Genomic DNA, 144,179 nt, shown 5'->3' with positions numbered 1-144,179 from the left:
TAGATCTTCTTATCTCTTGCTAACTGCACAATAATCTGTTAAAGATATAACAGATTCATATGTCCAGTATTATCGGGCCGGATGTCAGGACATCGTATCCGACATCGTGGATCCTGCAGTTTCACTTCTTCACTTGACTTTTATCTTGCATTGTACATTGTACAGCACCTCCAGTGTTTTCGGGCAGGATGTCCTGGACATTGTATCCGACATCGTGAATCCTGCAGCTTCGATTCTTCATTTGACATTTCATCTTGCCTTGTGCATTGTGCAGCCCGATCTTATTCTTTGACATAACGTTGGACATCATGTGCAGCAACTCCAGCTTTCCTTCATTGTCTAAGTGCTTATGTTTTAACAAAATCTTAGCCAATCTTTTAAAGCTTAGTAAAGCTAAGCACTAACACAGTCAAGCTTTGATCTTCCACCACCGCCGCCACCATCATCTTAGACTTATATTTTAATATTAGTACTTTGATTTTCAGCCTTGTATTTTGGCTATATTAGTATGGTATATGAACATTTTACTATTTCCTTATTTGCATAGTATGTTTAGACCAATATTAAGTATGTTATTTGGCTATGTGAAGTTTATAATTTATCTATGCATGGTTGTTTGCTTCATGATTTCATGGTTCTTGTTTCTTGCTTCATGATTTGGTTGATATTTTTTATGACAATTGTTTGGATGTTTAAATTAAATTTGTTTGATACGCACTTTGGCTTTTTGTTGATGCCAAAGGGGGAGAGAAATGGGATTAAATCAAGAATTCACATGAGTAATCAACTTATTTAAAGTTAAACATAAATTCAAAAACACAGGGGGAGAATTTATGAGTGATCGACTAGGAAAAAGTGTGTGTATGTTTCTTGATTTCAAAAGTTGTCATCATATAAAAGGGGGAGATTGTAGAAGCAAAGCTTCATGGTGAATGTGATTCAAAGGTGTTTTGATGATAACAATGATGACAATAAAAGATGATGACAAAGGTGATGAACCAAAAAGCTCAAAGATCAAAGAACAAGTCAAGAGTTCAAGAATCAAGAAGGATTCAAGATCTCAAGAATCAAGATCAAGATTAAAGACTCAAGATTCAAGAATGAAGAAAAGACTCAATCAAGATAAGTATTAATTTTTTTTTCAAAACATTGAATAGCACATGAGTTTTTGACAAAATCTTTACCAATGAGTTTTTACTCTCTAGTAATCGATTACCATAATGGTGTAATGGGTTACCAGTAACAAAATGAGTTTGAAAAAGTTTTCAAACTGAATTTACAATGTTCCAATTATTTTCAAAAGGTTTTAATCGATTACAATGTTTTGGTAATTGATTACCAGTGTCCTTGAACGTTGGAATTCAAATTTAAATGTGAAGAGTCACATCCTTTCACTCAAAAGCTTTGTGTAATTGATTACACTAATTTGGTAATCGATTACCAGTGACTGTTTCTGAAAAAAATCAAAAGATGTAACTCTTCAAAAAGGTTTTGACTTTTTCAAATAGGTTTTAAGTTTTTTTTTAAAAGTTATAACTCTTCTGAATGGTCCTCTTGACCAGACATGAAGAGTCCATAAAAGCAAGGCTTTGTTTTGCATTTCAATAATCTTGAACACTTATTTCATACAATCCTTTACAAGCCTTGAATCTCTTTGAACTTCTTCTTCTTCTTTGTACCAAAAGCTTTCTGAAGTTTTTTGGTTTTTCCAAACCTTGAAAACTTGTGCTATTCATCTTTTCATTCTCTTCTCCCTTTGCCAAAAAGAATTCGCCAAGGACTAGCCGCCTGAATTCTTTTTGTGTCTCTTTTCTCTCTTTTCCAAAAGAACAGAGGACTAACCGCCTGAATTCTTTTGTGTCTCCCTTCTCCCTTGTCAAAGAATTCAAAATGACACAGTCTGAGAATTCTTTTGATTCTTCCCATTCCCTAATACAAAAGTGTTCAAAGGACTAACCGCCTTAGAATTCTTTTGTATCCCCATTCACAAAGTATCAAAGATTTAACAGCCTGAGATCTTTGTCTTAACACATTGGAGGGTACATCCTTTGTGGTACAAGTAAAGGGTACATCTACTTGGGTTTGACTAAGAACAAGAAAGGGTACATCTCTTGTGGATCAGTTCTAGTGGAGGGTTCATCCACTAGGTTCAAAGAGAACAAGGGAGGGTACATCCCTTAGAGATCTTTGCTTGTAAAAGGATTTTTACAAGGTTGAAAGAAATCTCAAGGACCGCAGGTCGCTTGGGGATTGGATGTAGGCACGGGTTGTTGCCGAACCAGTATAAAAACTCTTGTGTGTTTGTTTCCCTCTTCCCTACTCTTTTACTTTCCGCTGTGCATTTAATTTCCGCTTTTACTTTCTGTTAAGATTCTCTTCTACTCCCCATTCTCTTAACAATTTAGTAAAAGCCTTAAAAGAGTAATTTTTTAATTGGTAAATGTTTAGGAATAATTAATTCAACCTCCCCTTCTTAATTATTCTGAGGCCACTCGATCCAACATTTAGTAGGTATAGGAACACAAGGATCAGCATCTCGAACTTCCTCAATACCGACCTTTACTTGATCACTACACAAAGGGACATTGTGGATGGTCATCGATCCCGAGGGAGATTGTAGACAAAGGATGAAGCTGAATGTTTTGATGATGCCAAAGTTTTCACATGCGTCTCAAAGCTGTATTCAAGACAAAGGAATTAAAGATATTCAAGATGGATGATCAAGACAGTCTCTAGAGTCTTAGAGAGGGTATATTAAATAGGAAGGGAATTCCAATTGCAGTAGCAAAAGGTTTGGCCAAGAATTTTAAGTTAAAAAGTCTTTTTCAACAAATTTACTCTCTGGTAATCGATTACCAGAGGATGTAATCGATTACCAGTGGCCAAAACTGATTTACAACAGCTATTAAAATTTGAATTCAAAATTTGCATTGTGTAATTGATGGCACATATATGGTAATCGATTACCAGCAGTTTCTGAATGTTGTTAATTCAAATTTTAAAGCTTGTAATCGATTACACACATACTGTAATCGATTACCAGAGGAGATTTTCAGAAAATATTCTCAACAGTCACATCTTTTTTGTGTGGTTCTTGAATGGCTATCAAAGGCCTATATATATGTGACTTCAGACACGAATTTGACAAGAGTTTTTCAGAACAAAAAGGTCTTATCCTCTTAAAAAGCAAAATAATTTTATCCTCTTACAAATTCCTTGGCCAAAACTCTTGTGATTCAATAAGGAATTATTTTAGTGCTCAAATTGTTCAATCTATCTCTTTATAGAGAGATTTCTTCTTTTCTTCTTCTTCATTCTGAAAAGGGATTAAGAGACCGAGGGTCTCTTGTTGTGAAAGGATTCTAAACACAAAGGAAGGATTGTCCTTGTGTGTTTAGAACTTGTAAAAGGAATTTACAAGATAGTGGAACTCTCAAGCGGGTTGCTTGGGGACTGGACGTAGGCACAAGGGTGTGGCCGAACCAGTATAAATCTAAGTTTGCACTTTCTCTTCCCTTAAACTCCTTTATTTATTATTGTTTTATATTCTTATTCAAATTTTTCTTTTGAATCATTATTTAAGAAATTCATTATTAAGGGAATTTATAACTTGAATAGAAAGTTAAGTAGAATTTTTAATTGGGGAAATAAGTTGTAATATCTTAATTCAACCCCCCCCCCCCCCCCTCCTTCTTAAGATATCTGAGGCCACTTGTCTAACATAAAGGACCTCATTGAAGCTCAAAGATCCAGCCTCCATAGAAGCTCCACAAGCAAGCTTCCATCAGTAAGCCTTGGTATTTCGATATCAAGCGATACATTGAAAGCAAAGAGGCACCGGAGGCTTCCGACAACTACAAAAGGACATTGAGGAGATTGGCGGCCGGCTTCTTCATGAGCGGAAGCATACTATACAAGAGAAACCATGACATGGTTCTGCTACGCTTTTAGTGCTCAAATTGTTCAATCTATCTCTTTATAGAGAGATTTCTTCTTTTCTTCTTCTTCATTCTGAAAAGGGATTAAGAGACTGAGGGTCTCTTGTTGTGAAAGGATTCTAAACACAAAGGAAGGATTGTCCTTGTGTGTTTAGAACTTGTAAAAGGAATTTACAAGATAGTGGAACTCTCAAGCGGGATGCTTGGGGACTGGACGTAGGCACAAGGGTGTGGCCGAACCAGTATAAATCTGAGTTTGCACTTTCTCTTCCCTTAAACTCCATTATTTATTATTGTTTTATATTCTTATTCAAATTTTTCTTTTGAATCATTATTTAAGAAATTCATTATTAAGGGAATTTATAACTTGAATAGAAAGTTAAGTAGAATTTTTAATTGGGGAAATAAGTTGTAATATCTTAATTCAACCCCCCCTCCTTCTTAAGATATCTGAGGCCACTTGTCTAACATAAAGGACCTCATTGAAGCTCAAAGATCCAGCCTCCATAGAAGCTCCACAAGCAAGCTTACATCAGTAAGCCTTGGTATTTCGATATCAAGCGATACATTGAAAGCAAAGAGTACCCACCGGAGGCTTCCGACAACTACAAAAGGACATTGAGGAGATTGGCGGCCGGCTTCTTCATGAGCGGAAGCATACTATACAAGAGAAACCATGACATGGTTCTGCTACGCTGCATGAACGCTAAGGAAGCAGAAAACATGCTGGGGGAGGTCCATGAGGGCTCTTTTGGTACACACGCTAATGGGCACGCCATGGCTAGAAAGATCTTAAGGGCGGGTTACTATTGGCTCACCATGGAGATTGATTGTTGTCTCCATGTGAGGAAATGTCACAAATGCCAGACATTCGCAGACAATGTCAACGGTCCGCCCTTGCCTCTGAATGTATTGGCCGCACCGTGGTCGTTTTGCATGTGGGGAATAGATGTGATTGGGGCCATAGAGCCCAAAGCTGCAAATGGACATCGTTTCATCCTAGTGGCGATCGACTATTTCACTAAGTGGGTCGAAGCCGTGTCATACGGTAGCGTCACCAGGAGTGTGGTGGTCAGGTTCATTAAGAGGGAAATCATCTGCCGATATGGTTTGTCGAGGAATATTATCATGGACAATGGCACCAACTTGAATAACAAGATGATGGGGGAAATGTGCGAGGAGTTTAAGATCCAACATCACAATTCCACGCCCTACCGACCAAGGATGAACGGAGCCGTGGAGGTAGCCAATAAGAATATCAAGAAGATTATCTAGAAGATGACCGTGTCATACAAAGATTGGCATGAGATGCTCCCATTCACGTTACACGGTTACCGAACCTCAGTGCGCACGTCAACCGGGGCAACACCGTTCTCATTGGTATATGGAATGGAGGTTGTGCTACGGTTTGAGGTGGAAGTCCCGTCATTAAGAATCTTGGCGGAATCTGGATTAAAGGAATCAGAATGGGCCCAAGCACGTTTCGATCAGCTTAATCTCATAGAAGGCAAGCGTTTGGCCGCCATCAGTCATGGGCGCTTATATCAGAAACTAGTGAAGAACGCTTTTGACAAGAAGGTACGTATGCGCCGGTTCAGCGAAGGGGACTTGGTGTTGAAGAAAGTCTCTCAAGCTCTGAAAGACAATAGAGGGAAGTGGGGCACGAACTACGAAGGACCTTTCGTTGTAAAAAGGGATTTCTCCAGAGAAGCCCTGGTGCTCACCAACATGGATGGCGAGGAGCTACCTTCGCCCGTGAACTCCGATGTTGTCAAGCGATACTATGCTTAGGATCTGGGGCAATTGAGGAAGTCGCTGCATGTTCTTTTATTTTTGTGTGTCCTTCTTGGTTTCCCCCAGGGATTCCTATCCTCTGTAATTTTCTAATCATAGTCTTTTGAAAGAAAAGAACGTGGGATTGAGGTTCCGGTCCTCACTTTGTGATTTAAAATATGTGCAGTAAATACAGGGCCAAATCCAAAGACAGAGACAAATCAAGGTAAACGGTAACGCAACCACAGTTTGTTGCGCAATGTCGCTTCCTGCTTTCAGGTACTTAGGGACGGATGCGAGTAGAGGCTAGGCCCATGATCAATGGATCGTCGTCCCATGCCCAGCTCCAAACAAGCGGGAAGCGCAACTGGGAGGTAGCCTAGTATCCTTTAAATTCCCAGTTATTATTACTGTTGTATCTTTAAGGTAATAGTCGGATGCCTAATCTACCCTAAAGGGGGGTTCGAGTAAGCGAACGCCAACCCATAGAGAACGCATACCTGTGTCTTCCCTAAAAAAAATACAGGGTTAGCTCGCCTGGGCGAGCACCCCTGCACCTAGAAACATAAAAACGAGGGGAGGGGGAGTTTCTCCACCAAAAACTCCCCTCCCTCATTCAAAAATGCAACACCCACAGGATTTGCAGATTTTTGCCCCTAGGCCACCATTTTTGCGCTTTTGCTTCCATTTTTAGTGTCTTTGGTCACTCCTTACAAGTAAGTGCACTACCCTTTGGTTTCTAGCTTTCCATTGATGCCTTTTATGCTTTGAATGGTACATAATTTGACCGATTCTGTGAGACAATTTGGGGCAAACTTATGCTTTGTTTCTTTGAATTGAGGGGTTGTAGGGAATGGCCTTAGGCCTAGGTTGTGTTCTTAGATAATGGGGCAAGCCACATTGCCCCCATTCCCTTGTTATTGGTACCTGAAAGTGCGCCCACCAAGTGCTCGGTGAAATGCCTCAATGGTATTTTCGCCTAAGTTTGTAAAAATGGCTTTTAGATTGGACTTGTGTATGTATGATTACCATTTTTTGGATGCGGACAGCATGCGAGAATTAGGATAAATGCCAAAACATGACTTAGGCCTAGAGGGCCCAAACTTTTTTTTGTTGAAATACAAGAAGGCATGATGAGTGAGAGCATGTTGGTGAGGTGAGCATGTTGGTGAGGTTTCCCCTTAAGTCTAGCACTTGGTTTGGGGCTGCACCATGTTTTCCTTGTGCCTAGATAGTGTGAAAATGTCGTTCACCATGTACATGTGTATGTTGAATAGGTAGCTAAATGCATTGCAAATGTGCATATATGTTAAAAATGGCACAAAAATGCATCTCAAAGTAGGAACATACGATATGAAATTGCCTTTCAAGAATGTGAATGAGTAGTACAAAAATTACTTTTCCAATGAAGGCGCAATATGAATTTGTTTTCAAATGAGTGTAAGCATGTGCGAATATAACATGAAATTGCCTTTCAAATGTATGAACATGTATGTGCATGAAATGTGAACATATAGCAAAAAAATGGGGTAGGTGGTTAGCAAGAGCCTTGGAAAATATGTATGAATAGTTTGACACGTAACATAAGGAATTTATTTGCCAAAAAAAAGTAGGTGCATCATGTAGGGTGCCATTCATCAAGAGAAAGATAGGTATAAATGTATGAATATCCTAGGAGAACCCGCACATTAACGCGTAAGCATTCCTTTCAAAACTCATATGGATATTCATGCTTTGTTGGAAAAAAGGGTACGCTATTTGGCTTGATCTGGCTTTCGTTTTAATTAATTTTTCTTGAACTAACTTTCTAAACATTTTTACAGGAAATGGCTTCAAAGAAACTCTCCATGATGAGGTCTAGAAGAGATGCCACAAGAGAAGGGTCCAGTGCCTCCCCCGAGTTTGATAGTCATCGTTTCCGGAGCGCCGAGCACCAGTTGCGTTTTGAGGCCATCAGAGGATGGTCGTTCCATAGAGAGAGGCGTGTCTAGCTCAGGGAGGATGAGTATACGGACTTTCAAGAGGAGATAGCTCGCAGACGCTGGACGTCCCTGGTGACTCCCATGGCTAAGTTTGACCCTGAGATAGTCCTAGAGTTTTATGCTAATGCTTGGCCCATAGAGGAGAGAGTGCGAGACATGCGTTCATGGGTGAGGGGTCAGTGGATTCCCTTTGAGGCAGATGCCCTCAGCCAGTTCCTGGGTGACCCGCTAGTTTTGGAGGAAGGCCAGCAATGTGAGTTCAGCCAGAGGAGGAACAGGGCCGACGGGTTCGACGAGGAGGCCATTGCCCAGCTGTTATGCACACCGAGGCAGGTGCGGATCATGCGTACCAACATGACCACTTTGACCCAGACGTGGATGACGCTGCTGCTAAGCAATGTCTTGCCTAGAGATCATAACTCTGATCTCCCTCTACCTAAGTGCCAGTTGGTGTATGCCATCCTGACACTGATGAGCGTCCACGTGGCCCAGGTGATTGCTGACGCCATCTATTTGTTTGTAGGTATGCCACCAACTAGGCACCCTCTGGACCAGGATAAGTCTAATAGGGCCCTGGGGTTTCTGGCGCTGATCACAGGCCTCTGCCAGTCATTCAGGGTTCCCATCACCCCCAGTAAAGTGATCAGACCGCCGATCACCCAGGCCTTCATCGAGAAGTACTGCACGCCTAGCAGGCGCAGGGTGATGCACATCAGGCCGCAGACGCACCGCCACCACCTCGACAGGCCGATCCCGCTGGATCACTAGGCATGGAGCGTTATCTACAACACTTGGTTCGCCAGCAGGTGGCCAACCACCGTGGGCAGGTGCAGATACATGAGTGTCTCTACCGGTTCAGCCTCAGTCAGCAGGGGCAGGGTTCCGCTCCTTTTGCATGCCCTATTCCGGAGCAGTTTGAGGCTGAGGTCGCATGGCCCGGAGACTGGCCCGAGGCCCAGGCAGGGGAGGAGCCTGCAGGATCCCTCGGTGAGGCAGAGGAGGCCCGTATGGATGAAGATATGACTAACTTGCTTGATTTCTTGGGAGGAAGCGGAGCCACGTGACCGAGGTCACCGCACTTTTGTTATTGACATTACTATTTTCTGTTATTGTCACTTTTGCTATTGGCATTACTGTTTTCTGTTATTGTCTATATGGTTACTAACGTTGTTGTTGTTATTTTTTGTTCCTATTAAAATTTTGGCGTTATGGCTCTCAGTTCTTTCGTCACTGTTTTTATTGCAGCTTACCATTACGTTTTTTCGTTTACCTTGTGGTTAGGCGTGAATAGGTAGTGTGCACCCTCGTCCGCACAACCTGTTCAAAGAGAAAAAGAAAAAAAGGGGGGGGAAATAAACATATGATAATAACTTAAAAAGGGAAAGAAATAAGAGGAAGAGAAAATATATCTTTTGGCTGAAAAGCCAGCTGATTTTTGAAAAGAAATGACTTCCAGCTTTTCTTTGAAAAAAAAAAGATTCACTGATCATAACCAGTTTTTGAAAAAAAAAATGTGTATGCACTTAAAGGGTGAATGCTGTGAAAATTTTCCCGAACACCCAAAATAGACTCGGGTGAATGCATGAATTGATAAAAAAACATGTTTTGGAAACACTGGTTGACTTAAATAGGGAAAATGAATCCTGATCCCTAGTGTCACATGGCCATAAAAACTTGATGCTTGGGTGATCACATAGGTGCATGCATAACCGGTTTTGCATAAAATTTACAAATCATCATTGTTGCATGTGTATCATCGAAATAATGTGGGACATCCCCTTTATCCCCGAACCGCTGGCCGAGCCCAGACAGATATCATGTCCAGCCATTCTACAAGCCTTGAACCAAAATCCCAACTTACCATAAACCTTTACCCAGGGTGAGAATGTCCATCCTTGCTCTCGGAAGAAAACAAAAAAAGGAAAAAAAGGAGAAAAGGATAAAATTCCCAATCAAAGAGTGGGAGAAAGCAAAAAAAATAAGAAAGAAAATTCCCGGTCAAGGATCGGAAGAAAACAGAAGAAATATGCAGAAAGGTCTTTGGACCAGACAACATCTGAACAATACAGAATTGTCACCAAGTAAACAAAAAAGGAAAGGAAACCATGACCTAAAGTGGTCCTCTCCCTTTGGTTGCCAACCAAAATCCTGTGCGTCGGTGACTCGTTCGCCTCACACTAAACAAAAACAGAAAAGGAAAAGGCCAAGAACGCTCAAAGCCAAATTTCTCATCAAGAAAACAAACCATTCCCAAGAAAAAGTCCTATGGATCCATGATCACGCATGTAATCTTTGATTTGATAGGAAATGATTTGCAAAATCAAGTTTTGACATATCTATGGTTCAGAATTAGGATGAAACACTTACCCGTGTGAGATTGATACACTTTGAGTGATTTCCTTCTATTTTTGTTGGACCCAGTGTTTCCTCTAAATGGTCGTTTAGAAACAAAATGCTAACATCCAAGATCTCATTTATGGTTATGAGAAAATTTCATCAACATAGTGTCCTTCCCCGGTAGACACATTGTCTTTCATCCAAAAAGCATATGTTGCTCTAATCAATTGGAAGTTTTGTCTCTTTTCTAAAGCATGTTCGCATTTTTAGTGAAGAAAACACCAAGACTATTTTAGTCTCACAGTTATCCAAAACTACGTAGATCTGAGTTCCTCATCACAAATTGAGGATACGTAGGAGCAAGAGCCTCGCTTTTGTCGGCCACCCCACAATCTTATTGGATCAAGTGGCCTCAGAATAATTAAGAAGGGAGGGTTGAATTAATTATTCCTAAACCTTTACTAATTAAAAAATTACTCTTCCAAGGCTTTTACTAAATTGTTAAGAGAATAAGGAGTAGAAGAGAAACTTAACAGAAAGTAAAAGCGAAAATTAAATGAGTAGGGAAGAAGGAGACAAACACATAAGACTTTTTATACTGATTCGGCAACAACCCGTGCCTACATCCAGTCCCCAAGCGACTTGCAATCCTCAAGATTTCTTTTCAACCTTGTAAAAATCCTTTTACAAGCAAAGATCCACAAGGGATGTACCCTCCCTTGTTCTCTTTGAAACCCTAGTGGACGTACCCTTCACTAGAACTGATCCACAAGAGATGTACCCTCTCTTGTTCTCAGTCAAACCCAAGTAGATGTACCCTCTACTTGTACCACAAAGGATGTACCCTCCAATGTGTTAAGACAAAGATCTCAGGCGGTTAAACCTTTGATACTTTGTGAATGGGGATACAAAAGAATTCTCAGGTGGTTAGTCCTTTGAACACTTTTGTATAAGGGAATGGGATGAATCAAAAGAATTCTCAGACTGTGTCATTTTGAATTCTTTGACAAGGGAGAAGGGAGACACACAAGAATTCAGGCGGTTAGTCCTTTGTTCTTTTGGAAAAGGGAGAAGAGAGACACAAAAAGAATTCAGGCGGTTAGTCCTTAGCGAATTCTTTTTGGCAAAGGGAGATGAGAATGAAAAGATGAATAGCACAAGTTATAGACTCTTCATGTTTGGCCAAGAGGACCATTTAGAAGAGTTATAACTTTTAGAAAAACTTAAAACCAATTTGAAAAAGTCAAAAACATTCTAAAGAGTTACATCTTTTGATTTATTCAGAAACAATCACTGGTAATCGATTACCAAATCAGTGTAATCGATTACACAAAGCTTTTATGTGAATGGATGTGACTCTTCACATTTGAATTTGAATTTCATCGTTCAAAGGCACTGGTAATCGATTACCAAAATTCAATTTGAAAACCTTTTCAAAACAATTTTGCTACTGGTAATCGATTACCAAAGACTAAAAACTCTTTGGTAAACATGTTTTGAGAAAAATCATGTGCTACTCAATTTTTGAGAAAAACTTTTCATACTTATCTTGATTAAGCCTTCTCTTGATTCTTGAATCTTGAGTCTTGAATCTTGATCTTAATTCATGAGATCTTGAACCTTGAATCTTGATTCTTGACTCTAAACTTTCTTCTTGAGTCTTGAATTCTTCTTGATTCTTATCTTGAACTCTTGAATTGTTCTTGATTCACTTGAGTTGTTCTTTGATTGATCTTTGAGCTTTTTGTCATCACCTTTGTCATCATCTTTTGTTATCATCATTGTTATCATCAAAACACCTTTGAATCACCTTTGATTCACCATGAAGCTTTGCTTCTACAAATCTCTGTCATACTGACCCTGAGGCCATGTGACACGCAGAGACAAATTATGGTCATTCTGCATCTTTTGTCATCCAGAGGCGGCGAGCCCGATGACATGTGGAGACAAATTATGGTCATTCTGCACCTTTTCACCATCCAGAGACGATCGAGTCTGATGGCACACAGAGACAAATTATGGTCATTCTGCACCTTTTGTCATCCAGAGACGGTGAGCCCGATGACATGCGGAGACAAATTATGGTCATTCCGCACCTTTTGTCAACCAGAGGCAAGCGAGCCCGTTGACACGCAGAGGCAAATTATGGTCATTCTGCACCTTTTGTCATCCAGAGGCGACGAGCCCGATGACATGCGGAGACAAATTATGGTCATTCCGCACCTTTTTGCCATCCAGAGACGATCGAGTCTGATGGCACGCAGAGACAAATTATGGTCATTTTGCACCTTTTGTCATCCAGAGGCGGTGAGCCCAATGACATGCGGAGACAAATTATGGTCATTCTGCACCTTTTCGCCATCCCGAGAAGATCGAGTCTGATGGCACGCAGAGACAAATTATGGTCATTCTACATCTTTTTTCATGCAGAGGCGGCGAGCCCGATGACATGCGGAGACAAATTATGGTCATTCCACACCTTTTGTCAACCAGAAGCGAGCCCTTTGGCACACAGAGACAAATTATGGTCATTCTGCACCTTTTGTCATCCAGAGGCGGCGAGCCTGATGACATGCGGAGAAACCATATGATCCCACACCTTTTTTTCACTATCCAGAGACAATCAAGTCCAATAGTACGCGAAGACAAATTATGGTCATCCGCACACTTTGGCTATCTGTAAGACTCGATGCCTGATAGCACGCAGAGACTAACGTCGTCTTCTGCACCTTTTGTCATTCAGGGACAACGAGTCGGGTGGTGGGCGGAGATACCTTATGGTCATCCGCTCCTTTCGTCGACCGAGAGGAACGAATTCGGTAGTATCAGGATGATGTCGGTCATTTGGTGCTGATCATTTTCAAAATTTTTGCAGATTTTTTACTCTCGTTGTCCAGAAACATTCAAGTCCAACGACGCGCGGAACTCTTCTCTGCTGGGCAGAGATGATTGGGTGCAATGGCAAAGGGAAGTGTCGTGGTTGCCTAACTTTGTCGTTTTCTAAACACTAAAGTTTATTGACGCTTTTGATGCCTTTTCTTTTCTTACTGAACAACAGGTTCTGCTGGCGGGCATATTGACCGTCCGGATGATGTTCTGCTTAGACGAAATTAGTGTCTTATCTTTACTTATCTTTTATCACCATTAAAAGAGAAGTAAAGAGGGGCAAATGTCATACCCTAATTTCATCTGGGGACCATCTGTTTGGTGGGATGTGACCTTCGCTTCACCACATCGAGGTACTAGACACCCATCGTTAGGCAATCCGTGAAGTTCCGCGACATGTCAGGAGTCAAAAGGGAGTGTTAATGCGCAATCCGTAAAGTTCCGTAACATTCCAGAAGCCAAAGAGGGGACGATTGCGTAATCCGTAAGGTTTTGTGACATTACGAAAAGAAAACAAGCATCGTTACGTAATTCGTAAAGTTTCGTAACGTTACGAAAAAAGAATCAGCAAAAAAGGGCAAAGGGGGTGTATTTAGTAAACAAGGTTTGTGCAAATAGCAATCAGGCCCACTTGGGCCTTCCAGGTTGTTCCAACAGAAGGCAGTGTTGGGCGGCAGCCACCTCCCTCTTTTCCCCTATAAATAGGGGAAGGAGGACAAAACAAATTAGTTCAACCCTCCTGATATCTGAGAATCACTTAAAATTAGTGAGAAAAATTGTTTCCATGAAGAAAATCCTAGCCGAGGCACATCCGTAACACTTCCGAGACGTTTCCGTGGGCGATTTCGTGAAGATTTTCCACCTTTCTTCATTGTTCTTCGTTCGTTCTTCGGTCTTCAACCGGTAAGTTACCGAAATCGAACCGTTCAATTCATTCTATGTACCCTTAGTGGTCCCCAATTGTTTCGCGTGCTTTTATTTTTATTTCATTTACTTTTCGTACCCCCTTTTGACGTGCTTTAGTCATTTATTTAAGTCATTTTCTCGCCTAATCAAAAATAAAATAAATTTCCACCGATCATTTGAATTGTGACATCTTTTAATTTCTGTTAGAATAAAATCCGACCGATCTTTCACGCCGTAACCACGTTAAAAACCAAAAAGAGGCAAAATAATAATATAATAATATCTTTTAATAAAATAATAAAAAAAAATCAGTCAGACATTTTTCTTTGGGATTTTCTTTCTTAATCGAATTGACTAATAACCAAAGTGAAACTAAGGTTAAAATCAATTCATAAATCAAGCTTTTGTCATCACCCAAAAACCATTTTTAAAGGTCCAACGCCTTGAAATGGTCCTTTTCGCTTTTATTGGTTAAACGTGGATTTTTAAAAGCCTAAAATCAACACATAGCTTTGTCACCTCTTTCAAAAAAAACAAGAAATCATTAATGGTCCAATGCCTTAATGTTTTCTCTCCTTTCAAAAGAATTGAAAGATCGTTTAATGGTCCAACGCCTTAAATGACCTTTTATTCAATCAAAAATATATCTTGCAAAAAAGAATAAAAACAACTTAACCAACGTCCAGTTTTCAAAGAACTACGTAGGTCTGATTTCCTTATCACGATTGAGGAATACGTAGTAGCAAGGGAAACACCCTTGTCGATCACAAAAGGATAAAAAATGCAAAAGGCACAAAAGACATAAAAAGCGTAAAAAAGGGAAGATAAAACAAATTGAAGTCATATTTGCACACTTGATTAAAGGCTGTCGTCCCATGTGACGGACGCGTGGGGTGCTAATACCTTCCCCGTGCGTAAATACAATTCCCGAACCTTTCACACTTAAAGTTCGTAGATCATGCCTTTTCCGGTTTTTCCGACATTTTCCTTGAATAAACGTTGGTGGCGACTCCGTGCGTTTTCCTTTCTTGGAAGATGCACCCGTGAGCCCTCGTGCCGCCCTCCCGCCGAAGGGTAGGTTGCGACAACGAAGAAATCATAAAGCTGTAACTAGGATTGGGGAGGCTTCCTCCCATCCGAATCCATGATCATTGCCTCTTGGAACATCAGAGGCTTTAATTTGCCTCTGAAGCATCATGTGATGCAGAGCTTCCTTCGCTGCAAGGAAGTTAACGTCATGGTTGTGTTAGAAACTAAGTTGAATAAGGTTTCAGTTGAGGAAATCATGAGAAGAAAGTTTAGTGACTGGCACTTCACCCATAACTTTGCTTCTCATAATGCTGGCAGAATTCTTATCCTCTGGAAGCAGGATAAGATCCATCTTTCTGTTTTGGAGTCAAATGCCCAATTGATTCACTGTGCTATTGATTGTAAAACCACTGCCAAACGCTTTCAGGTTTCATTCATCTATGGTCTTTACTCCACTGTGGCAAGAAGATCTCTTTGGATAAATCTGAATAGTATCAATGCTAATATGAACTGCCCCTGGCTCCTCATTGGTGACTTCAACTCCATTTTGTCTCCCACCGACCGTTTCAATGGAGCTGAGCCCAATGTTTATGAGTTGCAAGATTTTGTTGATTGCTATTCTGACCTGGGGCTGGGGAGGATCAACACTCATGGCCCCTTGTACACGTGGACTAATGGCAGGGTGTGGTGCAAACTGGACAAAGCTTTATGAAACCAGGCCTGGTTCAATTACTTTGGAAATTTTGCTTGTGAAGTTATGGAGTTTATTTCTATTTTAGACCATACTCCTCTAGTTGTCACCACTGAGGTGGTAGTGCCTAGAGGTAATTCTCCATTTAAATTCAATAATGCTATTGTGGATCATCCAAATTTCTCAAGAATTGTTGCAGATGGCTTGAAGCAAAATATTCATGGCTGTAGCATGTTCAAGGTCTGTAAGAAATTGAAAGCTCTTAAAGCTCCATTGAAGAATCTTTTTAAGCAGGAGTTCAGAAACATCTCCAACCAAGTGGAGCTAGCTGAGGCTGAATATAACAGTGTGCTTAATTCTCTAATGCAAAATCCTCAGTATCCTTCCCTTCTTGCTCTGGCAAACCGCACTAGAGGGCAGACCATTATGCTTAGAAAAGCGGAGTCTATGAAGTTTGCTCAGCTAATCAAAAACAGATATCTCCTGCAGGCTGATAAATGCTCCAAATTTTTTCATGCTTTAATCAAGCGCAACAGACACAGTCGGTTTATTGCTGCCATAAGGCTAGAGGATGGGCATAACACTTCCTCCCAAGATGAAATTGCCCTTGCCTTTGTGAATCACTTTAGGAATTTGTTTAGTGCTCGTGTGCTGACCCAAACTCCTTCCATTTCGATCTGCAACAGGGGTCCTAAGGTTCCCATCGATTGCTTTGCGGCCTTACTTTGTCCTACTTCTAAGCAAGAGGTTTGGAACGTTATCGCTGTGATGGATAACAATAAAGCTCCTGGGCCAAATGGTTTCAATGCTTTATTCTTCAAGAAGGCTTGGAATATCATTGGTGATGATATCTTTGCGGCGGTTAATGAATTCTTTACAACTGGAAAAATTTTAAAGCAGATCAACCATGCTATTATTGCGCTTATTCCTAAGCATGATCAGGCCTCCCAGGTTAACCATTTTAGACCCATATCTTGCTGTAATTTGTTATACAAGATTGTGTCTAAAATTCTGGCCAACCGCATAGCCCCAGTGCTTGAGACTATTATTGGGGAACCTCAAACTGCCTTCACTAAGAACAGAAAGATGATGGCCAACATCTTCCTAGTTCAAGAGATTTTGTGCAAATATGCCCGAAAAAGATCCTCTCCGAGATGCCTCCTGAAAATTGACTTGCATAAAGCTTATGATTCCATTTCCTGGGAATTCTTGGATTGGATGCTTAAGTCCATTGGCTTCCCAGCACTGTTCTATACTTGGATCATGGAATGTGTTTCTTCCACTTCCCTTAGTGTGGGAGTCAATGGATCCATTTATGGCCACTTCAAAGGGCAACGGGGTCTTAGACAAGGGGATCCTCTCTCCCCTTATTTGTTTGTGCTTTGTTTGGAGTACTTTTCCAGAGATATGAGCAACCTCAAGGATGATGCCAATTTTAAATTTCATCCCAACTGTGCAGGTATTCAGCTATCTCATTTGGCTTTTGCAGATGATATTATGCTTCTATCTAGAGGAGATATCCCTTCTATGTCAACTATATTTACCAAGCTTCAGCACTTCTGTAGGGTTTTAGGGGCTTCCATCAGCTCTGATAAATCTGCCATATACTCAGCCGGTATTAGGACTCATGAGCTTTCTCATATTCAGCAGCTTACTGGATTTAGCTTGGGTGGCTTCCCTTTTAGATACTTGAGTGTTCCCCTTTTATCATCTAGATTAAATGTATGCCACTATGCTCCCTTGCTTTCCAAGATTACTGGCCTGATTCAGGGATGGAGCAGGAAGTCTTTATCTTATGCAGGTAAGCTAGAGTTGATCAGAGCAGTTATTCAAGGAATTGTGAATTTCTGGATAGGGATTTTTCCTTTACCTCAATCTGTTCTGGACCGGATCAACGCTTCATGCCGTAATTTTCTGTGGGGCAAAGCGGATATTGGAAAAAACAAGCCCTTGGTTGCTTGGTCAGTAGTTTGTTCTCCGAAAAAAAAGGGGGTTTAGGCCTTTTTAATCTCAAGGACTGGAACCTTGTGCTTCTTTCCTGTATCCTGGACTTTCATTGTTAGAAAGATTCTCTATGGGTTCGGTGGATTCACCATTACTATTTCAGACGGAGTGATGTATGGAATTACAATACTTCTTCATCATATTCAGTTTTGATAAAGAAAATCATTCAAATAAGGGACTTTATTATCTCCAAAGAGCTAAGTACGGAAGAGGCCAAAAAGAGGATTCAATCTTGGAGCACCAATGGACAATTGCTTGTTGGCAAAGTCTATGAATACATTAGAGGTGCCAAGCCTACTATTAGTTGGTGTTCTGTTATATGGAACCCAGCAATCCCCCCTAAGATGTCTTTCATTCTACGGCTTGCTAAAAGGAACCGGCTGCTTACTCTTGACAAAACTACTTTTTTGAACAAGGGTTCCCTCTGCCCTTTATGTTCAAATGAGGCTGAGTCAAATGCTCATTTGTTCTTTTCTTGCAGGAAATCTCTCCAAGTTTGGGCTCACATTCGTGATTTGGCTCCTTTCCACAAGCGTTTCACTTCTTTGCAGTGCATTACTAACTCTTTAATTAGGGGCAGATCCACATCAGGTGTTCAAGGAAAATTTCGTTGCTTGGCTATAGCAATTACAGTCTACTGCATCTGGCTGTCTAGGAACAAGCTAATTTTTGAAGATTATCAATTTTCTGTAATAGAGGTTATTAGCAAGATAAAATTTCTTATGTATAGACAAGTGCACCTATTGCATTTGTTTTAGCATCTTGATCTAGGCCTTCTTGTATTAGGGAGGCTTTTGCTTTTCTCTAGCTACGGGGTATGCCCCTTTTATTGTTGTACCATTTTGGGTTTAATATAATTTACATTTTTCCCAAATAGGTGTGTCTTTTTTAAGTGAAAAGCATTGCTTTATCTATTTATGTGTAGGGATAACATAGATGCATTCATGTCTCAGCCCCATAGCAGTTTGGATAGGGATTAAAATTGTAGGGGACACTTGGCTGCTTATTAATAATGCATGAGCTTTTTTTTTGGTGAATAATAATGCATGACCTATACATGTTAGTTAGTGCTATATTTTTGTTTTCAAGATTTTTCTTTTTGTTGTTGTTCTATACTTCCAATTATGGCTTTCGCTGTTATTTTATTTTACAGTTCTTTTTCTTTATGTGTTTTTCTTTTGTGAAATGCATGACCTTCCATTTCCATATAGTTATTGTACATGAAGAAGGTAATGCGTTGGAATAAGAAACAATTTCTTCCAAAGATTAAAAGAAAGCAGTCAACTGGTGTTATCTTCAGGATTAGCTAATTATTTATCTTCTATGTTTTTAGAGACTCCAAACTATATTAAAAACCTAATTGTTAAAGCCCTAAGTTTTCAAATGAAAGGTTGACCATGAGAGCATGGACAGCGAATGGGGCTTCAATAAAGATGAGATTAGTCTTCGATGGAACGCTTTCAAGAATTGCTTTGACTTCTCTGTTCTTCTAGTCCAATGTGTAGTTTTCTTTTTTTGACTGTTGTAAGACTTGAGGGGTTCTAGCTATTCTTCCATTTATTATAAGCCTTCAAAGTCTTGGTTTGAATGTTTTATGTATGGACAAAACTTACCATCCATCCCTTGTCTTTTATGCAGTAAAAAGGTTCTTTCTGAACCTGTTATTTGAGCCTGATTACATTTTTAGAAAAGCACTTCACAATTTCACAAAAGACCTAAGGATTCATTTCAGTAACATTGAAAATAATATTTCCTTTCATAACATGCCTTTTAGTATGAAATCTATAATTGAATATGGAAATGCTAAAATTTTAGGATGGATGCAGGTGAGTATCAGGTATGCAGGTTAACTCAGGAAGTGTCCTATATTTTGACCCACTAGTTTGGGTAGAAATTGGTTTAGGGCATCTGTAATAGTATGTATTTGTATTTGCATAACATATATTACGTGCAAGTGATAAATTGAGGATCATCTATGTTACTTGATATATGTTAGGTTGTTAGCTCGTGGTGAGATTATTAGCATACATAAGACTAATGATAGCATGCAGTATTTTAATTTTACAAATCATATGTACAGAAGTGAGTATAATCTCTTTTATGCATTGAGCTGCCAATTATATATTACCTTTTTCCATTTTTCCTTTTGTTCCTTCTTGACTTACATATGCATTTTTATGTATTCCCTTTTTCTCTGGGATGATTAGAATTCAGAATTTTCCAATTTCTCTTGGGTTGTTTGGATGAGTTTATATTAGTTTCTTAAAACTTATCATTTACATTTATTCCAAATCTGGATTAATAAGTTGGTTCTTGACAATGACATTGGGCTTGTAATTAGGAATGAACTTAAATAAGAAATCAGACCCATCATTTGATGATCTTATGCTCTCAACCACTGCTAATTACCTGAGACTTTCAAAATCAATTATTGTTTTGAAATCTATTTTTTTTGTTCCTTTTTTTTTCTTTTGAAAGTACCTGTGATTGTAAGGATCATGCATGTAATGTGAATATTGAAAATGGTTTAGTTTACTCTTGCAAACTTGAAAATTGTGTGATTTACTCTACACTCCACATAATGGTTGTATTTATTTCATTAGTAGTATAATGGAAACTCAACTATGCTACACCTAAAAGGTAAGGGAAGTAGGGGAACTAGTACTTACATAGATGAGATGCTTTGAAAGTATACATAGCGGAGCATGAATCATAGCAGAATAATTACTTTAGTTTATGTCAGAATAGGATACATGTGAACATAGAGTAATCATCCCTGCCACATTCACTTATATCCACAATTGTCTTCTTGCACTACTACAAAAAGGAGCTTCTACATCGGTTGAAATAAGCTATCTACGTCGGGCCCAACACCGACATCGGTCACCCCAAAGCCGTCTTTGTAATGTGAGAAGACAACGTCAGTGCGCATTTAACAATAGTCGTTATATAAAACGATTCAACGACGCACTTTATCGAAGAACCCGTCGTTGTTTGGATCCATTTCAACGTCGGGTACCCATAAAAGTCTTTGTTGTATATTTCATTTCAATGTCGGGGTATATTTCACCCGTCGTTGTTTTTGAATATTTCAACGTCGGGGTGGACGTTTCACCCGACGTTGTTCGTGAGCATTTCAACGTCGGCGATATAAAGGCACGTCATAAAAATGTTAGTAATATAACGACGGGTGCGTTAACGACCGTCGTTGAAGAAGTTCCCCTGTGAACAAAATTTGGGTTAAACCATTCTAGCAGAAAGCATAATTAAATTAGGAAATTTTCAGCATCTATGTTAAACCATTCAAGCAGAAAGCATAATTAAATTAGGAAATTTTCAGCACTTGTGCATCTTCATCAACCATTATACGCTTATAAAATGAAATTAAATACACATAAATAACACATAACAAGATCAAAAACGCCTGTGCATCTTCATCCGGTAATCCATGTTCATTTTGGGTTAGACTAATGAAAATTGAATTTGAAAGCACCTGTGCTGCCAAACACAAGTTTTAGGTAGATTAGCATTGGACGTGTAAAAAATTAAATTAAATAAACAAAAAAATAAACTATATGGGATAAATAAACATAAGCTGCATTTTCTTTTCCCGATTCAATATTATCCACAATACAAATCATCCAGTTTCATACAACAGCCTGTCAAATTAACTCAACAGCCATCAATGTTGCATACAAATCATCCAGTTTCAAACTAAAGGCAAGCCTACAAATATAATGCTACTAACCTACCATGAATAGCTATAAAAAAATGTTATATACTAGTAAATAAGCATAACAGAATTAGGTCCTGTTTGCATAAATTTTTCCATAGGCACTTACAGGAAAACTAAATAAGAAAGAAAAATGAAACAAGTTTCTTCCATAAGGTAAAATTTGTTTACGCACAAGTTAAAATCAACTTTAAGAAAAAGTAAACCAACAAGTTCATGGAAAAAAGCTTATTTGATATACCTTGTTTTTTTCTCCTATAAAAGGTGTATGGAAAAATTTATTCAAACAAGACCTTTAGTAAATTCAAATATATATATATCCAAAAGGATTTGATGAAACAAATACAATAAAAGCTAAAATATATATCTATTCTAGGCAACAAAATTGTGGATGCATGCACTTACCTTTGTCCATGATTGTGGCCTCAAGATCAAAGTGGGAAGGCTCCCATTATATTGCTCATGATTAAATGCAACTGGACCTGCAACACGCACATAGAGTAAACATAAAAATGTAAGGGTCAGCTCTTGTTACCTACTACATAGGTACACAGTATGGCAAAAAAGTAAAGAAAAATGTTCGAAATACACTCTTCTAACTCTTATTAGTTGGATCTCATATAAAATTTAATGAACATTTTCCATGGTTTTTAATTGGAACTTCTAGTCCTTTTCAGCAATAACGGTGAATCAGTGACCCTTAGATTAATCTAATGAGTGAAACTCAAGAAATCAAAGTGCTTACTGATGAAGAGTTGCTGAACTATTAATTAATTGTTTCTAAGGTGCATAGTAGCATTAAACTGAAAGTCCTTGTCCAAGGAAAAGATAAGAACACACACACACACACACACATACACACACACACACATATATATATATATATATATATATATATATATATATATATATATATATATATATGGGATTCCCCCTGATGAAGAGTTTTATAAAATTATCAAGGATGGTGCAGCGTGCACTGATAGAATTTTTGTTGTGGCTCCAATGTGGGATGGAGATTTCGTGGAGCATAACAAACGATATTTGTTGCTACCCAAGATGAAGTTTCATATAGAATAAATAGCTCAGATTTATTGAACTCTCATGTCAAAAATAAAAAGGAGGATCCAAATCCTCTCATACATAATATGTTGATTGAGTTATGCAGATTGACGGGTTAAATTACCAAAGTTATTTTGGCAAATGACAGGTTACATATCTTATCCTTCTTTTTCATAAACCAAGGTATTCTCCACGGAAAACAATCCTATTGGATGCTTGTGGGATCACTATGGACGAAAAACTTTTCCTCCAAGTTTTAATCCAATTGCATATCAACAAGTTGAACTTGAAATTTTTGATTAAGTTATAACAATTTTGTACCAATTAATCTACTCTACTTACTCGTGGTATCTTATCCTTCTTTGGTTCTATATTTTGAATATTTTATGTATTTTAGCACACACAAATAAGGTAACACAGGCAGAAACACACACACACAAATGAGGTAACACAGCACACAGACACGCACACACACAGACATGCAAGTTCTGATGAAGTGCACCTACCTAGTCAGTGGCACCCATTGAAGAAGTTGTCATCTGATGTGCAGTGGCAAAGAGTGTCCACACTTCATTCGTTCAGTAAACTGCTGCAGTGGGAAGGTTCGTGGTAGAACATCTGCACTAAATTGCTGTTGTGGGAATCAAATGCAGGTGCAATGCAGTTCAAGGGGGTAATGACAGTATATTACTAAAATTATAGATGAATAAGTAGGTAATACTAAAAACAGAACACCACGATGTTTGGGCACATCACCATTATACCAATTGTGAATGGTCACTGTATTACTACCATGATTGAAAATTTCAAAGCTCCTGACGAAAATAACAAAACAATTGTCTGAAATACAGCAAAAAAGAATACTCCTAAGCCATCATTAGTCCTTTTTACACGCAGTCTTTAAAAAATATCTTGCCCATTTGTTTCGAATTGTTGTGATGTTGTCGATGTCCAACGGTGTCACATTAGCAAACCACTACAAGTATTAATATTTAAAAGTTAGTACTGCAAATAAGAAAATTCAGTTCCAATTGCAGTCAACAATGCTAGAAACTCAAGTTTATGCATACCATGGACCAGTCACTCTTTATCTCGCTGGTTATGATGTTCCACATCCAGTGCATTACGTAATATCCACATTCATAACATCCGGTTTGAACGTGACTCTACATACGGAAAAAATTTGAATATCCTATGCATTACATAATTACATGACATAACTAGACAACAATAACGCATGGTACATATCACTAACCTTAACTTCAATCCACTTAGGTGCAGCTGCCTTACTTTCAAGAGACAAGCTCGTCTTTAATTTCGTCATTACACTGGTTTTAAAAAAGCACATCAACGCATATAGAACAACAACATGTTCAATGATGACCATTAAAGAAGGCTTGTAAACAGTTATATGTTATGAGATAACTTATTAATTGCGGCTTTGATATGCATATCAGGTTTCCTATGCAACGAACACAACCAAACAACAACATGTTGCCTGGGACACAAAAGTACGAGCTGCCAATGTGCCCTGCATGTCATGCACATTACATACGTATACACCGAAACATCATTTCAAGTATTATTCTTAAACATGACTTACTGATGGAAGTAAGGTCCAACGTACACCTCTCAGTCAGATTCCTTAAGCCATCTTTCATGATATTGTTGGCATTCACTGCGTCTATCCTTTGAAACCACTAATGACTGTGGCTCATGGAATGCATACATGGAACCTTGACCCAAGGTTTGACTCCACTCATGCATATACCTATTTACATCATTTGAAAGTATTGTAGTGGATCATGATATAGAATGAATAAGGAACAAATAAATTAAGGATTTCACTTACATTAACCATAATTGTTGTACAGATATGTTCAGACTTTTGTCTCCTGCTATTATTTCACTAACATCTGAATATGTTATGAATATCGATGTAGGTGCATCTGCAATTCCAAAGCAGCTCCCATCAAAGTTGATTTCAACTGGCTTCTCATAAATATCAAAATTGTACTTTATCAGGCCACACAACGGATCATCTGCGTCCACATTAGCCGGCTTTGGCACATGTGCATCCTCGTTGTGCGAAATAATTTCTACATCCTACACGGTTAATCAAAGTGAGTGAGTATTTGATGTCTAATCTATGAATGTTTTACTTTAGGTATGTGAAATCAAACATGTTACCTCATCTAATACAACTTTCACAAGGTGTGTGGGCCAAGCTACAAATGTATCCACAGCCTGCTTCACATATTGTATTTCTGAGGTGGCATAGGGGACCTCAGCCTCAGGATCTATAATTGTTTCCACACTTACCCTTACAACATCATTTGCATAAGCCATTGTGTGTATGACTGAATCCCCCTCCATTATTTTCCCCATGGCTGCCAACCCTAGTGTACCATCCTTACGCTGCACATATAGTCCCATCATTGGTATGACATCACCACCATGTTCCCGTGATGGCTGGACATTGATAACAACATTACTTCCCTTAGTGTTGACACGTGCACCTAATTGTTGTATGTCCGGCTGAATTAGGAGTGACTCTGGGGATCCTTTATGAGACAACTCCTTTTTAATAGCCTCTTTCAATGCCATGGTCATTATTTCCAAGCTCCTTTTATTTTCCTCTTCTAGTTGAGTCCTCAATTCTTCCTTAATTTGAGTCCTCAATTCTTCCCTAATCTGACCAGTCATGTCTTCCCTAAGCCTTGCAACAACTTCATCTAATTGTTGTTGGCTGATTGATGTGGATGAGTTGTTGCATGTCCTTGATGCCCTTCTGTAGTACTGAGTAATAGTGACACCTGAGCCCGCTGCACGAACGCGACCCCCATGGTCAGGTCGCCCAATGGCAGTGTTCAGTATGTCTTGTCGACCATGGGGTACAAAGGAACCTTGCATAACCTGTTCTTCTAAGGAGTCCTACACAAAACAAGTGACAAAGAAACACACAACATGCAGTGATTGTCATTACAAAATACTTAAACATATGAACACTGCAACATATTGGTGAACTTACTATTTTATCCGCTATTTCCTGTGCCGACTCAGATGTCATATTGCCAAAAGCCCTGGTCCGAGCAACCTTCCACTTAACATGTCTTTTAATTGGAGATGGGGGGTCATCAACACTTGCTGGATTTTCACTCTACAATGCTTCCTCTTGTAGCCTTTTTCTCAATTGCGATGAGGAAATCAGACCTACGTAGTTCTTGCAAAAGCGGTAAAGTTACATGTTGATTTTATGCTTTTGAATGGTCCATGTTAACCGATAAAAGCAAAGAGGACCGTTTAAGGCGTTGGACCTTAAAACGGTTTTAAGTGACTTTTGCGGACAAAACTTGATTTGTGAGTTGATTTTAGCCTTAGTTTCACTTTGGTTATTAGTCAATTGATCCAAGGAAACTTCCAAAGAAAAACGTCCGATTGATTTTTTTTATTATTTTATTCAAAGATATTTTGATTATTTTATTATTATTTTTCAACATATTTTGATTATTTTATTATTTATTTTGCTTTTTTTTAGTTTAACCGAGGTTACAGCGTGAACGATCGGTTAGATTTTGTTTTAAAAGAGATTAAACGATATTACAACACAAATGATCGGTTGAAATTCATTTTATCATTTATTAGGTGAGAAAACGACTCAAATAAACGGTAAAAGCGCGTTAAAGACGGAAGAAAAGAAAATCGAAAAGGAACGAAATAAAGATGAAAGCCAAAAAAACAAGAAATGAATTGAAAGTCTCGGATTTAAAAACTTACCCGTTGAAGAACGAAGAACGGATGAAGAATGGTGAAGAACGACGGAAAACCTTCATGGATTCGCTCATGAAAACATCTCGGAAGCATTACGGAAGCATCTCGGCCTGGATTTTCTTCACGAAAACAATTTTTTCCACCCAAAACAGCTGAAATACATAGTCAGGGGGCTGAGGGATCCTTAGAACAGCCCCCTTCAGCCTATTTATAGGAAAAAGGGGGAGGAGGTTGCCGCCCAGGTGAGCTGGGTTGCTTCCTCCAGAAGCAATCCAGCTTCGAAAAATACTATGGAAGGCCCAATTCAAAATTTCAAAATTGCAATTTGGACCCCCCCATTTTGATAAGTTCACCCCCTTCTTTCGTAATTTACAAAATCCTATAGGACTTGATTTTCTTCTTTTTTCTCTTCCTTCTCACCCATATTTAGTGAAATATGCTTATTTAGGGTTATGGGAATTTTACGGAAGCATTACGGGTGTCCCGGAAGCCTATTTTTTAACAAAATAGGGGAGGTGGTTGCCACCTAGCTCGCCCAGACGAGCTAGGTTGCTTCCCCCTTAAGCAAGAAAATGCCCAGAAACCTCTAGAAGGGCCCAGATTTGAAAATTACTATTTGCACCCCCTTTGCACTTTTTTTGCTGATTCTTTTTTCGTAACGTTACAGAACCTCACGAATTACGTAACGATACTTGTTTTCTTTCCGTAATGTCACAAAACTTTACAGATTATGCAACCATCCCCTCTTCGGCTTCTGGAATGTTACGGAACTTTACGGATTGCGCAATAATGTTCTTTCAACTCCCGACATGTCGCGGAACTTCACGGATTGCCTAACGATGGGCGTCAAGTACCTTGAAGTGATCAAGCGAGGGTCGCATCCCAGCAAACAGATGGTCCCCAGACAAAATTAGGGTATGACAATTGCCCCTCTTTACTTGTCTTTTATTGGAGATAAAAGGGAAGTAAAGATAAGACACTAATTTCGTTCAAGCGGAACACCATTCGGCCGATCAAACTCCCCGCCAGAGGAACCTGCAAAAATTTCGAAAATGATCAGCACCAAACGACCAACATCATCCTGATACTGCTGAATTCGTTCCTCTTGGTTGACACAAGGTGCAGAATGACCATAATTTGTCTCTACGTGCCATCGGACATGATCGGGCCTGGATGGAAAGGCGTAGAATGACCATAATTTGTCTCTACGTGCCATTGGACACGATCGCCTCTGGATGGCGAAAAGGTGTGTGGAATGACCATAATTTGTCTCCGCCCACCACTCGACTCACTGCCCCTGAATGACAAAGGGCGCAGAATGACCATAATTTGTCTCTACGCGTTTATCACTCGACTCGCTGCTCCTGAATGACAAAGGGCGTAGAATGACCATAATTTGTCTCTGCGCGTTTATCACTCGACTTGCTGCTCCTGAATAACAAAGGGCGCAGAATGACTATAATTTGTCTCTGTGCGTTTATCACTCGACTTGCTGCTCCTGAATGACAAAGGGCATAGAATGACCATAATTTGTCTCTGCGTGTTTATCACTCGTCGAGTCTTACAGATAGCAAGAGCGTGCGGATGACCATAATTTGTCTCCGCGTGTCATCGGGCACGATCGCCTCTGGATAACAAAAGGGCGCAGAATGACCATAATTTGTCTCTGTGTGCCATCGGACACGATCGAGCCTGGATGGAAAGGCGCAGAATGACCATAATTTGTCTCTGCGCGCCATCGGATACGATCGCCTCTGGATGGCAAAAAAGTGTGCGGAATGACCATAATTTGTCTTTGCATGTCATCAGGCTTGCCGCCTCTGGATGACTAAAGGCGCAAAATGACCATAATTCGTCTCTGCGTGCCATCGGACACGATTGTGTCCGAATAGCGAAAAGGTGAGCGGAATGACCATAATTTGTCTCCGCATGTCATCGGGCCCGCCGCCTCTGGATGACAAAAGGCGCAGAATGACCATTATTTGTCTCTGCATGCCATCGGACACGATTGTGTCTGAATGGCGAAAAGGTGAGCGGAATGACCATAATTTGTCTCCGCATGTCATCGGGCCCGCCGCCTCTGGATGACAAAAGGCGCAGAATGACTATAATTTGTCTCTATGTGCCATTGGACACGATTGTGTCTGAATGGCGAAAAGCCAACGGAATGACCATAATTTGTCTCCGCATGTCACATGACCTCAGGGTCAGTATGACAAAGATTGTGGGGCGGCTGACAAAACGAGGCTCTTGCTCCTACGTATCCTCAATGAGGAACTCAGACCTACGTAGTTTTGGATAACTTGTGAGACTAAAATAGTCTCGTTGTTTGCTTCACTAAAAATGCGAACATGCTTTAGTAAAGAGACAAAACTTCCAATTGATCAGAGCAATATATGCTTTTCGGATGAAAAACAATGTGTCTACCGGGGAAGAAGAATATGCTGATGAAATTTTCTCATAACCATAAATGAGATTTTGGACATTAGCATTTCGTTTCTAAATTACCATTTAGAGGAAACACTGGGTTCAACAAAAATAGAAGAAAATCACTCAAAGTGTATCAACCTCACACAGGTAAGTGTTTCATCCAAATTCCAAACCATAGATATGTCATGACTTGATTTTGCAAGTCATCTCCTATCAAATCAAAGATTACATGCGTGATCATGGATCCATAGGACTTTTTCTTGGGAATGGTTTGTTTTCTCGGTGGGAAATTTGGTTTTGAGTGTTTTTGGCCTTTTCCTTTTCTATTTTTGTTTAGTGTGAGGTGAACAAGTCACCGACGCACATGATTTTGGTTGGCAATCAAAGGGAGAGGATCACTTTAGGTCGTGGTTTCCTTTCTTTTCTTGTTTACTTGGTGACAATTCTATATTGTTCAGATATTGTCTGGCCCAAAGACCTTTCTGCATATTTCTTCTGTTTTCTTCCGATCCTTGATCGGGAATTTTCTTTCTTCTGTTTGCTTTCTCCCACTCTTTCATTGGGAATTTTCCTTTTTTTCTTCTTCTTCTTCCAATTCTTTGATCAGGAACTTTCTCCTTTTTGTCTTCTTTTGAGGGTAAGGTTTATGGTGAGTTGGGACTTTGGCTCAAGGCTTGTAGAATGGATGGACATGATATATGTCAGGGTATTGGTCTGGCCAGTGGTTCAGGGATAGAGGGGATGTCCCACATTATTTTCATGGCACACATGCAACAATGATGATTAGGAAATTTTATGCAAAACTAGTCATGCATGCACCTATGTGGACACTCAAGTATCAAGTTTTTATGGTCATGTGACACTAGGGCTCAGGATTCATTTTCCCTATTTAAGTCAACCCAGTGTTTCCAAAATATGTTCTTTTATCAATTCATGCATTCATCTGAGTTCATTTTGGGCGTTCGGGAAAATTTTCACAGCATTCACCCTTCAGGCGTATACACACATTTTCTTTCAAAATCTGGTTATGATCAGTGATTTTTTTCAAAGAAAAGCTGGAAGTTATCTCTTCTCAAAAGCATGTTGGGTTTTTTAGCTAGACAACTTATTATTATTTTTTTCTTTTTTCTCTCTTTTTCTTTTCCATGAGGTATTTTGCTACCTAAACATATGTATATTTTTGTGAGGTATTTTGTTATATACATGTGTGTCCAAGGTATCTTGCTACCTAAACATACATATATATATTTTGTGAGGCATCTTTTTGCTACATACATGCATATCCAAGGTATCTTGCTACCTAAACACACATACATATATTTTGTGAGGTATGACTACCTTCCGAGCTTGTGTTTGTTTTATTTAAATTCCTAGGATCATGAGAAACTAGGTGTGTCCTACTATGACTTGCAAAACAAAAGGTGATCAAATAACAAGCAGAAATTTAAAAGGTACTAGGTTGCCTCCTAGTAGCGCTTCTTTAACGTCTTGAGTTGGACGCATGATGACTTGTCGGCCACGGACCTAGTCCTTTGCTTACCTTTGGCTTTGGACTTGGTCACCTATTGGTCGGCCATGTGTCGTAGGCAACGCTCTAGAGGTGGTGGCGGTGTGCCTGTTGCCCACTGTCAGCCAACCCCAGGCTGTTGTGGTGTCTCGCCATGCGCCTGCCTGGGGGCGCAATACTTCTTGATGAAAGTCCGGTTAATGGGGGGCCTAATGACCTTGTTGGGTGTGTGAGCGCATTGTAGAACTAACGGAGGCCCGTAATCAAAGCTGGAAACCCCAAGACCCTGTTGGACTTCTCCGGGTCCGCTGGGTGTCTTGCGGACGCGATCCCTGCAAGCAATAGATGACATCACAAATTAGTTGAGAGAAGTGCATACTTACCTATGTCACGATGGCATGATCTTGCTGGGGGGAATAGGAACCCTGTAGGACTAACAGAGGCCCGTAACTAGAGCTGGAAACCCCAGGGCCCTGTTGGACTTCTCCGGGTCCACTGGGTGTCTTTGTGGGTGAGACTCCTGCAAATAATAGATGACACAGAAATTAGTTGAGCGATGTGCATACTTACCTATGTCGGGATGGCACAGACCAACCGACACTTTCGCAGGGGGAGATCGGCATTACGATCGCTGGGCAGAATGTTGCTAAGTAGCAACGTCATCTATATCTGTGTAAGAGTGGTCATGTTGGTGCGCGTGATCCGCACTTGTCTCTTTGCAGCGACACGGGTGGAGTCATGCCCCGGTATGCATAATAGCTACATGATAGCCTCCCTTTCTGGTTGTGCTCGCATAGTTGGTCGCCCTACATTATCAGGGTATGGCCCAGGAACTGATAAAAGGAAACTACTGGCCCCCTTAACTGGGAGCGCAAGTCTTGGTTAAGCATTTAAGGGCAGAAGACCTTAAATTCTCTTAAGGTGTGGATATGGAGCCCACCAAAGGCGAGAGCGTGTAGCCCTATAAAGGCGAGGACGTGTAGTCCTCTAAAGGCGAGGGCGTGTAGCCCCCTGAAGGTGAGGACGTGTAGTCCTCTGAAGGCGAGGGCGTGCTGCCCTCTGAAGGTGAGGGCGTGTAGCCCTCTGAAGGTGAGGACGTGTAGTCCTCTAAAGGCGAGGGTGTGTTGCCCTCTGAAGGTGAGGGCGTGTAGCCCTCTGAAGGTGAGGGCGTGTAGTCCTCTGAAGGTGAGGACGTGCAGTCCTCTAAAGGTGAGGACGTGCATTCCTCTGAAGGTGAGGACGTGTAGTCCTCAGAAGGTGAGGGCGAGTAGCCCTTTGAAGATGAGGGTACTAGTACCCAAGGGTCCACCCTTATGAGAAAGCAAGAGATTGACTCATTGAGAGGGCCGATCATCCCAAATTCAAAAGATTGGACATTAGATGTAGGAAATCTGTGCAGTTAACATGATTTATAGGGATGCAGATGCATGCAACTGTTGTCATGCAATTTGGTAAATGCAGACTTCATACGAAACAATGCAATGTAATGACATTCTTTCCCTATTTTGTGATTTTGATTTTGATTTTTTTTTTTGGAAAACACAGATTGACTGTCCTTTTGAAATAGGTGATAATTCATGCAACCTTATCTTATATTTTGCAAATCTCTCTGGGAACTCCCTCAGAGTGTATGTTCTATTTGATTTAGTCACTTGACCATTTTGGAGTGACGACAATGGAGCTGTTTGACGTGTAATCAATCCATTGAAATTGTGAATGTATGTATACATGATTTTGATGATGTCAAAAGAAGAATCAAACAAGGCTCATTTTGCTTCAAGATTAATACAAGATTGTTTCAACAAACAAAGCCTTGATTCAAGATTTCTTCAAGATCAAGCCTTGCCTCAAAATGTAGAGATTTCAAGTCATCCAAGGCACATGTAATCGATTATCAATACATGTAATCGATTACCAAGGCACATGAAAGTGTGTAATCGATTACACATCATATGTAATCGATTACCAGAGACTCTGAACGTTTGTAATTCAAATTTTAAATGAAGAGTCACAACTGTTCAAGAAAAACAACTGTGTAATCGATTACACTAATTCTGTAATCGATTACCAGAGAGGATTTTCAAGGAATATCGCTAACAGTCACATCTTATCATTTGGATTTTGAATGGCCATCAAAGGCCTATATATATGTGTGACTTGGGACGAAATTGGAGAGAGAATTTTGCTTGGCAAAAATGTCTTATCCTCTCAAAAGAAAATGAGAGAGATTCCAAGAGAACTTCATTGTAAAATGCTCTCTCAAGAACTCTTGGGCAAACACTTGCAAATCCATTAAGAGTTCATCCATGGATCTTCATTGTAATATTCTTCTCTTGAAGAGAGAATTCTTCTTCCATTCTTCTTATTCAATGAGATTGGTTAAGAGACTGTGAGTCTCTTGTTGTAAAGCATCTGAACACAAGGGATGGGTTGTCCCTGTGTGGTTCAGACTTTGTAAAAGGAATTTACAAAGATAGTGGAAATCTCAAGTGGGTTGCTTGAGCACTGGACGTAGGCACGGGAAGTGGCCGAACCAGTATAAAATTGTGTTTGCATTCTCTCTTTCCCTTATCTTATTTATTTTGTTGCAATCAATTGTGTCTTGCATGTTTAAAGAACATTGTTAAATTGATTGTTGTTGCTTCTTCTGCAGTCTAAGCCTATCCCTCTTGAGATTATTGAGGCCACAAGGTCCAACAGAAATTTCAAGGTTTGTCCCCCTTTTTTTCGTTTCAAAACATCGACGGGTGAGAACTTTTTATCTGCCCCTATGTTCACTTGAGGCTCATGCACGGTGCCCCTCATTGCCCCAGTGTAAGGCTTTGAGGCACCAATCGTTGTCTTTCGTCATGACCTTGTAGCAGGGAACCTATTGGGTGGGAACTTCTAATCTGCCCCTAGGTTCACTTGAGGTTCATGCACGATGCCCCTCATTGCCCCAGTGTAGAGCTCTGAGGCATCCATCTTTGTTTTCACAACCGGTAGCAAGGAAGAATGAAAGGAGGTTGATTCTTGCAAAAATAATTTTCCAAGGACGAGAAATAGTTGAAGGATTTTTTCAATCGACGGATGAAGTCAAATGACTCCCATTCTTGATAACTCACTTCTCTCTAAAAAAGAAAAAAATTCTGGAATGAGGTCACATGAATGTCTATATTTTTATTTGAAAACACAGTCAATCAAATGCTCTTTTTTTTCTTTTTGAACTTTTCTGCTTTACTCGTTGTTTACGGCACCCCACCAACGTGCAAGACGAGTAATCTCTGATTGAACGGTCTTGGAAGTCAACACTCAGGAGCGCAGGTCGCTTTGAGCAAACAAACCAATGACTTACACTCACATTTCGGTGGAAGTTGAATAAGCAAAGATGTGTTTGTGAGAGGATGAGAGAGACAAGGATGTCAAATTCATCCATTTTAGCATTGTAACTGTGGTTTATAATAATGGCATAAACTTGAAAATCCTGATGAGTCATTAGAGACATCTAACAACAGCTTTCATGTGTGGTGTCGTTTCTCAATGTTAGGATTCACAAGCGATTCTCCTCAAATTTCAGCCAGCCTGCATCAATTAGACTTTGCACCTTACGCTTCGAGGTCATACAGTGCTCAATGGAATGTCCCGGAACTCCTCCATGATATGCACATGTTCAAGTGGTATCCTAAAAAAAATGGAGGTTGAGGAACCTTGGTTGGGGTTATGGCTACAATTGAATTATCGAGTGGATATGGAGCAAGTTAGCATAGGACACCAGAATTGGGGTGAATTCTATAGGTTTTTTTTTTGCTGCAAAATTCCTTCCTTCGCTGGTGTTTTCGGTCGTGCTAAAGGTGGTGTTTAGCATTGGTTGTGTGGTAGGTGGGTTTTGTGGTTGATTTAGGGATGGCCTTTGTGGATAACTGAGTGGTAGGTAAGGAGAAGGGTTGTTATTGGCTGAGTAATGACACTGTTGGATTGGTGGGAAACTTGGCCGTATAGGAATGGCAGTCACAGCATGGGTTTCTCCCTCATTCTCACCCTCTTCATTTGCCCCAGTTTTCTCATTCGTCCAAGCAGGATGATTAAATTTGCCTCTTTTCAGACTCATTTCGATCCTTTCATCGGTGAAAACTAAATCAACAAAGCTTGAAGGTGTGTACCCCACCATTTTTCATAGTAAAACACCGGTAATGTGTCTGCTATTATTGTGATCATCTCTTTCCCCGTCATTGGAGGTGCCACTTGAGCTGCCAGGTCTCTCCATTTTTTGGCGTATTCTTTGAATGATTCGTGCCACTTGAGCTGGCAGGTCTCTCCATCCTTGGGCATATTCTTTGAAAGATTCATGCCCCTTTTTGCACATGTTCTATAGTTGCATCCTATTCGGAACCATATTCAAAATTGTACTGATACTGCCTAACGAAGGCAACCATTAGGTCCTTCCAAGAATGGACTCGGGAAGGTTCCAAGTTAGTGTACCAAGTAGCAGCTACTCTAGTAAGACTTTCTTGGAAGAAATGTATCAACAGTTCCTCATGCTTTAGCGTATGCCCCCATCTTTCGACAACACATCTTTAGATGGTTCTTAGGGCTAGTAGTCCCCTTGTACTTGTCAAAGTCCGACACCTTGAACTTGGGAGGGGTGATGATATTGGGTACTAGGAACAACTCTTCTAGGTTAGCAAAGGCATAATCTTCACCTCCTTCAATGGCCCTGAGCCTTTCCTTTAGATGATCCAACTTTCCATTTCTGCCATAGCATGAGGGTTTTTACCCGGTGTGGAATGCAAGGGGTGTGGTTGTGGGTGATACTGAGGGCCCTCCAAAGTGTTTTGTAGGGGTATACCACCAACTGCTTACCCTTCAGTGGCATATTCGAGGCAAGGCTCAAAGTCAGCTAGATTGTGGTGGGGAATTTCATGTGTCTCCCCCATGGGTTGAGAGACATGTACATGATGAGGTTGCCGGATCTCAATGACTATGGGAGCGGAGTTATTGACATCCTCATTAGGAATGTATGCCACTGGGCGGTGTATAGTTGGGATGGCGGGAAGGCGTGCTCGTTTTGAATTTGCACATCATGGGGCCGTCCGTACTTCCCAAATCTTTGCCCACCATATCTGAGGTTGGATGATTCATTTGCTTGAGGCCAGATGGGGGCATCAGGTTCACCTTAGCAACAACGCTGGCAGTGGCAACTGCAATTGCATTGGCTTCCATTATCTCCTTTATGCTCATCATGGCCATTTTCTCTTTCAAGGCCTCCGTGTTGGACTTCATTTGCTCTTGCACCTCCTCTACTTCACCCATTACTCTAGCTCTAGCACAGGTCCGGTAAGGGTGCCGTAAAGCGTGTTTTTTTTTTCATTTTGATAATAATGATTAAGTTCATTTTTTTTCAAGGAAAGAATGCAATGGGCAATGCAACCAATGAAAAGGATGGATGTAAGTGAATGATGCACAGTTTGAAGTATTGCGAATTTTTATGCAGGACATGGGGTTGAATCAATTTAGATTTTCAACATGGTCCATGACATCTTTGTCAAGGTGAAACTGGAAGTAACAAGGACATCAACAATCCTAAATGTGTTGGGCAGTAGACGAAGCAGCGATGTAACTCGATCCATCTCTTGCCCCAACTTTTTTGCAAGATGGTTACTTCCATACTTCAACTTGACTTGATGAACCTTTTCGTAAAAGCATGAGCTTGGTTCAACCCCGTAATCCAAGGAATGGCAATTCTGATTTCCAATACTTCAACAATATCATAGAGATGAAAGACTCAGGAATACGCATGCTATGCATGGAAAATGTATTTATGAAATTGAGATGCCGGAAGAAACATCTTTTCTTAGTTAATCATGCATTAGGTACCATGCTCAATTTTGTTTTATTATTATTTTTTATTTTTTTTAGAAATGGGTTTATGATCCCAACATGGTTGGCTCATGGTACCTCACACATGCAACTAAGAATGTGGTATGAATTTTTGCGCCTCCCCTTTTTGTTTTCATTTTGCAGACGAAAATGCAAGGATCATGCATGAGCAAACATGAAAACAAAAGGTATGCGGTTTGTAGAACAAAAAGTATGTTAAACGCATATGCATGATGATGCAATGACTCATGCAAAATGTGATGCTGGAATATGATAACGGACAAATGCAGGAATGATATGTTCATCATGAAGAGATTCTTATGCGATGCATGATATGAATGCATGCTAGAGATAAAATGCGGGAGTGATTTGATTCACACTGATCTTTGGTGTAAAAACATGGGATAAACTCATTTTATTCAGAAAGTTATAACTAGTCAAGATCTGAGCGACAATACAAACTTCCTAGCGGTTTTTAATTATGTGGGCCATTAAGTCTATCATATGCTGACAATAGCTGAGAAGTCCGTGGATCTCCTTGGGGCGGAGTAGGTGTCCGCCATTGCTTTGGCCTTGGCTAGCAATCAGGGAAGTTCTTGACTCCCGTTTAAGGTAAGGGCAAATCGGTCCATCCACATTGTTTCCTCTTGATGTAACGAGTCGATCACCCTTCCTCTAGCCTCCTTTTCCGCGTACACTTGGGCATACTCGTCCGCCACTTTGTGCTCGTGGGCCGTGGCTAGATTTAGTTCTTCTTGGCACTTGCTGACGATGGCTAACATATTGGTCCCTGTCTTGCATAAACGCTGAGACAAGTTTCTTTTGGACCTTGAGCAAGCAGCTAACTCTTCTTTCAAGACCATGCTATGTGCTCGTGATTGGTCTCTCTCTTCCCTTCAAAGATTGAGCTCACTGTTGCTGCCCCACAAAGCTCCACGAAATTTTTCACGGCCATGCTCTTCCTTGTGAGCCCTCTTGGTTTCTTGTTCAAGGGCTCTCGCGATAGCTGCATTTTCTTCTCGTAACCCGGCACACTCTTTCCGGACGTCTGTAGCGACCAACTTGAATTTTTCTTTGGCAAGTCTTGCTTTTCCTAGTTCTATTTTTAGAGCTCGGACTTCTTCATCCTCTTCCGGAGCTTCAAAGTTTTCTTCGTTGATAATCTCTAACCAGGAGAGCCAATCTAACCCTCGTGTACGAACTTTCAGCCATTCATGATAACCACCGATGACGCCATTACGAATGCCCCTAAGTTCTTTATCTTTCCTTAACAGGCTTTCCCACGCCTTATGGACTCTTTGTATAATCATGAAACTTTGCGTACCGAAATCTCTCACAAGGAAAGGAGAGAGGCTTTCTTCCGTCGGTGCTCCCCTCATGGGGTACCCTAACTGTCTTATAGCAAGTGCGGGATTGTAGTTAATGCAACCCCTCGTTCCTATCAACGGGATGTTTGGGTAGTCCCCACATGAGAAGAGAACTCCCTCCTTTCCTTCCTTCCATCGAGGAAACCAGTTGATTGTTCTACCTCCTATCCCAGCTAAGTGTTGGTCCCAATCTACTCTTCTCTTTTCGACACATGAGTGATGGCTTCGGAGCGGACATGGATGCCTTATGTCTTGTTGGAATAGGTGCGAAACCAACCATACACAAAGAGCGGGTAAACTGAAGATGATCCGTGCGCTACTCTTCTCGCACCTTCGGTCAAATGTGTCAAATAAGTCTGCCAAGACAGCTACCACCGGGCTCTCTTTGCTATGGTGATATGCAAGGAAAGCATCAATTGCAGCTAGGTCCACCAAACCATCCATGTTTGTAAAGAGGACAACCCCAAAGATTAGCAATGCTAATACATCCATAAACGGGACCCACTCCTCTTGATTCACCATAACCCTTGCCTTGCCTTCTAAGTACTTCCGTGGTAGGCTCACTACGCCATTTCGAGTTTGCTTTACACGATCAAACTCTCTTACCGAATCCCTGACCACAATTTCAATCTTGCTCAAGGAGGGAAGAAACCCGAAGAAAAGATATTGTTTCCTTCCCCCCAAGAGAACATCCTAGAATCTCCTCAAATTCTTCAACTATCGGTACTAATTGGAAGTCTCCAAACATGAAGCATCTCAAAGGCTGGTCATAGTATTGGGTGAGTGATACAATGGCTTCTGTGGATATCTTTGCTATGGTCAAATCTAAAATCTTTCCGTACGCCTTGCGGAAGGCTTACATTTGGAGAGGTCCCATCAACCGCCCCAACTCCTTAATGCTAGTGATATCCAGGCCCTTAATCTTGACTTGATAAAACCTTTTTCCAGTTTGATTTGTTCCCATGTTTTACTAAAGTGAAACAAAAACCCAGTGCGAATCAAAACTCTGACATCTATCATGGGCGGAATGGATGAATGCTTGAAGAAATGCATATGACACAGACGCAATTTATGAATACGGGAGCCCGAGAAATTGTCTCCTTCTTAGATACAACGTCTTGGGGTAGCACGGTGCCCGACGTATGTATTTAAAAAGGTGACACGGAACCTCTGTTGGTTTGCCAAAGAGAGGGGATCAAGACAGAACCCGTGCATGATGCATATGCGAAAGGCACAACACGAGGATGTACATAGTACGACAATATTCACAAACAAATATAAGCAAAGGGATACATGACACTTAGGACTACATGCATGGCAGTGTGAAAAGTGGCACGCAACGTGTTTGCTCCGTGCCCCTATTTTAGGGACCTACATGGGAGGGAGCTAAAAGGGCTTTTTAGTGATAATTCCCAAGGTGGTCATATCTCTCTTGATGGTCTCTAGAGGTATCATCCCCTTCGAAGAACATATTGCAACAATAGGGACTACTAGCAACAATATGTTATCAAAGAGAAAAACTCTAGATGAGGGTTCACTATAATCAAGCAAGTCAGAGACCTAGCATGATCACAGATTCACCTCCACTCCTTATGTTCCCACGAACCCGGGTATAGGGCCCTTTTTCAACTCACCGTGTGTGCAAATAGTGTTGGTGTTTGTGTGCATTAAATGAATAAATATTTACCTCATGCATACATTTTAAAACACACTAAAAGCATCAAAAAGAGTTTATATACACAAGAACATAAGAAAAAAGAAAAAGAACAAAAGGGAAGTCATAGTAAAGAAAGCACACTAATTGATTGGCCTAACTCTCTAACCAACGACCCCAGTGGAGTCGCCAACTGTCGCAACCTACCCTTCGGCGGGAGGGCGACGCGAGACTCACGGGTGCGTCTTCCAAGAAAGGAATACGTGCGGAGTCACCGCCAACGTTTATTTGAGGAAAACGTCAGAAAAACTGAAAAAGACGTGGTCTACGAACTTTTAAGTGAAAGGTTCGGGAGCCTTTAATCAAGTGTGCGAATATGACTTCAATTTGTGTTATCTTTCCTTTTTTACGTTCTTATGTCTTTTTATGTCTTTTTATATTTTTTTTCTTTTTGTGGTCGACAAGGGTGTTTCCCTTGCTCCTACGTATTCCTCAATTGTGATAACGAAATCAGACCTACATAGTTCTTTGAGAACTAAACTATGGTTAAGTTGTTTTTTTTTATCTTTTTTGCAAGATATATTTTGACTGAACAAATGTCGTTTAAGGCATTGGACCATTAAACGATCTTTTGTTTTTGAAAGGAGCGAAACGTTAAGGCGTTGGACCATTAACGATCTCTTGGTTTTGAAAGGAGAGAAACGTTAAGGCGTTGGACAATTAACGATCTCTTGGGGTGGTCGACAAAACAGCTGGATTTTCTCCATGGAAACAGTTTTTTTCACCCAAAACAGTTGAAATACATACCTAGGGGGTTGAGGGATCCTTAGAAAAATACTCTGGAAGGCCCAATTCAAAATTTCAAAAGTACTATTTGCACCCCCATTTTGATAAGTTCACCCCCTTTCTTTCGTACTTTATAGAAAAGTTACGGAAGCCTATAGGACTTGTTTTTTTCTCTTTTTTTCTTCCTTCTCACACATATTAAGTGAAATATGCTTATTTAGGGTTATGGGAATTTTACGAAAGCATTACGGGTGTCCCGGAAGCCCATTTTTTAACAAAACAAGGGAGGTGGTTGCCACCTAGCTCGCCCAGGCGAGCTCAGCTAGCCTAAACGAGCTAGGGTGCTTCCACCTTAAGCATGAAATTGCCCAAAAACCTCTAGAAGGGCCCAGATTTGAAAATTGCTATTTGCAACCCCATTTTACTAAATACACCCCCTTTGCCCCTTTTTTGCTGATTCTTTTTCCGTAACGCTACGGAACCTCACGAATTACGTAACGATACTTGTTTTCTTTTTTTAATGTCACGAAACTTTACGATTACGCAACCATCCCCTCTTCGGCTTCTGGAATGTTACGGAACTTTACGGATTGTGCAATAATGTTCTTTCAACTCCCGACATGTCACGGAACTTCACAGATTGCCTAACGATGGGCGTCAAGTACCTCGAAGTGATCAAGCGAGGGTCGCATCCCAACAAACAGATGGTCCCCGGATGAAATTACGGTATGACAACACGTGTATTAATTGTTTCTATGTTCCCATCCTTTTGGCTGGTTTTCCTTATTAAATAAAGTTGTTTGATTTTTGCATTGGATTACTTCTGTTTTTTTGTCTAAAGGTTGTGAAAACATGTTAATCAACTTCAGTTTGAGCAATGATTGTTGTTGATCCTCAACAATTTGGGCTAAAACCCCAGTGTAGTAAACATTGTGGTGTATTAAGAAGAAGTAGCAGAATATGAACGAAAGGAAGGGAACATGGGGAATTCTCATTAAGTTCTACTGAGAGAGACACATAATGAGAGGTAGCCAAGCTTCAAATATTTGAAGTTCTAGCTAGTACACTTGAATTATTATCTTTTTTCTTAAGCTCCTTTACCTCTGCCTGGTAGTGGTTGGGGTTGAGTAGGCTTATGTGACAGGGCAGCAGAGATTGGGAAGTTAATTTATGGTTTTGGGTTGCAGATGAGTGATTTCAGTGATAAGCTAATGATAAAGTTTCTGTGGGGATGTAACTGTGTTTAGATGTTTTGAAGGTATTTCTAGATTAAAGGTTAACATTCATAAGACCTAAACCTTGCCGATAAGATGAAAATGGTTATGGGGAGGTAAACTTGCAGAAAGAATTTTAAGTGTCATGATTTGTTGGCTCTAGCTATCTGCTTGGAGCCAACTATGTAATTGGATTTTTGGATGTTACTATTATTCATCAATTAGTTACCATTGTCCGCAACGTTTTCAGTTTAGAGTGGGGGCATGCGGACAAGCATGTGAGTATGACTATGTACTATGTAGTGCATATATAGGTCATGGGAGAAAAGCCTATTGGCAAATGACTGAATTGATCTTTCTCCCAAAAGAAATGACAGGAATACACTCTTTTAAGCACACTCCTTCTTCACATCTTCTGTTGGTCAAAGAAAAGGCATGAGTGGAAACTTAATAATAAAGGCACTCTCTAAATGATAATGTTGTTCTTCTTTCTATGATAGTACGTGATAATGGTAGAGGACGTAGCTACTTGTTACAATATAACTACCGTGGTACTCCAGTCAAGGGAAATCCGATAAAGTAATAGTAGTAAAATTGTGCACATCTGATTAAGTGGAGTCTTTGTTTTTTACAGTGTGGGAAGCGTGTTAAGTACACACATCTCTCCCAACATCTTCCAAGAGGTGCAGCATATATGTACTTAAGTTATGGGGTGTAGCTGGTCCATAATAGCTAAATGCTAATTTCATCTTTTGAACCAGCTATGTGTTTAAACTATACTTGTACCTATAGTACCTCTGGTACTCTTTTATATATATAATATATATCTACTTTTGCTGAGCCAAAAAAAATAGTGTGTGTTTTGTGCAACAGGAGCAGGAAAAGTCCACGGTCGTGCGGAAGAGGTTTCTAAAGGAACAACATGAGGAAAAGACAAAATAGCTGTTATATATAAGCTGGAAGCAAGTCCTAGTTATTATCATCTAATGCTAACAGAAAAAATAACTAATGTGGCACACAATTATGACGTGATATCATATGTTGCTAAGTTAGTCATGTAAAAATACTTGCTTACTATGACATGAAAGATTAAAAAAGGTCAAGTAGTTTACTAAAAAGAATTGAATGGATCATACGTTTTGATCCTATATGTCACAAAGGGTCATTTTAGAAGACCACAAAAATAACATGTTATGCAACCCCTTAAAATCGCATGTCAGCTATTTCCATTAGTAATTGTATGATATTGCGACAAAAGGACATAATAAAGATCATAGTAGACGGCTCAAAAGAACAATTACATGCCATGAATAAAAAGGAAAAACGCATACATGTTTTCAGGCATCATACATGTTTGTCATTTGTGGAATTTGAAAAAAAATTTTAAAACTATTATAATAAATATCAATTACCAGAAAAAATAAACAAACCTGCAAATAATTAAAGGAGTTCTTCCCAATGTGATTCTTTGGTGCCTGATTCAGCCAGAAAAATAATAAAACTTTAGTCAATCAACCACATCTATGACAAAAATTTGCCTAATACGTACAAAATAATTTGTGCCAATCAACTTCATATTATAAAAAAAAAAAATTGCAATGCATTTACTAAAGAGAGCAGTGAAGACAGAGTTCCAAGACTATTCAACCCCAGCTTAGATAATCTGCCGTAGACTACCCTAGTATGAATAGTTTTTTCCTAGCATTCTGGTTCCCAAATATCTCCAATTTACACTTTTAATATATTCCTTGGTAAAATATTCAGCAACTGCTCCAAAATAGCATGGGACTAGTGGCTTTGGAAATGGAAATAGTGACTCCAAATATTCTGTTTTTGAAAAATCAGAAAGACCAAATAAAGAGAGAAAGGCTGTGGAAGAATGCAACTAACAGAACAAGTATGACTAAAGGAAAATTATCAAATATCCTACAGCTTGGAAAGAGAAGCAAAAGAGATTCAAAGAAGCTACAGAATACGACATAATTGTTCAATATCCTCTACAAAATCAAGAGTCCACTAAAAGAAACTGATAACAGCAACAATCAAACCCCCCATTTTATCCCCACCCATAACAAAAAAAAAACTCCTCCCAAGTAAATTGAAATAAGCTCATAACTGAGAAATGCAAACATAAGCAAGAGGAAAATCATGAAAAATCCATCATATACAGTCCACTTTCTTTCTTTATTTATTTTGACAGAAATAAAATATTCATTTTTATAAAAGCAAAAGGCAGTTCTTCCAACAAAACCTGTGGATCCTCAATGGCAATAACACTTGGTTGTCCTATGTTTAAAAACCCTGAGAAATGACAATGGGAAAAGTTTAATAACCTATAGGGGATAAATTATACAGCATAACTGAAAATAACATTATTTCACAACCAACATTAGTTTTAACCAAGATTGATTTCAAAAAAAACCATTTTATCCAAATCATTTTAAATCTTTTATAAATAAACATACAAACACGAGCACAAACAAGATGTTACTCCTACAGGACCTGATGCTTTTGGTCTTTCTGCATTATTTTTAGTAGTGGAAAGTGGAAACTATATGATCTTAAGGTATATCTGCCCTAAAGATCTCATAAGAATCCTTGTTAAGAAGGATCAAAGAACTGAAAGTGCTAATATCCTGCCAAGTTTAGTTGATTGCAGAGTTTTAAGAGTTGTTGTAATACTTTATTTTATATTGTTTTTTCTTAATTTTAGGCACATGTAATTTTTGGTTTTAGATTTAAGATAACTATCTTAATCTTTCAAAAACATTCCGATGACCCTAGTTATTGAACTTGTTTTGCTGTCTTTTTTGTTCTCTTTTATTTCTTACTTATCATGCAGCTGGTATATTACTTAGTTTCCTTGGTTCTTTTATTAGTCTTCTCAAGAGGAGGCTATAAAACAGAAGGATGTCCTGGCTACAGAAGTTTCCTCTCTTAGAGGAGAGTTGCAACAAGTAAGAGATGAGCGAGACCGGCAATTATCTCAAGTACAAACTTTAAGTTCTGAATTAGAGAAAGTTAAAGAATCTAGGAAACACTCCTCCACTGAATTGGACAGCTTGACCTTAAAAGCTAATGATCTGGAGGTTGGTTTGTATACCCTATTTATTTTAATTAAATATCACACCATTCTGTTATTGTGGAGTCATGAGAGGATGAGCTTCCTTCCTCCAGGAAAAATGTTCTTTGAAAGATAAACAGATAAAGACATTGGAAGAGCAACTAGCAACTGCAGAGAAGAAACTGCAGGTAATCAAGAATTTTTTTAAAAGTTGTATACTACTAGGTATAGAACAATTTGATATATTTGTTAGATAAAGAATGTGAAATTTTACCTAATTGCTTAATTCTTTAGTTGGTCCTTGACATATACATTATGATGATTATTTATCTTATTCATAGATTTTGTTCCTTGTTAGGTGTCTAATATATCTGCATACGAGACAAGGACAGAGTACAAAGGACAACAAAAATTTGTGAATGAGTCACAAAGACGCTTAGCAGATGCAAAATATAAACTTATAGAAGAGGAGAGGCTGAGGAAAAAATTACATAATACCATTTTGGTAATTCCCTGAACCAAAACGTTGATAATAATAATAAAATAATAATTGACACCTTAATAATCTTCATATTAACAGGATTTAAAAGGGAACATTCGTGTATTCTGTCGAGTGAGCGAGGCCTTTATTAGCTGATGAAAGTTGTAGCACAGAAGGCAAGATTTTCAGTTATCCAACATCAATGGAAACTTCTGGGCCAAAAACATCAACTCATGTTGCTCTGGTTTTGTTCTTAGGCCAAAAACATTCTTTTACATTTGATAAAGTTTTTACACCAGAGGCATCACAAGAAGAAGCTTTTGTAGAAATTTCACAGCTTGTACAAAGTGCTCTTGATGGTTACAAGGTAATTTCAAAGTTCTTTTGTCATCTCTAAAGCACTATTCATTTAAAATCGTATATACATATGGATCAACCATTTAATGCACTATTACTAGTCAATTTTGGAAAAGCAGAATTCTAAAACCCTTTATTTTCTATACTCACTTTCATGTTGTATTGTATTTTTGCCCTTCTTTGCCCTATGATTCTTTGGTTCTGACATATCAGTGTTGTGAGACACATGTCTATCTGTTAGATTTGGTGTTGGATGTTGCCTTTCTAGCATGAATGTTTGTAAATCAATATATATACTATATACATTGATGTCTAATAATATGGTGATGTTTTTTCTTTTACAGGTTTGCTTCTTTGCCTATGGTCAGACAGGGTCAGGAAAAACTTATACAATGATGGGAAGGCCTGGACATTTAGAGGAGAAGGGCTTCATACCTCGTTCATTAGAGCAAATATTTCAAACAAAGCAGTCTCAACAACCTCAAGTCTGGAAATATGAAATGTAGGTAACAGAGTATTTTTCTTCTTAATTTTTCACCATTGCAATGTGTATAAAATTTTAAATATGACACAGAATTGCTGATAAGGTTTTCCTTGCAAAATTTATATGTGTCAATGTTGGAAATATACAATGAAACGATCCGTGATCTGATATCTACAACAACACGCATGGAAAATGGTACTCCTAGAAAACAATATACAATCAAACATGATGCAAATGGAAATGCACAAGTTTCTGATCTCACAGTAGTGGATGTTCATAGTGCTAAAGAGGTTGCATTTCTTTTAAATCAACCTGCAAATAGCAGGTAACTAATTTCTAGTGTTTATTCTATTGTCTTGTAAGGTGTAACAAACTAATTTCTAGTGTTTATTCTATTGTCTTGTAAGGTGTAACAAACTAATTTCTAGTGTTTATTCTATTGTCTTGTAAGGTGTAGCAAACTATTGCATCTTTTAGCTATATATGAAGGTGATGCTATGTTGTCCTAATTAAGGAGATAATAAATTTTACACTCTTCACAATTTTTCAAGTTGGACACAGAGGCAAATCGCATGCACTGATATAAGATGTTGTTGCCCATTCTCTATGGCTTTCTTTCCCTATTCCAAATTTCCAATAGTTTTTTTGGTCTAGATTAAAGTTATCATTCACTAAGACAATCTTATTGGAATCTAATAAAATGAGTACAAAACCAAATTTCCAATAGCTAACAAGCCACAGTTAACAATGACAGAATCAACATCCAGAATTCTGGATCTATGTTGACACATCTATCATAAAAATACAATATCTATTTAAAATTAGAAATATATGAATATTGGTTTTATTATTAGGAGTTGCATACCATAATTTTAATATTATGCAGGCGTTGAAGAACAAAATAACATTATTTCTATGAGTTGACAATTTGAACTAAACACAAGTATGAAATATGACAATACGAAAAAGTCTGAAGAGAGCCCATATAATAACAGCCTGGAACCAATAGAAACAGATGCAAAATTGTATTTCAGATTCAGAAGATATGCACCTTTTTGTACTTAGTTTCTATGAGTGACCTTTTCGTACTTAGTTCCAAATAGCAGCCTGCAGTTGATAGATGTGTACTATAGTAACTTGTTTCACACAATTTTTTTTTTCAAAGGATGGTTATAACAATACATTTTTCCCGAGCGGAGTTTCCCCACGATAAGTGTGAACAACACTAGTACAGTAACATGAACAATGAGTGGAAAGGGATTGCAGCATGTTCGGAAATCACTTTCTCAATATCAGCGTCTTAGAGCATGTTTGGAAATCAAATGGGATACCAATTGGGAAAGAGGGTTTTTAGTTTATGTAAAGGTACAACCACAAACAATTCAAATACTAACAATTAAACCCAAAAGGGCACAATTTTCACTTATTTTGCTTCAAATCCTTTTTGCATATTGAACGATGACATTGTCAGGACAAGTGAACAAGTCGATAATCACATATTCAAGCATTACCAAAGAACAACTCAAAAACCCTTAATACTATATCATATTGAACCATTACCAAAACAGAACTCAAAAACTTCGACATCCTTACCTTCAGGAACACTCGAAAGGTGGCAACGCCACTAAAAAAGGCACGACTTTGGCTACGTGGCGGTGGTGGGAGCAGCAGGTCCACTTCGGCTTCAAGTAGCGGTGGTGGGAGCAGCGGGAAACAAAACGTCAGGGTGGTAGCGGGACGGAGTTCACGGCGGGATGAAGTAGTTCAGGCAATAGTGGGGGTGCTAGGTTTTTGGAGGGTACGAGAGAGGGTGTTTACCGCGAGACTATATAAACTACAAAATTTACGACGGTGTTTAATGACACCGACTTTGTATGTGACTATTTCTAGGACGGTGTACCTACAAGCACCGTCTTTGATGACTTCCATCAAAACTACAACGACAGGGTTATAGACAAATGTCGTTGTACAACAAATGCGCCACATAAAAAACTTATATAATTACATAAATGCCACCGTGTTGACAACTACGACGGGTTCTTCAACACCGAAGTAGAATGTGCGTCGTCAAATCATATTTTTCTAGTAGTGTTGGTTTCTTTATTTTTTCATTGACACTTTTCCCTTCTTTTAAATGGGTGCCATTTTGAAGTGGCAAACTTTGCTTTATCTACTTGTGTGTAGGAGTTATTTTAATAACATAGATGCATGTCTTAGCCCCATTTGCAGAACTATTTGGATAGGGATTCAAACATTAAGAAGAAAGAAATAATCTTTAAAGGATCTTCAAAATTAATAACGGAGAACTCTCTACTCTGCCCTTGTACAGTTTAGTTGGTGCTATATTTTTGTTTTCATGATTTTTTTTCTCTGTAGTTCTAGACTTCTAGTGATATCTTTTGCCATTATTTTTATTTTATAATTCTTTTTCTTTATGTTTTTCCTTTTTGTCAAATGCATGACCATCAGTATCTACCCATTGGATATGTTATTTGTAGTGGTGTAGCTCTTCTCTTTCATCAGTATCTACCCAATGAACATTGGCTCAACTTCTTTATGAATCTACAATGCTACCTGGAATTCAGCCTGACTGCCCTGCTAGACTATCACAATGATAAATCAAAAGTTCAATCACAAATAGGTTTTGAGAGCAGCATGTGCATGCACACTTGTGCATGATAAAAAGTAATTTGATAAAGTAAACAACAACAAAATGATATACAGTTAAATGTCTCCTTTTTTCATGGGGCAATAGAAAGTTAACCTATATTGCCAGCAGTCTAATCAAATGAAACCAATTAGCACTCATTTTTTATGCACTTCATACAACAAGAAGGTACTTGTCAGATCAAACCACAATCATATGCCATGTACTCATGCTTTTCCAAGATTAACATTTTGATTTATAAATGATCAATGCTTACATAATATCAGAACTTTCCAAAGCTCAATTTCAAAGCCATCCATAACTTTCTCTATTTCTCTTACATACACACTCTCTCTCTAAAAATTCTTTAGTGCAATTATCTGTTCTTAAATTCATTAGAAGAGATTTTCTATTGACATCATCGAATAGGCACACATCAAATTGACATTTCATCAAGCAATAATGGACAACAAAGGTGATTTCAGATTCAAGCATTAAATCCTAATTCCTACACGTTCATGTGATTTATACACAAGAATGAGAGTCAAATAAAAAAGAGGAACAAAAAACTGATATAACAAATCAGAAATAATGAGCGTCATAATTATGCTTCGCAAACCATGACCATCTTATGTGCGTGCTTTATTACACAATCATGATTACCTAAACGGAAAAGGAAAAAATGATCAAATCACAATGAAATAAAAAATAACTGAGATCGTGACAAAGAAAACCCAAATTTTAAACTCGAAATCCAAAATCACAAAAACGCGAGCCATGCAAACGAAATCCAGCAAGCAAAACAACAAACTGTCAAGTAATTATCCAAAAACGGATGATTTTTTTTTTAAAACTACAATATCAAGAGACAAACATTAAATGAGATATGGGACCCAATAATTTTTTTATTTCAACTAACAAAACTTACAAAAGTTTGTGTTTTACATGAGTAGAATTTTTTACCTATTTAATACAAAAAAATCACCCAAATAATACAAATATAAATTTTTTTAAACAAATGATATATAAAATAATGTACAGGTTAAAAAATCTAAACAATGTTTTTTGTTTTTTTTTAATACTTTTTTCTACATCTTTAGAAATCTGGGAATCGATTATTTGTATAAGTTTGTTTCTATTTGAAAATATGTCTCTTCGTCAAATATTTAAAAGGTGGATGTACACTCCAACACAATGCAAGCTTATGAATGATATGAGTCGAACTCATTTGCTATATTCAATTTCTAATTATAATTATTATCCATACTTTATTTATTTATTTATTTTAAAAAACATTTAATGTGAATTTAATTAATTAAAACACATCACTTAATAAATCGTTAAAATTTTTACATTAATTATATTTTTGTATTAAATTAAATAATATAATAATGAAGGAAAAATCCCTCGAGAAAAACATAATTTATAGAAATGAACCACTCCTCTCACATTAAAGTTCTACCAACACATGTATGGGGCGTGTACATATATTGTTTTTATCAGGCGTATGAGAATGGTTCTATAGTACCCTTTTCAGATCCTATCCATTGTTATCCATATTGATTATCCATTTTTGTGTTCAAGAGCTACTCATATTTTTTATACTAGTAATAGGTATAATTTTTATTTTTAATAAAATACTCATACAATGTTAAATGGTTTTTTAGAATACTTTTTAATGTTATTAATATAATATTTATAAATAGGTACATTTGTCTTGTTTGTTATTTTATTAAAAAAATAATAAATAAGCTATTTAGAAAAAGTAAAAGTCAAACACATATTTAAGAAAGTTAGATTTGAAGAAATGTATTAGTATAATAAAATCTATGGTATGAGCCAATTTTTTTATTTAATTAAAAATGTAAATATGTATTTTTTAAAAACATTTTGAAAAACAAAAGTCAAATGTATAAATAAGAATGTTAGATTTGAAAAAATTATTATTAGTATAAAAAAATGTATGGTATGACACAATTTTTTTATTTACTTAAATTTAAAGAAATTTAACTTTAAATCATTTTAAAAAAGAAAAATTCAAACATATATAAAATAAATTACATTTAAAAATTAGGATTATAACATTTAATTATGTTAATATAATATATTTAATAACATTGGAGCTAATTTAATCCATCTTTTTCTTCTTTTTCTACATTATAATTGATAAATTTTTTTAATTCCTATAGGTACGTAGTGAATTTATTGTGATAGATTTTAAAAATTAATCAAATGTTATGGTGGTAACACTACAAGAAAAGGGGCTTATACCGACAATCATAACAAATTGGCTTAAAAATCTTAATTGAACATATATTTTAGAAGTTTTAAGCTGTTTTTAAACTTTTAAATATTTTTCTCTTGCTCTTGTGACCATTGGTCATCGCAAGTAGGAAACAATAAATCGAGACCAATGGTAATGCCACCATGAGCACCGCCATGGACAAGGAATGAAATAGGTTGATATCCTCTATGTAAATTGGTGACAGAAGCATTAACAAGGTACAAAAAACTTCCATCAACTTTCTCCTCTAAACTCTACCCAGATTTTTTTATTTCTCTTCACTTGCTAAAGAATGCAAACACAAGGTACTGTGTTGATTTGATAAAAAAAATATATTGAATTGGGAACTAATCTTTTGCTATCAACTTAATTACTAAAAACATTTAAATTGCTTAAACTAAGAGCAACATGACATATTTTTTTTTGTTTTGAGCTTTTATTGTTGATAGCTAACAATATTTATTTATGGTTGCAATGTATTTTCATGCTAGATCATTAAATATGTTTCACAATGCAGAATAATTTATTCTTCTTAAGAATTGTGATTTTTAAATCACACTTGGATCTAGATTGGTCTCGATTTAGGCACAAATTACGATATTTTCCGGATCAACAAAAATGTTGTTGTTTGGACATTTTTTCTCTGTACATAATATTAATTTATGTATATCTAATTTTTAATATTTCTATTCTTTATTGTTATTGCATTTTTCTAATTATCATGTGATGTCTTGGATTTCATTTGTTAGGTTTTTTTATCATTCTAATCAAATTGATAATGATGTTGATTCAACTATGTAATTTTTTTTTTACCTTTCTCTTAAACAATAGTCAAGATGTACATGTGATTGATAACACCAATTGAATATATACCCTATATTGTATATAAGATTATATTTATTAGACAATATTTGTCTTCATGAAATACTTGGTGTTAAATATAAAGTATCCAAAACTACAAATAAAAATAAAAATCCTAACAAAATCATTGATGTTTTTCTCTCAATCCCTCTTCATCTCCAAAACCACCTTCTCTTTCAACCCTTCTTCATCCCTAACTTCTCATTTTTCCTTGTCAAGGTCATTAAAATACCCTTTGCACACTTTTCCATTAAAGTCCTTTGTTTTTTTTATTGTTTGATCCGAAAAACAAAACACTACCTTCTCTAGTTCTTGGGGCTATTGTCCATCGCAAGTTAAAAACAATAAATCATGACTGATGATAATGCCACCTCTAGCACCACCATGGACAAGGTATGAAAAAGGTTGACATCCTCTACTTGAGTTGATGATAGGGGTGTTAGCAAGATACAAAAATTATTTCATCATCTTTCTCCTCTAAACCGTAACTTGATTTTTTTTTATTTCTCTTCTTTTTACAAAGGAACACAAGCATGAGTTACTGTGTTGATATGATAAAATAAATATTGAATTGGGAACTGATCTTCTACTATCAGTTTACCAAAATCATTGAAATTTCTTAAATTAAGAGAAAGTTAACGGATTCTTTTGTTTTTAGCTTTTATTGTTGATAGCTAACATTTTTTTATCGATGATACCATTGTATTTTTGGGCTAGATCATTGACAATATTTCACCATGCAAAATAATTTCATCTTTTACAGCATTGTGATTTTTCAATCACATTTGGATTTAGATAGGTTCTGATTTAGACACAAATTATGATATTTTCTTGATCAACTAAAAGGTTGTTGTTTGTACATCTTTTTGTCTGTATATGATATTAATTTATGTATATCTAATTTTTAATATTTCTATTCTTTATTGTTATTGTGTGTTTTTAATTATCATGTGATGTCTTTGATTTCATTTTTTAGGTTTTTTTTTATCATTCTAATCACATGGGTAATGATGTTGATTCAACTATGTAATTTTTTTCTGACCTTTCTCTTAAACAATAGTTAAGATGTACTTGTGATTGATACACACCAATTGAATATATACCCTATATTGTATGTAAGATTGTATTTATTAGACAATATTTGTCTTCATGTTAATTTAACTATGTGATTTTTCTCCTGACATTGTGAAACGATAGTCAAGGGAACCTATGATTGATACGGTTGAATTCAATATATATCCTTTATATATTGTGTATAAGATTGTTTGCATTAGACACTATTTGTCTTCATGAAATACTTGAGTGGTAGATGTACACCCCATCACAATTGTAGCTTATGAATGAGATCCGTTCAGATTGATAGCTATATTCAATTTATAACTAATTATTTTACATACTCTTTTATTTACTTATTTAATGTGAAATTTGTTAGAATTTAATTATATGAATTGAATAATATAAAATATATCATTTACTAAATCATTAAATTGTATAAATTAATTGTATTTTTGTATTAAATTAAATAATACATTAATGAAGGAAAAGTCCCTAGAGCAAAATGTATCTTTTTGAAATCAACCACTCCTCTCATATTACAAATGCGGGTATGAGGGCGGTTACGTGTATTGCTTATAATGCGAGTATGAGGATGTTTACTATTATACTTTTCCTACCCTACCTATTGTCATCCCTATTGATGACCCATTTACGTGTTGTTGCTCATGATGATGATTTCTTTATACTAGTAATGAACATAATTTAGATTTGTAATAAAATACTCATATAGTGTTAAATGATTTTTTTAGAATAGTTTATAATGTCATTAATATAATACTTGTCTTGGTTATTATTTTATCAAAATTTTAGAAACATTAGTAAATATGTTATTCTGAAAAAGTAAAAGTCAAACAAATATTTAAGAAATTAGATTTGATGAAAGGTATTACTATAATAAAATCTATGGTATAAAGCCAATTTGTTGTTTGATTACAATTTTAAATAAATTATTTTATAAAACATTATGAAGAATAAATTTCAAATATACTCATATATATATATATATATATGAAAAAATTTATTTGAAAAAGTATTAGTATGATAAAATGTATGGTGTGACACAATTTTGTTATACAATTAAGTTTTTAAGAAAATTAGTTTTAAAATATCAACCATATATAAAAGAAACTTACATTTAGAAATTAAGAGTATAATATTTAATACTGGTAATAAAATATATTGAATACTATCATAGCTAATTTAATCTCTCTTTCCCTTTTTTGTACATCATACTTGATAATTTCATTTAGTGCTTATATGATTGTTGTGAGTCTATTGAGAGAGATTTTAAAAAATAATCAAATGTTTTGGTGGTAATACAACAAAAGGGGGCTTGAACCTTTTAAATGATTTTCTTTTTCTTTTTTGACACATGTCCGAACATTAATGTGAAATTAATTAAAATCAATTATATGAATTTATTAACTAAAATATATCATTAAATTTTATACATTAATTGTGTTTTGTATTAAATTAAATAATACATTAATGGTGGAAAAGTCCTTAGAGCAAAATGTATCTAATTGAAATAAACCATTATAGTCATATATATTTATGTTGAAGATTACAAGTGTCTATCCGTGGAGAATCACGTTTTCTAACTTTTTGCTAAAGGTTCTATCTCAACACTTAAGCAAGGTAGGACAATCAAGAGGTGAATCTAGATAGAATTTTGAAATTATGTTTTCCTTGATTCAAATTCTCATATTTTTATTTTTTGCTTGTTGACCATATCTTTATCTGCCTAAGTAATCTATTTTTGATTTTGTAATTCCTGGTTGGATTTGATACAGGGTTTTCAAGAGCATCAATCTGAAAATGAGTGAGAATGAGAATACCCAAAACTTGGACATTGGAGGTGAGTTAGTCCGTAGCCTCTAATATATAATTATGATGTTTAACTAGCATATTTTAAATATGGTTCTTGGATATAATATGTTGATTTACTTAATTATTTTATGTCATCTTTCCTCTCTTGATATGATTCTTATGCATAATGGAAATCATGAATATGTATATGTTCAAGAAAAAGTGTTCCATATATTTTTTGGCAAGAGGATGTGAAGGAAGAGTAGAAAAATTAAATTTACAATACAAAGAATAGCATAAATTTCGAAATTACTTGATTAAAGATGTTGGAATGTCCAAGGAGCACTCAACAAAGTGAAAAAAATATTCAACCATTCATTTTAAAATGAGTAAATCTACTTGTTACAATAATGCTATGCACAATGGGATACTAGTTAGGCTAAAGGGAAAAACAAAGGTAAGAAATGTTTTGCTTACTCATTTCTTTATGAAAACATGAAACATGGTAGCATGAAAAGTTCATGTAAAAATGTTTTGACAGTAGAATTCAAATAAAAAAATATTTGTTGATTTGAATTCTACTGTCATTTGAGCAAGTGATGCAATTCACAAGAGAATCATTAATCTAGGTGAATGCTCAAACACTAACATGGATATTGATTCGTATAGTGAAAACAATTTCCTATTGAACACAGTATCGAGTTGCCAGAAGATTAGTTGTCTGACAAATCACATGGTCCTACAATCTTTGGTAGGTAATTAATTGATTTTGATGGACAAACAATGGACAAACAATGGCCTCTAATGATACCTCTGAAAGGTATTGTGGATTCCATAGAAATCTAGTTGAATTCACTATAATAGAACTATGGAATCCCTACATGTTATCCAGATCTTAATCCAAACATTCTCACATATTTCACAGAGCTATTCATGATACTATTTTTCTTTGTTGTTGTCAAATGTCACCTTTTCTTTCAAGGTACCTTTTTTGTGCGACTCCTATTACGATTCATATTTTCTCTCTCTTCATCTTACATGTCTTATGACTAAAGATGGATAAACCTCCTACAAAGTATACAACCATAATTTTCCATATATTTTTTGTAATGTCTTTCCATTTCTATGAAATGTTACAAAGAATTTTGGTCATTCTTGCTTTGCACCAAGTATGCTCTCTTTTAGAAGAAGTTGGGTTGGAGATTAGATTTGGTCTTGGTTATCATCTATAACTTAACTGGTCATGGTTTTAATCTTGCTTCTCCTATAGATCTTATCCTGGATGTTGGCAAATTAGTTGTTCGCCCGCAAGCTAAAGATGTTGTTCTTTCTGGCTTTTTCTTTGTGGTTTGGGCGATCTTTAATTGCCACAATCAAGCCTGCTTTCATAATCTTTTTGTCTCATAGCAGCAAGCAATGATCCTTATGTTTGCTCATATTTTGCTTGTGGGCCAGTTATCTTACTTCAAGCTGTATAACATCAATATTCATGAACCCAAGGCTGGTAAAACCATTTCATGGTTCCCTTCGCTATGGTAGGTTATTTCATGATTACTCTGGTGCTTTCTTAGGAGGATATGTTTTATATGTGGGTATCTTTCTTTCTTTTCAGCTGAACTAGAGGGAGCTTTTTGGCTATTTCTATAGCTCATTCCAAAGGTTGGGGCAAGCTTTGGCTGGAGGTGAATTCTCTTTTAGTCCTCAAGGCTTTTAATGTTATCACTGTGGCTCCTTAGGATTTAAGAAATGTCTGGATGAATACTTTATTCTATTGTGGCCCAAATGAAGTTTTGTGTCTCCCATATTTTCCGAGATAGTAATGTATGTGCTGATCATTTGGCTAACTATGGTGTAGAATTACTCTATTATGTGGGAAGATAAACTTTGAATTTGAATTAGGTGTACAAGGGGAGATACTTGGTGTTGCAAGGACAGAAAAATAAAGGTAACCTTTGCTATTTGGATGGACAAGCGTTGAAGAGAAACCATGATTGCAAAGTGAAGAAGAAAATGAAGTGTTTTAATATTGTAGAAGTGTTGGGAGATACTTCCGTTGAAGGAGGACTTTGTTCACTTTTAAATTGATTGAAGGATATTTCTCTTTTGGCTTGAGGCGGAGAATTGTAGTGTTTCAAGCCAAAAAGATAAGGTGTATTTAATGCATAGTGGGAATTGAATTTTTATCACTAAGGTTTATGTGGTTTAAATGCAAAGTGAAAGATTGCATTTTACTAGATGAAACGTATTTGAATGGATGAATTGGAAGTTGTTTTTGTTTCAACTTCCAAGAGAACTTATTTATTATAGTCAGTGTCAATCTTCACTATAAATAGAGAAGAGAATTAATGGAGAAGGTACGCATGAAGAGAGTGTGTGTGAAAAGAGAGATTGCGAAACAAAGTCACTTTGTTGAGAGAAAAGTGTCTTTGTGTGAGAGTGTTATCATTTCTCGTAACCGTTGAGTGTGGTACTTAGGTTTGTAAAGTGATACACTATTTGGGGTGAATTACAATCTTCTAATCAATTTTGTGATAGGAAAATATTGTTGGGACAGTTCGGTGGACGTAGGTAAGAGGTGTCGAGCCATGTTAAATTATTGTGTTTGTTATTATTTTTCTTACGATGTAATCTTTGTTGTGTTCTCACGATCCTTTGTAGGTGTGAGTAATTTTGTTTGAGCGTTGATTATAGAACAAATGTATACCTTCCTTTATACATGTTATTTCACAAATTGTTAATTCAGATAACATCCACATTCCATTTATAATGGTCTTGCTAAATATTGCTCTTTATTCTTGATAAATTATGATGCTTACAAATTCAATGAATATGGGACCATAATTGATTACTATCTTATAAAGTTTTTATAATATTGAATTTATTACACTTTTAGAATGAGTTAATTTGCTCAGTGAAAATGATTTGGATGTGTTGAATTTGAAGATTTGGAGAAAGATGAGGTTTCAAAAAACAAGGCAAAACAAACAGACATAAACGAGGTTCAAGAAGCATTAAAAACAAGGTATAAATTTTTTTAATAATCCTCCTATTTATTTACTAGAGTACTACTAATAAATTTAGTCATTTTTATACTTTTTAGTGTATATTTAATTTCTGATCAACTATATATCTTTAACTTTTGCATTAATAGTTCTAAGAAGACTACTTCGGTAAAAAAGAAAGAGACAGTAGCGGGAGAGAGTTCAACATCTACAACAAAGAAAAGAAAAACTTTACTAATTAGAGCTTCTAATGACATTGATGTATGATAAGCTACTTTTTTATTCTTAATTAGTGTATATTTACTTTTTTATAACCTGAACTTATAGTTTACTTCTGAGTTTGAGATACCATGTAATAATTTGTTAATATATCTTGTTTGTAACTACTGGTCTTTTTTGCTTGTATCCAGGTCATTATAGAGCTGCGTAAGAAACGTCGTATGACAAATAAAAGCTCTGGAACTAATTAATATTGACCAATGACGAGACAATCTTAAACTATATATTGGGATGCCTCTAATTGTTGTTTAATTATTATGCCATTTTGATTTTGTTGTTGCCTCAAATTTCTTGTTAAACTTTTCCATATTTTTCAGTTCCTCAATTTACAACTAGAATGAGAATCAAACATGTCATAAATGCTTGAACTTTAGATGATAATTTGCAACTACACATTTAGTTGGAATTGGTAAGAATTTTTTATTTCAATATTCAATATTCAATTTTTCTATTTCTTTTATCACTAATTGTGAAAGTTTGTTTATAAAATGTGAGATCAACACTTCTAATCATTCTCGCATCATTTTACCAACAATTACATAATGGAGAAAAATTTTCTCTGTTAAGTTTATAATTATTGGTATTAATATGGTATTAATAGTATCATTCACCATATTGACTTCATCTGTTATTGTCAATTCTCTCTCAATCTGCTTATTCTCTTCAAAGGAAGACTAGAAATTCATTTTTTCTATATCCTTTCTGTAACCATGGCTTGGTTCTTGCTTCTTAGTCATTGATTAGTGTGAACTACAAGTCTTAACCTGGGATTACATAAATTGGAGTTTTTCCATCCTTCATACATTGTGCTTATTATATAGATCCTTATCTATTCCGAGAACAATGAGGAGCAAGCCAACCATTTTCGTTCAAGTCTTCCATTTTCAATGAAGATGCTCATACGAAATTCTAAGATGGTGTTACACCTTTGAGTTGCTTGCTTGGAAGGACTGTGCATTTACACCTTTAAGCCACTTGCTCGAATTAAAGATGGTCTTACAAAACTTATATCAAACATTGGGAGACTCAATTTTGTAGCTTTACCCACTCATTAATACAACTAGCTTATTGCTAGCAAAATCGAGTCATATTCATAGTTCTGATGCTTTCAATGTTAAATTCCTTATTGTGGTAATGCTTCTTCTGATGATGAGATGGCTTTAGATCTGAGGATGAATCTTCTCTGTAGAAGCAAGCTTCATGATGATGAACCAAGCAATGTTGATGATGCCAAAAGCCCAAGTGATTGATTCAAGACTTCAAGATCAAGCATCAAGAATTCAATTCAAGGTTCAAGATTCAAGAGAAGAAATCAAGAAGAAACAAGTCAAGACTTCATATAGGATAAGTATTAAAATATTTTTTCAAAAACCAAATAGCACAATTTTATTTTATAAAAGAATTTTCTCAAATTTTCTAAAGTTACCTAAGTGATTACTCTCTGGTAATCGATTACAAGTTGGCAGTAATCGATTATCAGTGACCAGATTGGTTTTAAAAATGTTTTCAAATGATTTGTAACGTTCCAAAATTATTTTCAAATAGTGTAATCGATTACACTATATTAGTAATCGATTACAAGTGAATCTGAACGTTGGAATTCAAATCCAATTGTGAAGAGTCACAACTTTTCGTAAAATACATTGTGTAATCGATTACACCATTGTGGTAATCGATTACCAATGAATAGTTTTGAAGAAAAAGTTAAGAGTTATAACTCTTAACATAATTTTCTCAAAAGTCATAACTCTTCCAATGGTTTTTTTTTACCAGACATGAAGAGTCTATAAAAGTAAGACCTTGGCACGCATTTTACAAGCATCCAAAAAACACATATCTCTTTCAAATCTTTTCTGACCATTGCCCATTGTTTTTTCTTTGCAAAAACTCTTGCCAAAAATGCTTTCTAAACTTTGGTTTCAAAACTTTGTTTTTCCTGCAAGTGGAAATTCTGCAGAAAACAAAAGTGTGCTATCTTTTCTTCCTTCTCCCTCTTGCCAAAAGAATTCAAAGGACTAACCGCCTGAGAATTCTTTTGATTCTTCCTTCTCCCTTTTGCTAAAAGAATTCAAAGGACTAACCGCCTGTGATATCTTTTGTTTCCCCTTACAAAGATTCAAGGGACTAACCGCCTAAGAATTCTTTGTCTTAACACATTGGAGTGTACATCCATTGTGGTACAAGTAGAGCGTACATCTACTTGGGTTGTAATACTGAGAACAAGAGACGGTACATCTCTTATGGATTAGTTCAAGTGGAGCGTACATCGACTTGGTGTTTCAAAGAAAACAAGGGAGGGTACATCCTTTGTGGCTTTTTGCTTGTAAAGGATTTTACAAGGTTAAAGGAAATCTCAAGAACTGGTGGTTGCTTGGAGACTGGATGTAGGCATGGGTTGTTGCTGAACCAGTATAAAAACTTGTGTTTGTTTCCTTCTTCCCTACACTCATTAATTTCCGCTGTGCACTTTTTATTTACGCTTTACTTTTATCTAAGTTATTGTTTCGATTCCTTACTTTCTCATAACTTAGTAGTAAAACCAAATTGAATCTAGTAACATTAAGAATGATAAGTTTTTTAATTAGTCAGGACCCGTTCATAATTAATTCAACCCCCCTTCTTAATTATTTCGAGGCCACTCGATCCAACATTCTCCACCCCGAAGAGGATCCTGCAGTGCAAGATTGACCAAACTTGACCAAAAAAAGTCATCTGTGTCCATTTTTTTTCAAAGGAGTACACTTTTTCGAATGGAAACGACCTTCTAGGGAGACTACATTCCCTACTAGCAATGTGTTGATCAATATTTTAGCCAAATTCTATTGTTAAAGGATAAAATTGGCAATTTTATCTTTATTGTTTTTTAGCCAAATTCTATCATTTAAGAGACCATTAAATACCCTTTGCACATTGTTCCATTAAAGCCCTCTACTTATTATATTTTTTTTATCTGAAAAACAAGACCATACCTTCTCCTACTCTTGTGACTATTGCCATAATAATTCAAAAACAATAAATCGGGACTGACGACAATGCCACCTTGAGCACCGTCATGTACAAGGTATGAAATAGGTTGATATCTTCTACCTGAATTGGTGACAGGGGTATTAGCAAGGTACAAAATATTTTCACTTGTAAAGGAACACAAACACGAGTTACTGTGTTGATTTGATTAAAAGAAAATACTGAAATGGGAACTAATCTTTTGCTATCAACTTACCATAAGCATTTAAACTGCTTAATTAAATTAAGAGCAAGCTAATGATTTTTTTTGTTTCAAGTTTTCATTGTTGACAACTAACATTGTTAATTGATGACCGTGATGCATGTTTGTGCCAGATCATTGACAATGTTTCATAATGCAGAATAATTTATTCTTTTGCAGCATTGTGATTTTTCAATCACAATTGGATTTGATAGGTTCCGATTAAGGCAAAAATTATGATATTTGCTTGATCAACTAAAATGTTCTTTGTACATATTTTTCTGTGTATATAATATTAATTTATGTATATCTAATTTTTAATATTTCTATTCATTATTGTTATTGTATTTTTCTAATTATCATGTGATGTCTTGGGTTTTATTTGTTAGGTTTTTTATCATTCTAATCACATTGGTGATGATGTTAATTTAACTGTGATTCTATTTTTCTGATGATATTAAAGATGTACTTGTGATTGATACAATCCAATTCAATATATACCCTATATTGTGTATAATATTGTTTGTATGAGACAGGATTTTTTTTCATGAAATACATGAGTGGTGGATGTACACCCACCACAATTGAAGATTATGAATGAGATCCATTTATATCAATAGCTATATTCAATCTCTAATTATAATTATTTTACATACTTTTTTATTTACTTATTTTATATAAAAAAGCGATTAATGTGAAATTAATAAGAATTTAATTATATGAATTTAATAATATAAAATATATCATTTAATAAATCATTAAAAGAAAACTACATTTGAAAAACTGATTACAATAATTAATACTATTAATATAATATATTTAATACCATTAGAGATAATTTAATCCTTTTTTTTCCTTTTTTCTACATCATACTTGATAACTCCTTTTAGTGCTTATATGTACGTAGCGAATCTATTGTGTGAGATTTTCAAAATTAATCAAATGTTTTTGTAGTGACACTACAAAAAGTGGTCCTTTACTTGCAATCACAACCATCTGCCTTAAAAATCTTAATATGAAATATATATTTCAGTAGTTCTATACTATTTGAACATTTTAAGTGTTTTTCTTTTTCTTTTTTGACACTTGTCCCAACATGTCACTTATGATTCTTATTGTGGTGGCATGTTTTCTGTTTATCGTGTCACCTTCATAAATATTAAATATAAAGTATTTGAAACTACAAATAAAAATAAAACCCAAAATAAATCCTTGAAAACCGATGTTTATGTATGATAAGTTAACATCGTTTTCTTCTAGAAAACCGATGTTAACGTTAACATCATTTTGTTAACATCGATTTTTTTTATTGAAAACCGATGTTGAACTTACATTTTAAAATATATGAGATGCAAGCCCCATTTGCTCGCGCTCTCTTCTTCTCCATCTAAGCTCTCTTCTTCTCTGTCTAAGCTTCTTCTTCTCCACCTAGGTACGTTTCGTGACTCTTTCTTCTCTGTAACATGTTCTATTGAATACCTAGGTATGTTTGGGGAACTTGTGCTCACTGCAAGGACCTTTGTTTGTTTCTGCTACAAGGATTTGGTTTGTGGAACTGGTGCTCACTTTGCAGTTTGTTTGGGGTGTTCACTCATGCTCACAGGGTCTCATTTTGATTGAGGTAAGTCGTGCTCACTTTGCAGTCCTTTGAATGCTTAATGTCTATTGTAATGTGTATAGCACCATGGCTGCCACTTCTCACTTTGAGTGCGCTATTCCAATACTTGTGACCACTGCAGTTTTGGCAGAGTTTCCAAAAGTAGAATAATGGGTAGCGTAGTGTAGTGTAGTGTTGTTCATTTTGATTGAGGTAGCATAGTGTTGTTCATTGGGGCAGGGCATGATGGGTAGCATAGTGTTATCACAAAACCCCTAAATACTTTGCTAGATCAGAAGTGAGCACAAAACCTGATAAATGACTAAGATGTCTTGCTACATGATGGTTAACGTTATGCATTGTATCTTCTTGAGCCAAAACAATGTTGTGAGTGCATGATTTGTCTCCCAGTGACAAAACTACACTTGTAGGGATCAACCAAGCTTCCTATGTGCATAATACTTTCGTATTGAGCATTTCTTTTTTATCTATTCCAATATTGCACCAGCAAATTAAAAAGGCTATGTGGATTGGTTGACTAATTAATTATAAGCAACGACTTGTATTTTGAACTTAATTATATATATGTTTTGGTAACATGCTGTCTTGTTTCATACTAGTATGTTTTTTTTTTCTTAATTTTTCGCGTTTAAAACATAAATACTTTGATGATAAGAGAACAAAAGTTCACTGCTTAATTGACCTCATGTAAATTTGATTTAACAAATCCATATGATCAGTCCCTCCAACTCATTTGTCCATTAGTACTCAGTCGATCATTTGAGACTAAATATGGTGATTGTTGAAGAGTGAATTACTTATGAATAAATGATTTTCCAAAGTTCCTTTCTGCATAACTCATAAAGTAGAAGCCTGTTTTTACCATCGGTGCAGTAACCAATAAGTTTGACTATATTTTCATGGTGAGGCTAACCAATCTGTTGGATAAACAAGGAGTTTTGGGACTAGGAAAACCTACAGATAGGTCGGATCATGAGGTCGATGATCCCTTATATCTGATGACATTAACCATCCCACAACTTTTTCTGAAGCCATTGCAGGTTATGTGGGATGCTACTGTGTTTGGGGTGTTTAATAAACACTTCCCCTTGGACATAAAGAATGAAGATCTGTCTAAAATAGCACACGGTGGTCAATGTCTCAGCATATCTATTATACAGTTGTAGATTCTGTAAGTCAATTTAGATTATTGTTAATTACCTAAATTGTTGTTTTAAATTCATACATAATTTACTTTGTGTGAACAACAATAGGCATATGACTGAGACAAGTATGCGAGCAGGGAATGCCGATGTGTATGGATTCCTCAAGCCATAGTCCATTCAGAGATCTAGGCAATCGTAATTTGAATCAAAAAGATACATGAAGAACTGGATGTCTACCTAGGAGCCTACCTGAATGGGTAAGTTAAACTAAACAAATGAATTTAAATAATGTATAATACTATAATAACCTATATTGGTATCCACTGCAATGCACATTGACAAATGGTCATCATTTTGCCTAAGGAAAATCTTGTCGTCTGGTTTTGTTCGTTGCATAATAGGCCAGACAACTACCTAAAAGGAATAATTAATAGGTCAGTGTTGTTTTTCAATACATTTGCATTAGCATTAGTCAGGAACATCAATATTTTAATTGTACAATAAGCATCCTTGTTTGTATTCAACAGTGCTTTGAAAGGACTTGATGATACTCCACAACCTAAATCCAAGGCTGGTGCTAGGTGGATTGTTGTTAAAGTAAACAATGCTTCTACTTATATTTTATGTATGTGTAGAAAAATTTGTAGTTAACGTTGAATATCTAAATTTCGTTATGAATTTAGTGTAATAGACAAAAAGGAAGCACTGAGTGTGGATATTATGTGATGCATTGGATGTCAATTATAATCTTAGGAAGTTTCAAGAATAATTGGGAAACGGTAATTGTTTATTTCAAACAAATTTGATTTTGTTATGAAGGTGTTTTGCATCCAATGGGCAAAGTATTATCTGAAAGTTAGAAATGAAACTTGGGATGTTAGGCAAATTTGTAATTTTACTTTACTTAGTTTACTAGCTTACTTTAAATTTTTTACAATTCATGTCTCCTTTTAACATTGAATATTCTTTATTCATAGTTATTAATGAATCTGTCATGTAGTTTTCCTGCTTAAAACTGTTTCAAAACATAATGCAAATTAAATATGTTATGCTGTGTGGTCTGATTTAAAATTTGCAGGTTAATTTTTGGGTTTCACTATTAGAAAATACACTTTCAACATCGGTTATTTAGAACATTCTACATCAGTTCTAAAACCGATGTTGAAAGTGCTGATGTTGAATGTATCAATGTTAACATCGATTTTGTAAAACCGATGTTAACATATATATGACAACATCGGTTCTCTAAATAACCGACGTTAAACACAATGAACAACAGCAAAAAAAGTGTACGCATGATGAACGTTGACATCGGTTTCGCAGTAAAACCGATGTTAATATGTTATATTAACATCAATTTTCTAGAAAAACCGATGTTAATGTAATATATTAACGTCGGTTTCCTACGATAACCGATGTTAATATATTCCATTAACATCGATTTTGCTAGAAAACCGATGTCAACGTTGATGATGCATACACTTATTTAGTGTAGTTCTTTGTGTATAACATCGGTTATGTGTAGATAACCGATGTTAATATTCAAATGTTCACATCAGTTATTTATAACTAACCGATGTTAATGTACTAGAGTTGACATCGGTTATCTACAGATGACCGATGCTAAAATACAAACGCTAACATCGGTTATACACAAATAACCGATGTTAATATACAAACGTTAACATCGGTTGTCTATTACAACCGATGTTAAGGTTCATGTTGACATCGGTTTTGTAAATAACCGATGTTGTTTATCATATTAACATCGGTTTTTGTTAATAACCAATGTTGTTTTCAAGTATTTTTTTTATAAATACTTTTTATTTTTATAGTAAACCCAAAATTGTACCTGTCAAATCCAATTTCAAGCCCAATTCACAGCAAATAAACATTTTATTCTGCTTTCAAGCAATTTTAATGATAATAAACATCAAATAATTGATTTATCATAAAGAGCAATCATCAAATGAATTCAATGTTCATATTACATAGAAAATGTAAAAAATGTTAAACCAAAGTAAACTAAGGAAAAAACCACTGTCCCTAAATCCTAGGCCTGATCTCTAACTTGGAGATAAAACTGTGCCCACTGGATCCGCAATGCCTTTAATCTCTCTGGCTCCAATGGTCTAGGATCGTTCAAATACTGCATGATGAAATAAATCATAATAAGTTAATAATGTAATACAAATTGTAAATAAATCGATTTTGTTTGAAATAAACTTACCGCTTCCCAATTATTCCTCAAAGTTCCTAAAATGATTGTGGACATCCAGTGCATCACATAGTAGCCGCACTCAGTACTTCCTTTTTGTCTATTACACTAAATACATAATGAAATTTGGATATTAATTAAACAACTAGTGTATAGACACATAAAGAAATATATATAAGTGGAAGTTTTATGTAAATGACGTACCTTGACGACAATCCACCTAGCAGAAGCCTTTGATTTAGGCTGTGGAGCATCATCAACACCTTTTAAAGCATTGTTCCAGATGAGTAACCTTTTAAAGCACTCAGTACTTCCTTGGGCAGGATAACCACCATCTGCCAATGTCCGCTGTAGTGGAACCTAAAATGGGTTAGTACATTAGTAAACATTAATTAAATTTTGTTATTTTGTGACTTACCCATTTAGGTAGGCTCCAAGATACACATCGCGTTGTGAACTCTGCATCCAACTCTTTATGTAACTTTTAGATTCAAATTGCGATTGCCCAGACCTCTGAATGGACTGAGGCTCGAGGAATCCATAGATATCACAATTCCCCGCTCGCATACATGTTTCAGTGAGATGCCTGTTTATGTTAAGTCAAAGTTAAATATTTATGAATTGAAAGCCATAACTTAGGTAAATAAAAGCCTTTTATATAAAGACTTACAGAATCCACAACTGTAACACTGATATGTTGAGACATTGACCACCGTGTGCGATTTCAGAGAGGTCTTCGTGCTTTATGTACAGGGGGAAATCTGGATTAACTACCTCACACACGGTGGCATCCCATCTAACCTGATAAGGCCTCAAGAAAAGCTCTGGGATGGTCAATGTCATCAGATAAAGCGGATCATCGACCTCCGGATCGGGCTTCGGAGGTGGTTTTGGCGAAGACACAACTACCTGTTCATGAAACAAAGTTAAATAGCCAAATTTGAGGCACGCTTAATGAATTAATTTAAAAAGAAGAAACATATAGTAAGGACAATAAGTACCTGGTTTGATAAAGACTTGATCAGATGTGTCAGCCAAGCAAGGAAGGTGTAAAGTGCCTGCCCCACTAAGGAAACCTCAGCAGTGGGTACAGGAACTGCAGCATCTGCATCTTTAACCTCGTCCACACTCACCTTTACTTGGCCAGGCAACAAAGGAGTGTTATGAACAAGAGTGGATCCCTCATAAACACTCCCCATGGCAACCAGGCGGACAGGATCTTCTTCTATGTGCAAGACGCACCTGTCAGAGTCACCCGTCTCAGGATCCTGTCCTGAGGGATCAACACAACTCCCCTTTGTGCTTACTCGAGGACCAGAGGGACCAACCAGAGGCTCAGGAGGCACTGCAAGTCCCAGAGATTGCATCTGCGACTGAAGCTGGGACTGCATGTGGCTGAAGGATGCCATGACCTGCCTCGTCACTTTCTCTGTGATGGACTCATCTAGCTGGTCCCTGATTTGTTGGGTCAGCTGCTGCAATTCGTCAGGAGGCAGGGAGGAAGTGTTGCGGGACATCCGTGGAGCCAATCCAAAGTATTGCTTGATGGTGACACCGGCTCCAGCAGCACGGACTCTGGACGTCCAATAACAGCGGTGAGAACTTCCTGACGTCCACGGGGGACGAAGGATCCCTGTGTGGCCTGCTCCTCAAAGGAATCCTGCACAGAAAACACATAGTGGTACATGACATTCACAAAATATTGAAATATAATTGTAATGGTTAGTTGAAAATGACTTACAATCTTCACAGCGATTTCCTTTGCGGCCTCAGTCATCATTTCCCTTGTTTTCTTCGTGCGGGCCATCTTCCACTTCACGTGGGGTCTGACCGGGAATGGAGGGTCGATGACGCCATCAATGCTTCCTGACTGTGCAATTTCCTCCAGCTTCTTCTTCATCTTCTCAGCCAGGAGCTTCTGCTCCAAATAATCATAACCCCCACGAGACAAAACGTGGGGGGCAGTATTCTGCTTCTGGATGGCCTGTGCCTTCTTGCGCACATCCTGAAAAAATTAAACAATAATGTTTGAAATTGGTAGAATGAAGTATAACAACATCATGTTTTTTGAAAAACAACTTAAATGACAAGGAACATACCTCCCAAGAAGGGTTTCTGCGAGTTTGGCAAAACTGGGCCCATTTTTCCTTGCTGATGCCGTATTTCTCACAGACAATGTCCTCGACACCGTCCTGATCGGCTGCAAGGGCCCATTTCCTCGTGAGGTCTGATTTAAAGTGCCTCTATCTCTCCCCCAAGGTCTGCCGTAACTTCCTTTTCGTCCTACTGCCAGAAGCCTCTGGGATATCAAATTCCGCCTGACAACGTCAAATAAAGTTTATTTGTTACAATAATGTATTTTTTGGCTATTAATTAAACAAAATCAAATAAGAAAAGAAAAATACATGAATATCCTCCCAAATTAGGTCCTTCTGAGCAGTAGGGACCTCCTTCCAGTTCTCGTAGGTGACGTCCACCTTATCACGCACCACAATCCCCAAATATGTTCTTAATTTCTTCTTGTGGGGACCGTTGGCCTTCCCGATAGCAAGATCAACATGCACCACTGGTCTCTCAGCACCAGGTGGTCTAGTGGACAACGATCGTAGACGTGAGGCTTTGCGTGTCCGCTTCATGGCAGATGGTGAAGTCGATGCATCCGAAGGAGGAGGAGGAGAATGAGGAGAAGGAGGAGGAGGAGGAGGAGGAGGAGGAGTGGAGGCAGGTGGAGAACCCATGATCTTTTATACAATAACATACAACAACATACAAAATAGGATTAATCAAAAGAGGATCAGTCATAAGTTTTTTTTTGGAAGGCAAAAGTATAATATTATTAATAAAACATAACAGTACCAAAGGTACTGGGGAGATCAGATACAAGACACCCAAGGTGCAACCTTCCAAAAACATAAAACCCAACAAAACCCCACCACAGAAGGAGACAAGACAAATTAACCAAAGGACTCCGAAAGATTGGTAGACTAATGGTTAAATAAAGTATTGAAACCTTTCTCACTAGCTTTTAACCAAGACCAAGCAAGAAATAAAGCATCATCCATGACTTTGGGAGGGTCAAAAGGGGTGCCCTGAAAGTGATTTAGTTGTGCTTTTTAATTGTGATTTGAGGCAACCATGTTATAAAAAGTCTGTTACATGTAATCAATAGTCAATGTATGCTTGATGGAATATAAATACTAGATCTTCAGAAATACACATGTGCACGGCATCCTTAGGACTTCATCCAGCTAATGTTTGTCGCCAGTTTCATCATCCACCACCCTTTTCTTCTTTGCCTTCTCACGTTTGTTGTTGTTAAACCCATATTTATGCCTTCTTCCCTTCATGTCTTGTTTTTTCACAACTTTAGCCAAATTTCCTATCTTCAGCACAGTTGAATCTCTTGTCTTATTCTCCTATGACACACTTTGATGGCTTGTATCTTTTTTCTTCGTATGTTCTAGTGGTTCAACTTCATAATGCATAGAGTAATCTGAATTTTCAATCATCACCAAAGGCTTCTGCATCAGCATTGACACTCTCTACCCTCTTTGGTTTATGCTTCTGTGTTGCTTTTCGTGCTTCCTCCTTATAATTCTTATTTATTGGAGGTCTCACTAGAAGAATCAGCACCAATCCGTGCCTGCTCCTCCTCTACCAGCTCAATATCTTTCGTTTCACCTTTGCTTTTGTAAACTACACTGTAATTTACAAAACACAAGTTGAAAGGAAAGATATTGAGCTGTTAGACAAGGAAGAAGCACAGATTGGTGTTGATCGTTCTAGTGCAACCTCTAATAAATCTGAGATTTATAAGGAGGAAGCACGGAATGCAGCATAGAAGCATAAACCAAAGAAGGTGGAGAGTGTCAATGCTGATGCAGAAGCCTTTGGTGACCACTGGAAAATTCAGATTGCTTTATGCATTCTGAAGCTGAAGCACTAGAACATACGAAGAAAAGAGATACAGGCCATCAAAGTGTGTCATTGGAGAATAAGACAGGATATTCAACTGTGTTGAAGATAGGAGATTCGACTAAAGTTGTGATAAAACAAGACATAAAGGGAAGAAAGCATAAATATGGGTTTAACAACAATAAACGTGAGAAGACAGAGAAGAAATGGGTGGTGGATGATGAAACTGGCGACAAACATGAGTTGTATGAAGTCCTAAGGATACCATCTAAAAGAAAATACCGATGCCTCAATCAGAGAAAAATGTAGTTGTCACTTACTTGCTTTGGTGACCTCTGTCTCTGCAGAAAATTACATTAGACGATGTTAATCAATTCTTCTTCATCATGATCATTTCGATTAGCATGAACGTCGTCAGCTTCTTCTTCTCTGACAATGTTAGGAGTGATTTGAGCGGTCAAAGGACTAACATAGGTGTCCATGTATGAATCATCATCTTCTACATTAACACCAATTTTTTTGCCCTGCAGAACCACGCACCACCTTTCATCACAAGTGTCTTGCACGTAAAATACTTGTCTAGCTTGTTCTGCCATGATGAAAGGGTCATTGTGGTAACCAAGTTTCTTTAGGTCTACCAACGTAAATCCTATATCATCGGTGCGCACACCGGTGTTGCTGTCAACCCATTTACATTTGAAAACACATACCGTAAATTTCACATAGTTAAGCTCCCAAATTTCATCAATGAGCCCAAAGTAAGGGATGGAAGCTACACAGGGATTGGCATCATTGACACTTGCAAAGTGTTGAGATTCATCCCTTAGGGTGACCCCGCTATTCTGCATTGTACTTTTGTCATCTTGTGCTTTTGTGTAAAATGAATACCTGTTTATGTCGTATCCTTGCCAGGTTATAACATTTCTTTTAGGCCCATCTACTAGCTTTCTTAATGTTTCTGAAGCATTCTTATCTGCAAAGATTGTATCTTTAAACCAATCACAGAAAGTCTTGTTATGCTTTTTCAACACCCAATTCTTTGACATTTTCGGATTATTCTGTTTGACTAAAGCTTCATGCTTAACTATGTATGGAAAAACTTCATTACTGTTGTTCAAGACATACAAGTGAGCTGGTAACAAATCTTCTACACTTGGAGTGATCACATGCAGTCGTCTTGAACCCTTACCACCCACTCTGTCATCATGCCGAGACTCAAGAAGCCCAACAGGTTTAGCCTTCTCTAAGTATTCTGAACAAAATTCAATGGCTTCTTTTGCAATGTACCTCTCAACAATAGATGCTTCTGGATGATATAGATTCTTTGTATAGCCTTTTAAGATCTGCATGTATCGCTCTATCGGGTACATCCACCGTAGATAAACAGGACCACAACATTTGATTTCTCTGACCAGATGCACAATCAAGTGAATCATGATGTCAAAGAAAGCAGGGGGAAAATACATCTCCAATTGGCACAGTATAATTGCGGCCTCATTTTCCAACTCATCAAACTTGATAGGATCAATGACTTTGCTACATATAGCATGGAAGAAAAAGCACAGGCGAGTTATCGCTAACTTGACTTTGTTTGGCAAGATGTATCATATAGCCACGGCTAACAATTGTTGCATGAGCACATGACAATCGTAAGACTTTAACCCTACAAGCTTAAGCTCCTTCAACTGCACAAGGCTCTTAATATTTGAAGAGTATCTGATGTAAGCTCCATTGGAGCTTGTAGGCCTAGGATCTTCTTCATCAATGGATTCCTTTGCTTCTTGGAAGATGAATGGCAGTGGAATGGAGAAAGGAAGAGAGAGAGGAGATGCCACTTCAAGGAGAAGATGAGTCTAGAAGAAGCTCACCACCATAGGAGGTCATGGATAAAAGCTTGGAGGAAAAAGGAGATGAATAAGGGGAGAGGGAGAGAAGAACAAAAAATTTTGTGCTCTAAATGAGCTTTGAAATCTGAAGTTTAATATTCAAATAATCAAAGTTGAAAAAAATGCACACACATGACCTCTATTTATAGCCTAAGTGACATACAAAATTGGAGGGAAATTTGAATTTCAATTCAAATTTCACTTGAATTTGAAATTGAATTTGCGGAGCCAAACTTTGGAGCCAAAATTTCACTAATTATGATTAGTGAATTTTAGTTATGGTTCAGCCCACTAATCCAAGATCAATTCCAAGATTCTCCACTAAGTGTGCTTAGGTGTCATGAGGCATGTAAAGCATGAAGGACATGCACAAAGTGTGACTATATGATGTGGCAATGGGGTGTAGTAAGCAAATGCTCACCTCCCCCTCTAAAATTTAATTGGATTGGGCTTCTACCAATTCAATTAAATTTATTTCCAACCACACACATCAAATATTCACTTAGTGCATGTGAAATTACAAAACTACCCCTGATACAAAAACTAGTCTAGGTGCCCTAAAATACAAGGGCTGAAAAATCCTATATTTCTAGGGTACCCTACCTACATTATGGAGCCCTAAATACAAGGACAAAAATTAATGAAACCTTAATCTAATATGTACAAAGATAAGTGGGCTCATACATAGCCCATGGGCCCGAAATCTACCCTAAGGCTCATGAGAACCCTAGGACCGTCTCTTGCATCTTTGGCCCAATCTTCTTGGAGTCTTCTATCCAATGCCCTTGGGGGGTAGGATTGCATTATTCCCTCCCCCTTGAAAAGGATTTGACCTCAAATCCAAAGGTTCTTTAAACTCATGGATTCTTTCCTCAACACCTGGAAAAAGAATAAAAACATATGTATTAGTGATGTTGGGTATGTTAGAGTATGGTAAGGACGAAAAACCCCTTTCTTGGCCATCTTCCCATGAGAGAATATAATTCCTCACCAACTCAATGAGTGGTGCTACAAGTATAGAAAAATATGGGACAAACCTTTTGTAAAGGTTTATTAAGATATTGAAGCCCCAAATTTCCCTTATACTTGGTGGAGGAGGCCACTCAGGAATGACCTTTATTCTCTTAGGGTCCATGGAAAGCCCTTGATCACTATTTAAAAAGCTAAGGAAAGTAATGGAATAAAACATACCTTTTTATTTATTTTCATGTTGATTATTCCTACAAAAAAATTACGACAAACCTAAGGTGTCCCACATGAGCACCTAGGTTTTCATTGAAACAAAAAATAAGAAGAAACCTACCTAATGAGTCACTATGTACACAAATCATGAAGATGTTGGGTGCATGAGTGATTTTACAAAAGAGTGTTGCACCACTCAACACATTCATCATACCACCTATCATAGGGATTTGGTGCCTAATAATACCTATTTTTTGCACCAACAAAGCACAAGGATTTAAGCTCTTGCAAACCAAATCCTCATCCAACAACTCCTTTACTTGAGGAATAAATTCAAGCCCAAGAGGTGTGGCAATGCTAACAAGTGTCTTTTTACAAAGGAGAAAATGTGGAGGTTGTCTAAGAGGGGAAGTTTTTTTAATGTTTGTCTTTATTGTAAAATGACTTTCCTTCTTAGCTAACTTCTTGGAGGAGACACTTACCTCCTTACACTCCTCCTTAACCATTAATGGTTGTCCTTCTTCTTGGGGGTAGATTTCTTAACTAGATTCTTCCCCTTTTGCTTCTTCACGTTCACTAGAGGAAGGTGAAGTAGTAGCCTCATCTTGGCTACTATAAATGTTTTGGCCCCTCATAATCATGGTTTTCTTGGTGGGGAATTGAGAAGTAATGTGTCCTCTTCAAAGACATTTAAAGCACTTCATGAAGCTAGTCTTCTCTTGCATACTAGCCTTAGGGAGTTGCTTTTCTATTGTCTTCCCCTTATCATCTTTGGGCTTAGAAGGTGCAGCCCCTAAGATGCTTAGACCTTGGACTTTCTTTGGATAAGAGTGAGAGCCATAAGATTTTAAAGTAGACTTTCTTTTAAGTTTTTGCTCTACCCTTATTTCCCAATCTAAGTTAGCCTCTACATTGTCCTTCCCATGGAAGTATGGGAGGTTAATGTTGGCCTCTTGAGGCTTTCTTTCCTTTTCTCTTCTATGGGAATGAGGTCTAAGATGTGACTTATGTCTTCCTTCATAATAGTCACGAAGTTCTTCACTTAGGCTCTTGCAAGAGTTATGACTACTATAGGAGGCATGTTTTTCTCTTTTCATTTCTTTCATTATTTTTCTTCTTTCTTCCTCTATTATTTTCTCTTTTTCGTCTTGACTTATTTCTTCCACTTTTTTTTTTCCTTTTTCTTTTCTCTCTTGTTTTTCTTTCCACAAATTAAGGGATCTCAACTCATCTAATATCTTATACAAGGGGTCCTTAGGAGTAGAACCCTCACCATTAACACTAGATGAAGAATGAAGACTCATGTTGGTTCCTAAGTTATGGTTCTTTCTTGTTGGGGGTTTGAAAACAAAAGGTAAAAGAAACTATGGTTGAAACTAGCCAAAATAAACACTAAAAGAGGTGTGAAAGATAAGGTAAAAACTAATTGGTAAAAGGCAAGCTATCTAGTCGGTTTGACAATGGAGGGTAAAGGAAATAAGCTATGGAAGTGAGCAAGAAATTAAAGTGCAAGAAATGCAAACTAGGCGGATCCTAAGAGTGTTTGGATGACCTCATTTAAGGTTCACAACAAAACACTCACTATCCTAAGGGAAAATTGCATAAATTATTACACACAAATGGAAGTATGGTGACCTAGCGGAGGCTCCCAACTTACTTCCAATGAAAGGCCTTTTTGTTACAAAATTTAAAAGCAATGCAAATTGCCAATTACAAAATTACAAAGAAAAAAGTCCTCAATTGTGGTGGCTATTCTCTCTTTAGTGTTTCACTCAATTTGGAGTGCTCTTTAGTCCAATAGATCTTAAGGTGGTTGGCCCCTTGCTTCTTGACTCAAATTCTTCAAGATATGGCACCAATCCTCCTTTCCAATTCCCTATATGGCAACTCACAAGCAAGGAAACAAAGAGACAAGCAATAACCAAAGACCAAAAAAATGAAATGAAAGCTAAACCAATAGAGTTTTAGCAAGACAAATTTTCAAGGATTATTCAACAATTAAAGCAATGAAAAGCACATAAAAGCAAGCTAGGACTCAAAGAGAAACTTAGAATGGCTCTAGAGTAGAGTAGAAAAACTAAAAAAAAAGACTCAAGAAACCTCTAGTTTTGGCACTTGTTTTCACAATAATTTTCAATTGAAATTTAAGAACTAGGATTGGTATAAAATAGGCACCAATTATAGAACAAATTTTGAGCCAAAACAACAAGCACACTTTCCTTTCACTTTTTTTTTCCTGGACACTGATTTTTCTACCAACTTGTGACATTTTTCTTATTTTTTCCTTTGATCCAAATTGATGCAATCCTACCCCGCAATGGCATTGGGTAGAAGACTCCAAGTAGATTGGGCTAGAGATCCAAGGGAAGGCCCTAGGGTTCTCATGAGCCTTAGGGTAGATTTCGAGACCATGGGCTAAGTATGAGCCCGCTTATCTTTGTAAATATTAGAATAGGTTTTGCCTTCGTCTGGGCCTTGTATTTTGGCCATTCTAGTAGTATAGGGTTTTAGCCATGTATTTCGGGGCATTTTGAGTAGTCTTTGTAGTAAGGACTTTTTTTTGTCATGGGGGTGAGCTTAGCTATTAGAGAGGTGTGTGTAGCTAAGCTCTAGCTTCTTTAGGAATCTTCTTAAGGAAGCTTCTCAAGGAGGTGAGCTTAGTTATGAGAGGGGTGTGTGTAGCTAAGCTCTAGCTTCTCAAGGAAGTTTTCTCAAAGAAGCTTCTCAAGGAAGTTTTCTAAAGAAAGCTTCTCAAGGAAGCTACCTAGTCTATAAATAGAAGCATGTGTAACACTTGTTGCAACTTTGATAAATGAGAGTCTTGTGAGACATACTTCAAAGTTCCACTTCTCTCCCTCTTTTATTCCTTCAATTTCGTGCTCCCCCCTCTCTCTTTCTCTCCCTCTTTCTTTTCCTCCATTGAAGCATCCTTCCAAGCTTCTTATCCAAGGCTCATCTTGGTGGTGAAGCTCCTTCTTCCATGGCTTATTCCCTAGTGGATGGAGCCTCCTCTCACCTCTTCTCCTTTGTCTTCCGCTGCATCTCCATGGTGGAAAATCAGCATTAAAGGACCTCATTGAAGCTCAAAGATCCAGCCTCCATAGAAGCCCCCACAAGCAAGCTTCCATCACAAATCGCTTGGTTCTTTTTTTTTTATAATTTTGGTCCATATGTCTAGAAAATTCAGTAAAAATTTCAGCTCAAAAAACGTAGTCACTAATTCCCAGTAATTTATACAAGTTCGCATGTTCAAGCTGCCAGCACCAGAGATTTCAACCTAGAAATCAAGAGTAGTGTTTATGTTGCTTAAGGCTTGGATAGTTACAATTTGTGTTTGCCTATGCTCAATTATCTTGAATAAAACAATTCGAGAGAGCTTAAGACTTATTTTGATCCACAAATCCAGCCACAACTCAGCACCACAACTCAACTTCATCATAGGCATCATGTAGGAAACTTAGAAATAAAAAAAAAGTTCAAGAACAAGGCTACTTCTAGGAATTGATTTAGAACATGTTATGAACTAAATAACATGCATGAATTCGACTCAAAATTCAAAAGATAGGCTAAGAATGACTAGAATACATGAACAAATGTATCTAGAATTCAATCAACAAAATAAAAATTCAACACAAACTTAGAACATAATGTGACAATTACTATGACTAAACATGACTCTAAGACAACATGGATTAAGTGATTTACACTTAGATTTTAGTGTTTTTTTTCTAATCAATATTTTGGAAGAAAATTTAGATCTAAAGGTTCAGCACAAGAATATTATGAATGAAAAATGATAGAACCTAAAATCAACACAAAAAACATGATTCAAGAGTAGATCTACAAAATTTGAACCATAGAAATGCAAGAACAAGTGTAGATCTAAGATTTAATCGGTTTATTTTTTTTGAATCTACTCTAAACAGCACCAAACCACAAGACAATGGAGGATATACAAGGAGAATAATATGAAGAACAAGGAATTAAAGAGAATTCACCGAACAAAAAGATAGAGGAAGCAAAAGAACATCACCTAGATGAAGATGCTCTTTATACCACATGACGTAAGCTCCATTGGAGCTTGTAGGCCTAGGATCTTCTTCATCAATGGATTCCTTTGCTTCTTGGAAGATGAATGGCAGTGAAATGGAGAAAGGAAGAGAGAGAGGAGATGCCACTTCAAGGAGAAGATGAGTCTAGAAGAAGCTCACCACCATAGGAGGCCATGGATAAGAGCTTGGAGGAAGGAGATGAATGAGGGGAGAGGGAGAGAAGAGCACGAAATTTTGTGCTCTAATAAGCATTGAAATCTGAAGTTTAATATTCAAATGATCAAAGTTGAAAAAAATGCACACACATGACCTCAATTTATAGCCTATGGGTCACACAAAATTGGAGGGAAATTTGAATTTCAATTCAAATTTCACTTGAATTTGAAATTGAATTTGTGGAGCCAAACTTTGGAGCCAAAATTTCACTAATTATGATTAGTGAATTTTAGTTATGGTTCAGCCCACTAATCCAAGATCAATTCCAAGATTCTCCACTAAGTGTGCTTAGGTGTCATGAGGCATGTAAAGCATGAAGGACATGCACAAAGTGTGATTATATGATGTGGCAATGGGGTGTAGTAAGCAAATGTTCACCTCCCCCTCTAAAATTTAATTGGATTGGGCTTCTACCAATTCAATTAAATTTATTTCCAACCACACACATCAAATATTCACTTAGTGCATGTGAAATTACAAAACTACCCCTGATACAAAAACTAGTCTAGGTGCCCTAAAATACAAGGGCTGAAAAATCCTATATTTCTAGGGTACCCTATCTACATTATGGAGCCCTAAATACAAGGACAAAAATTAATGGAACCTTAATCTAATATGTACAAAGATAAGTGGGCTCATACTTAGCCCATGGGCCCGAAATCTACCCTAAGGCTCATGAGAACCCTAGGGCCTTCTCTTGCATCTTTGGCCCAATCTTCTTGGAGTCTTCTATCCAATGCCCTTGGGGGGTAGGATTGCATCAGTATCCTTGTGGAACCTTCACCCGACGAAGACACTGACAAAAACTTATCTTTTCCTTCTTGGACAAAGTATGGCAGGCTAGGGGCAAGTAAATTTTCTTCCCATCAGACCTTGGTTGCAATTGTGATCATATACCCATATCAGCTAGATCTTGACGGGTATTCAAGCCATCCTTCGTCTTGCCTTGAATGTTAAGGAGCATCCCAATCACACTGTCACAAACATTTTTCTCCATATGCATAACATCAATACAATGTCTAACGTCAAGATCATACCAGTACGGAAGATCAAAGAAAATGGACCTCTTCTTCCATATGCAACTTTGACTTTTATCCTTCTTTTGGATCTTCCCAGTATTCAGGTGTTGAACTCGCTGATATACCTGCTCACCAGTCAATGGTATCGGCACAATATCATGCTCTTGACTTCCATTAAAAGCTTTTTTTAGTCGTGTGTAAGGATGATTGGGTGTTAGAAAGCGACGATGCCTACTGTAGACAGTTTTTCTCCCATGTTTAAGTTGTATGTGATGTGCCATCATTTTCTTCTATTTTCTAAACCCTTTTTGCACCATTTTAATTATTGATTGGTCTTAATTGTCAATTAATTAGGCAGTTTTATTATTTGGGCTCATTTAGCTAATTTGATGTTTTTAATCTAATTTCAGGAATTAATGAAACATCGGGCTTAATCCGGATTTTGGTTGTGGACTTGAAGAGGGCAAATAAAGAAGCGCTTACCTTAGTTAATTTCTAATTAGGAAATTTCGCAATTTTATTTTATGTTGTTCAGTGTTTATTTCGTTTTGGGCCAGAGTATTGTAATAGGGCCCAGTGACTTTGAGTGACTCTTTTTAAATAGCTGCCTTGGGATTCGTGCAGGGCATTCTATTCTGTTATGCTATTCATTATTCAGAGCTTGGTTTTAGGGTTTTCGTTTTTCTGTTTTGACGTTTCTGAGTTCGTAATGCAATTTTACGTTTTCTGCTTCTAATTACAATTTCGTTCTTGTTTCTTTTTCTACTCTCATTTACGTTTCTGTTCAATTTTACATTTCTATTTGTTTACGTTTCTGTTTCATGTTTCAATTGCGTTCTCTGTTTGAATCCATGGAAGGCTAGATTTTCTGGTGTTGTTTCCTTTTGAGGACGAAGCCCAACTCTCTTTGAGGTTTCGTTTGTAATGTGGTTTCCTGGCAGTTTTCCCTTCACCAGTTATCCCAATTTCGTGAATATTAATCAGTGCACGCTTCGTGTTCGATTAATTGCCTCTGAGCCTAACTTGCGTTCATGCTTAATGGACGAAGGGATAACTGGTGTATGTGGTGCCTAATCACGTATTGAAAACCCTAAGTTGATTTTCGCTTAGTAAATTGAAATAGGGTTGGATTAAGTGGTTGACTGTTAGGGACGAATTCTCCATAACCCAGGATAAGAGAGTGGCTTCTGAATCAGAGGAAACAACTCGTTTTTAATATTAGTAGTTTCGTATTCCATTTTATTTGTCTGCTCTTTAATTACCAAACAACCAAACCCCCCCCCCATCGTTACTGTTACTGCAAGTATATTATGAACATTTGGCTTGTCACTGCTTGTTGGGAAACGACCTAGGATCACTTCCTAGTTACTGCATTTTCATGTTTATTTGATTCGGGTACGGCCTCGATCAAATTTGGCGCCGTTGCCGGGGAGCAGTGTCCAAAGGTTCATAATAGCTAGCTAGTGCTGTGTGTTTAATCCTTTCGTGTTTTATGTTTAATTGTTAGTATTGTGTTAGTATGTGTGTTAGTGTTGTTTAGTGTCCTGGTATTTTGTTTAATGTGTGTTCTGTTTCAGTTTTCCCATTAAGCGTTTCCCCTGTTTTAGTCTTGTGTGTTTTGCTGTGAATATTGTGCTTGAAAGCAGAGTAGTAGTAGAAATCAGCTTGCGGCAAAAACAGAGTAGTAGTAGAAATCAATTAGAGACGGATTTTAGCGACCACCCATGCTGAATTAATTGGGATTTTTTGTTTTAGTAGCTAGGGTTGTTATTTTTGGCTGAATTTTTTTGTGGTAACTTCTTTTAATCCATATTTTGTGGGAAAAATAGCTAGAGCCTTTAGTTTGGTCAGATTTGAAAGTTCCAAAAAACTAGCAAATTTTGTGTTTGTCAAAACTTCAAACGGCCATAACTTTTGCTCCGGTTATCAGAATCGCAATTATTATATATGCATTTGGGGTAGAAAAAAATTTCCTACGTCGTGGCAGCCGCCGTAGGCTGGCTGAGGTCTCCATCGTCCAAAAAAAGCGATTCTGTCAAAAGTTTTTTATTTTTCAAGTTTTATTCACTTATTTTTCTTAACCTACCATTTTTAGCTTTCATAGTTAGACTTTGAATTTTTGTCTGAATTTTTTTGTGCTATCTTCTCATCATTTTATAGGGTTGCTCACAAAATTTCAAGTCATTTGGATATCATTTGAGGGTAGCTGTAGTTCAAACCTACACCTTTATTTACATGACAAGGCAACTAGTTGTGTGCATGCTGAATGTAGTGTATGACTAGAGGCAATCCATCTGACTTACAACCCTTTGATCCTGAGATAGATAGGACATTTCATAGATTAGTTAGGCATCATTTTATACCTTTTGATCATTCTGAGCATTCCATAACTGGTGAGTTTGTGCATTCTGTTATTGGTGATTTTGAACATCCTGATCTTGAGCATTATAATTTTGAGCATTCTGATTCTGAGCATTCTGATTTTGCACATTCTGAGAACATGGCACAACCTCCACCTCGTGAGAGGACTCTAAGGGAAATGGCTGCACCTGATTTCACCTATGAAAGCTTGTGCATCCAATACCCTGATGAGGATGTCCCATATGTTCTTAAAACTGGACTAATTCATTTGCTTCCAAAGTTTCATGGCCTTGTAGGTGAAGACCCGCACAAACATTTGAAGGAATTTCATATTGTCTGCTCCACCATGAAACCCCCAGATGTCCAAGAGGACCACATATTTCTGAAGGCTTTTCCTCATTCATTAGAGGGAGTGGCAAAGGACTGGCTGTATTACCTTGCTCCAAGGTCCATCACGAGCTGGGATGACCTTAAGAGAGTATTCTTAGAAAAAATTTTCCCTGCTTCCAGGACCACAGCCATCAGGAAGGATATCTCAGGTATTAGACAACTCAGTGGAGAGAGCCTGTATGAGTACTGGGAGAGATTTAAGAAACTATGTGCCAGTTGCCCTCACCATCAGATTTCAGAACAGCTTCTTCTCCAATATTTTTATGAAGGACTCAGTAATATGGAGAGAAGTATGATAGATGCTGCCAATGGTGGAGCCCTTGGAGACATGACTCCTGCTGAAGCCAGAAATTTAATTGAGAAGATGGCCTCCAACTCCCAGCAGTTTAGTGCCAAAAATGATGCCATAGTCATTAGAGGAGTGCATGAGGTAGCTACAAACCCATCTGCATCATCTGAAACTAAGAAGCTTGAAGGCAAACTGGATGCGTTGGTCAACTTGGTAACCCAGCTGGCCTTGAATCAGAAATTTGTACCTGTCGCAAGGGTTTGTGGTTTGTGCTCCTCTGCTGACCACCATACAGACCTTTGCCCTTCCATGCAGCAACCTGGAGCAATTGAGCAGCCTGAAGCTTATGCTGCAAATATTTACAATAGACCTCCTCAACCTCAGCAGCAAAATCAACCACAGTAGAGCAATTATGACCTTTCCAGCAACAGATACAACCCTGGATGGAGGAATCACCCTAACCTCAGATGGTCTAGCCCTCAGCAACAACAGCAGCCTGCTCCTTCCTTCCAAAATGCTGCTGGCCCAAGCAGACCATACATTCCTCCACCAATCCAACAACAGCAACAACCCCAGAAACAGCCAACAGTTGAGGCCCCTCCACAACCTTCCCTCGAAGAACTTGTGAGGCAAATGACTATGCAGAACATGCAGTTTCAGCAAGAGACCAGAGCCTCCATTCAGAGCTTAACCAATCAGATGGGACAATTGGCTACCCAATTGAATCAACAACAGTCCCAGAATTCTGACAAGCTGCCTTCTCAAGCTGTCCAAAATCCCAAAAATGTCAGTGCCATTTCATTGAGGTCGGGAAAGCAATGTCAAGGACCTCAACCCGTAGCACCTTCCTCATCTGCAAATGAACCTGCCAAACTTCACTCTATTCCAGAAAAAGGTGATGACAAAAATTTACCTAACAATTTCTGTGCAGGTGAATCTTCTTCCACAGGTAATTCTGATTTGCAGAAGCAGCACATTCCCCCTCTTCCATTCCCTCCAAGAGCAGTTTCCAACAAAAAAATGGAAGAGGCAGAGAAAGAGATCTTGGAAATGTTTAGAAAGGTAGAGGTAAACATACCTCTGTTGGATGCAATAAAGCAAATTCCAAGATATGCCAAATTCTTGAAGGAGCTGTGCACTAATAAGCGGAAGCTTAAAGGAAGTGAACGGATTAGCATGGGCAGAAATGTCTCCGCATTGATTGGTAAATCTGTTCCTCAAATTCCTGAAAAATGCAAAGATCCAGGTACATTCAGCATACCTTGTATCATAGGGAATAGTAAGTTTGACAATGCCATGCTAGATTTAGGAGCTTCTGTTAGTGTTATGCCTCTGTCTATTTTTAATTCTCTATCTCTAGGTCCCTTGCAGTCAACTGATGTGGTAATTCATTTAGCTAACAGAAGTGTTGCCTATCCTGTTGGTTTCATAGAAGATGTCTTAGTTAGAGTTGGTGAACTGATTTTCCCTGTTGATTTTTATATCTTGAATATGGAAGATGGATTTTCTCAAGGATCAGTTCCCATCATTCTAGGCAGACCCTTTATGAAAACTGCTAGAACTAAGATAGATGTTTATGCAGGCACACTGTCCATGGAGTTTGGTGATATAACTGTTCATTTTAATATTCTGGATGCTATGAAATACCCATCTGAAGATCTTTCTGTATTTCGTGCTGAAATAATTGACCATGTTGTTGATGAATACATGACTGATCTTTATTCTAATCTGCATGCCTCTCACTCTTCATGCATTGAGTCTGAAATTGTACTTGATCATATGTCTGAATTTGATGCTGAGAGTGAATCTGAGAGTGATATTGATTGCATGCCTGGTGGTGGTGTTTTACCTCTTGAGATTGATTTTATAGAGTCAGATAGGACTAACCATGTTTCAGGAAGTACACATACCTCTGACTTTCTTTATGAGGTCAAGGCTGAGAAACCATCTCCTTCTACCACTGTCCAGCCGACCACACCAGAATTGAAGCCTCTGCCATCAAATTTAAAATACGCTTACTTGGATGATAGCAAGAGTTTTCCAGTGATTATATCTGCCTCCCTTGCTGATGAGCAAGAGGAGAAGTTGTTGTCAGTTCTCAAGAAGCATAAGAAGGCTATAGGCTGGACCCTGGCGGACATTCCTGGTATTAGCCCATCCACATGTATGCATCGAATAAATTTAGAGGATGGAGCTAAACCAGTAAGACAGCCACAGAGAAGACTCAACCCGGTGATTCTTGATGTAGTGAAGAAGGAGATAACCAAGCTTTTGCAAGCTGGAATCATTTATCCTATCTCCGACAGCCAATGGGTGAGTCCCGTCCAGGTAGTCCCGAAAAAGACTGGCCTCACAGTGATCAGAAATGAGAAGGGGGAGCTGATTCCTACTCGGGTGCAGAACAGTTGGAGAGTCTGCATTGACTATAGGAGGCTGAACCAGGTTACCAAAAAGGACCATTTTCCCCTGCCATTCATTGACCAGATGCTTGAACGTCTGGCAGGTAAATCCCACTACTGTTTCCTTGATGGTTTTTCTGGTTATATGCAAATTACTATTGCTCCTGAGGATCAGGAAAAGACCACATTCACCTGCCCCTTCGGCACTTTTGCTTATAGGAGGATGCCTTTCGGCCTGTGCAATGCCCCTGGTACCTTCCAGCGGTGCATGATTAGTATTTTCAGTGATTTTTTAGAAAATTACATAGAGGTGTTTATGGATGATTTCACTGTATATGGATCCTCTTTTGATGGTTGTTTGAATAGTTTGGAAAAAGTTTTGAATAGATGCATTGAAACTAACCTTGTTCTAAATTTTGAAAAATGTCATTTTATGGTTGAGCAAGGTATAGTTTTAGGCCACATTATTTCCAATAAGGGCATTGAAGTAGATCCTGCAAAAATTTCTGTTATTTCACAATTGCCTTACCCCTCTTGTGTGCGAGAGGTGCGATCTTTTCTTGGTCATGCAGGATTCTACAGGCGCTTTATAAGGGATTTTAGCAAAGTAGCCCTTCCACTGTCCAACTTGTTGCAAAAGGAGGTGGAGTTTGACTTTAATGACAGATGCAAAGAGGCTTTTGATTGCCTCAAAAGAGCATTGACTACCACCCCCATCATCCAGGCACCCGATTGGACAGCCCCTTTTGAGCTTATGTGTGATGCATCAAATTATGCATTGGGGGCTGTCCTTGCTCAGAAAATTGATAAATTGCCCAGGGTGATATATTATGCTTCTAGGACTTTAGATGCTGCCCAAGCAAATTATACTACTACTGAGAAAGAGCTTCTAGCCATAGTTTTTGCTCTTGAAAAATTTCGTTCTTATTTGCTTGGTACTCGCATTATTGTTTATACTGACCATGCAGCTCTAAAGTACTTGTTGAAGAAGGCTGATTCTAAGCCTAGGTTGATCCGATGGATGCTCTAGCTCCAAGAGTTTGACTTGGAGATCCGTGATAGGAGCGGAGCACAAAATCTTGTTGCTGATCATTTGAGTCGTATCGAACGTGTCTCTGATGCAGATTCACCTATTCGGGATGATTTCCCGGATGATCATTTGTATATATTGTATAGTATTTCTGACTCTCTTTCTACTCCCTGGTTTGCTAACATTGTCAATTATTTAGTTGCCTCTATTTTTCCTCCCTTAGCATCTAAGGCCCAAAAAGATAAGATTAAAAGTGATGCTAAGCATTTTATTTGGGATGACCCCTACTTGTGGAAATTGTGCAGTGATCAGGTCATTAGACGGTGCATTCCAGATCATGAGACTGACTCAGTCCTGCAGTTCTGTCATTCTTCCGCATCGGGAGGTCATCTGGGTGTTCAAAGGACAGCTCGCAAAGTGCTTGATTGTGGTTTTTATTGGCCCACCATCTTTAAAGATGCGTGGAAGATCTGCAGCACTTGTGAGCAGTGTTAGAGAGCAGGAAATACACTTACATGGCGACAACAAATGCCTCAGCAACCTATGCTATTCTGTGAGGTGTTTGATGTCTGGGGTATAGATTTCATGGGTCCTTTTCCTGTCTCTTTTGGTTATGTTTATATTCTCCTTGCAGTTGATTATGTTTCAAAATGGGTGGAAGCCAAGCCCACTAGAACTAATGATGCTAAAGTTGTCGCAGACTTTGTCAGGTCTAATCTATTTTGCAGGTTTGGAGTACCTAAAGCAATTGTTAGTGATCAAGGAACCCATTTTTGCAACAGGACAATGCATGCCCTGCTTAAAAAGTACGGGGTGGTACACAGAGTATCCACACCATACCACCCCTAGACTAATGGACAGGCAGAAATTTCTAACAGGGAAATCAAGAGAATTCTAGAGAAGATTGTGCAGCCAAGCAGGAAAGATTGGAGTACCAGGCTTGATGATGCTCTCTGGGCACATCGGACTGCCTACAAAGCACCCATAGGAATGTCTCCTTATCGGGTTGTCTTTGGAAAGGCATGTCATCTTCCAGTGGAAATTGAGCACAAAGCATACTGGGCAGTGAAGACTTGCAACTTCTCTATGGATCAAGCTGGCGAGGAAAGGAAGTTGCAACTGAGTGAGTTAGATGAAATCCGCCTAGAAGCCTACGAGAATGCCAAGTTCTACAAAGAAAAGACCAAGAAGTTCCATGATAGCATGATAGTTAAAAAAGACTTCGTGGTTGGGCAAAAAGTGTTATTGTATAATTCTAGGCTTGGACTCATGACTGGTAAGTTGAGGTCTAAGTGGATTGGTCCTTTTGTTGTTACTAATGTTTTTCCTTATGGTACAGTTGAGATCAAAAGCGACTCCACAAACAAGAGCTTCAAGGTCAACGGACATCGACTTAAGCCATTCCTCACGAACCCTTCTTTAGTGGACGTAGTGTTGGAAGAGACTTCCTTACTCCACCCTACTCTTCCTCCACCATGACTTAGGGAGTTTTTCTTTTCCTATCTCCTTCTTTGCTTTTATTACACTTGTCCGATTCTCTTTGATGATTTAATTGTTTTTAATCTTTTAATTGTGCTACATTGAGGACAATGTGTTGTTTAAGTATGGGGGGGGGGGAGTGTTCTTTGGTTTTGCTAGTTTTGTTGGTTTTGTTAATTTGTTAGTTGTGTTAATTTGTTAATGTTGTTAGTTTCGTCGGATTTTCAGTTTAATATTTTGGGTCAATTTCATGTGCACGTACGACTTTGCATGTTTTTCTTTGAATTATAGGATATGTTCAAGAAATGGGTAATTGTTTTGAAAATAAAAGTTCTTGACATTTTGTGACTTGAAATCCTTGATTCTTCTCTACATGTCATGATAGTTTTGAAAGCTCAATTTGAAAGTGATGATTTTACCTTTGTGAGAATTTGAGCCATCCATCATTATAATCATTTGGTGTGTTTTGCCCCATTGATTGCTTGCACAATAGCCTTGGCTTGATTCTTGTTGATGCGTCCTAATTCACATGCATATTTGGAAATGAGTAGGCAATTTTGTTCTTATAAGTTCTAGCCAAATGGACTTACCTTGATTAATTCCTTTGATAGCCCTTTTGAGCCTTGTTTCCTTTCCTTGTTTTGAAGCTCACTACAAGCCTTAAGTGAAAAACCATGATATTACCATATCCTTAAGGAATTTTTGGAGCTTTGAATTGTTTTGGGAATAAGTGTGGGGTTTTTGTTTCATTGACACTTGTTTTGTTGGCTATGCTTCATGATGTATTTTGGGCCATACTTGATGTACATTGTATATTGGTTAAATGTTGGACATTGCTGAATGAAATGTTGTTTCTCAAAGGCCTAAGAGTAAAAAAAAAAAAAAAAAATCGAAAAAAAAAAAAAGAAAAGCAATAAAGTTGAGTGAATAAGATCTTAAATGGCACAAGAATGATGAAACTCTTGGTTCTACTCTTTCATGTTTAATTTTTATCTTTACTTCTTTATATTTTCTTATTTTTTTTTAATATGCACTTATTCCCCTTTGCTCCTCTATTCCTTTGGGATTTAGCCACTTATTCCATATTTCTCCATACCTTGTCCTTGACTGATGTGGTAATTCATTTAGTAACAGAAGTGTTGCCTATCCTGTTGGTTTCATAGAAGATGTCTTAGTTAGAGTTGGTGAACTGATTTTCCCTGTTGATTTTTATATCTTGAATATGGAAGATGGATTTTCTCAAGGATCAGTTCCCATCATTCTAGGCAGACCCTTTATGAAAACTGCTAGAACTAAGATAGATGTTTATGCAGGCACACTGTCCATGGAGTTTGGTGATATAACTGTTCATTTAATATTCTGGATGCTATGAAATACCCATCTGAAGATCTTTCTGTATTTCGTGCTGAAATAATTGACCATGTTGTTGATGAATACATGACTGATCTTTATTCTAATCTGCATGCCTCTCACTCTTCATGCATTGAGTCTGAAATTGTACTTGATCATATGTCTGAATTTGATGCTGAGAGTGAATCTGAGAGTGATATTGATTGCATGCCTGGTGGTGGTGTTTACCTCTTGAGATTGATTTTATAGAGTCAGATAGGACTAACCATGTTTCAGGAAGTACACATACCTCTGACTTTCTTTATGAGGTCAAGGCTGAGAAACCATCTCCTTCTACCACTGTCCAGCCGACCACACCAGAATTGAAGCCTCTGCCATCAAATTTAAAATACGCTTACTTGGATGATAGCAAGAGTTTTCCAGTGATTATATCTGCCTCCCTTGCTGATGAGCAAGAGGAGAAGTTGTTGTCAGTTCTCAAGAAGCATAAGAAGGCTATAGGCTGGACCCTGGCGGACATTCCTGGTATTAGCCCATCCACATGTATGCATCGAATAAATTTAGAGGATGGAGCTAAACCAGTAAGACAGCCACAGAGAAGACTCAACCCGGTGATTCTTGATGTAGTGAAGAAGGAGATAACCAAGCTTTTGCAAGCTGGAATCATTTATCCTATCTCCGACAGCCAATGGGTGAGTCCCGTCCAGGTAGTCCCGAAAAAGACTGGCCTCACAGTGATCAGAAATGAGAAGGGGGAGCTGATTCCTACTCGGGTGCAGAACAGTTGGAGAGTCTGCATTGACTATAGGAGGCTGAACCAGGTTACCAAAAAGGACCATTTTCCCCTGCCATTCATTGACCAGATGCTTGAACGTCTGGCAGGTAAATCCCACTACTGTTTCCTTGATGGTTTTTCTGGTTATATGCAAATTACTATTGCTCCTGAGGATCAGGAAAAGACCACATTCACCTGCCCCTTCGGCACTTTTGCTTATAGGAGGATGCCTTTCGGCCTGTGCAATGCCCCTGGTACCTTCCAGCGGTGCATGATTAGTATTTTCAGTGATTTTTTAGAAAATTACATAGAGGTGTTTATGGATGATTTCACTGTATATGGATCCTCTTTTGATGGTTGTTTGAATAGTTTGGAAAAAGTTTTGAATAGATGCATTGAAACTAACCTTGTTCTAAATTTTGAAAAATGTCATTTTATGGTTGAGCAAGGTATAGTTTTAGGCCACATTATTTCCAATAAGGGCATTGAAGTAGATCCTGCAAAAATTTCTGTTATTTCACAATTGCCTTACCCCTCTTGTGTGCGAGAGGTGCGATCTTTTCTTGGTCATGCAGGATTCTACAGGCGCTTTATAAGGGATTTTAGCAAAGTAGCCCTTCCACTGTCCAACTTGTTGCAAAAGGAGGTGGAGTTTGACTTTAATGACAGATGCAAAGAGGCTTTTGATTGCCTCAAAAGAGCATTGACTACCACCCCCATCATCCAGGCACCCGATTGGACAGCCCCTTTTGAGCTTATGTGTGATGCATCAAATTATGCATTGGGGGCTGTCCTTGCTCAGAAAATTGATAAATTGCCCAGGGTGATATATTATGCTTCTAGGACTTTAGATGCTGCCCAAGCAAATTATACTACTACTGAGAAAGAGCTTCTAGCCATAGTTTTTGCTCTTGAAAAATTTCGTTCTTATTTGCTTGGTACTCGCATTATTGTTTATACTGACCATGCAGCTCTAAAGTACTTGTTGAAGAAGGCTGATTCTAAGCCTAGGTTGATCCGATGGATGCTCTAGCTCCAAGAGTTTGACTTGGAGATCCGTGATAGGAGCGGAGCACAAAATCTTGTTGCTGATCATTTGAGTCGTATCGAACGTGTCTCTGATGCAGATTCACCTATTCGGGATGATTTCCCGGATGATCATTTGTATATATTGTATAGTATTTCTGACTCTCTTTCTACTCCCTGGTTTGCTAACATTGTCAATTATTTAGTTGCCTCTATTTTTCCTCCCTTAGCATCTAAGGCCCAAAAAGATAAGATTAAAAGTGATGCTAAGCATTTTATTTGGGATGACCCCTACTTGTGGAAATTGTGCAGTGATCAGGTCATTAGACGGTGCATTCCAGATCATGAGACTGACTCAGTCCTGCAGTTCTGTCATTCTTCCGCATCGGGAGGTCATCTGGGTGTTCAAAGGACAGCTCGCAAAGTGCTTGATTGTGGTTTTTATTGGCCCACCATCTTTAAAGATGCGTGGAAGATCTGCAGCACTTGTGAGCAGTGTTAGAGAGCAGGAAATACACTTACATGGCGACAACAAATGCCTCAGCAACCTATGCTATTCTGTGAGGTGTTTGATGTCTGGGGTATAGATTTCATGGGTCCTTTTCCTGTCTCTTTTGGTTATGTTTATATTCTCCTTGCAGTTGATTATGTTTCAAAATGGGTGGAAGCCAAGCCCACTAGAACTAATGATGCTAAAGTTGTCGCAGACTTTGTCAGGTCTAATCTATTTTGCAGGTTTGGAGTACCTAAAGCAATTGTTAGTGATCAAGGAACCCATTTTTGCAACAGGACAATGCATGCCCTGCTTAAAAAGTACGGGGTGGTACACAGAGTATCCACACCATACCACCCCTAGACTAATGGACAGGCAGAAATTTCTAACAGGGAAATCAAGAGAATTCTAGAGAAGATTGTGCAGCCAAGCAGGAAAGATTGGAGTACCAGGCTTGATGATGCTCTCTGGGCACATCGGACTGCCTACAAAGCACCCATAGGAATGTCTCCTTATCGGGTTGTCTTTGGAAAGGCATGTCATCTTCCAGTGGAAATTGAGCACAAAGCATACTGGGCAGTGAAGACTTGCAACTTCTCTATGGATCAAGCTGGCGAGGAAAGGAAGTTGCAACTGAGTGAGTTAGATGAAATCCGCCTAGAAGCCTACGAGAATGCCAAGTTCTACAAAGAAAAGACCAAGAAGTTCCATGATAGCATGATAGTTAAAAAAGACTTCGTGGTTGGGCAAAAAGTGTTATTGTATAATTCTAGGCTTGGACTCATGACTGGTAAGTTGAGGTCTAAGTGGATTGGTCCTTTTGTTGTTACTAATGTTTTTCCTTATGGTACAGTTGAGATCAAAAGCGACTCCACAAACAAGAGCTTCAAGGTCAACGGACATCGACTTAAGCCATTCCTCACGAACCCTTCTTTAGTGGACGTAGTGTTGGAAGAGACTTCCTTACTCCACCCTACTCTTCCTCCACCATGACTTAGGGAGTTTTTCTTTTCCTATCTCCTTCTTTGCTTTTATTACACTTGTCCGATTCTCTTTGATGATTTAATTGTTTTTAATCTTTTAATTGTGCTACATTGAGGACAATGTGTTGTTTAAGTATGGGGGGGGGGGGAGTGTTCTTTGGTTTTGCTAGTTTTGTTGGTTTTGTTAATTTGTTAGTTGTGTTAATTTGTTAATGTTGTTAGTTTCGTCGGATTTTCAGTTTAATATTTTGGGTCAATTTCATGTGCACGTACGACTTTGCATGTTTTTCTTTGAATTATAGGATATGTTCAAGAAATGGGTAATTGTTTTGAAAATAAAAGTTCTTGACATTTTGTGACTTGAAATCCTTGATTCTTCTCTACATGTCATGATAGTTTTGAAAGCTCAATTTGAAAGTGATGATTTTACCTTTGTGAGAATTTGAGCCATCCATCATTATAATCATTTGGTGTGTTTTGCCCCATTGATTGCTTGCACAATAGCCTTGGCTTGATTCTTGTTGATGCGTCCTAATTCACATGCATATTTGGAAATGAGTAAGGCAATTTTGTTCTTATAAGCTTCTAGCCAAATGGACTTACCTTGAATTAATTCCTTTGATAGCCCTTTTGAGCCTTGTTTCCCTTTCCTTGTTTTGAAGCTCACTACAAGCCTTAAGTGAAAAACCATGATATTACCATATCCTTAAGGAATTTTGGAGCTTTGGAATTGTTTTGGGAATAAGTGTGGGGGGTTTTTGTTTCATTGGACAACTTGTTTTGTTGGCTATGCTTCATGATGTATTTTGGGCCATACTTGATGTACATTGTATATTGGTTAAATGTTGGACATGCTGAATGAAATGTTGTTTCTCAAAGGCCAAAGAGTAAAAAAAAAAAAAAAAAAAAATCGAAAAAAAAAAAAAGAAAAGCAATAAAGTTGAGTGAATAAGATCTTAAATGGCACAAGAATGATGAAACTCTTGGTTCTACTCTTCATGTTTAATTTTTATCTTTACTTCTTTATATTTTCTTATTTTTTTTTAATATGCACTTATTCCCCTTTGCTCCTCTATTCCTTTGGGATTTAGCCACTTATTCCATATTTCTCCATACCTTGTCCTTGGCCCCATTACAACCTTAAAAGACCTTTTGATCCTCATGTGCTTGTGTTTATGGGTTGATTGTCAATTTTAGAATCTTGCAAAGTTTATGTGGTGTTTGCTTTCATGGGTGCTTTGAGGGTAAATAGTAGCCTAGACACTTGAGAGATAGAGTGTATATCTTGTGAGGCTTTATCACTTTTCATTCTTGAGCTGATTAACTATTTTGCCATGATTGGGTTGCTTGGATGATTTTCATGAATGTCTTGACTTTTTGGATCTCCTTATGTTAGATGTTACCCATTCCTTTCATTCCTTGATGTTCATTGAGAAATATGTGAATGTTTTTGTTTGTCTCCCTTTCATATCCTTGGATTTTGTTCTTTGTTTCATTTTTCCCAGGAGTGCAAAAGGCTAAGTATGGGGGGTTTTGATGTGCCATCATTTTCTTCTATTTTCTAAACCCTTTTTGCACCATTTTAATTATTGATTGGTCTTAATTGTCAATTAATTAGGCAGTTTTATTATTTGGGCTCATTTAGCTAATTTGATGTTTTTAATCTAATTTCAGGAATTAATGAAACATCGGGCTTAATCCGGATTTTGGTTGTGGACTTGAAGAGGGCAAATAAAGAAGCACTTACCTTAGTTAATTTCTAATTAGGAAATTTCGCAATTTTATTTTATGTTGTTCAATGTTTATTTCGTTTTGGGCCAGAGTATTGTAATAGGGCCCAGTGACTTTGAGTGACTCTTTTTAAATAGCTGCCTTGGGATTCGTGCAGGGCATTCTATTCTGTTATGCTATTCATTATTCAGAGCTTGGTTTTAGGGTTTTCGTTTTTCTGTTTTGACGTTTCTGAGTTCGTAATGCAATTTTACGTTTTCTGCTTCTAATTACAATTTCGTTCTTGTTTCTTCTTCTACTCTCATTTACGTTTCTGTTCCATTTTACATTTATGTTTGTTTACGTTTCTGTTTCATGTTTCAATTGCGTTCTCTGTTTGAATCCATGGAAGGCTAGATTTTCTGGTGTTGTTTCCTTTTGAGGACGAAGCCCAACTCTCTTTGAGGTTTCGTTTGTAATGTGGTTTCCTGGCAGTTTTCCCTTCACCAGTTATCCCAATTTCGTGAATATTAATCAGTGCACGCTTCGTGTTCGATTAATTGCCTCTGAGCCTAACTTGCGTTCATGCTTAATGGACGAAGGGCTAACTGGTGTATGTGGTGCCTAATCACGTATTGAAAACCCTAAGTTGATTTTCGCTTAGTAAATTGAAATAGGGTTGGATTAAGTGGTTGACTGTTAGGGACGAATTCTCCATAACCCAGGATAAGAGAGTGGCTTCTGAATCAGAGGAAACAACTCGTTTTTAATATTAGTAGTTTCGTATTCCATTTTATTTGTCTGCTCTTTAATTACCAAACAACCAAACCCCCCCCCCATCGTTACTGTTACTGCAAGTATATTATGAACATTTGGTTTGTCACTGCTCGTTGGGAAACGACCTAGGATCACTTCCTAGTTACTGCATTTTCATGTTTATTTGATTCGGGTACGGCCTCGATCAGTATGTAACTTGTATTTTCTTCACAGATGGGGCATGCATGATGACCCTTAACACTGTGACCGCTGAGATTCCCATATGCTGGAAAGTCATTAATGGTACAAAAATGCATTATACGCATTTCAAAGGTCTACTTTCGAAACGCATCAAACACTACAACCTCCTCGTCCCACAACTTTCTCAGATCTTCAACCAACGAACTTAGATAAACATCAATGTCATTTCCTGGCTGTCTTGGGCCCGATATCATCATAGACAACATCATGTATTTTCGCTTCATGCACAACCAAGGAGGCAAATTGTAAATTACTAGCAGAACTGGCCATGAACTGTGTTGAGTGCTTAAGGTGCCATATGGATTCATTCCATCACTGGCTAGTCCAAGTCTAAGATTTCTTGGCTCTTTCCCAAAATCTGGATACAAACCATCAATCTTCTTCCACTGCGAGCAATCAGCCGGGTGACAGACCATTCCATCAGAAATCCTTCCATTTGCATGCCATGTAAGGTCTTTTGCGTCATCCTCATCAGAACTGCTTTCTTCTTCATCCTTCACTTTGTACCGTGAAGTCCCACAGATAGGGCATTTGGACATTTCTTGGAATTCATGCCTGTACACTATGCAATCATTGGGGCAAGCATGAATCTTCTGATACTCCATACCCAGCGGACACAATATTTTTTTTGCCTTATAGTAACTTTTAGGCAATGTGTTGTCCTCCGGAAGCAGATTGTGCACTACCTCAAGCAGTGAGGTGAAACTTTTGTCACTCCACCCATACCTGGCCTTCACATTAACCAGACTTAACACAGGAGACAACAGGGTTAAGGAATTCTTGCACCCTGCATACAAAGGCTTCTTAGAATCACTCTGCAATCCTTCATACAAAGGAGCGTGTGCTTGCTGGAAAGACTCTTGTCCAAGGTCACAAATCATGTCCTCTAACCGATCTCCTATTTCTTCATCAAACGGTTCAGATTGGGACCCACTCTACATGTCTGTGACTTCACCATGCCATATCTACGTCGTGTAATTCTTCTTAATCCCATCACACAATAGATGGTCCCGTATATCATCGAGTAATTGTCGTCTTCCATTCAAACAGTTAATGCAAGGGCAATAATATTTTCCTTCTTCATTCGGTCGACCTCTTTCTGAAGCAAATTGAAAGAACTGTTCGACGCCATCCTCATATTCTGGGCTCATGCGACTTTCATTCATCCAACTTCGATCCATCTAAGCAATTCCATGCACGAAAATCTCACTTTTTTATTTATAGGTGTGGCCCTATCCCATTTAGGAAAACTGCCTTTTATGTTAGCTTCAAATGTAAGGGTTACCATTATTTACAAAAATTTGACTAAATTTCGGCAGCATTTCGCATTGGTCTACATAGGAACCGGAGGAGGGTTTCCGAACTTTGTACGCATAGGTAGTGGCAAGCAAGATATTGGAATCTGTGGTGAAGGCAGAGGAGGAAACTCTAATGGCCACTCTGGTGATGGTGGTCAGACACTTAATTACCTTAAAGCTGCTGGTGATGGAAACTGAACTAGCCAGGGAGAATGGTAAAAGTTTCCTTTGCCCTTAGCCGTTTATTGAGTTAATTAGGAGAATTAATCAGTGGAGATTAACTAGGGAAGGGAAGGTGGAAAGGGAAAAGTTGCTGCTTAGATATCTTGTTCGTTAATCTTGTGCTAAAGGCAAACTGCCTTCACGTTTCTGTAGTACTAGTATTTTCTGTGTGTGGTTGTGTGTGTGTGTGTGTGTGTGGCTGTGTGTGTGTATGTGGATGGGGGTGTGTGTGTGTTTCTCTCTGTGTGTGTGTGTGTGTGTGTGTGTGTGTGTGTGTGTGTGTGTGTGTGTGTGTGTTTGTGTGTGCGTGTGTGTTTGTGTGTGTGTGTGTGTGTGTGTGTATGTTTCTGTGTGTGTGTGTGTGTTTCTGTGTGTGTGTGTGTTTCTGTGTGTGTGTGTGTGTGGTTGTGTGTGTGTATTTCTATGTGTGTGTGTGTGTGTGTGTGTGTGGGTGTGGGTGTGTGTGTGTGGCTGTGTGTGTGTGTCTGTGTGTGTGTGTATGTGTGTGTGTGTGTGTGTGTGTGTGTGTGTGTTTGCTTTTGTGTGTGTGTGTGTGTGTGTTTTTAGCCTTGACTTCTCTCCGACAGGCATATCGACAATAGTGCAGGTGAGCGACCTTAAGAACTCTCCTGGACTTCGCAAGAAGGAGCTGAGGTAGGCCACCAATCAGGTCCTTCAATTGTTTCAGGATAACTACCCTGAGTTTGTGGCCAAGCAGATATTCATCAATGTTCCCTGGTGGTACCTTGCCTTTTCTAGTATGATCAACCCCTTCTTCACACATAGGACCAAGAGCAAATTTCTATTTGCTGGCCCATCCAAATCTGCTCACACTCGGAAGGTTAAACTGAAATCTTTCAAAAGGTTAAAAAAAGAAGAAAGATAGAAAGAAATATTAAGACATGGTCGGGACTGATGATAGGAATAAAGAGAAAATAACCACTTTTGACATCATGGGGGTGTGTGAGAGAAAGAGAAAGAAAAAAGGGAATTTTTCAGATGATGTTGATTCCAATAGTGTTGAGAAGGTAGTAGCTATGTGGGAGAGGAGACTTTCGTTGAAACTTCTGCTTGCTGCCTTGAATGGAAAGGATTCAGTAGTAGCTATGTGCAGATTCTGCAGGCTCATGGGTACTACCACTACTGAGTTGTTGTTGAATCGGTAAAGAAGAACAAGAGTTCAGTTTCTGCTGATAAGTCCCTAACACTGATTTCCATGTTTTATAGGTTTAAGGATACTTGGGTGTGGGGAGCTGAATGTAATGGGATCTTCTCTACCAAAAGTTCAATAAAAAAACATATATAGATAATACAAGAGAAAGAGAAGGGCAGTGGCAGTCACAACATATATATAGAGAAGGGCAGTAGATAAAATTACAAAAACATTCAACACTAACAATGAACAAGTTATGAGAGTTAAAATCACAGTAAATACTTCAAAGATATCAGTCCAATGAAAGAAAGGTCATGTAGACAGGCATAGCATAAGTTACAAATATACCAGTAATGCATACAACAACAATTTCAAATTAGTTTTCGAATCAAAGATATAAATACCTGAGTTTGAGGCTTCAGCATAATTGACTTTCTAGCAATGACCGCAGGACCAGTTTAAATTTTCAAATAGCAATGACCACAGGATCAACAATGGCTAAAAACGCTCCTAATGGAATCTGAAAATAGTATGGCAGCAATTTAGTGTTTAGCAAATTAAATAAAAAAAGGCTAAATGGCATTATAAATAATATATTTGATTCTGTCCTGCATCCATTTCCTTCCCTCTATCTAGTTTGCAGAATACGTGTTGCTGCAGCTGCTACTGCTTCCTCAGTTGCCCGACCTCCATCATCATGAAGCCTGACTAACCAGAAGGGAGCAGTAAGTGATTTACTATTACACATTTTTCGTGCTTTTGATATTTTTTTCTTGTCTGCCACAGTTGCTAAATGAAATCAATCTTTTTTTTACCGCTTGAGACTAGAAAATGGTTCCTTTTAGGGGTTTGCTCCTGAATTTTCATGTTTCTCTGTATGGTTATTATCCTGTAATACTAGATGATTTGCATGGTATTGTTTGACTTTAAGGACGTGGACTGAAGGGATATATCTTAGGCTAAGTAATATCTCTCCATCCACCTAAAGCATCAAGTTTAAATTAGGTCATAACATATTTAGAGAATTTGTAACTATATGCGATTCAAGGAGGAAATCATAGGAATTCAAAACTGTTGGTATGAGTCCAACATTATGTTCCAGAAAGACATTAATCATAAGTTATATTCCTTTATCACTTTGAATTAGGTAATATTCTATTTTTGTATTTCTTATTGTTTCTAAAGTTTTTTTTTCACTTTGAATTTAATTATTAACCACCTTTATTCAATGTAACTCCTAGTATGGTTCCTCCTCCTCTCTAAAGAGCAAGGTTAATTGGATATTTATGGCATAGTTCCTCCTCCTCTCTAAAGAGCAAGGTTACTTTGGCAAGATTGTAATAATCTTACTTTTTTTTTCGGGCATTTGTACATGGGACTAAATACTGGCCACATTGAAAAATGTCCCTTCTTCCTGTCTTTTGGTATACTCTTGATAAGGAAGCTTTTGTGCTCCTGTGTTTCTCTGCTGCATCAGCTCCTTATTGGAAGTGATGATGAAAATGAAAATTATATTGGGAGTAAGGACATTGATGAAAGGCAAACAACCTTTGTAAAGGGTAGACAGCTGCTCCATGGTGTTTTGATTGCCAATGAGGTGGTTGAGGAGGCTAGGAGGTCTAAGAGGCCTTGCAAGGTGTTTAAAGTGGACTTTGAAAAAGCTTACGACTCAGTGTCTTGGCAATTTCTGTTTTATATGATGGGAAGAATGGGGTTCCATGATAGATGGATTGGTTGGATTAAGGGGTGCCTCACATCAGCCTCTATATCTATTCTTATGAATGGAAGCCCAACCTCTGAATTTAAGCCTCAAAGAGCCTTGAGACAAGGGGACCCTTTGGCCCCCTTATTGTTTGTCTTGGTGGCTGAAGGTTTGACAGGAATGATGAGGGAAGCTTCAATCAAAAACTGCTTTCAAAGCTTCTTGGTGGGGAAGCATAAGATCCCAGTCAACATCCTCGAATTTGCTGATGATACTATTTTTTTTGGAAAAGCTTCTATGGATAATGTCAAAGCTGTGGAGGCCATTCTTAGAAGCTATGAGATGGTCTCAGGCTTGAGAATTAACTTTGCCAAGAGCCACTTTGGAGCAATTGGCCAATCTGAAGAATGGTGTTGTTTTGCTACTGATTACCTTAATTGTGCCATGCTTCAATTACCCTTTTGCTACCTAGGGTTGCCTATAGGCATTAATCCGAGATGAAAGGTGGTGTGGGAGCCTATCATTAGAAAGTTTGAGGCTAGGTTGAACAAGTGGAATTAAAGGAGCATCTCTATGGCTGGAAGAATCACCCTTATCAATGTTGTTTTAACAGCATTACCCTTGTTTTACTTGTCTTTTTACAGGGCTCCCTCAGCAGTGATTAATAGATTACATGCTATTCAAAGACATTTTCTTTGGGGTGGTAATTCCGAACGAAAGAAGATTGCTTCATAGCTTGGAGTCATGTATGTTCATCTAGAGAAAGGGGAGGTTTGGGTATTAAAGATACGAAGGCCCTCAACAATGCTCTTTTAATTAAATGGAAATGGTTGATGTTCCAGCAAAGTGATCATCTATGGAGCCGTATTCTGAATTCTAAATACAGAGGCTGGAGAGGCTTGGAAGGGGGGCCACCAAAGCCTAATTTCTCTCATTGGTGGTCTGACTTGAGATCCATTAATCAGCATGGGTGTATGGCTGAGGTTTCTAAGCAGTTTATTTGGAGGCTAGGAAGAGGTAATCAAATTCTGTTCTGGGAGGACTATTGGATGGATGGGGGGATAGCTCTTCAAGATAAATATCCAGAGCTATATCGTATTTCCTTGCAAAAACAGCATACAGTAGCAGAGTTGGGCTCTTTCTATGAATCGGGGTGGGAATGGAAATTCTCTTGGAGGTGCAATCTATTTGACAATGAAATGGGGATAGCCTAAGATTTTATTGACCAGACTGCTGTGATCAATTTAAATGCTTCATCAAAGGATAGTTGGGTTTGGGGAACTGCTTCTAATGGGATATTCTCTTCTAAATCTGCTTATGTTTGCATTAAAGCTGAGCAGTCTTCTGAAGATCATTATCTTGGTTTCTGCCAGCTGTGGGATACTAAAATTCCTCCTAGAGCCTTAACCTTTGCGTGGAGATTGCTTTGGGATAGGCTTCCTTCTAAGGAGAACCTATCCAGGAGACAAGTTGATCTTGCCAATGACTTATGCCTCTTCTGTCAAAGCAATTCTGAATCTGCTTCTCATCTGTTTTTCACTTGTAAAAACGTTATGCCTTTGTGGTGGGAATTTAACACTTGGGTTAAGGAGGATAGAGCTCTTCACTGCAGGCCCATGGATCATTTCCTTCAGTACTCCTCCATAGCAGGTTCGAAGGCTTCGAATACAAGAAGGAAAATTTGGTGGATAGCAGCTACAAGGTCCATATGGAAGCTCCGAAATAATGTGATCTTTCATAATCAACCTTTCCACATTTCTAAGTTGGTGGATAACACTAACTTCCTCACTTGGTCCTGGTTGAGGGGGTGGGAAAAGGACTTCAATGCCCCTTTTCATCAATGGTCCTCAGCCATGTCTATGGCCTTTATTTAGTTTGTGGTCTGCGGGGTTAGGGTTATGGGGGTTTCTTGTAGGGCATTTGTGTTCTGTGTTTTTGGACTAATGTTCCTGGAGATATTATCTCCTTCTTATCTTGTAGTACCCCTGGTACTATTATTTGATTAATATATATATTATCTTTGCAGTTAAAAAAAAGGACATTTCTAGGTTTTCAGTTTAAACCATTTGTAATTTCTCTCATTGCTTGTGTTTCAATAGACTGTGATGCTAGTTTTTCTTTTAGACAACAACGGTGCTAGTTCCTTATCAGTGCAAAACAAAGATATTTATGCAGAACTTTTGAAGAAAGCAAAAAAGTTGAACAAACTGAAAGCAAAAAAGTTGAGCAAAAAAGTTGAACAGCAATTCACATATATTTCTTTTCTTTTTTCAAGGTACCTTCAAAAATAATAGTCAAAATGGAAGTCATTCAGCGAAAATTTTTCTAGGGAGGAGGGCAGGATCAGAGGAAGATTGCATAGGTAGATTGGAAGACCATTTGCCTACCAAAAGACAAAGGTGGACTGGGCATTAAAGACCTAAGGACCTTCAATTCAGCTTTGTTGCGGAAGTGGCGCTGTGATCTCTTTCATAATCAGGAGGAACTTTGGGCCAAGGTGATTTGCTCGAAATATGGTGGGTGGAGGGCAGTGGAGAATGGAATAACCGGCAGTCATGACTCAATATGGTGGAAGGACCTAATTTCAGTTCACAAGCAGTAGCAGAACAGAGCAATTTTAAGGGAGACTTCATGGAAGGTGGGCGGTGGGCAGAAGTTTAGGTTTTGGGAAGATCCTTGGACAGCTGATGAAGTGCCTTTAATGGTTAAATTCCCTAGGTTATATCAGATTTCACGCCAACAAAATCAATTGATTAACCAGGTGGGGAGTGTCACAAATCAGGGTTAGGAATGGAAGTTTAATTGGAGGAGGTCCCTCTTTGATTCTGAAGTTGCAATGGCTGACATTTTTTTGGGGGAGATTCCACAGAAACTGTTGGAATTTTATAAGGAGGATACATGGATTTGGAAATTTGACTTTAGTGGTTACTACTTAACAAGCAGCGGATATAAATTGCTATGGGGAGAAACAATGGGGGCCCATCAGAATTCAGAATTTTCGGAGCTATGGAAACTCAAAATCCCAGCCAAGGCGGCAGTGTTTGCATGGAGACTAATCAGAAACAGACTACCAACAAGGAAAAATCTCACCAGGATGCAGGTGCAAGTAAATTACATGCTCTGTCCTTTTTGCAGAAATAAAGAGGAAGATGCTGCTCATTTATTCTTCACCAGCAATAGCATCTTCCCTCTATGGTGGGAGTCAATTAATGTCATGGGTTAATTTATCATCAGCAATGCCACAGCATCCCAGGGATCATTACCTTCAACATGGACATAATGTTGCTGAAGGGAAAAAGTCCACAAGATGGAAATGTAGGTGGATTGCCTTGACATCCACAATATGGAAGCACATAAACAAAATTGTCTTCCAAAATGCTAATTTCGATGGAAGCAAGTTGATGGATGATGCGGTTTTCCTCATCTGGTCGTGGATCAAAACAATGGAGATGCATTTTGTAATGCATTTTAATCATTGGTCATCTAATCTCAAGGAGGGGTTTAGTAGTTAGAAGGGCATGGGCGAAGTTGTATCATGTAAGATTTTATTGTGCCCTCAGCTAGGTTCAGTTAAAAACTGGATTCCTGCTAGACACATATATACTAATTTGTAACCACAGTACCACTGGTACTCATTCAAATCTATAATATATATTTTTTGTTGAGCAAAAAAAAATGGTCTGGAAAGCTGATCCTAGTGGTGTATATTCCACTAAGTCTGCCTACAGATTATTGATGACCAGCAATCAAATTCCAGAGGCCAACATGTTAAAGACAATTTGCTAATGATAAAAATAAGCAAAACCACAAAAAAATCAAACAACTCTTACCACCGCAACTAAACGTAGACCTTAGTCATTAAACATTCCAAAGAAGTATGCAAATAATACTGCTATGAACATCACTAGCTATAGGCTCACCATGCAGTAGGCATAATCACCATTCGTATTTCATATTTTTAATAGAAGATAAAACACATGCCAAACAAGTTATATATCAAACAAATTTATATGGAAGGCATTTGGAAAATTTGTGACATACCAAACAAGTGCCCCAAACTCCAAAATAATTGCAAGAAGTGTCAGTAACTTGTTATGAATCTGCTTAATGCAAAATAATGAGATAGTGAGCCAAGCAGGATCCTTATCACTATTTATCTCTACTGGTGCTCCAAGCATTCTATAGATTTAACAGAGACAAACTTCAACATGTTTCCTAAGTAAACTACAAATGAAAAAGAGACAAAGCTTACCTCAAACCCAAACAGTGACAATGGCAGTCAGATCTAACAAAATGGCACGAAACTTTAAGCTTTCCTCGTACCTCAATCAGCAATACTGCAACTGAAGACGTATTATTATTATTATTATTATTATCATCAATAAAACATGAACACCCAAGGAAACTTAGCATACACGAATTTGACCTACGTACCTTGTGGAGAAAGCTTTGACCTTTGAGCACCCACGAGTGTTTCAGCACCCTAGTAGCAACAGTGTATGTAGGGTTTTCTTCGAGCGAGGACAATGTGGGTTCCGTGGGGTTCGAGTGACGACAATGTGGGTTTTCCGGCAATGTAGGGGGTTCTGTGCGTTCCAGCGAGGACAATGTGGGTTTTTCGGCAGTGTAGGGGGTTCTGTGGGTTCGAGCGACGACAATGTGGATGTCGAGGGAGCGGTTTCCGACAGATTTCAGGCGGGAGGAGAAAGAGAAGAGCGATTTCAGGCGGGAGGAGAAAGAGAAGAGCGATTTCAGGCAGGAGGATGACAAAGAGAAGAGGGAGGGCAAGGTTTTCGAGCGAGCGCGACTTGTGAAATCTCAATTTTTATTAACTTATAAACATAACAACATCGGTTTTTTATGGATAACCGATGTTAACTGGATATAGTTAACATCGGTTTTGCCCAAACCGATGTTACCATATTCATCTTAACATCATGTTAACATCGGTTTTTTAAATAACCGATGTTAACATGAAGTAGTTAACATCGGTTTTGCTAAAACCGATGTTAAGTAACTCCATTTAATTACAAAAATGCCACCGCGCTTTCGTTAACATCGGTTTTAGCTATAACTGATGTTAATAGGACAATGTAGAAAGCTTTTTTTTAGTAGTGTTTATTGAAAAAATATATGTTAAAAAACCGATGTTAACCTACACAAATAACATCGGTTTTTTAGCTAACAACGTCGGTTTTCTTAAAAAAAAAACGATGTTAACCTACACAAATAACATCGGTTTTTTAAAAAACCGATGTTAAAACGTTAACATTGGTTATTTAAAAAAACGATGTTGTTATTTTACGTTAACATCAGTTATTTAAATAACCGATGTTAACGATAATACTTTCAACGTTGGTACTTTCAAGGTTGGTACTTTCAACATCGGTTAGTAACGGATGTTGAAAGCTTATTTTCTAGTAGTGATTACTGAAAGTTAGCTTACATTGTTTATTGTACATTTTTACAAAACACCTTACACACAATCTAAGTCAACATTTTGAGGAATATGAAGACTTTGGGAGGAGTGGATGACATCTACTATGCCACTGTCATCAACAAAGTTCTTTTGGAATACCAAGTCTTCCTTGTCTTCAAAGGAATGATGATGAGTCCTAGCAGTCCATTATCAACAAGGGCAGCTTCATCGCTAGATAACAACACTTCAGTGTTGTCAACCTGAAGCTAATGAAGGTTGACATCAAGTGGAACATACTTATTCCTCTAGTGAACTAGGATGACATTCAGCAAAAGAGGCAGAAGAAACTGGCCAAGACTATTGCTAATGAAGACAAGGCTTTGGAAACTTTTGGCCTTGCTACAAAGGTTAAAAGGATCCTTAGGGAGAAAAAGGGAAAGGTCCAAACCAAAAAGCCTGCCCAACAACAAAAGAAGGAGCAAAAAATTGTTATAGAGGAGCAATGGATGAAGAAGAGACATGAAGTGCCCAGACCCTCTCTTCCAGTGTAGACTCAGAATTCTACTAAGGTTTAGGTCACAAAGATTTTGAATGACCAAGAAAGGTTGTTATCTCTTTATATTGTAGTGCTACTCTAGAGTTGCTAATCATCATAAGCATGCATCGATGATACTATATTATATAAAAAAAGGAAGAGATGCTAAACCAACCTGGATGTAATCAAGTACATCAACTATTCCAACCCGTGATCGTCCTTCTTGTTGAAATGATTATCCACTAATAAAGTTTTTCCTGAAATAAGAACACCTCAAAGCATCCGTGTTAAACTCAATGTTGTTAATTTGATGCAGCAATCAAAATAGTTGACAGTGGTCTTCCCATAATATTAGCTCAAAGATTTTGATTCACAGCTCTAAATTTAAAAATTTAGAAGTAGGGGCTTACAACATTGATAATTTGGTATGAATGGATTTAAATGAATAACTTCACTCATGACTAAGGCCTATAAAAAAAAGTTCAGCACTAGTTCAAAATTAACAGCACAAAAGTAGAATTGTAGTTACGATATACCCCTTAAAGTATTATCTACACCTTTCTCCTGTTTGAAGCAATATTTTCATTGAAACTAATGGCTCCTTGACAAATCTTTTATTAATCATGCATGGAACCTAAATTATAAGGGTTGGACATGGATCATCTCTAGACCCTAGGCGGCAACAAGGAGAGAGAAAGACACGTGACCTACTCTCCATGCCTTTCTCTTTCCTTGTTGTTACACCGTGCAAATGGAGATTAGGGGGTTCAATTAGTTTATTTTAGAGAATAAGTATCTTTTTCTTTTACTAATTTTCTTATATTTGTATATATAATTTTATGATATATCTACACAAAATGAGAAAAGACTTTGTAAATCCTAAATTAGTAAAACCCAAAAATGAATAAAAAAAGACTAAAACTAGATAGTTGGATCACACTATAGAATTTATGTGATGACACATCATGTTGTTTCGTGAATTCTGAAATGTACAAAGCAAAGCAACACTACATCAGTAAAGGCAGATTGTTGTTTCCAAAAGGGATAAACCCGATCCATCATTTCCACTTAACAGATAAGCCTAGCATATTCAATAATAAGCCTAATTTGATCCATCCATTCGTTATTTGTTTGTTTCTATAGTATATAATTTTTTTATGTCCATAGTATATACTCTCTTTTTTATGGCCAAAGTATTTGTTAGAGCGAGACATAAATAATCCTCATCCAAAATTATAATTCACATGACATTAATAAATCAAGGCGTAATAGTGGTAGCTGAAAATGGTAGTATGATTTTTTAATAGGTCAATGCAAATTTCATTCTCAGTCATATATATTAGAAAAATCCACAAAGGACAAAACTATTAATTATGAAAGCAAAGAATGAACTAAATGAATAGAGGAAAAACAACATTCATAATAGAGGAAAAAAGAGTAAGTTTAGAAAGGAGATCATCCAGAGGGAAATAGTTCTTAGCATCTGCCTAGTCTTTTCCTCCATCTATAAGTTAATAAATCCTACTATTCAATTCAGAGCCATCATTCTCAGCCTACATGATCATTTTCACTTTTTAGCTATGTCTACAATTTGTCTCGAGTTGAAATTATTTTATTAGAGTTATCCACTAAAATTTAGCCTGTTACAAGAAAATTATCATACAAAATTGGTCAAGCTTTTACAGCCATTAATCAACAATTTAACACATATATGAGATCAAATTTCCTTTTCGGAACTGTACTGATGCAATCCTACCTCGCAAGGGCATTGGCTAGAAGACTCCAAGTAGATTGGGCTAGAGATCCAAGGAAAGGCCCTAGGGTTCTCATGAGCCTTAGGATAGATTTCGAGCCCATGGGCTAAGTATGAGCCCGCTTATCTTTGTAAATATTAGAATAGGTTTTTCCTTCGTCTAGGCCTTGTATTTTGGCCATTCTAGTAGTATAGGGTTTTAGCCTTGTATTTCGGGGAATTTTGAGTTGTCTTTGTAATAAGGACTTTTTTTTGTTATTTTCATGTTTTTTGTCATGGGGGTGAGCTTAGCTATTATAGGGGGTGTGTAGCTAAGCTCTAGTTTCTCATCTCAAGGAGGTGAGCTTAGCTATTAGAGAGGTATGTGTAGCTAAGCTCTAGCTTCTTTAGGAATCTTCTTAAGGAAGCTTCTCAAGGAGGTGAGCTTAGTTATGAGAGGGGTGTGTGTAGCTAAGCTCTAGCTTCTCAAGGAAGTTTTCTCAAAGAAGCTTCTCAAGGAAGTTTTCTCAAGAAAGCTTCTCAAGGAAGCTACCTAGTCTATAAATAGAAGCATGTGTAACACTTGTTGCAACTTTGATGAATGAGAGTCTTGTGAGACATACTTCAATGTTCCACTTCTCTCCCTCTTTTATTCCTTCAATTTCGTGCTCCCCCCTTCTCTCTTTCTTTTCCTCCATTAAAGCATCCTCTTCAAGCTTCTTATCCAAGGCAATTCTTGGTGGTGAAGCTCCTTCTTCCTTGGCTTATTCCCTAGTGGATGGTGCCTCCCCTCTCCTCTTCTCCTTTGCCTTCCGCTGCATCTCTATGGTGAAAAATCACCATTGAAGGACCTCATTGAAGCTCAAAGATCCAGCCTCCATAGAAGCCCCACAAGCAAGCTTCCATCAAGTGGTAATCAGAGCCCAAGAGCTTCAAGTAGGTGCTCCTTAAACCTCCATTAATTTTTTTGCTTTACCTTCTCTTCGATTGTTGTTTCTTCATTTTTTCTCCATGTATCTCCTCACATGTCTTGTGCTAAATGTTGTTAACATGATTCTTTAGAGTTTCCACCAATTAAACTTGCTATAGAAGCTAGATTTGATTTTCTATGGTTCAAATTTCTTGTTCTTGTTCTTGAACCATGAATTGTGTTGAGTTTAGGTTCCTTTGAGTTTTGTCTTGTTTTTTTTTTGTGGCTGAAACCTAAACCATAAAATTCTTACAAAAATATTAAAGTAGAAGAAAACCTCAAAAATCTAGAGTGACTTGTTCACCTATTGTAGTTTTGTCATAGAAGTCATGTCTAGTCATGAAACTTGTCACATAAGATTTCTTATGTTGTGCTGAATTTTATTTTCTTATTTCTTTGTCTAACTCATTTGTTCATGAGTGTATGAAATTCTTTTAGCCTATTAGTTGATTTGAGTCAAATCTTTCATGTTAATTAGTCCTTAACATGTTCATGCAAAATTCTTAGAGAGTCTTTGATTGTGAACCTTTTCTTGAACTTTTAGATTTCCTTATGATTGTGTCTATTGTGAATTTGAGTTTTGGTGATTGAATTGTTGGCTGAAATGTTGATCCTAAGTGAATATTGAACTCCTAAGACTGTGGTAAACAATCCTAGTGAGTTCAACATACATAGGAAGGTTGAAAGTAAGCCCAAGGCAATCAATATACCATGCTTAAAAAAAATCGCTGGTGCTGGCAACTTGGACATACAAACTTGTAAAAATTACTGAGAATTGGTTACTTCGAATTTTGAGCTGAACTTTTTACTGAATTTTCTAGACATCTTGAGAAAAGTTATAAAAAAAGAACCAAGTGATTTGGGTAAAAGGAAAAAATAATAAAAATCACACAAGTTTGCAGAAAAATCAGTATCCAGGAAAAAAAAGTGAAAGGGAAGTGTGCTTGTTGTTTTGGCTCAAAATTTATTCTATAATTGGAAATTTCAATTCAAAATTAGTGTGAAGACAAGTGCCAAAGCTAGAGTTTTGCTGAGTCTTTTTTTTTCAGTTTTTTTTACTCTACTCTAGAGCCATTCTAAGTTTCTCTTTGAGTCCTAGCTTGCTTCTATGTCCTTTTCATTGCTTTAATTGTTGAATAATCCTTGAAAAATTGTCTTGTTAAAACTCCATTGGTTTAGCTTTCATTTTATTTTTTTTGGTCTTTGGTTATTGCTTGTCTCTTTGTTTCCTTGTTTGTGGGTTGCCATATAGGAATTGGAAGGAGGATTGGTGCCATCCCTTGAAGAATTTGAGTCCAGAAGTAAGGGGCCAACCACCTTAAGAGCTATTGGACTAAGAAGCACTCCAAATTGAGTGAATCACCAAAGAGAGAACAACCACCAAAATTGAGGACCGTTTTGTAATTTTGTAATTTGCAATTTACTTACCTTCATTGCTTTCAAGTTTTTGTAACAAAAAGGCCTTTCATTGGAAGTGTGTTGGGAGCCTCCAATAGGTTACCAAACTTCCATTTGTGTGTAATAATTTTAGGCAATTTTTACTTAGGATAGTGAGTGTTTTGTTGGGAACCTTGAATGTGGTCATCCAAACACTCTTAGGATTCACCTAGTTTACATTTCTTGCTTACTTTCATAGCTTATTTCTTTTACCTTCCATTGTCAAACCGCCTAGATAGCTTGCATTTTACCAATTAGTTTTTTTACCTTATCTTTCACACCTCTTTTAGTGTTTATTTGGCTAGTTTCAACCATAGTTTCTTTTACCTTTTCTTTTCAAACCTCCAACAAGAAAGAACCACAAATTAGGAACCAACATGAGTCATCATTCATCTAGTGTTAATGGCGAGGGTACTAGTCATAAAGACCCTTTATCTAGAATCTTAGATGAGTTGAGGTTCCTCAAGTTATGGAAAGAAAAACAAGAGAGAAAAGAAAAAGGAAAAAAAAGAGTGGAAGAAATAAGTCAAGATGAAAGAAAGAAAATAAAAGAGGAAGAAAGAAGAAAAATAATGAAAGAAATGAAAAGAGAAAAACATGCCTCCTATAGTAGTCATAACTCTTGCAAAAGCCTAAGTGAAGAACTTCGTGACTATTACGAAGGAAGGCATAGGTCACATCTTAGACCTCACTCCCATAGAAGAGAAAAGGAAAGAAAGCCTCAAGAGGCTAACATTAACCTCTCATACTTCCATGGGAAGGACAATGTAGAGGCTAACTTAGATTGGGAAATAAGGGTAGAGCAACAACTTAAAAAGAAGTCTACTTCAAAATCTTATGGCTCTCACTCTTATCCAAAGAAAGACCAAGGTCAGGGCATCTTAGGGGTGACACCTTCTAAGCCCAAAGATGATAAGGGGAAGGCAATAGAAAAGCAAGCCCATAAGACTAGTATGCAAGAGAAAACTAGCTCTATAAAGTGCTTTAAATGTCTTGGAAGAGGACACATTACTTCTCAATGCCCCACCACAAAAACCATGATTATGAGGGGCCAAGACATTTATAGTAGCCAAGATGAGGCTACTACTTCACCTTCCTCTAGTGAAAGTAAAGAAGCAAAAGGGAAAGAATCTAGTGAAGAAATCTACCCCCAAGAAGATGGACAACCATTAGTGGTTAAAGAGAAGTGTAAGGAGGTAAGTGTCTCCTCGAAGAGGTTAGCTAAGAAGGAAACTCATTTTACAATAAAGACAAACATTAAAGAAACTTTCCCTCTTAGACAACCTCCACATTTTCTTTTTTGTAAAAAGACACTTGCTAGCATTGCCACACCTCTTGGGCTTGAGTTTATTCCTCAAGTAAAGAAGTTGTTGGATGAGGGTTTGGTTCGCAAGAGCTTAAATCCTTGTGCTTTTTTGGTGCCCAAAATAGGTATTATTAGGCACCAAGTCCCTAAAATAGGTGGTATGATGAATGTTTTGAGTGGTGCAACCCTCTTTTGTAAAATCACTCGTACACCTAACATCTTCATGGTGTGTGTACATAGGGACCCATTAGGTAGGTTTGTTCTTATTTTTAGTTTCAATACAAACTTAGGTACTCATATGGGACACCTTAGGTTTGTCATACTTTTTGGTAGGAATAATCAATATGAAAATACAGAAAAAGGTATGTTTTATTGCGTTACTTTTCTTAATTTTTCAAATAGTGATCAACGGGTTCCCATGAACCCTAAGAGAATAAAGGTCATTCCTGAGTGGCTCACTCCACCAAGTATAAGAAAAATTTGGGGCATCCATGACTTAACAAACTTTTACGAAAGGTTTGTCCCATATTTTTCTATACTTGTAGCACCACTCATTGAGTTGATGAGAAACCATGTTCCTTCATGGGAAGATGCCCAGGAAATGGGTTTTCAGACCTTACCTTACTTCAACATACCAAACACCACTAATACATGTGTTTTTGTTCTTTTTACAGGTGTTGAGGGAAGGAGCCCTGAGTATGAAGAACCTCGGGATTTGAGGTCAAATCCATTCCAAGGTGGAGGGAATGATGCAATCCTACCCCGCAAGGGCATTGGCTAGAAGACTCCAAGTAGATTGGGCTAGAGATCCAAGGAAAGGCCCTAGGGTTCTCATGAGCCTTAGGGTAGATTTCGAGCCCATGGGCTAAGTATGAGCCCGCTTATCTTTGTAAATATTAGAATAGGTTTTTCCTTCGTCTAGGCCTTGTATTTTGGCCATTCTAGTAGTATAGGGTTTTAGCCTTGTATTTCGGGGAATTTTGAGTTGTCTTTGTAATAAGGACTTTTTTTTGTTATTTTCATGTTTTTTGTCATGGGGGTGAGCTTAGCTATTATAGGGGGTGTGTAGCTAAGCTCTAGCTTCTCATCTCAAGGAGGTGAGCTTAGCTATTAGAGAGGTATGTGTAGCTAAGCTCTAGCTTCTTTAGGAATCTTCTTAAGGAAGCTTCTCAAGGAGGTGAGCTTAGTTATGAGAGGGGTGTGTGTAGCTAAGCTCTAGCTTCTCAAGGAAGTTTTCTCAAAGAAGCTTCTCAAGGAAGTTTTCTCAAGAAAGCTTCTCAAGGAAGCTACCTAGTCTATAAATAGAAGCATGTGTAACACTTGTTGCAACTTTGATGAATGAGAGTCTTGTGAGACATACTTCAAAGTTCCACTTCTCTCCCTCTTTTATTCCTTCAATTTCGTGCTCCCCCCTTCTCTCTTTCTTTTCCTCCATTAAAGCATCCTCTTCAAGCTTCTTATCCAAGGCAATTCTTGGTGGTGAAGCTCCTTCTTCCTTGGCTTATTCCCTAGTGGATGGTGCCTCCCCTCTCCTCTTCTCCTTTGCCTTCCGCTGCATCTCTATGGTGAAAAATCACCATTGAAGGACCTCATTGAAGCTCAAAGATCCAGCCTCCATAGAAGCCCCACAAGCAAGCTTCCATCATGTACTTACTAAAATCTAGAGTTGTCCCTCGTCAGGGTGGACGTGGCCAAGGAAGGCTCTAAGATCTCGCACGTCAGACTAAAAGTAGCCTTTGTTAAGGTCAAGAGGGGAGACCTGCAAAATAAAGGACTTCGACACTGAAGTAAGTACGAGAGTTAGGTGAGAATAAATTTTGTAAAAGGGTGAGATAGAACCTGGTACTTATAGAGTGGAGTGGAAGCTGCGGGTCCTTATTTGCTGGGATTGTTACGGTGTTGTACCAACCCTTGCATATAATGACTAGCTTGTAGATAATTGTAGCTTACAGATAATGTGTACCTTATAGATAATTGAATACCTGCCACAAGATAAAGAGGTCACAACATATTCAAATAATGGGTACTTAGAGATAACCTGTCAGTTTGGGAGCCCGCCTGCTAAGCGTGGAACGTCCATGCTCATGAGGCAGGGCTAACATGGAGGGCTAACGTTTGTATTTGAGGGCCACATTGCTTGTCACGTGTGTTTTGTGGACCCTAGATAGTACATAAGCCCCCCAATCTCTAAGCCGGCCTGTCAGCGAAAGAGGTTGTCTAGTGATGCAATCCTACCCCCCAAGGGTATTAGATAGAAGAATCCAAGAGGATTGGGCTAGAGCTACTAAAGAAGGCCCTAGGGTTCTCATGAACCTCAGGTAGATTTCTGAGCCCATGGGCCAAGGTTGGATCCACTCTTCTTTGTAAATATTTGAATAGGTTTTTCCTTCTTTTGGGCCTTGTATTTTGGCCATTCTGTTTTAGCCTTGTATTTCAGGGCATTTTGAGTAGTCTTAGTAGTAGGGACTTCTTTTTTATTTTCATGTATTTTGTCATGGGGTGAGCTTAGCTATTATAAGGGGTGTGTAGCTAAGCTCTAGCTTCTCATCTCAAGGAGGTGAGCTTAGCTATTAGAGAGGTGTGTGTAGCTAAGCTCTAGCTTCTCTAGGAATCTTCTCAAGGAAGCTTCTCAAGGAGGTAAGCTTAGTTATTATAGGGGTGTGTGTAGCTAAGCTCTAGCTTCTCAAGGAAGTTTTCTCAAAGAAGCTTCTCAAGGAAGTTTTCTCAAGAAAGCTTCTCAAGGAAGCTACCTAGTCTATAAATAGAAGCATGTGTAACACTTGTTGTAACTTTGATGAATGAGAGTCTTGTGAGACACAACTCAAAGTTCAACTTTTCTCCCCCTTTTCCTTCATCAATTTTGTGCTCCCAACTCTCTCTTCCTCTCTTTCTTTCTTTTCCTCCATTAAAGCATCCTCTCCAAGCTTCTTATCCAAGGCACATTCTTGGTGGCGAAGCTCCTTCTTCCATGGCTTATTCCTTAGTGGATGGTGCCTCCCCTCTCCTCTTCTACTTTGCCTTCCACTGCATCTCCATGGTGGAAAATCTCCATTGAAGGACCTCATTGAAGCTCAAAGATCCAGCCCCCATAGAAGCTCCACAAGCAAGCTTCCATCATCTAGTGTCAAGGGAAATTGTCTTGTGTCAAGGGAGATTGTTCGGTGTCGAGGGTGGTAACCTCGACTAGTGTAAGAGTTGCAGGTTTGTGAGGCATGTCAAGCTCCCCCAGCTTGGACCAGTGTTGTTTAGGCTTCTTCTATCAAGTTGTCTGGGGTGGACAAGCTTTTGATCTTGCAAGCAAAATTAGACGTGTCAGGTGGATGATGTCCTTATATATGACGATTCTGCCCTTTTCTGATCGTTGGAGGATGCATTGAAGACAAATGTTTCATTTTGTCTTTTGCTACAGGCGAGTGCAACACACACGTATTACTCTTGCATATGTGTCACTCATGGAGTGGGCGTGTACTGAAGATTCAATACGTGGGTGAGTGGAGTTGCATCATGGTTTAAAAAATTAAGGCACCATTTCAGCTTATGCAAGTTACCGAAAAGTCACGCCTCTACTTTAAATGGAGTGAAAGTTTGATTTTTTATCGTCACCATTTTCGAATTTCTGCTTTCTCTGGATACAAGTGTAGCAACATTTAAAATGTTTGATCGATATGTTCATCAACTTCTAAATAGAAGGGCTTCCGAATTCCTTCACACGCAAAATGGAAATAATGCAAACATACCCACAATAATACATAACTTTTTCGATTGCTCTTTTATTTTTTAAATCAATCTCACAACTTACAACCTTATAAAGGGATTCTAAGCCTACACCAACACATAGTGGTGTAGTTTCAAATTTTAAACATTGGCTAACTGTTATGGAAGTGATGAAGAACAAGCAAGAATAGCAGCAGGAGATGCAGCAGAACAGAAATGTCATACACACAAATGTTGTAGCAAAATGAATGAGAGAGAGAGATGAGAAAGAACGCACAGAATTACATGGTTCACCTTTGATCAAGGCTACATCCACGGGAGGGAAAACAGAAAGCCTTTATTATTACTGATGCAATACACAAGTGGAAGCTTATTCTAAATACAGAGCATCCTTGCCTTATATAAGCAGAGGACAAAACAAAAAAAATAACAGAATAAACTTCCATATGGATTTTAGTCACAACTCAACAATTCACCACCTTGAACTAACATCCATATAAAACTCAAATTGCTCCCTCCAAACACACATGATCTTAACCCCAACAATCTACATTGAGCAGGCTTAAGTAGTGATCAAACTTGCTCTTTCGAACTGGCTTTGTGAATATATCAGCAGGATTGTGCAGAGTGCTAATCTTATGAACTTTGATTCTTCTTTCTGACCGAATGAAGTGATATCTAACATTTATATGCTTGGTTATATCATAATGAACCTGATCCTTGGCCAAGCATATAGCACTAAGGCTGTCACAGTAGATGTTAGCATATTCTTGATTAATTCCGAGATCATTTATCAGACCTCTCAGCCAATTCCTTCCTTTACAGCTTTAGTAAGAGCCATAAATTCAGCCTCGGTAGTTGAGAGGGCAACAGAAGGTTGAAGTGTTGCCTTCCAAATCACCAAGCAGCCACCAAGGGTGTAAGCATACCCTATTAGGGACCTTCTCTTGACCAGATCAGCAGCAAAATTTGCATCAGAATAGCCAGTGAGGCAGCAATCTGAGTGAGATCCATAGATCAAACCTACATCTGTAGTCCCTTTAAGATATCTGAAGATTCTCTTCACAGCCTTCCAATGTTCCTTTTGAGGTTGGTTTAAGAACCTACTGACCATGCTAACAACATAAGCAATGTCAGGTCTAGTGCAGACCATGGCATACATGAGACTTCCAACAACACTTGAGTATGGAACCTTTGACATATAGTTCTGATAAGCCTGAGCTTGAACCTTTATCACAGCAGACAACTTCTCTTTTTTCTGAAAGGGGAGTGCTGATAGGTTTAGAATCAGCCATTCCAAACCTCACAACTATCTTTTGAATGTAATCCTTTTGAGACAAAAATAGCCTTTTCTGAGTCCTGTCCCTATAGATCTCCATTCTTAAGATTTTCTTTGCAGCCCCTAGATCTTTCGTATCAAATTCACCATTTAGGAGGATCTTCAAATTTTGTATATCACACATGCTTTTTGCCGCAATAAGCATGTCATCTACATAGAGTAGAAGATAGATCATTGATCCATCCTCCACCTTGTTGTGATAAACACAACAGTCATAGAGACTTCTCTTGAATCCTTGGCTGGTGATAAAGCTGTGAAACCTCATGTACCATTGCCTTGGAGATTATTTCAATCCATACAAGGACCTCTACAATTGACAAACATACCTTTATTTTCCTTGAACTTCAAACCCTTCAGGTTGTTTCATTTGAATATTTTCTTCCAATCTTCCATGGAGAAAAGCAGTCTTGACATCAAGTTGTTCAAGTTCCAGATCTTGGTTTGCCACTATAGCAAGCAGAACCCTGATGGATGTATGTCTAACCATAGGAGAAAAGATTTCGTTGAAATCTACTCCTTCTTTCTGGCTGAATCCCTTGGCAACTAACCTAGCCTTGTATCTTATCCCTTCCTTTTCTAAAAGATCATGTTTCCTCTTGAATATCCACTTGCAACCTACAACATGTCTTCCTTTAGGTAGTTCAACAAGTTTCCAGGTCTGATTCTTATACAAAGATTCCATTTCCTCTTTCATAGCTAACAACCAATTTTGAGCTTCAAGATGATTGATAGCTTCTTGGTAAGTGGCTGGTTCATTTGAATCTATTTTTCAGCTGCATGTAATGCATAGGCAACCATGTCTTCAAAACCATATCTTTCAGGAGGTTTAGTGACCCTTTTTGGTCTCTGATTGATTCCAGAATTGAGCTGTGGAGGATCCGGTTCAGCAGCCAAATGAGACTCATTTGCACTGGAATCTTTTGATTTCTCACCTTCTTGAAGAACCACAGGAGATGTTTTGGAATGACCCCTTTTTTCTGAGTCTTTGGTTATAGATTCTACATCATTTTCTTGAGGAGAATGGCACCTCTATGTTCCAACAATTTGAACCTCAAGCTTAGGATGAAATAGATGGGATTCATAAAAAATTACATCTCTGCTGAGAAGAACTTTCTTTTTCGAGGGTGACTAGATCCTATAGCCTTTCACCCCATCACCATAACCCATGAACAAACCCTTTCTTGATCTAGGTACCAGCTTTTCTTCATTGACATGATAATAAGCATTGCAGCCAAATACTCTTAGGTTTGAGTAGTTTGTTGTTTTGCCATTCCAAATTTCAATAGGAGTTTTAAGTCCTATAGCAGTAAAGGGTGTTCTATTGATCAAAAAACAAGTTGTATTGATAGCTTCTCCCCAAAAACTTTTGTTGAGACCAACATTGGATAGCAGACATCTTGTTCTTTCTAGGAGTGTTCTGTTCATTTGTTCAACAACTCCATTTTGCTGAGGAGTGTTCCTAACAGTAAGTTGTCTAGCAATCCCTTCATCTCTGCAGAATTTGTTAAATTCTGTTGAGCAAAACTCCAAGCCATTATCAGTTCTGAGTCTTTTAACTTTCCTTTCAGTTTGTTTTTCAATCAGTGCTTTCCATTCTTTGAAGCATTTGAAAGCTTGACTCTTTTGACTCATGATGTAGATCCATGTCATTCTTGAGTAGTCATCAATTATGGACAGAAAATACCTTCCACCACCTAGAGAAGGTACTCTTGCAAGCCCCCAACAGTCAGCATGAATGTAATCAAGAGTTCCTTTGGTGGTGTGATTTGCTTTAGACCATCCTCAACACATGTTGTACCTTGAAGTATATAGATATTACCCCCTTTTATACCCTTCATCACCATTGTAGAGCCTTTCTGAATTTTCATGACCCCAATTTCCGTGCTGCATTTGAACCCCTTTCCATCCATAATACCTATAGAGATTAGGTTCTTCTTCAGCTCTGAAACATGCCTAACTTTAGTGAGTGTTCAGATAATTCCATCATGCATCTTGATTTTTATTGTGCCAATTCCAATTGTCTTGCATAAGACATCATTTCCCATGAAGACATTTCCACCCGATTTCTCTTCATAGGTGTCAAACCAGGTTTTGTTAGGACACATATGAAAGGAACAGCCAGAGTCTAATATCCATTGATTTTCAAAATGTTGGTGATGATTATCAACTGAGAGAACAAGCTCATTTTCAGATGTGGAACCTTCCTTGGCAACAACAGCAGATGGTTTGCCCTTTTTCTTAGGACAATCTTTCTTCCAATGACCTGGCTCCTTGTAGTAGTTATAGATATCCTTTGGATTGACATGAGTCTTCATTTTTCCTTCAAACACCTTTTTCTTGATGTTCGTGTTATAGTTAGAGACAACAAGATCAGATCCATTTGATTCTTCAAAATTTCCAGATGCTTTAGATCGAAGTTCCCTCGAGTATAAGCTGGATTTCACCTCCTCCATGGTGACACATTCCTTACCAACACTAAGAAAATTGACAAAGCTGTCATATGATGGTGGTAGAGAGACTAACAGAATCATGGCAGCATCTTCATCATTTATCTTAACATCTATATCTCTTAATTCCATCAAAATAGAATTTAATTCATCAAGATGATCCTTAAGAGATGTACCTTTATTCATGTGTAAACCAAATAGACGCCTCTTCAAGAAGAGCTTGTTGCAAATTGACTTAGTCATATACAGCTTTTCCAACTTGAGCCATAAGCCACTTGCAGTTTCTTCATTTGCAACTTCATATAAAACTTCATCAGACAAAGAAAGCAAAATTAGTGAGTGAGCCTTTTCTTCTTGTTCTGCAAGTTCTTCAGTCTTTGAAACAGAGGCCTTTTCTTTTGATTCAGAAGTCACTTCTTTCTTCACAGATGCAAAAGCAACAAGAGCCCAAACACGTTGTTCCTTCAACAAAGCACGCATCTTGATGTGCCACAGATTGAAGCTGTTCTTTCCATTGAATTTCTTAATCTTGATTATGTTTGACATGATTTCTTGAGTGTTCTTGATCACAAAGAAGCAGCGAAAGGACCAGAAACAAGACTCCCCACAACTTGATCTTCGTATTCAGACGAGAATCTTGAATTCCCTTGATCACAACTTGAGCTCTTGATACTAGTTTGTTATGGAAGTGATGAAGAACAAGCAAGAACAGTAGCAGGAGATGCAGTAGAACAGAAATGTCATATACACAGATGTTGCAGCAAAATGAATGAGAGAGAGATGAGAAAGAACGCACAGAATTACGTGGTTCACCTTTGATCAAGGCTACATCCACGGGAGGGAAAATAGAGAGCCTTTATTATTACTGATGCAATACACAAGTGGAAGCTTATTCTAAATACAGAGCATCCTTGCCTTATATAAGTAGAGGACAAAACAAAAAAAATAACAGAATAAACTTCCATATGGATTTCAGTCACAACTCAACACTAACAATGAACATAGAAAATAAGGTAAAATTGTACAAGTTGACATTATTTTTTATTTTCACTGTTAACAAAATTAACTAAATATTGAGATACATTCATAAACTGCGCAACACCTGGGTAAACATCTAGTTATTAACTAAATATAGAGATACACTTGATTGTAAATGGAATCGCTACTAGAAAATAGTCTTTTAAAATCGGTTAATTATTAATGACTTTTAAAATCGATGTTGTTTTCTGCTCAACAACATTTGTTTCTAGAAGAACGGATGTTGTCATGCATTCACAACATTGATTTTTCTAAAAACCAATGTTGTTTTTTTGTAATTTATTTTAATATCTTGTCTGTTTTTTTTTTTTAAATTACCTCAAACTTACAAATTGAAAAACATAACTAGTCCACATAGTTTTCAGGCAATTCAAATTTTGCCCAAAATAATTGAATAATTAGTATCAAATAAAAGAAATGTTTAAAGTAATGAAAACAATAATGTCAATACACACTACTAGAAAAAATGCTTTTAACATCATTTATTTTGGGCATTTAACATCGGTTTTGAACCAAGCTTAAAAGTATTAATGTTAAAATCGGTTATAAAAAAATTGATGTAAAAAAAAATTGATGTTGTAAAGTAAGAAATAAACCAGAAAAGGTAAAATATGCAAAAACAAACTGATGTTGTGTAAAAAATAACATTCGTTTTAGTGAGACATCCTAGTGAGTTTGATTTAATATAAATGATTCATATATACAAGTCAGTATCATCTTTAAATGCAAAAAAAACCTTCACCTAGTGGAGTACCACAACAGAGTCTTCGATCATTATGTGGTCCACATCTAGTCCTAGTGAGACATCCTCATTGGCATACTTGTGGAGAATGTGCCTCAGACAAAGACATGCACAAATACTTATAGTCATATTACACTAGACACAAACCCGCGTGTTGCGCGGGTTGATAAATAATTAAAGAAATATTTATATAAATTATTTGTTTGATAAATTAAATTTAAAAATATAATTGTCAATTATATTTTATATTATTTTTCGTTAAAGGAGATAAAAAAAATTGTACAAATTAAGATATTTTTTATTTATCAATATATGTAGAAGGGAATATTCTAAAATTGGAGGCTGGCCACTCAACAAAAGTTGATTAACCTGAAGATAAAAGTAAGAATTATGTATAAATTTGATAAGAGCAATATTAGAATAAAGTGAAATTGACATGATAAAGCAGTCTAAGAAATATATTTAATGAGAGAAAAAATAGTCAACCATAATGGTAAAAAGCATAAAAATGATGTAAATAAACATTGAAAATTGTTCATTTAAATAGACCTTTTGTATTTATTTCCTTTTTCCGGTGACCTGTTGTTGAATTTTGTTTTCTTTGGTGTGATCCATTTTAAACTTAAAGTAAGATTAACTCTTCATCAAAGGATGTCAGACCAACTTGTTTATTCGCCTTTCTCCTTAATGGACTTTCAAAGATTGAATAAACTTCATTTAATGATGAAGATGCATCTTTTAACTTATTTGATGCTGGTAGCTTTGAGCTTTTACTTATCATAGATTGTTTTTTCACACTTTTTAAAAGATTTTCTTCTTCTTTTGATGATGAAGATGCATCTTTTAACTTCTTGAATAGTTGTAGCTTTGGACTTTGATTTCTAACAATTTGTTTATTTTCTTTCTTTCCTAATGGACTTTGTGAGATTTGATAAACTTCTTCATTAGATGATGAAGATGCACCTTTTGACTTGTTGGATGCTTGTAGCTTTGGGTTTCAACTTATAATTAGTTCTTCACCTGACTCATCCAATGATATTTGTTGTGTTGAAGTGGACTCCTTTTTTCATAAAAATATTAATTAGTGGATGAAAGTGTGTTTGTAAAAGGTATTTAATATGGGGGTATGTTAGCCTTATTTGCATTTTGGGTGTGAAGGAGTTCAAATGCTTTTGTGTTTAGAATTTCTTACGCATCTCAATCGAAAATTGTGAATGTTGCTACACTGGTGTCATCATATACTTTCAATTTTATCTTGAACCAAACAAGATTTTAAAGTTTTTAATATTTATTTAATTATGTTATAAAAAATAATTCATTATATACAAAACATTAAACCTTGTTGGGTACTTGGATGACTGTCTGCATTCTCTGCAAGTGTATTGATTTCCCTCTTTTATAAATTTCTTTTGGCATCTCTCACATGCAACATAATTCAAAATTCAACCGAACCATCGATCTCATTTATTGTTGCATGAATTGTGAACACATTATCATGTTATTTTATATATGTTAAAACTAAGAAAAAATAAAATATTATTGAATATTATTAACATGAAGGTCATGATAGGGTTGCATACATTTGATTTTGATACCCATCTCATGGACATTATATCTTGCAAAGATCTTCTATTTTTTGACATTCTCTAGTCAAGATCAATGTTGGTAGAATTTGGAGAAGATAGTTCTTTTATTTGATGTTGCTCCATTTTTTCTACAAAGTAGTTATTTAAAATGAAATTTATAATTTTTTAGCTACATCAATCAAAGAATTAGAATAAACTAACAATTTTTTGTTGAATGTTACAAAATGTGTATAATAAAATAAAATAAAGGAAGGAAGTTCATTTTACTCTATTTGAACTTTTCAAAATCAGGATTGTCTAGAATGATATTGATTCTTGTACTTGAAGTTGAGTTGATTGAATACTCATCTAAAAAATATTATTAAAATATTATTGTTAGTAAATTAAAATTACTATAGTAAATAAAATATAATAAAATTATTGTAAGCAGAAAGTATGATATAGACTACATTGAATTAAAATTATTTATTTATTAAATAAGTTTAATTGAAAATAATACTTAAGAAAGTAAAGAAACATCTAAAATAAATAAATAAATATCAAATTAAATAAACATGCTAATATAAAAATAAATAGATAGGAAATTATGGATCAATTTTTATTTAAATGTTATTTAAAGATTATATATATATATATATATATATATATATATATCTTAATATAAAACTTAAATTTAGAAAAATAATTTCAATTTCCATAGTGAAATGCATATGAAAATCATTTAATGTAAACGTTAAGTATAATTTAACCATCCATTTATTTAGAACACACACACACACACACACACACACACACACACACATATTATGCAAAGAAATATAAATTAATGAATTGTACAAAATTATTATTTAAACAAAATATGAGATATGTTAGAGTGACATAAATTAGTTATGAATTTGCAAAAAAATTAATGTTGTACTTGCTAAGACTGCTCTATCATCCATCCTTCGAGCTAGAGTTTCCATTGAACCAAACTCAAAATAGTGTAGAGGAATGCTAATGGATATGCTACTGATTTTCTTGACAACGGTAGTAAGCAAAAATAATCATTTAAATATTCCTTTGACAGGTTTATATGCATCATTTGCTGAGACAATTCTTAAATTATGTATGGTGTATAAGTTCCCCTCTTGTAAAATATTAATGAATTTTGAAATCATATTTTCCCGTATCGCTACATGGAGTGGAGTTTCTTGTTGGAGTATATTAAAAAGTGCAAATTAGGTTAAAATTAAAAATATTAATTAAATAAATTTAATCAATATAAAATTTGTTTAAACTAATTTAATGTAAAAAAAATTGCATTTTGTGATATGTAATATTGGAGATAGTAAATAAAAATTATATTTGCAATAGTTAAAGTTGAAGTGAAATATATTTTTCACAGACTAATTTGAAAAATAAATAAATTTCAACTTTTTTTAACCAACATATTTTTTTATAGATTAGTTGGAAAAATAATTTTAGATCATGAACTTTGTTGATGTGAAATATTTATAGAGCAAAATATATATTAGAATTTAGAAATTACTAATATGAAAAAATTGAATGATATGTAAAATGTAAAAGAAAATAGTTATAGAATGTAATATAAAATATTCACTACTACAAACTCTTGCATCTAGGACCCGCTTTCAAGGACGGTGGTCCGAAAAACGTTGTTGTTTAACAGGCGGTGGCATTTTAGTAAATATGCGCTTTATTTCAATGACGTTTTTACCGAAAATGATGTCAACAACGGGTTTAATAGGCATCGTCGTTGAACTGGATTACCCAATAACGGGTTTTATAATGACCATCTTTGTATGCTGGTAAATTTATTCTTTCCCTTGCGTACTCTCGTAGTCTAGCTAGCCTGCACTACCTGAGTACTGTTGTGCCCTTAAGCTTTGTCTCTCTAAGTTGGTTGTCGTCGTGAATCACACCAGCAGTGTCATCGTGAAGCACACCAGCAGTGTCATCGTTGTCGTCGACCATTCTCCATCACTGTTGCGGGTCAGCTTCCAGGTCATCTTCCTTTCTCCCTTTCTTTCTTATACATAGTCTCTGAGGTAAGAGGGCTTTGTGGTGCCCCTCTTTGAATTTGGTTGTATCTGCACTCTTGTTCTTTGTGCAACCATATAGCTTGCTGCATTTCAAAGAAACTCGATTAGGGTTGGAAGTATGATGGAACTATGTAAATGCAACAAGGCATCCGTTCTGTCTACGAAATATTTAATCTTTATTGGAGACTAAAAGTCTAGCTTTCCCTTTTGATGAGATTCAACTAACAATTTGTGCAAACATATATGACTCTTGGAGAAATTGTTAAAATACTAATTCCTTGGACTTAACTTAGGCTTATACCTGTTTGATGAGGGGACTGACAACATCATATAGCTTTGATCCTCAGTATTGACAAAAGTTGGATCTTGTTCTGGCTTATTAGTCTTTGTGTATGGTGTGCATTGCAATAATGCAATTAAGAGTTCATAAGATTCAGAAATATCAGGTTTAATTAGTACTTATTAGGTTGAAAAGTAGGTGCATTCAAAGCTTATTGTATATAATGTGTGTTAAAATAAGTTGTAGATGTTCCCTTTGAGTTTTGTTTACGTATAAATGTAATAATTTCTGGTCCTAACATTTTGAAAAATTGAAACGCTCTTCATTTTTGGAAGCCAAATTGATGGTTGTTAATGGGTGGTAATGGCCACTAATGAATTATAACAGCCAATAATGAGTGGTAATGGCTACTAAATGCATTCTTGATGGTAGAATGCCGATATATAGCACCTGTATTTGGTCCCTGAACTCATCTCTTTGAATTCATTCTGATACACCATCTAGAGAGAACTTGAAAGAACCAAAACAAGACAACTCTTCCTGGAAATGGTTGGAGGTATGATTCAATTTTTATTTTCCGCATTTTGTTAATGACATGTGTTTCTTATGGTATGAAGGGCCTTGTTTCTTAAAATGGTGTCCAAATGACTGAGAACCAACCGGGTCTGCATATGGGTGGGGTTGACGTGCTAGAGGTTGAAGATGATGAATAGTGTTAAAAAAATGAAAAATCTCATGTTTTGGGCTAGCTGGGTGTTGAACCCATGTAGAATGTTGTAGTATGTGCAAACCACTGAATCAATAAAGCCTTTTTGATAAGCAATCGTTTTCATACCTTATATACTTATTCTGCTTTACAATTTATGGAATTTTGATTTAATTTATGCTTGAATATATTCTGGAAAATTTTATTCTATGCATATATGTATGAAATCAAATATTATGTTTCAATTATGAAATTATATGAGAATCTTATTCATAATTATATTATATCTTAATCTTGAAATGATAATATGATTTATTCTCATATGATTAAGTTTTATGTCTAAGTGATCTTTATAATTTTGATTAATTATGGACTAGCCACAACATCCATATTTTGATTAAAATTATATATTAAGTTGGTTAAAGATCATACAAGGAATTAGACATAATATTGTAATTAATTATACTTATATAATGAATTTTATCCCACGAGAATTTTTATTATATTTATATAATTAATTGGGATAAAATGACATTATTTTTCATTGTTTACCCACAAGCATCATGAGGTATGTATAATTTGTCGATTTTATCATAAAGTAAATATTTGCGATAGAAATTTGATTATTCTATCATGTTGTACCCGTAAATCATGAATTTAAGCATGTAATTTGATTATTCTATCATAAGGTTTAATTGTTTCTTATTGAATTAAAAATTTAGCCCATAGGCAATTTTTATGTCACAAGATTCAATTTTACGGTATGTTTACATTGGTAAAAGATACAATTAAGATTAGTATGTCTCATGTAACATCCAAATTTTCATAAACTAGATTAAAAACAATTTTTATTTATAAATAAATAGAATTTTAAAAATAATGATGAGATTTTATAAATAAATAAGGAGATATAATTATTAATTAAAATAATGATTTGAGAGAAAATAAAAAGGGTATTTTATTTATTTGTTTGATAGAGAATAAAATAAAGTTTGCTTTTATAAAATAATAAATAATAAATAAATAAATAGAGTAAATAATAGGTCGAAATGCCCCTAACTATAAATAGCAACATGATATGTCAGTTTCAGACTGACTCCTCAGCCTCCTCTGCCTCACAATTTCATTTTTTTCTCTCTTCTCCCAAAATCCTCTCTTTTTTCCGTAGGCCACCTAACCTGTCTCAGAAAAATGAAGATCTCGGACTCATTCACCATTGGATCGCTGTGAAATTTGGGCACCACGTTCGCAACTCCATTCCGAGAATTCTCACCGTTGGGAATTTCGATATTGTGCCTGAGCTAAGAGAAATACCCCTCACATTGTAGTATTTTCCTTTCCCGCAGAAACCGAGAGCTATCTCGGAAAAACTACGATCCTGGTTTCGTTAACCGTTGGAATTTAGCACGCTTTCACCGTTGGGATTTGCGAGATAATATTTGTGGAGGGAGAAAAATAAATCGCATGATGACAGTACAAGTGGAGGCTTCAATCCCTTCTCTGTCTTTTTGACGTTTGGGAACTCTATCGGAGCAATTAGAAAAAAAAATTGGAGGAATCTCACGGAACCGCTAGAGATGTTGTTATCGCTGGCTGAAGACACGTGAGCCCGCTTAGAGGTAAGGGATGAGTTATTCACAATTGGGAATTAGTGAGAACATGTGTAGGGATCCTTAGAGATATCAATTGGAATGAGTTTTTGGGTGTTTTTGCAATTTTCATTTTATCCTTTTAATTATTACAGTGAATTATATATGTTTGATGAATCAGTTGATGTCCCAATGAGAAATTGCTATGAAATTGATGTGTTTTTGTGTTGAGTGTGAACTCCTTGGAAAAATTAAGCTCTTTTTATTAACGTAAATTATATTTTAAATAATATTATTCAATGACTTATTTTATATAAATTATTATCTTGCTCTAATTTTTCTACGACGATGATCAACATGTTATGTGTATATAATTATTGTAATACTAGAATAATAAATTAAAGAAAATGGTAAGGTTAATGTCTAGTGATAATTTCTTTTGACGTAATATTAAATTAATTGTTATAGAAATCCTTTGATAAAAAACAATGTAGTTTAATTTACTATATACATATACATATATATGTTTTGTATCATGCAAATATTATTATTGTGTGATGTGTATGAGTTATAAGGTGTAATAAGTTATTATAATGATATTATAATATTATAGTGAAAATTGAGTAGTACAAAGTTGAATGTGTCAATTTGTGAGATACATGTAAAAATGAGATGATTGATGTGATGTTATGAGATGTTAAATTGTGGGCATGATATTTGATTGTGAATAAGTGTGTGTGTTTGACACTTGATGTGACAATAATTATATTGTGAGCTATGAATTATACAATAACCCGACCAATGTTATCTTGAGAAAAGCGTTGACATGCAGTGTTTAAGAGAAAATGTAGGTTTCCTAGTTAGGAACCGGTGTTAAATTGTAGTGCAATTGTGTTAAACATGTTTGAAACATGAGTGTGATGTCGTGGTATTGTATAATTCATGAGCAGTGTTTATAAATGAAATATGTGATGAATTATGGAATAATATGTTGCCTTGAGATTATAATATTGTTATTGAGATTGAGTAAAAGTGTAAAGTAGAACATGTGTTGAATTGTGAGATATGTGAAAACATGTGATGGTGGATTGTGACATTATGAGATGTGAAATTGTGAATGAGTTTTGGTTGTGAATAAGTGTGTGATTAACTCTTGATGTGACATTATTTGTGTTGTAAGCTGTGAATTGTACAATAACCCAACCAGTGTTATCTTGAGAAAAGTGTAAATGCGCAGTGTTAAAGAGAAAGTGTAGGTTTCCTATTTAGGAACCAGTGTTAAAGAGAAAGGGTAGGTTCCTATTTAGAAACCAGTGTTAAATTGTAGCGCAATATGCTGTACGTGCTTAAGACACGAGTGTGAGGTCGTGGGTATTGTATAATTCACTAGCAGTGTCTGTGTGCTAAAATGATTTTAGGGGTTGGACCTGAATCAGGAGGGAGAGGCCCTGACGAACTCTTCGGAGTGTAGGCCTTGGGGGCCACCGGGTTTGAGTGCTCCTTTAAGCCTATGCTGATCCCATATGGTTGGATCATTCTCGCAAAACATCGTGACCCTGACTGGTCTCCCTGTGATCTTACTTAGTGAGAGTGACCTGACAAACCCATTGTGTGGTGTGTCTTGTTATGTACTCCTAAGCGCCCCAGGGTGGTTTTTCACTGACATGGTATCACATTGCATGTAGGCTTGAGTCTTAGCATAATTGTCTCATGCGCTTGTTAATTGTTTATTATGAAATTGAGGTGTTATTATGTCTTGATTAGAACATGTGATTCTTGTGTTATGTGATTGATGATTGAAAAGTGTGATTGATGGATGAAAAGTGAATTTTGAATGACAAAGTGATAAAATAATGTGAGATATGCTAAGTAAATTGTATTTGGCTACTATATGTTGTTTTGTTTCTCTCTAATAGTTAGGAATGTGATAGCTCACTCCCGGTTTGCTGTTTGTGTTTGGATACTGTGATGATCTTGAACCTTGTGTTCGGGGGAGCAGATGACTAGGTGAAATGCTTAAAGGAACCTTGTGCTGAAGGACGTTGGGACACAATGCTCTGATAGGATGTGACAGTGGGACATAAGTTTTATATTAATTGCCTAATGCTAGTCTATTTTAATTTATCTCACTGATTTAACAAAATATTTTTGTAAATTTTGAAGGCCTTGTTTTGAGCCGAATATATTATTAATAAGTTTTAATTGATAATAGTGAAGTGAATGTGAACCTTTTACCCGTGTGAATTTGGTTACCGATATTTTTATATATTTTATTTATTTATATGTCGGGGTAGAGGGTGTCACACCTCAAATTTTGACATAAGCCTTTGAATTTTGCAGCTTCTCAAACTATTAGTTTTTCTGATATTCAATGTGATGTTCCCGAACTCAAAGGAGATAACTAGAAGATATGGAAGGAGAGAATTCTTCTGCAATTGGGGTGGATGGACATAAACTATGATATAAGGAAAGACGAACCACCTGCAATCACTGATGAACGTAGCCTAGCTGACGTTGCACTATATGAGCGGTGGGAGAGATCCAACTGGCTCAGCGTGATGTTCATTAAGACCAAAATTTTGGCTGGGATACGTGGTTCTGTTGACCAACATGAAAAGGTCTGAGACTTGCTTAAGGCCATTGATGACCAGTTCATCACTTCAGATAAGACTTTAGCAAACATCATGATCATGAAGTTCTCTTCTCTTCAGCTCACCCGTGTGAAAGGTGTGCGTGAGTACATCAAGAAAATGCGAGATATTTGAGCTCAACTTAAGAAACTAAAGGTTGATATGTTTGAGTCCTTCCTAGTGCATTTCATTTTGAACACCCTTCCGCATGAATATGGGCCGTTTAAGATTTCCTACAACACACATAAAGATAAATGGTCTATCAATGAATTAATGACCATGTGTGTTCAGGAAGAAGAAAGGCTTGTAATGGAGATGGGTGAAAGTACATTGCTAACTACTGCTTATGGGAAGAACAAAGCAACTAAATCTCAAGTAAATCAGAAGGGGAATGGTAAAATACCACCTCAAGCTGATATTAAGAAGGTGGCAAAGTGTTTCTTTTGCAAGAAGAAGGGACACACGAAGAAGAATTACCCCGGATTCCAGAAATGGCTTGAGAAGAAAGGTAAATCAATCTCATTAGTATGTTATGAATCTAATATGGTTAGTGTTAATATTAACACCTGGTGGATTGATTCTGGATCTAAGAAAGGTGTTAACAGGAGTTCAAGCATATTAGAAATAATTCATACTGATATTTTTTGTCCAGATATGGATGCACGTGGTCAGAAATATTTTATCACCTTTATAGATGATTATTCACGATATATGAATGTTTATCTGCTTCATAACAAATACGAAGCATTGGATGCCTTCAAAGTCTTTAAGGCTGAAGTTGAGAACCAATGTGGCAAGAAAATAAAAATAGTGAGATTAGATAGAGGTGGAGAATACTATGGCAGATATACTGAGAATGGAGAAGCACCTGGTCCTTTTGCAAAGTTTCTTCAAGAACATGGGATTGTTGCCCAATACACTATGTCTGGTTCTCCAAATTAGAATGGTGTGGCAAAAAGAAGGAACAAGACATTATTGGACATGGTGCGGAGTATGATTAGCAACTCCAATCTTCCTAAATCCTTGTGGGCTGAAGCACTAAAGATGACAGTGTGTTCCAACCAAGGTTGTCCCAAAGACACCTTTTGAGTTGTTTAAAGGTTGGAAACCGAGTTTGAAACATATGTGCGTTTGGGGTTATCCTCTGAGGTGAGAATATATAACCCACAACAGAAGAAACTTGACCTGAGGACCATTAATGAGTATTTCATTGGATATGTTGAAAGGTCTAAAGGTTATAGGTTTTATTGTCCACATCATATTACTAGGATTGTGGAATCAAGAAATGCCAAGTTTATTGAAAATGACTTGATCAGTGGGAGTGATCAATTGAGGGACTTAGGTTCTGAAATTGATTATATAGAGTCTCAACCTTCCACATCAAATGAAAGATTGGTTGTAATTCATACCCCTCAAGTTCAAACGGATGATGAACAACACATGATTGGCATTCCATAAACTGTTGTTGATAATCTAGTAGAACAAGTTGATCATCAAATTCATGAAAATGATGAACAACCAGTTGAACAACATGATCCCTAAGAAAATGTTGATGCAACATTAAGGAGGTCTACTAGAGTAAGAAAATCAGCTATTCCTAGTGATTATATTGTATATTTGTAAGAATCTGACTATAATATTGGAGCTGAAAATGATCCTGAAACTTTTGATCAAACCATGAGTTGTAAAGAGTCAAATTTATGGTATGATGCCATGAAGGATGAGATGAATTCCATGCAGAGTAACAAATTTTGGAACCTTGTAAAGATGCCTAATGGGGCAAAGGCCATTGAATGTAAATGGGTCTTTAAGACCAAAAGGGATTCATTAGGCAACATTGAGAGATACAAGGCAACACTTGTTGCTAAGGGATTTACTCAAAAGGAAGGAATAGATTACAAAGAGACTTTTTCTCCAATATCTACGAAAGATTCACTTCGTATAATCTTGACATTAGTTGTTCATTTTGACCTTGAGTTGCAACAAATGGATGTGAAAACAACTTTTCTTAATGGTGATTTAGAGGAGGAGGTTTATATGAAACAACTTGAAGGTTTCTCCTCTAATAGTGGTGAGCATTTGGTTTGCAAGCTTAATAAATGTATATATGGTTTAAAACAAGCTTCCCGTCAGTGGTACCTTAGGTTTCATGGGATAATTTCTTCATTTGGTTTTCATGAAAACCCCATGGATCAATGCATATACCACAAGGTCAGTGGGAGTAAAATATGTTTTCTTGTTTTATATGTAGATGATATTTTACTTGCAGCCAATGATCGGGGTTTGCTACATGAGGTGAAAAAATTTCTCTCTAAGAATTTTGACATGAAGGATATGGGTGATGCATCTTATGTCATCGGCATTAAAATTCATAGAGATAGATCTTGAGGTATTTTGGGTTTATCACAAGAAACCTATATTAACAAAATTCTAGAGAGATTTCGGATGAAAGATTGTTCACCAAATGTTGCTCCCATTGTGAAGGGTGATAGGCTTAATTTGAACCAAAGTCCAAGGAATGACTTTGAGAGGGAACAAAGGAAAAACATTCCTCATGCTTTAGTTGTTGGAAGCCTCATGTATGCTCAAGTATGCACAAGGCCTGATATTGCTTATGCAGTTGGAATGTTAGGAAGATATCATAGTAATTCAGGTATTGACCACTGGAAAGCTGCTAAGAAAGTGTTGAGGTACCTTCAAGGGACAAAAGATTACATGCTGGTTGTGTTGACTCTCGTAGATCAACATTTGGGTACATTTTCATGATGGTCGATGGAGCTATTTCATGGAGGAGTGTTAAGCAGACTTTGACTGCTACTTCTACCATGGAAGCTGAGTTTGTCTCTTGTTTTGAGGCTACATCACATGGTGTATGGCTTAAAAGTTTCATTTATGGGCTGAAGATAGTTGATACTATTTCAAGGCCTTTGAGAATTTTCTGTGATAACTCAGTTGTTGTCTTTATGGCTAAGAACAACAAAAGTGGAAGTCGAAGTAAGCACATCGACATCAAGTACTTAGCCATTAGAGAAAGAGTAAAAGACAAGAAAGTGGTCATTGAGCATATAAGCACTGAGTTGATGATCGCTGATCCTTTAACTAAGGGCATGCCACCATTTAAATTTAAGGATCATGTAGAAAGAATGGGACTTAGGTCCACTTTATGATTGTATACTTATATGTTGAAATTGAAACTTTTATATTGTGATATTTTCTCATATTTAGGTGCACATTGATTTATTTGAGAAAATTTATGTTTTGGACCAAGAATAAACATTGGGTTTATTCATTAAGTTTTATTACCACTTTGAGTATACTACTTGGGAAATTGAGCATATTGTAATACATGTGATGTAAGCTCCATTGGAGCTTGTAGGCCTAGGATCTTCTTCATCAATGGATTCCTTTGCTTCTTGGAAGATAAATGGCAGCGGAATGGAGAAGGAAGAGAGAGAGGAGATGCCACTACAAGGAGAAGATGAGTCTAGAAGAAGCTGACCACCATAGGAGACCATGGATAAGAGCTTGGAGGAAGAAGGAGATGAATGAAGGGAGAGGGAGAGAAGAGCAGGAAATTTTGTGCTCGAAAAGAGCTCTGAAATCTGAAGTTAATATTCAAATGATCAAAGTTTTTTAAAAAATGCACACACATGACCTCTATTTATAGCCTAAGTGTCACACAAAATTGGAGGGAAATTTAAATTTAAATTCAAATTTCACTTGAATTTGAAATTGAATTTGTGGAGCCAAACTTTGGAGCCAAAATTTCACTAATTATGATTAGTGAATTTTAGTTATGGTTCAGCCCACTAATCCAAGATCAATTCCAAGATTCTCCACTATGTATACTTGGGTGTCATGAGGCATGTAAAGCATGAAGGACATGCACAAAGTGTGACTATATGATGTGGCAATGGGGTGTAGTAAGCAAATGCTCACCTCCCCCTCTAAAATTTAATTGGATTGAGCTTCTACCAATTCAATTAAATTTATTTCCAACCACACACATCAAATATTCACTTAGTGCATGTGAAATTACAAAACTACCCCTAATACAAAAACTAGTCTAGGTGCCCTAAATTACAAGGGCTGAAAAATCCTATATTTCTAGGGTACCCTACCTACATTATGGAGCCCTAAATACAAGACCCAAAATTAATGAAACCTTAATATAATATGTACAATGATAAGTGGGCTCATACTTAGCCCATGGGCCCGAAATCTATCCTAAGGCTCATGAGAACCCTAGGGCCTTCTCTTGCATCTTTGGCCCAATGTTTTTGGAGTCTTCTATCCAATGCCATTGGGAGGTAGGATTGCATCAACATGGATGATATTACTCATTATAAGAGGAACTATCACTATGATTCGTATATTCATTTCTTAAGAAGATTGAGCATTAAGTCAAAATGTTTGGATCAAGTGGGAGAATGTAATAATTTCTGGTCCCAACATTTTGAAAAATTGAAACGCTCGTCAGTTTTTGAAGCCAAATTGAATGGCTGTTAATGGGTGGTAATGGTCACTAATGAATTATAACAACCAATAATGAGTGGTAATGGCTACTAAATGCATTCTTGATGGTAGAATGCCATATATTGCACATGTATTTGGTCCTTGAGCTCATCTCTTTGAATTCATTTTGATACACCATCTAGAGAGAGAAAGAGAGAGAGAGCTTGGAAGAACCAAAACAAGACAACACTTCATGGCATTGGCTGGAGGTATGATTTAATTTTTATTTTCCGCATTTTGTTAATGACCTGTGTTTCTTTTGTAGTTTGCAACATCACAGGTTAAAAGGTTTAGTCTAACAATAAAAACATATAAGTTAAGCTTTTAAGAGAGTTGGTCGTTCACATGGTATAAAAGTCCCTTGATCCAGTTGTAAAGAGTTTCATCCTTGGTGCCCTCACATTAAGGTCTTTGATATAAGCAGTTACATCATGAACTTCCAAAGTATCTAACTCAAACTGTTGTATTTTACTCAATTTAAATTTGTGTTTAGGATTTTATATGAATAGGTGGCAGCAAATTCCCTTTGTATAGGTACATTATTTGTAACATTATTTTCTAACTTGGGATTCTAACAAGCTGCTTAGTTGTCAAAATTAGATTGAACTGGGAATTTGACCAGGAACGACTATGTATACCTGTTTGGTCAAATCTCAACTTATCTTACAAAGAACTTATCTTAGAAGGACTACATTAGTTTCTCTCATTGGCTAAGCTTTGTATTCTAGATGCTAATTTCCCAACTAATGCTTGCTTGAATGCCATTTTCAGAATATTGATGATTTCTATTGGGTGCACTCATGCTTTGTATCATGGATCTCCTCTAGGCCATGGTTTTCAAAAGTTCATTGAGGTATTTATCCAACTCTAATATTGCAGTCCAATTAGTATTTATTATTAACATAACATTCTACAAGATGGTAATTATTATTTTATTCACCTAAGAATTTGGACAGCAAACAAAGTAAGTGTTGACTAGTAGTAGAACTGAGTGGGAAGTAGACTAGTTATTTTTTCTTGAAGCTGTCTCATGTCATGAAGCTGTCTGTTTGGACAACAAACAGCACACTTAGCTTTCACTTTGCCTTGAAGCTGTCTCATGTCATGCCTCATCAACCATGGACTTGTATTTTTCATTAGTAGCTTTTAAGACTAACTTTAATTCTTGTGCAATGCAGCCAAGCTTTTTATAAACTCTGCACAATGCAGCCAAGCTTGTGGAAACTAAATAAACATATTTAACAAAGAGGACTTAATTTACCCTGTTTGAAGCATGAATAAATTGAAGTCAGGCGGATTGGGCAGGACACTCATGCATTTACTGTCAAAGATAATATTTATGTTAGGCATTAACCAAGGTGATTCTCTTTCACTTTTTTCTATTGAAAGATTTTCAGATTGCATGTTGGCTAAGGGGAATACAGGTAATTGGATTCCGATATCTATGGGCAGAAATGGACCAAAGATCTCTTTTTATTTTTTTGCTGATGCTAAAATATTGGTGCCAGAGGCTTTGACCATCATGTGAATGTGATTAAGGATACGCTTTCAACATCTGGACAAAAAGTTAATAATATTAAATCCAAACTTTATTTCTTTTTCTTGAAAATGTGGATCAGGTCAGACATAGCTTTCTAAGTAATGCATTGGGTTTTTTTGGTAACTTATAATATTGGTCTTTATCTAATTCAAAGCGATATTTTTTTTCCAACAAAAAATAGTAAACAAGCAGTATTCTTATGCTACTCTCATTGATAAACTGCATGCTGATTGCTTGTTTACGTGTTTACAAATATTTGATCGAAGATGAGGTAGAAGCCATAGAGACTAAGCGTGAGTTTGGTATTTTATTTTCCTTGTGCGTTAAAAGAGAAATTCATGTCATAACAAGGTTAAACATGTAGAGGCTATAAAATTTGATCCGATGAGATGCCAAACATTTAATAACTTTTTAATCTATTCTGGCACTATATGAAAATGTGGGTCAAGGTTCTGTTAGTTGGAGAATTTATTTTGGTGTTACTGTCTGGAAGTTATTGAAAGATATGGTTACCCATCAGCACATTTTGAGTAATGTGAATATGATCACCTATAACTTTGTCCTCATCCAGAGAATCGTCTAGGAATGAAGCTCTCATTGCCTTGAAGCATCAAACGGGAGAATTGCCTTAAAATTAATGTAGATAGGTGTGCTTACAAGCCTAGTCATGTTACTGCATGTGGTGGGTGGTCTTGTCCATGAGTCTTACGATGCTATTATAGCATGTTTTATTGGTAATTTGGGAAATTCCTCACCTTAAAAAGCAGAATTGTTGGCTCTCTTGCCAGCTTACGTCTAATAAGGGGCATGAAGCTTCATAGGGTGATTATTGAATTGGATTCCAAGATTAAAATTCAGCTTGTGATTCTTCTCACCATGCGTTATGTTACAAAATAGAATTATTGTCCATTAGTCTCGTTATGGTGTATTGTTCACTGCAATAACTACTTCTTTGAAGAATCCATTAGTAAAGATTATTAGAGTTTGAGATAGGTTTGAGAGTTAGAGTTTAATTGCCAATCTCATTCTAACTAACTGTTTTCCGTTGTCTTAGTATTTGAATAATTACTAGTGTCACAATCTCATTCTAACTAATTGTTTTGCATTTCAGGGAACACCTGCTTGTGTTGTACATATACCTCTTCCAGTTATTTTCTCTCCCCTTTTCCTCCTGCATCTAACTTAGGGGAGAAACTTGTGCTTCTGCTACAAAGTGGAGCTGGTGGAGGAATATATTTTATATTTTCTTCAAGAGCTCATGATTGCTTCGGGTTCTTGCATCATGGTTCTAGGTAATGAATTTTCTTTTATTGCTATTATTGTTAGGGAAAACTTTAGATTTAAACTGAGTGGTTTGGTCTGATTTCATTTGTCATTCTGTTCCCCTGAGCTTTATTTTGTTATCACTTAATTCTGAGCTCTTTTCCAATTTATAACTAAAATTAACAATCAACAAATGAGTGGCACAAGTGATATATATACCTCCTTTCCCTCTGTTCTTTTTTTCTCAAATTAAATAAATCCTTCATTACTGCATTCTATTTTATAAGCTATTTTCAGTAAAATTTGGATCAAAGCAGCTCAGTTATTTGAGTCCATGAGGTTGCATAGTGATATCATGTAGAATATGTATTATGTGCATTTTTTAATTTGGGACCTTTCATATTGAATATGCAGAAAAACTGGATGTTCTTATTGGTTTGTTACACAAATTCAATGTATGTATTTGTTGTGTACCCACTACCCAAGGTTGCCTTCAAATCCAAATGTGCAGGGAGAAATCTGATTTTTATCTGTTATTATTTTTGCCACTACTATGACTTTAGATGCTAATCCAATATCTAATTTGGATCAAAGTTTTCAAAAAGGGAAGTTGTGATCTTGTTTAATTACCATATGCATGTACTATGCTGCAACCACATATGAATTCTGACAATTCATTTGGTGGTCAATTGATGAAGGGAGTCAGGAAGAACAAGCACGACTATACCACGAGGGAGCAACTAGGTAATCATCATTTCATTTTATTACTGCGTTGGTGTGTACCATCAAATAATGTAACTTGCATGTTGTCTCATTCATATCTACGACAATGTCTCTAGTCAATTCATGTGGCTTGCTTGTGAGTGTTTAATTTTCTGTAAGTCTTATATTATTGGTCTGAGTTTGTTATTTTTTATATTTTTTTTAAAGTCTTGCCATATACATAGGGTGTATGGAATTATAGATAGACCAAATTGAGATGAGTAGAATCAATCAAGTACTCAAGTGAAATATTTAACACTAGAAGCAAATTGGGCTGACATTTTATCTTTTAAGTACCAGAATAGTAGGTTTCTGTTTTTTTTTTTCGTTTGATAGTGACACTAGATTTGTTTTATTATGATATATACTTTAGCTAGTTTCAATTTTATTGCTTTATGTTCATCTCGTAGTTGTTTCTAATGATATTGGTACATTTTGTCTTCCCACTGCACATGTATAATACATTTTGTGGTTATCCTCTTGAGATTGTTAACAAAATGCTAAAAAAGGAACTTGCTGAGGAGGTGATGTCAATTCTTATAATATAATATACAGATATAAATTTATTGTGTAGCATATTCAGGTATATCCGTCTATGCATATAGATGAATATGACCTTGTGTAGTATGTTTGAAATAATATGCATAGGTTTTATTTCCTTATGTTCTTTGTTCAATATTAGGAACAAAAATTCTCAGTAAGCCAATAACTTTGTTTTCCTTCATTAGCATGCTTAAAATTTTTTAATGTCATCTTTGGAGACTCCAAGCTGCTCTTGGTGAACAAACTGAAATTACAAAGGGAAATCACGGGTTAGTTTCATTTAGTCTTTTTTTGTTTTCTCAAATTTAAGTTAAATATCTATAAATACGAATTTGTGGAATTTTAAAATATTTTTTTATCTAGTATTTTTTTGTTTTTTCAGCTTCTCTTTGTGAATGCTATAAGAGATAATATCATCAATCCTATTAAAGAAGAGGTACTTGGTCCTCTTAATTCTTCTGAAAAATAATTATTTAATTTTGGAAATTTGTCTTAGGAATTAAAATAACTTTATATAAAAAATTATAATAACTTGTAATTCATCTTATGAAATTGTCTTAGGAATTTTTTTTCTTAATCTCTTGTAATTAATAATAAAATTTATTTATAAAATTAATATTTAAATGATAGATTAAATATAAATAATACATAAACCTCTTATTTTGATTTAATCTATCATTTAAATATTTATTTAAAAAATAAATTTTACTATTAATATTAATTACAATCATGCTATTAATTGTTTTTAATTATTTATATTTTTTCAGATGGAATATCAAGCTGAAAAAATATTAATAATTAAAAATAATATTTAATTCAAGGACGGTACTTACATGAGCATCGTCTTAGAAAGCAAACTTTCAAAGACAGTGCTGACGTAAGCACCGTCATAGAAAACTTGTTTTCAAAGATGGTGCTTATGTAAGTACCGTCTTTAAAAGTAAGTTTTCTAAGACAGTGTTGATGTAGACACCATCTTTGAAAGTAAGTTTTTTAAGACGGTACTTACATCAGCACTGCCTTTGAAACGTCCTCACTTTCTAAGACAGTATTTTTTGACCCATCATTGAAAGTTTTAAGTTTCGATGACATTGGATTCTACGACGGTCAACGACCGTCGTTGTATCCTATTTTCGATCGTCTTAGAAAAACATTTATATAGTAGTGATTGAAGAATGAGGGTCGTGAACGTGAGAAGCATTTAAGGTCACTAAGATTGAATTGAAATGTTTTGGTATAGGGTTTTGTTAAGTTGTAACATTGAAGAAGGAAGAAGAAACAAAGATGTGATAGACACAAAAGGATAATGTTCTATTTCTTGTAAATCATCAATTTTGCTGACGTGGCAGCGTAAGAGTAAGGAGCTTAACTTTTATATATTATAAATAGATATTTGAATTGAAGACTCTAACTGTTGTAACAAGCAAAAGTCTTTATATATGGCATAACATGTTCAGCCAAAACATGGCACATTGGTATAATTAGTGAGAATGAGTCAAACTAGATATAGAAAGGAGAAAAGATTATACCACAAAGCAAACTTTCTCATAAAAGCAATTGATTTCTTGATTCAAATTCAATCAATATAATGGGTTGCAAAAAATATTGTATAATTATTATAATTCCAAGATAATATGAAAAAATTAAATGATAAAAGTTTTAAATAATTGATAAGCTAAAGGGATAATATCATTGTACAATGAGATATATTTTACCAGCAATAAACACTTGTAATAAGTAATAAGCACCAAAGGATAGCCTCTGGTGAAAGTAGAAAAGCAAAAACATTGGTCCCAAAACCAACAAGTACCTTAGGAAATATCTACAAGGGTTATGGGTTTTTTCTATTCACCTTGTTCCATACTACTCATGACATATATATATATATATATATATATATATATAATAGACATATTATTTTTATTTAAAAAGATTTCTCTAGGACATATATTGACCATTTGCCAATGTGAATTGCATTGAAGAACATTAAGTTATTATAATGCATACATATTTAAATTGACTTGTTTAGTTTTACTTACCCATTCAAGTAGGCTCCTTGGAAGGCATCTCTATGTGAATTTTGCATCCATTTCTTAATATAATCTTCTTATTCAAATTACGATTGCCCAGTGTATGGAGTATGGTTCGAGAAATCCATACACAGAGGCATTCCCCGCTCACATACTTGTCTCATTCATATGCCTATTGTTGTTAAAATAAAGTAAATTATGCATGAATTTAAAACAACTAGTTAGATAATATACAATGATATAAAGTAACTTACAGAATCCACAGTTGTATAACAAAGATGCTGAGACCATGACAATCGTGTTCTATTTTAGAAAGATCTTCATGCTTTATGTAAAAGGGGAAGTTATCATTATACACCCCAAACACAATTGCATCCCACAACACCTGCAAAGGCTTGAGGAAAAGCTATGCAATGGTCAATGTCATCAGGTATAGGGGATCGACATCAAGATCCGACCTATCTACAGGTTTCAGCGGTCCCTCAAGTCCCTATTTATCATGCACAATTAATAAACATAAGTGAATGACAATCAACACTTTGTTTGTAACAAATCCTTTTTTAATAATAACACATACAACAAAATGAAATACTTGTTCTGAAAAAGGTTGTAGAAGATGTGCCGGCCAAGCAAGAAAGGTGTTAAGTGTCTGCCCCACTAACTGAACCTCTTTAGTGGGTATAGGAACACAAGCATCAGCATCTCGAACTTCCTCAACACCGACCTTCACTTGATCACTACACAAAGGGACATTGTGGATGGTCGTCGATCCCTCATAAATCAGTAATTTAGAATCATCCATTCTCTCACAGTGAGGTTCACCCATCTCATCGGTTTACAAAGTAATTAGTTCATCAATCCTTAATTTCCTATCATGCAATCTAACCACTTCAATCACGCACAAGATTTTCACACTCTATCAATCCAAACAATGCACGCTCACTTGAAGTCAAAATTTTCAGAAAACGATTATCAATATGCAGTTCATCCCAAATCATGCAATCGATTCAAACCATAGACCACACCAAAAATTTGTGAATCAATCAAACCAAAAAGAGAGATTCTACCTACCAACCATCATTCGATTAAACCCAAAAAGTATCAGATTGTCTATCATGCATCAACTAACTGTCTAAGTTACCAAAACTACTAAATGTTGAATCATAAATAAATTGCGAACCCATAATGAAAATAAAATGTCTGCAATGCGAAGAAAATAAATAAAGTCCTGATCCTGCCACTCAATCATGGGTAGGCCATGGTGCCCAGGCTTCCTATGCGGAGGTGACATCGGCTACATAATTAGCATCAATCTCGGCATCAGCAGCACCAACATTAGCTTCATTAGCCTCTGCATCTGGTCCGGAGCATCAGGAGCCTCACCCTCCCCTCCAACAAGGGAAGTTTGGACTCCGGGTCAGGCCACCCGCTCCAAGAAAGCCTTAAGGGTCATGACCGGCTACTATTGGGATAGGTGGTGGAGGCTCTAGGCCAACAAGCATTGCCCGGGATGAATACTCTGCAACAAGGGGACTTTCTGGTTTGGTAGAGTGGAGGAGAAAGAAAATGATGATGGCCTAGTAGGTGGGGGAGCAATTGGGGGTGCCTCTGTTGGAGCCCTAGCTCTAGCCTTGCGGGTCCCTGAAAAGTGATAGATGGTTCGACGAGGTTCTAGTAGTTCTTGCAAATATAGGCCAAATTAATGGTCGAGCTTAGGGACTCAAAGGTAAGGGAGTCAGGCACAACCCCCTGGGCTTCACAAAGAGCGGTGATCAAAGCCAGAAAGCTCAACCTCGAGGAGTTGGATTGAGCTATTTGAGAAATCTAAGAAGAGATCATGGCACCCATATCCATGTTCATCTTCATGACAAGCCCAAAAACCAGCTGAGCTCGATCCATGTTAAGGTCTAAGGTATATGAGGTGGGAGCAATGCTGGAGTATGAGAGGACACTCCAAGTCTGAGCCAAGGTGGTCAGATCCTTCCTCAGCAGCTTCCAGGGTGTGCCCTTAGCATTCAGGACAAAGCCTCTTCCAGAGACATATAGCTTAGCTTCTACGGCTTGGTGATCAGGATATGTGTGGCAGTATCGGGAGTACTCAAGGTAACACTGCCCCACCTAGAGAACTACAGGGGTTTCTAGGAAGGAATTCAGTGTGGTAGAATCAAACTTAATCATCTTCCCCCTAACCTTACATTGCCTAAGGGAGCGATCCTTAGGAACATACAAGTTATAATAGAATTCCTTGACTAGCACCACGTCAATTTAGTTCTCCATCGACTGAGTGAGGTGCCGGTGCCAATGGTGGCACTCGAGCTCATGGAGAAACTTGTTATAGTGCGAGTAGGCCAGCTCAACGTTCCTCTCTGGTAAGTTGTTTCAAAGAGGAACATTATTCTGATATCTATCCCATGCCTCCTCCAACACAACCGAGAAGAGTCATAGGCCTCGTGAGGGCGAGAGAGAGCAGCACACTTCTTCTTGGATGCCATCTGCAACACAAAAGAATACCAAAACCATACCAAGAACATCAGAAGCATGAGAAGAATTACAGATGGAAAAGTAAGTAAAGAAAGGAAGCAACAAAAACAAAATGAGGCATTAAGCCACGATGGGTGCACTTAGCACTAGTGCACATGAAACGTTAGGGCTCTAAGCTGTGAGGGTCCTACTTAGCGCAATCATGAATCAGGAGACGGGGGGCCTAGCGCCACTAGTGGCGCTAAACCCAAATAAAGGCAGAGAGGTATTTAGGCCTAGCGCACATGACGCGCTCAGCCTAAATCTTAAACAGAGAAGTAATTAGGCTTAGCACAGAGGCGCGCTAAGCTTGAGGGTGAGAAGGTGGTTGGCTTAGCGCATGAGAAGCGCTAAGCCTGGCACAACGGACAACATTAAAAACAATAAATGTCAATTGAATTATGTAGGGGGGCTTAGCATGACAGAGCATGCTAAGACTACACAGTGACAATTGAAAAGTAATTAGGCTTAGCACAGAGGCGCGCTAAGCTTGAGGGTGAGAAGGTGGTTGGCTTAGCGCATGAGAAGCGCTAAGCCTGGCACAACGGACAACATTAAAAACAATAAATGTCAATTGAATTATGCAGGAGGATTGCATCAGTTGCGCTAAACAGAGAAGTAATTAGGCTTAGCACAGAGGCGCGCTAAGCTTGAGGGTGAGAAGGTGGTTGGCTTAGCGCATGAGAAGCGCTAAGCCTGGCACAACGGACAACATTAAAAACAATAAATGTCAATTGAATTATGCAGGGGGGCTTAGCATGACAGAGCATGCTAAGACTACACAGTGACAATTGAAAAGACGCTTAGCTAAGCGCGACGTGTACGCTTAGCCAAGGCATCAAACATGCATAAAACATAGGAAAACCCATAAATTATGGACAAAAGCAAGAACTCGTTAAGCGCAACTGATGCAATCCTCCCTAGGAAGGGACCAGTCACTAGAACCATGAGCAAGAGGCTCCAAGAAGATTAGGCTAGAGCTACTGAAGAAGGCCCTAGGGTTCTCATGAACCTCAGGGTAGATTTCTAAGCCCATGGGCCAAGGTTGGGTCCAATTATCTTTGTACATATTAGACTAGGATGTCATTATATTTGGTCCTTGTATTTAGGGCTCCATATTGTAGGTAGGGTACCCTAGAAATATAGGATTTTTTCAGCCCTTGTATTTCAGGGCACCTAGACTAGTTTTTGTATTAGGGATAGTTTTGTAATTTCACATGCACTAAGTGGATATTTGATGTGTGTGGTTGGAAATAAATTTAATTGAATTGGTAGAAGCCCAATCCAATTAAATTTTAGAGGGGGAGGTGAGCATTTGCTTACTACACCCCATTGCCACATCATATAGTCACACTTTGTGCATGTTCTTCATGCTTTTCATGCCTCATGACACCTAAGCACACTTAGTGGAGAATCTTGGAATTGATCTTGGATTAGTGGGCTGAACCATAACTAAAATTCACTAATAATAATTAGTGAAATTTTGACTCCAAAGTTTGGCTCCACAAATTCAAGTGAAATTTGAATTTCCCTCCAATTTTGTGTGACACTTAGGCTATAAATAGAGGTCATGTCTGTGCATTTTTTAAAAAACTTTGATCATTTGAATATTAACTTCAGATTTCAGAGCTCTTTTCAAGCACAAAATTTCCTGCTCTTCTCTCCCTCTCCCTTCATTCATCTTCTTCTTCCTCCAAGCTCTTATCCATGGCCTCCTATGGTAGTGAGCTTCTTCTAGACTCATCTTCTCCTTGAAGTGGCGTCTCCTCTCTCTCTTCCTTCTCCATTCCGCTGACATTCATCTTCCAAGAAGCAAAGGAATCCATTGATGAAGAAGATCCTAGGCTTACAAGCTCCAATGGAGCTTACACCATGTGGTATCAAGAGCATCTTCATCTAGGTGATGTTCTTTTGCTTCCTCTATCTTTTTGTTCGGTGAATTCTCTTTAATTCCTTGCTCTTCATCTTATTCTCCATGTATATCCTCCATTGTCTTGTGGTTTGGTGCTGTTTAGAGTAGATTCAAAAAAATAAACCGATTAAATGTTAGATCTACACTTGTTCTTGCATTTCTATGGTTCAAATTTTGTAGATCTACTCTTGAATCTTGTTTTTGTGTTGATTTTAGGTTCTATCATTTTCATTCATAATATTCTTGTGCTGAACGTTAGATCTAAATGTTCTTCCAAAATATTGATTAAAAAAAAACCCAAAAATCTAAGTGTAAATCACTTAATCCATGTTGTCTTAGAGTCATGTTTAGTCATAGTAATTGTCACATTATGTTCTAAGTTTGTGTTGAATTTTATTTTGTTGATTGAATTCTAGATATATTTGTTCATGTATTCTTTTCATTCTTAGCCTATATTTTGAATTTTGAGTCTAATTCATGCATGTTATTTAGTTCATAACATGTTCTAAATCAATTCCTAGAAGTAGTCTTGTTCTTGAACTTTTTTTTGTTTTCTAAGTTTCCTACATGATGCCTATGATGAAGTTGAGTTGTGGTGCTGAGTTGTGAATCAAAATAAGTCTTAAGCTCTCTTGAATTGTGTTATTCAAGATAATTGAGCATAAGCAAACACAAATTGTAACTATCCAAGCCATAAGCAACATAAACACTACTCTTGATTTCTAGGTTGAAATCGCTGGTGCTGGCAGCTTGAACATACGAACTTGTATAAATTACTCGGAATTGGTCACTATGTTTTTTGGAGCTGAAAGGTTTACTGAATTTTCTAGACATCTGGACCAAAATTATAAAAAGGAACCAAGCGATTTGGATTAAACGAAAAAATAAGAAAAATCGCACAAGTTGGCAGAAAAATCAGTGTCCAGGAAAAAAAAGTGAAAGGAAAGTGTGCTTGTTGTTTTGGCTCAAAATTTGTTCTATAATTGGTGCCTATTTTATACCAATCCTAGTTCTGAAATTTCAATTGAAAATTATTGTGAAAACAAGTGTCAAAACTAGAGGTTTCTTGAGTCTTTTTTTTTTGAGTTTTTCTACTCTACTCTAGAGCCATTCTAGGTTTCTCTTTCAGTTCTAGCTTGCTTTTTTGTGATTTTCATTGCTTTAATTGTTGAATAATCCTTGGAAATTTGTATTGTTAAAACTCTATTGGTTTAGCTTTCGTTTCATTTTTTTTTTGGTCTTTGGTTATTGGTTGTCTCTTTGTTTCCTTGCTTGTGAGTTGCCATATAGGGAATTGGAAAGGAGGATTGGTGCCATATTTTGAAGAATTTGAGTCAAGAAGCAAGGGGCCAACCACCTTAAGAGCTATTGGAGTAAGAAGCACTCCAAATTGAGTGAAATACTAAATAGAGAATAGCCACCATAATTGAGGACTTTTTTTTTGTAATTTTGTAATTGACAATTTGCTTTGCTTTCAAATTTTGTAACAAAAAGGCCTTTCATTGGAAGTAAGTTGGGAGCCTCCAATAGGTCACCCTACTTCCATTTGTGTGTAATAATTTTAGGCAACTTTCCTTTAGGATAGTGAGTGTTTTGTTGGGAACCTTAAATGAGGTCATCCAAACACTCTTAGGATCCGCCTAGTTTGCATTTCTTGCACTTTAATTTCTTGCTTACTTTCATAGCTTATTTCCTTTACCCTCTATTGTCAAACCGCCAAGATAGCTTGCCTTTTACCAATTAGTTTTTACCTTATCTTTCACACCTTTTTTAGTGTTTATTTTGGCTAGTTTCAACCATAGTTTATTTTACCTTTTTTTCAAACCCCCAATAAGAAAGAACCATAACTTAGGAACCAACATGAGTCTTCATTCTTCATCTAGTGTTAATGGTGAGGGTTCTACTCCTAAGGACCCCTTGTATAAGATATTAGACGAGTTGAGATCCCTTAAGTTGTGGAAAGAAAAACAAGAGAGAAAAGAAAAAGGTAAAAAAAGAGTGGAAGAAATAAGTCAAGATGAAAGAGAGAAAATAAGAGAGGAAGAAAGAAGAAAAATAATGAAAGAAATGAAAAGAGAAAAACATGCCTCCTATAGTAGTCATGACTCTTGCAAGAGTTTAAGGGAAGAACTTAGCGACTATTATAGAGGGCGTCATAGTTCACATACTAAACATCACTCCCAAAGAAGAGAAAAG

At 37.1% G+C, this 144,179-nt stretch overlaps 1 protein-coding gene, 1 non-coding gene and 1 pseudogene across 2 annotated transcripts; 2 read left to right on the top strand and 1 right to left on the bottom strand.

Moving 5' to 3' along the window:
- The first annotated feature begins 34,974 nt into the window (after positions 1-34,974).
- On the top strand, positions 34,975-94,504 carry LOC114371457 (annotated as a pseudogene).
- LOC114372794 lies at positions 80,585-80,691 on the bottom strand. The gene has a single exon (XR_003658357.1). It is a non-coding gene; the product is annotated as a small nucleolar RNA R71 (small nucleolar RNA).
- Positions 94,505-98,357: 3,853 nt separating the features above from the next.
- Positions 98,358-99,257, top strand: LOC114371456. The gene is made up of 2 exons (XM_028328888.1): positions 98,358-98,560; positions 98,651-99,257. Exons 1-2 carry the CDS (start codon positions 98,358-98,360, stop codon positions 99,255-99,257), a joined length of 810 nt encoding a protein of 269 aa, XP_028184689.1.
- Positions 99,258-144,179: the final 44,922 nt, after the last annotated feature.

This window comes from Glycine soja, chromosome 10 (genome assembly GCF_004193775.1).
Source record: "Glycine soja cultivar W05 chromosome 10, ASM419377v2, whole genome shotgun sequence".
NCBI classification, from domain to species: Eukaryota; Viridiplantae; Streptophyta; class Magnoliopsida; order Fabales; family Fabaceae; genus Glycine; species Glycine soja.
The sequence above is the reverse complement of the archived record's forward strand: the minus strand, read 5'-3'. Positions and strand labels throughout refer to the sequence as shown.

Coding starts and splice junctions, on each gene's coding strand:
- LOC114371456 (XM_028328888.1), top strand. CDS start 98,358: ATGGCTGAGGTTTCTAAGCAGTTTATTTGGAGGCTAGGAAGAGGTAAT. Junction 98,561..98,650: donor GAATGGAAATTCTCTTGGAG/GTGCAATCTATT, acceptor ATCAAAGGATAG/TTGGGTTTGGGGAACTGCTT.